Source organism: Rhipicephalus sanguineus, chromosome 7, assembly GCF_013339695.2.
Source record: "Rhipicephalus sanguineus isolate Rsan-2018 chromosome 7, BIME_Rsan_1.4, whole genome shotgun sequence".
Taxonomy (NCBI): domain Eukaryota; kingdom Metazoa; phylum Arthropoda; class Arachnida; order Ixodida; family Ixodidae; genus Rhipicephalus; species Rhipicephalus sanguineus.
This window is the reverse complement of record NC_051182.1, coordinates 132,319,905-132,463,333: the sequence shown is the minus strand read 5'-3', so window position 1 is coordinate 132,463,333 and position 143,429 is coordinate 132,319,905. Positions and strand designations below refer to the sequence as shown.

The following is a 143,429-nucleotide window of genomic DNA, read 5'->3' as shown; positions in this document are numbered from 1 at the left end:
GGCAGCTTACGATTCTAGGGCATGTGGTTTCGAAGAACGGTATTCTTCCCGACCCCACCAAACTTACAGCCGTTTCCGCGTTCCCAAAACCAACTACCATGAAACAGCTCCGAAGCTTCATCGGCCTTTGTTCCTACTTCCGGCGCTTTGTCCGCAATTTCGCTACCATCATCGCTCCTTTGACCAAGCTCCTCGCTGGCTCTAGTGATCTTTCGGCGTGGTCTCCCCCTTGTGACGACGCTTTCGACGAACTGCGTCGCATCCTCACGTCACCTCCTATTCTGCGACACTTCGACCCATCTGCACCCACTGAGATCCACACAGACGCTAGTGGTGTCGGGCTAGGCGCTATTCTTGCGCAACGGAAAGATGGCTTCCAAGAGTACGTCGTTGCCTACGCAAGCCGAACTCTTACCAAAGCCGAAAGCAACTACTCTGTCACTGAAAAGGAATGCCTTGCCATTATTTGGGCGATTGAGAAATTTCGGCCTTACGTGTACGGACGCCCATTTGACGTCGTGACTGACCACCATGCCCTGTGCTGGTTGTCGTCACTAAAGGATCCAAGTGGTCGCCTCGCCCGATGGGCGTTACGGCTCCAAGAATACGATATCCGCGTGGTGTATCGCTCTGGCCGCAAGCATTCAGACGCAGACGCCCTCTCCCGTTCACCCCTGTCTCCTGACTCTGCCAGCTTCACACCTACTACCTGTGATACCACCGCCCTCACCATCTCCGACATGCCCTCTGAGCAACGCAAGGACCCTTGGCTTGCTTGCATTCTAGACATTCTGTCTGGTCGGACGCCTTCTCCATCTTCTCGGACATTGCGTCGGCAAGCCGAGCACTTCACCACTCGCGAAGACGTGCTGTACCGCCGAAATTACACACCCGGAGGCCGTAAGTGGTTACTCGTCATTCCGCGTCACCTCCGGTCTGAAATTTGTTCGACGTTCCACGACGACCCACAATGCGGCCACGCAGGTTTCCTTAAAACTTATTCTCGGATCAGGCTTCGGTATTACTGGCGTGGCATGTACCGTTTCATTCGACAGTACGTTCGGGCATGTTCCACATGCCAGAGACGCAAGACTCCCCCTCAACACGCCGCCGGTGCCTTGTTACCTTTGCCGTGCCCTGCCCGACCGTTCGACCGCGTCGGCCTCGACATCTACGGACCCCTTCCCAGCACTGCAGATGGTAACCGTTGGATAATCGTTGCCGTCGACCACCTCACACGGTACGCCGAAACTTCACCCATTCCTTCGTCGACAGCAAAGGACGTTGCCACTTTTATTCTCCACAATCTCGTCCTTCGTCATGGCGCCCCTCGAGAGTTGCTGAGTGATCGCGGTCGTGTGTTTCTCTCAGACGTGATCACAGCATTGCTGCGTGAGTGCCGCGTCGTCCACCGCACCACAAGCGCCTATCATCCTCAAACCAATGGGATGACGGAACGCTTTAACCGCACTCTCGGCGACATGCTGTCTATGTACATCTCGTCAGACCACTCCAATTGGGATCGCGTACTACCGTTTATTACTTTCGCTTATAATACCGCCATTCAAAGCACTACTGGGTTCTCCCCTTTTTTCCTACTTTACGGACGCGAGCCTTCTTGTACTATGGACACTATTCTTTTGTACCGACCCGATGCCTCAGAGTCCACAACTCTATCCCAAGCAGCTACATATGCTGAAGAATGCCGCCAACTTGCACGCTCATTCACAACACAAGACCAGGGGCGCCAGAAGCACCACCACGACGCGTCCACTAGCACTACTACCTACGATCCTGGCTCGCTCGTTTGGCTGCGTGTGCCGTGTACTACTAGTGGCCTTTCCTCCAAGCTGGTCCCCAAGTTCCACGGTCCATATCGTGTACTTCAGCAGACTTCGCCGGTGAACTACCTCATCGAGCCACTGGAACCATCTTCTGACCATCGCCGCCGTGGCCAGGAAATCGTTCACGTGTCCAGACTCAAACAGTGCTACGATCCTCCTGTGTTTTCTGGCCCCTAGGTCGCCAGGATGGCTCCTTATTGCGCGGGGAATAATTGTACTGAATGCGAATGACAGACGCTCTGTTGTTGTGAAAGAGGAAGACGACAATCGGTGGCTGTGGTTGTCGCTCGCGCTCGCGCTCGCTGGTAACCTGACCTGACTTGCAAGAAGCCTTCCGCGACGCAACGTGTATTCCTGCTTCAAGCAAAACACCCCCATTTGAATATATATATATATATATATATATATATATATATATATATATATATATATATATATATAATATGTGTGTGTGTGTGTGTGTAGGAAAGATGACTTTTAAGGGCTTGTTTTTTCTTTGTTAGACACAATATTAATGAAAACTAACAGACAATAACGCCAAGAAAAGTATAGGGGCTGTTATTTTGTAGTAATTAGGATAAAAACTTGAAGAAAGTAACGTGGATCAAAAGATAACTTGCCGCTGGCAGGGACCAAACCTGCGACTTTCGAATAACACGTCCGATGCTCTACCACTAAGCTACGGCGGCGGTCATCCTCCACTTTAAGTTCTGCATGTTTATGTCCTAATTACTACAAGATACTTTCCTTGGCATTATTGTCTGTTAGTTCTCATATATATATATATATATATATATATATATATATATATATATATATTTGTTAGTATGTGTTTAATGGTGTAGGTATCGTACGCGTTGTAGAGAATCATCTTCAGAATTTCGGGACGTTTACGTGTCTCGGCGGCGGCCGGGCACTCCACCATAACTAAATGGGAAGCACACAAATAAAATCATATCTCACGAATGCACTATGATAATGAAAACCACTCTAGGTTTCAGATACTAGGTATACCACTAGAACATTTAAGGCGTAATTCTAATAACGTGGCACAAGGGGCCTTCCCAGGACATTTGAAAATTTTACCGAACAGCCAATGAGAGCTGCCTCAATTTACACCCATATTGGCCTCTTTCAATTTCGATTGCAAAGCTCAGAATAAGAGGCTTCAAAAAACTTCCCGGTTTTAGATTGGTTGATCAGCGATCTTTCAATTGATATGCTATTTTATTGTGCACCTAGAGCCATGTAACTTCCTCGTTCGTTTTTATCGGCCTTATTCATGTTGTTTCCAAAGCCCACATCCGATCTTACGTTGCACTGGGGTGTGTCGTAACAGCTCGCGGTGCTGAGAAAGCTTTATTGCGATAGCAATTATATGGACAGTCTCGACGGGTTTTTGCCGTCGCCGTCATGTCCCGTATAACATCCAACTTAATAGGATCCTCCGTGCATCATACGTTCTACCGCAGGTACAAGCGCACGAGCGGGGGCGACGAACGCGGCCGAAGGAGACATCAAACGAGCCGGCCCATTTCCGCCGCTCGGAGGGCGCATGCGATTACATTACCCCGCTCGGGAGGCCTGCTGTTGAAGCAGACAAGAAACGCCCCGCCCGTCTTGAACGAGCATGAAAAGATGCAAGAGGGGGGGGGGGGGTGTCGCTCGAGCAGCAACTTTGAACTTTGATTCTAAGGGCGCGGTCGCTATCGCTGGCGTGTACGCTATCTCAGGAGCCATCAGCTGGCAGCTCGTATACCCCTTCTACGTGCTGCGCTCTCAAGGCGAAGTTTCTGTGCGGAAAGAGAATCTGTCCCTGGAGCGGCCGTATTCTCTTACATAAGCGTGTTGTAGTTACGCGAGATCGGATACAAAAGAGTTAGCTGCCAGCCTCACTTCGTATAACATTACAATTTGTTGCTATCGCATTCATTGCTTCGCCCTTGCGGTGAAACTGTCTTTTTTTAATACAGTGCTAGGGAACGCATGTGGAAGAGTGAGACGAAGAGGGTGCTTCAATGCCTCAATGAGTCCGCCTTGCCTCTGGTGCGGGCAACGTGCGCGCAATTATAGCTTCTGTAGTGGCATCTAGTGGCAGTTTCCTCAGCTACGTCAACGTCCCCAATTCCTGGCCGCGTAACAGCAAAGGGATAGCAGTCAGTGGCCAAGCGGAGTGAGCACGCGCACCAACCAAAACAACCTTCTTCTTCGTTTCCTTGGTGGTACCCGTATTTGTTACTATAACCACTCCCCGGTGGAAAAGAAGCCATCTTGGAGACCTATGGCAAAGGTAGTAGAGGTGGGTCGTAGTGAGGTTTCAATCGGTCGACGTGAAGAGTCTCGCGCCCGCGGCGCCGTTGATCCGTACATGCCTAAATAGGCTAAATAACGTAGTTAACCAGCGACGTCTGGCGTAAGACCCGGCAAAGACCGTGATACTTAGGCATGAGCTTTGCAGAAAAGCCGGGAGCAGATGAGGGCACGCGGAGCCACATGATTGCTTCAGGTGATTATGAAGGAGATAAGCTTCGGTCATGAGAGTTTCTGGCGGGCCTGGCCATACGCGATAAACGAATGTGCGAGCTGCCAACATTCTTCATCATAAGTGGCGTCTTCGGATAGAGTCGTACACTCTGAAGGGTCCGGGCAATACAGAAGAATAGACCTTATGCAAAATTGCTGCCATCTAGCGGCCGCCGTGCGCGTTTCCGCCATGTTCAAGGCTAAGCGCGCTCCGCATGTGCACACATGGAGCGTGCGTATCAACGTGTGGCGGCTGATAGGAGCGGCAATGCCACCATATTTTCTTGTGCCGTGTTGCTCAGATTGAGGAAATTGCGGTGCTGAAAAAAAGGTTTGCAGGAAACTAACCTTCATGTTATTAGATTTCCACACGGCCGACGAGAATCAGCAGATCGTTTCGTTGCTCCGGCTACTGCTTATGACTAACGCCGTGTTTACGCTCGCCGTTCTTATATATGCGGTATGTGACAGCATCGGCACTCATCAGAGAACACTCTTTCATGTCATGCCGGAACGAGACAGTTTTCGCGCCGTGTGCTTCCAGGCACAGACAAACCCGCTTCGTGTACAAGCTTCAAAGCTGCATCGCGGCTACTCGCGCATGCCTGCGCTGCCGTTGACATTACCTTGTTTATTGCATTGCGATAACAATTACATGTTAGACAGGTAGCTCGCGCGCATCAATGATTCTCAGCGAACGGACCGATTGTGCTGCAGCGTGTTGTTTGTAGCTTGTTTTCGGTTGTGGAGTTTAACAAGGTAGCGTTTGGTGGGATGCTTTGCGCGCGTATTGCTTCACTATGCGTATTTTTCAAGCATTTCATGTGGTATCACTGCCCGATTCAGACGGGTGGCCCGGATATCCTGACCGCCCCCCACCCCTTACTTCTTTTTGTTTAATTTATACCCCCAGAAGAACACATCAGTTGCTCCCAAAAGCTGATCCCCCTTCGGAAAAGTCCTGTATCCACCCCTGTGTGCTAGGAAATTTTAACAGGTGCTTCAAGTGCGTGCACTTTTCTTATGAAACTAAAAAAATGATATTCCGGGAAATGTGCTGAATTCGACCGTGGGTGCGCTACCGTTGGTGGTTTCGCAGGCGTTCAGTCGGCGACGCAAAACTGCCTTGCCGCTACGGGTTGACATTGTAAGGCACCAGTAGGCCCCGAAAGCGACGATGTGCACGTGATTTTGGCGTATCGTGTTATATAGGAACACATGTCGGAAGGATATTCAATAAAACACCAGCTGATCGGCATCTACTGCTTGGAGACACAACACTTTTCATGTTCACTTTTCCCGTGCGTGAGATGCACAAATATTTTACAATTTAATCGTGCAGTAATTTTATAAATAAGATACGTCGGTGACTAAACCTGCGAAATATTTTTTTATTTAAAAAATAAAAAAGAGGACAACGCCTTTAATTTAAAATTAGATGCACAATACATCATCTCGACATAGGCTGTGCCTTACGAAATACGTTTTAAATTGGGTCTACAGCACTTTCTTTCCGTCATCGCTATGCCTACCATGTCGCTCGTTAACGCTTCTTCCCATCCATCCTATACTACACGCATAAGATATTCAGTTATCGCGTTATTCGCTACATTGAAAACAGACAGACCAAATTTGTAACCTAGCGCAAAGTTTCATTCTCGACGACGGCAGGCCTACATGTGACTCGCGGTGTCAAACTTGTATTTTCTTCTCGCTTTGAGGCAGTTCTTTACACGGAATGACCGTCAGCGTAATAACTAGGAAATACCGGTAACGTGTACAGGCCCTTACACACTCGTCTGACGTTTTTATGCCCCGATTGCCCGCTATCAAAGCAGATACAAGCAAGAAGTTATAGCAGCGACAGCAATACGATTCGGCCACAAGCCTCCAACATGGCGCCAAATGGGTAGCTTCGTGAAACCTCCGACAGATGGCAGCAATTTTGCATAAGGTCTATAGTGTCCAAGAACGAGGAAGGCTCCCGACCATAAAGACGGTAGAAGGGGACAATCCCGTAGTTGACGGAATGGCGCTGTTGTGAGCATACGTAACAAATGGCAGTATGCGGTCCCACTTCGTGTGGTCATAGTAAGCATACATGGAGGACATGTCTCCGAGCGCGCAGTTAAATCGTATCGTCATCCCGCTGGTTTGCGGGTGACATGCGGTAGTAGTTCGATGGACAATGTTGCATTCGCGGAGGAGGGCTTCAACGGCTTCGGATAAGAAAGAACGTCTGCGGTCATTGAGTAGCTCGCGAGGCCACCATGCCGAAGAACGAGGTTGCGAAGGATGAACAAGCTGACTTCACGTGCTGTGGTCTCTGGAAGCGCCGACGTTTAAGCGTAGCGCGTGAGGTGGTCCACAGCGGCGATGACCCAGGGTCGCCATCTGGTATGTGTGGTAGGGGACCGGCTCGTGAGAGCGTCAGTGAGGAGCCTTCAAAATGTAAGCCCTCACGTAAATGATGATTCGTCGTTTTCGAGACAAGCTGATCACGTAGCGAGGCTTCCAAAATTACAGTCGGCAATGAGGATTTGTAAAGCAGCGACGTATTCTTCCGCTGTCTCACCTGCATGCTGAGCACGGCGACTCAACCGTTGTCGAGCCACGATGACGTTGACTGGTCCGAAAGCAGGGCGATTGCAGAGACATACGCGTCATTGGTCGACCCGGTATCACCTGCGCTCGAAGGACTAGTAGAGGGATTAGAGCCAGACTGCAAGTCCGCTGGCTTCAGTGTAGAGAAGATGCGCTGCCCCTCCATACCAAGACATGTGAGCAGGATAGCTTTTCGGCGTTCGGATGGAAGCTCTGAAGCTCCAGAAGCCACCACGTACATCTGAAAGACCTGCTTCCACTGGTCCCATGGGCAGCCGGATGACCAGGCGAAGGCGAGAAAGGCGGTGGCGGTTGCGATACCGGAATGCTCTTTGTGGTGGTGCAGCAGAAATCACCGGGACTCTTGCTCTTGCATGTGTTGAAATCTCGTCGCCAATAAGTTGTATTTAGAACACAGAGGAACGATACATCCGATGCCTGAACATCATCTTTATTTCATATCCCCCAAGTGACCATCCTCGTCTTCTTTCATATACAGCACCCTCCCGTTGTTACATTGACGCAATCACGCCTGCGGAAGAAAAAGACAAAAGACTGGTACTGTGATTGCGCGACAGCCAGTGGCGTTTTGCGGGCCTTGCACTCCAATTTTCAGACCAGCGAGAAGTATACAGCTTCGCTGTAATAAAAGCAAGGCAAATAAAAAATCCCGCCATATCCACGGAACTCTCTTTAAATAGTCACGGTGACTCTCTTGGTGGGTCAGGGTCGGCTCGCTCTAGGAGAGTCCCCTGACCCTCTAGGAAGAGTGGAAAGACTCTCATCCGAAGGATCACGTTACCACTTATAGCGAGTCAGACGACTCTTGCCGGTAACACTCCTACGGGGGTCAAGTGACCCACACCGAAGCGTCAAGCGACTCCACAAGTATTTTAAGCTACTCATTGGACCCTTGCCCTACTTTTGCGCGACTACTGTTGAAAATAGTGGAGTATTCATTTTAAGCTAGTCCAATAATACTTGCCGTTCTGCCCAGCGAGTGCAAAAAAAGAATAGTTCAGTTTTAGCATTATTTTAATAAAACTCGTCAAAACAACACATATTTTCCAGCCAAGTTAATAGAAAGCGCGTAAAGATGGTCTTTGATTTCCAATTAAGAAGTTCGGGTATTCCTCATTTACATGCTTCTATGAGTATAGCCAACTAAAATGTGTGACTGGTGTGCATAGTGCCATATAGTGCAAAATAAGCTGAAGAAATAGGCATCATGTTTCAATCTTTATTCCTTATGATTAGGAATAAATCAAAAAGTGGTGACGACTGGAGGCATCAGACTTGTTGCTTGCTAGGTTGTCGCTCCTGTTCAGCGTGAGCACCATGAAAAACGGTATCTGAAAAGCAGAACGTGATATTATGATGAGAAAATGAAATTTCAGTAAAGGTTTGCAAAACCTACAAAATAAGTGGTTCACATAGACACAATGAAGGCTCACAACAAAACAACAAATGCAACCACGTATGGTAAGGAACCAAGTTTTTTGCCGCTTTCGTGTAAAACACAACTTGCAAATAGTACCTTTTGTAACACGTCACTTGGCGACAAACTTGCAGCACAAGATGATGTGAGCCTCTATTAAACAACAAACGAAATTGGTTTAGGCTCCTTTGCGTGGGTGCCACTCACCTCTTTTCCTACGTCGTCCTGTCCAACCAAAAGAACTGCCTCGTTGACAGGGCGAACACCGCTGTTGATTTTCCCATCACGAGTGGTGAGGCGCCAGACCAGAGCGGCACCTTCGTTTCCCCGAGTGTGGCTGTCAAATGGAGTGAAGAGGCGGGAGAAGTGATCCGGGATTCTGGGAATAACCAAAACACACACATTATTTGTATTTAAAACCACCCTTTGTTCAACACACCGTTATTGCACACACATCTGCCACGAGTGTTTAGTTCAAATTTCGCAACGAAAACAAATTTTCACGTAAAAGGCAGCGGGAACCTCGTGTCGCAATACGCACTGGCTATACACGAATGAAAGCACTTCTTTTTTGAAAAATCGCTTCAAAAGTTGGTTTCAGAATAAACACGGTTTTGCGCCGGCTTACCCCGACACCCAAGCACATCCTCCGGCAGTCAGGGGCACGCCGTGAGCGGTTACTGACCGCATGTTTTACAAACGTAACCCATACTCAGATAAACACAAGCGAGTACGAGGGCCCGAACGACACCCAGCGCGTGTGGACGCCGTCTACATCGAGATCAGACATGTCATATGCTAGAATTAGCACACATAACTCCCACAATCACGTACACTCACTTGATTCTGTTATAGCGTCATCGCAAATATTGGCAAACCATGAAAACAGCAAGCAGCAACGAAAGAAAAAAGTGCACGGCGGCGGCCGCAACAACGGGCGCCGTCGACAGTCTCTTTTTCACTTTTCACTTTACCGGCGAGGCGTGTCCAACTTGAATGACTACCGCGTACGTTCTGGAAGCCACCGTACTATATCTGCACCTCAAACTACCGTCTCTAAGCCAACAAAAACCATTATATATAGTGCGTGTGAGCGTTCTGTGCACTGGCTTTCTTTTTTTTTCACGTTCCCACGCGCGGAAGCACGCAGCACACTCAAGGTCGATGGTAATGTTATTATGAAGTAGACTAAAGTGCATCTCAAAACATCGTGCACCTTCAGTAGTGCAGACACAACGTGCGATCAGCAAGAAATGACCCTTGATAATTGTTTGCATCGCTCTTTATGGGAGCTTGTACAGCAACGCGCATAACGGTGGCAACTCGTTACTGACAGCTTTAGTTGGGCATCCGCAACAGCCGCGCGGACACAGGCTGTTGTTGGAAATGGCTCTCAGATAACTTCCGCAGAGCAGCTGCAGACGCCCAGCTAAAGCTGTATAATTAGTGCCTACGAAAGCAGTACACTCACCGTCGACTGGCGCCCGTTGTCCGTATCCGCAGCTCCATGAATATTCCGCCCTCCAAGCGTCACTTCGTGCACGGAGCCGGCGTCAACACTACCGAAGACGCGCATCAACATGAAACTGATGAAACTTCAAGACACGCAACCCGCGCTATCAACGCAACCACGCAACGCATTCCAATAGACGAGGAGACTGAGACTGACTGAGACAACTGAGAGAGAAGCCAGAAGCGGCGCGCCACCCGGCGCCAACCCCGTCTCCGTCGGCGTATACGGCGGCTCTTTCATGACGGAAGCCAGTCGAAACGCGCTTCAGGAGCGTCCAGTGACTCCTTCCAAAATGCTAACTCTTTTTCTCTGCCTGTGCCTTCCAAAAGGGGTCACATGGACGCCCGAAGAGAGTCACGGTTACATGACCCTCTTTTGACTCTTTTTTTTTTCTTAGAGTGTGGGCGAAGCTCGAGAGGGGGGTATCATCGGTAAACCGGAACTCTCCTGTGAAAGTTAGCCCATTACATCATTAGAAAGACGTAAGACCTGTGTATATTATACAAAATCAACTTTTATTTTGTTCATGTTCGTTTGTTGTTTCGTTTCTTCGTTTGTTCTTTGCATTTCGTCGTTGTCATGGCGGCTGGATTGCGAGGTCCCTTCATTATGATGGCTTTATGGTCCGTGAAATGAAGCGAGAGAGGTTCTTGTACTGGCTGCAGTGGGAAGTCTGCAAACACTAAGTCTATGCACGTCCCTCGGATCGTGGTAGGTTGCATATGGATACATCTGAGTGCGTATTTGGAAAGCATGTGCTGCACGATCCAGTCATTGGCAATGAGGTCCACGTTGAAGTCCCCAACCAGCACAAACGTACGGTTCTTGTACTTGTTGTCGTAGTCACGTAACGCAGCGTCTATAAACGACTTGACGTCCCCGATAGATAGGTTGGGTGCGAGGTACACGGTCATGACGGCAACTGGCAGACGGCGACTGAATCGGTGGACCGGTGTTTCGACTTGTGGTGGCAATTCCGGGCTCGATTTTCGGCTCCGCGATGGAGTGCCAAGCATGAAGCTCACCCCGCACCTCCACCAGTGTAACGACGTGGGATCGACGAGGACACGGAGCATGACAAACAAACACGCTTTATCGATCAGAGAAAGAACTGCAACGTCTTCTTCGTCCCTGCGCTGGGCCAAGAACACTCGCGCTGCTTCGTTGCCATCACCACTGGCACATACGCGCGGCATAGGCGGTCACGTACGAGCTAGGAGGGACAGACCCACGGCTTTAGGAGCTTCGCCCCTAAAAAGAGCCATATGACAGCTCATTCGCTGCGCTTTGTGATGGCCGGTCAGCATCTTAGGAACCCACCTTGCGCAGAGTTTGCGGTACCGGAGTCTCCCACTCGCAATAGTATAGACAGCTGACCGCAAAATTCGGAAAAATGAATCAGCACAGACACAGTCACCCGATGATTTTCTTGAATCGCCTTATCCATTCGCTGAACTCTTAAGATGATCGGTGGACACTCGCTTCCTTCGCTGTCCACCTGCATCATGAACCTGCTTCAAGTTCCCTGAACCACTGCCACAATTTGCTGTCAGTCGTGAAAGTTGCGCCGTACGCATTGCGCATTACTCATATGTGGATGAATTTCAGCTGCACTGCACCCCTCAGCATAGAGAAACCAAATTACAGCACGCACTTCACACTTGGCGGCAGACCAGAGGGATGAAACTTCGAGGTTTTTCTGTCCCGTGACCGCAGCGATCCTAGTGTTTGGGGGCTGTACTACCATCGAGCATAAATGAAGGTTGTTGTTTCATTTTATATTTATTACCAGGTTACTTATTAAATCCGGAGTTTTTAACGCGCATGTGAACCTAAAGCTTGCAGTTCAAGATTGCGAAAATACGAGGGCCACCCGGAGTGGAAAACGGGAACAGCGCCGTCTTACCTCTCGCCGCGAAAAAGGGGCGTTTCTTGTCGCGCGCCCATGTATGTTACGCCCTACGGTGTCCCAAACGCCGCTTTTACCACCGTAAAGTTTGTTTCAGAAAAACTGGCGAAACCCTTGCAAGCTTCAGCGAAACAGACGCATGTATGGATTCGCGCCGTCATCACAAATCGTGCTGTGCTGAGGGGTGTCGAAATTCTTCACGCCACACCGGCATAAAATTCTTTCGGATGCCGACGGACGAAAGGTACCATCTGCATGCTGCTCGTTTTGTTTTTCTACGATTGCACGGCATATCAGGATGCGGTTGTAGCAGTAGTTGTGTAATTTAACTGAGCATACACGTGCATGATTTATTTATTACATTCTGATTGTCTGCTTTGCGGCTTGAATTATACTGTATACTTGAATTTACTGTTTGAATGGTACGTTTAGGCAATAAAACATACGAACAAACTCTGCTCTTTATTCTTGTCTCATTTCTCTGTACACGTAAACAAAAACAAAGTCTTACTTAGAGTAAGTGGTGCCAAAATAGGTGGATGGGCAAACCTTCATCAATCAGAACGCAACGATTGCCTATTAGATCATGTGGCGGGTTGCGTAACAGGAAGAAGGTCGCGCGCTTGCCATCTGAATACTTTCCACTAATTCAATTTGGCCTGCTGGTGCATCCCAATTGAATTTGGCGCTAAATCGCTCTCCCCCCCCCCCCCCCGGCCACTCGAATCCTCAGTCCTCATCAAGATGGCGTCCCACAGTGCGTGTCTGCAATGCGCCGCCATGTTTTAGTACCGCCCCCAAACACCAGGCGTTCTTCCGGCGCTGCGAGCGAATATCGCGTTCCATGGACGGTATAGGAAGTTTCACTCCCCTGGCTGCGCGCTCTGAACTGAGAGCCGCGACCCCATGCGGTAGGCGGGAATACTGGCGAGATTGCGCAACATATGTGCGCGTTGCGTCATCAGATTTTCACTTGTTTTTTTCGGTGACCAATCGGACCTTGGAAAAATGTGTGTCGTATGTGAGGTGTATTGTATCAATAAAAAAGTCACAGTTCAGCCGCAACGGCGAAGCAATGAATGCGATAGCAACAAATTGGAATGTAACGCGAAAAATGAAAAGCAGCTCGAAAATTCCAGCACGTCGCTCAAGAGCAAAGGACGCACGAAAAGAACACACACAGGACGAGCGTGAACTATCAAGCGTCATAGCTCGGCACTTAAAGCGCGCTGCTTAAACAAAGAAGGACATACGAAACGAACGCACATGTATGCACAGGACGAGCGCGAACTAGCAGCTGTAACAGTTGTGACTTGTTTCTGTTTGAACCACGCGCTCGTTTCACAAGCGCGGCCGCTGCAGCGAGCGAAGGGACCTTCGTACGCTCTATAACTTCAGCGCGGACATCGCGGTGAATGCAGTGAAAGCACGAGACATACAAACAGGCCCCCCCACCCCCAACTCCACGAGAAAAGCGCGCGCGCCGACGTCCACGCCCTGTAGGGCGAAGTGCACGGAGGCGTGAGCGCATCACTTTGAGCAGGGCGACGACTTTTAATGCGCGCCCCTCGCGCCATCTCGCTGGTGGGCAAGAGAGAGAGAGAGAGATAAGATTCTTTAATGAAATGCCCGGAGAGGTTAGCCCATAAACCCAAAGTCCGTGGTGAGCAAGAAAACACGCTGAAGTAAATGGTGTATATAAATAGCCCGCCGTTAGCATGACGAAAGACGTGCAGCTCGTGGCCTATCCGTCTAAAGCCGCGCGCAGCGGAGCGAAAGGTCGCCCGTTCGATTCCGCGAGCCGGAAAGTGTTTTACTGAATTATTTTTTTTTCGTGGCTTTCATGTATATATACATGCATATCGGGCCCTGACGACGACGCCGACGGCAAAAACCAGCTGAGGGTGTCCATATAATTGCTATAGCAATAAAATTTGCTGTATATTACGCCATAAGCGTGAAAATAGACGGCATAAAAATATTAACACCAGCGATACTTGCGACTATGAAAGCCCTCTTATTAGTTCCAGTAAAAATAGAGTACATGAATACAGCAAATATCACTTTGCAAAAAAAAAAAAAAAATAGGTGCTACTTACACTGCCATACTCGAAATCGAGGCTCCTCGTCACCATTTCGCCTACCCGGCTTAAGTAAGTTGATTTCACGCAGTGTACGTCAGGGTTCGAAAGGTTCTTTGAGTATCCAACAAGGTAAAGGGTCCCGGTGTTGTTTGCAGGCTGAAAACAGACTCGCTAATATTAGTTGTCGGGAACTGATGTTCGCAAGGATAAAAATTATCACGGAAGAATTTAGCAGAGTACCACGAAATGCAGAGATCTTAGCACGCATCCTTCAAGCCATATCACAGGTACCTGTCAGCAGGGTGTCGGAACGAAATGTTTTTCGTTTCGGTTTTAGTTTCGTTCCACCTCAAAAAAAGTTCCGTTCCGTTTCTGCTCCGGAACAAAAAAAATGTTTCGTAACGGTTCGTAACGGTTTTTGTTTTGTATGCAAAAATTTGAGGTTAAGGTAATCAAAAAAAAGCATTCGATTTGTGATGTAGTTACCTCCTCGTAGTACCTCTGCAAAAAAGTGGGACAAAGGTAAAACACGTTCTTCACAAGAGCGGCAGTAACTGTACCACAAATACCTACCAACTAGCGCAAACCAGTATACCCTTCAAAGTCATAGTATTTATTTTCTCAAAAGTCAACTACGATTTTTTACTGTTCTCAATGCTGTGTGTCAAGGGAGTGAGCACGATCTCAGAAGCAGCACGTCATTGACAGACCGCCATTCTGATAAAAACATGCCCCCACCTCCCCGAAGGGAAACGTGAGGAAATGCGAATGCATGTCTTGCGCCGAGAGAGGGTACCGTTGCCGTCACACATTCGCCTTCACCGACTCTGCCATCGCCTTGAGAGGCGCCCAGCCAGCGAACGGTCGAGAGTGAGGCGCGAGCGGACGGGAGAGTGGGGCGCCAGCGTTCTCGGCTCGGCGTTGGCGTTTCACAGCGGCGTCTCGAGCACACATTTCCGGATGTTCTTGAGAGGCACCCAGCCAGCGAACTGTCGAGAGTGAGGCGCGAGCGGATGGGAGAGTGGGGCGCAGGGACGAGAGAGAGCGAACGGCGAGAGAAGGAGCGGCAAAGCACTGCACCTACCCTCTCCTACACTCTCTCGTACCACATGCTCCGGTTCCTAGGGGCGAGGATAAGCGCGCGCGCCCGCAGCTGTTGCTATGGGAGAGGGCGCCGCGGACAACGCCGGATGCCTGACATAGCCCGACTAAGAAATGCATTCGCAATTAAAAGATCGCCAGGCCTGCGCGGAACACGCAGCACAGTTACAGCGAAAGCTGGAAGAGCGGACTTTGTAGAGCCCGTTGCAGAGTCTCTTGGGGTTACTAATACAAGTACACATGCAAGGTACCCACTGCGCCATAAATCATCGCACTTTTTCTGAAGTAGCGAAGTTCCCACTATGCCATTTTTCGTCATTCTTCGGAGAATCGTGGCACCCGCTACACATCTGTAAGGCATTATGTGCACATTGTGCTGTGGCTGATGATGATGAAGAATTATGACTGAAGACTTTGCAGTGGGTGGGAAGCAGTGTTGTGGAATGGGTGCCTCCATTCCATTCCAATTCCATTCCGGCGAATTAGAGCTTGCCGCAATTCCATTCCTTTCAATTCCTCGGAATGTAAATACTTAGCCCATTCCGGGAAAGGCCGGGCAGTTCAATTCCATTCCTGTAATTCCTCAACCTACGAAAGGCATCTTGATAGTTTTATCGAGTTTTGTCGCGCTAACGCCCCATAAAGCTGATGTCATCAGATGCACTAAGAACAGCAAAAGTACGCAAAAGGCGAGGGTGACAGCGCGATGAAGGACCGAGATAAGATTCACTCACACGAGGCGGCCACCCTTACTGCGCATGCGCAAACACTCTCCATACACCTCCTCGTCACTCCCCCTCTGAAACGCGGGCTCGATATGCCGAAACGCTGCTTCGAATCGCCTCATGGTCCCCAGGGATAGTAGCTTGGTGGCATATCTCGTGCAGTAAAACCACCCTACTGATTCCCATAGGGGCAGTTCTCGCGCTACCTATAGTATTTGCATGGTCAGCAAGTTTGAACGAATGGTGATGTTTTAATATTGTTTAAGCTTAAAATGTGTTAATGTTAAAATGACGACATAGCGTATTTTTATGCTGACAAAAGTAGTGTTCAGGAAGACTAAGCAGTTTTGCCACGCGTCTGGAGCGGTCGTGAATATGGAGAAAACTAAGATTTGGTTAATGGGGAACAAAACCCTCTAGATCTGCCGGTATTATTTGGAAGAGTGCACCGCTCGGGCACCTTGTGCCTTTGTATCGAATACGGAACACGGGCCGCTCTGCTCGTCAGCACTCACGCTTGTGAAGCGTGCCTCGCAAGCATCGATGAGGTGACGAGAACTTTCTCTGTTCGCCTGTGCACAGGTACGCAATGTCTTCCTTGTCGCAAAGTTTATTTACGCGTGTCAGCTACTACACCGCTCGTGAGATAAAGATCAGGATGTGCATAGAGTATTCGCCTCTTTCGTGTGGGGGTATCAATAGGGAATCCAAGCTCAAGTTTGCGGCGCGACGACAGCGCCGCGCCAGCCGCGCTAATAATAATATCTCGGGTTTAACGTCCCAAAACCATGATATGATTATGAGAGACGCCGTAGTGGAGGGCTCCGGAAATTTCGACCACCTGGGGTTCTTTAACGTGCACCTAAAGCTAAGTACACGGGCCTCAGACATTTTCGCCTCCATCGAAAATGCAGCCGCCGCGGCCGGGATTCGATCCCGCGACCTTCGGGGCGCCAGCCGCGCTGCGGCTATGTCGGAAAGCTCTGAACCTTAGCGCGGCCGACTCAGCCCCTTTCACGGTAGCGGTAGCGCACGTGTGCACGCGTCCTTCTCTCGGTGCGGGTAACTGGGGGGCCGTCAGCTCGGCACGTTGAACCGAGAGGCTTGCTGTGCGAAGCTGCGCATTTCCACGATGGCAGAAGCGACCCCACGGAAGTGGACGTGAGGTCGGGAGTATTCCTGTGTCGTGGGCTGCAACAACAGTGCAGACAACACCAAGGCACGCGATTTACGTGTGAAACTGTATTGTTTCCCGGTCGTGTCGCACGAGAAATAAAGGCGGCAAGCGTGGAGAGCTGACAGCGCTGTCTCGCCTTCTATTTTGGTTGCCTGAGTTCATCGATTTCGTTCGTTTCGACTACCTGAATCGGTAAGTAATGCGGCGCATGCACGCAGCGACTACAGTAATGATTACACGCTGTCTTCTCGCATTGTGATAGTCCAGTTACGGTTGTACGTGAAACAACTTTGTGTTTTGATTCCCCGTGTTCGTGAGACCTACCCGTTGTTGTTGAACGTTCACACTCGCGCTATACCGTTAGCGTTGCGCGGTTGGTTGAATTCAACTGAACTCGGCACATTGTCAGAAGTTCGACGCCTGCAATTCACGCGTCGGGAAGGCTGTTTTATGACGCCGGAACGGACGTCCGTGCATTTTCAGCATGCTTTGACATCGTTCTGCAGGTTTGCTTTGTTTTTGTCACTTTATTAGTGTGATATATATTTAAGCCGCTAATTACAACTGGCACTTAATACATGCTTTGCAATTGCAACCTTGAAGTAATTTTCTGTCACCTTCTGACTTTGTGCGACTTTGTAGCCGCGTTCGCGCAGCAGGTTTTATACGACTGTCAAGTCGATATAAAAAGAGACTGCAAGCATGACACGAGAGCCAAAAAAACGAGGCCAGCAGTTCATCTTGCTTCACAGTGGTTAAAGCTCAGCTAGCTGCCTCGCGTCTTAATCGGCGGGTGATTCTCCAGCGGCACGGCGGACTTGACTCTAACCTTCTCAGGAAACAGCACCATGGCCGTGCAATTTCTTTTTTTCGCACGCCGCAAACGTTTGTTCACGAAAGTACACGGCTGCTACTGTTAAGCATGCCATATCAAAACAACAATTATATGATTCGTAGTCCACACCGCAGAACATCCATAGCGTGTACGGCTTCGTTTCGGAGTGCATGTGGACCATTATTCATCTTTAACATGACAGAATGAGACTTACCTCGAGGTATAAGTCCTACACGGTGTAATCGCTACTTGGGAAATGCATTTCGCTTTGAGTCGGGCGTCGTTGCCGCCGATCGTCTGCTCTTCACCGTTAACGTGATTGACGAGCCTTTCTCCTTTTATCAAGTTCGCTTTTCGGAAGTGCCTATCCAGCTGTGAGATCTTTTTGAACCCGCACTGCAGGCGGTACATTGTGAGGCGCCGCGAGAGCTCTGCACGTGGTGGTGGTAGCGGTTTGAAGAGGAAAAGGCGCCTAATTTCTGCAGCCCAGTAGGGAGCACGGCGCAGCGCCTGAGCTCTGCACGTGCACAGAAGCGAGCGGCAACGCGTTGGAGAGAAGGGAAAACGCTCGCTGCTTACACACCAGTTTCTCTTTTTCTGCCAGAGATGGCGCTGCCTGTCAAGAGCAGCAGCGCCGCTAAGTGTTGCTTGGGAAGCCTATGGGAACCAACGCGCAGGGATAATTTGTTTCTCCCTTCAGTATCTGCAGGCATAGGGCATTTGTTTCTACACTAACTTATGCATCGGTTTCTCTTTTACAAATTGGTAGATCATTCGCACTTTTACATCACGCCTACCCTTGACTCTGGCTAACTAAAGGTGGACCTAGAGAATGCGTTGTGGCCTTCGACTTCGAAAAAACCTGTACTCTGGCCTACATGACTTATTGAGCTTGATATTACACTAGTAGCAATTAAGGGTGTAGCCAAATACGTACCTTCCCAATACCCTCATTGCTTGGCGATGAGAACACGGGTATGTGCCAAGTAGTAGCAACCGAGCAAAGAAACGATGCAAGGAAAAAGGATAACGATAATAATGAAATGATCCCACCCCGCAGCAGTGGGAGTGCGGGCTGACCAGCTCTCAGCTCGAGACTCGGGAACGCCTGATCTCCCGCGCTAGAGCAGCAGCGGTCGCTCGCAGCTTTTTGAACTTAGAAGAGGCCACCCACCTTTATTTTATTTTTATCGGTTCAAACAAATCTTTTTACACGAACAACATGTCCGGCAATTGGTCACTAGTTATCCGGCAATCACTAGGTCATAAAAAGTGCTTAGGTGTCCTCGCGATTTTTAAATGCTGCAACAAAGGTCGCAAGCGGTGCAAGGCGCAAGAAGATTTATTTTGATTTTATCAACATTTTGCTACGAAAGGTTATGAGCTAAATGGGCGTTTCGCCGTTTAGTTTTTAAAACCCGAAGTGTGAATGACGGCTGCTTCAACGGTTGGTTGAAGCAGGAGAACGCATCTGCTGGGCTGTTGCAGCTGAACACCAAGAAGATTTAAACCGTGGGTCTAGGAGGGCACCCATAAAAAAAAACAGATTCAATCCACGTGCTTGCGAACCGCTTCTCCAAGCTACGTTGTAGGCCTTTAACCGCCTCTTTGCAAAGAAGTGTGCCTTTGCTAAGGTTTCCGCAAGGGAACCTTCGATATTTCGCAACGCGGGAAGCAAAAGTCCGGCTGTCTCGTGCCTTTTCTGCAGCAACTCCGCGGCTTCCTCTACAGGGGAGAGAAGATCAATCAAGTGTGTCGCCAGCCTCAGTTCTTATTTAGACAGTTTAATCTTCTTGCACGCGTGCAGGGTTTCTATCAGGCCTGGATGACTCGAAAAAGTGGTAACGAGCTTTCTCATCATTCGCAGCTGCGAGTTCTACGTCGTCGCGTTGTGAGATTCCAAATGCAGACCGGCCACACTCAACACTTCTTCCGTGGCGGCGGTGCTCTTGCGTACAGATGCAACGATGGCGCCACATTTTCGTACGACTTCCTCGGCATTTGGGTCCTAAAATAAAGTGAGGACGACAATTACTGAATATTGACACTGCAAGTACAGGTAGCGCAAACGGCAAACATGCAATGCAATAGAGTTCCAGAAAGACAATGACGACATATCTGATCGTACGGTATTGCAGTTGACGACACACTGACACTCTTGAAGACTGCATTAGACGATATAAAGTGGGGACAGACACAGCGTTTTCTCTAGCCCTACGATAAATTGAGTGCACATGAACACATAGGCTGCACCTTTCTGTTCTTTAGGAATAAACTGTGCACGTAGTGTCATGGCTTCGACACTACGGCTGTTACTATCTTATTGAAATGGGCTTCGTAATTCAAATAAGCATACTGGTAGCAGGCTGCTGCCTCGCTGACTGGTCCTATATACCAGGCAACTGTATTTACGGGCTGAGTGATTTCTGCTAAAAGGAGTGACGTACGCAGGATTTCATTTTCCCGCGTGGGGAAGGAGTGGGGAGGGGTGTAATAAAAAAAATAAAAAAAATAGAGGAATATCAGAGGAGAAAAATAGCAAGGGGCACAAAAAACAATGAGATAAAAATAGCTTGAACAAGGAATCAACCAAATCCAAATCTTTGAAAATGTAACTTCGGGACACAGTGGGCGTTCTTTACGTGACGTACCAGTTTTGTTCATTTTTGTTTGTCCTTTGATGTATTTCAGAACGGTCGATTGACGTGGTGAGAGCAGACCTAGAAGTCGCGTAAGCTTGGTCCTCAGCCACTAATTGATGGGAAGCAGAGTTTGTGACCTCAGCGATGGCAGCAAATGCACCAGGAATCCTCAAGATGAAAAAGCGAAGCACGCTTGAAAATTCGGCTAAACATGAGCTGGGGATAGTTGCATTATAAAGCTTTCACGCATTGAAACTGTGATAAGCACAGTTGTCCGCCCTTACTTTTCAAACTATAATTATTATACTCCTACTTTCTTTGTCCGTGCATCTATGGCAAATTATTTAACAAAGCTAGGCCCAAACAATTGTTCATGAAAATAGTAACAAATGAACGACGTATCTATCAGTGCACATCAGATGGAACCAATAAGTTATTTATTAGCGCATACCTGCCGAATGGCGCCTTTTACGGCCAGGTGCAGGCTGTGGGCGGCGCAGCCAAATCGAAATTACTCCATCTGATGGAACTCGCTTAAAATCTGCTTCGTTAAGCGATCCGGCCAGTCGTCGAAATTGTCATCATCATCGTCCTCTTCAGTCTCCCACCCGGTAATGCAAATGCCTTTATCACTGATGAAGCGTTATCTGTCGCCACGCGAAGGCCCTGGAAAATGAAATAAAAACAGTTAACGATGGCGAGATTACACGAAAATACATATTTAACCTTGTCAGCGATGTTCCACTGCAGCAACGTTGCGTCATACTCGCAGCGGATCCGAGCGCCTGTGTTGCTCCCCGTCAGGCGAGTGAAACTGAGGAGGTACATGTGAGCCGCGAAGTCGCTGTCCACGAATGTTGCTTCGACAGCCAGGAAGGCCTCCGTAGACCGCCACGTCCACACGTCTAGTGCGATACAGACGTACTCCGCCCCCGCCAAAGGCGATGATATTTTGGTATTCAGGGCTGATACTTTCCCGGGCAGGAACTTCTCTCTGAGGTCATCCCGCGATGGCAACTTGTAGCCCGGGACGGCGACCTGGATTTGAAAGAATACAAAGCAGTTACTTTGATGAAAGGCGGCCTATAATATTGTCAAGCTTACCGTTACAAATTGTAGGAATCCCTCCCTCTCGACAACACGAAAGGGCTCCATGTCAGTGCAAATCATGTTGATTATCGCGTCAAGAGCAGCCTTTCGATGAAGAGGCACACAGCTGCACTCAGCGGTGAAGGTGGACGTCATCTTCGGCCGGCTTGCGAGCCCTTTCTCTCGTTGCGTGTACTCACGTTCGTGCTTTCTTTTTAGGTGCCGAATCAAATTTGATGAAACTCCGACCACAGCATGTCTAGTTTCGGAGCAAAGCTTGCAGCATGCAGCGTGTTTGTTTTCTTCGCGGGTAATTTCAAAAAATTATTTCCAATGTGCCATGTTGGCGGGCTTACTGCGTTCGTGAGCCGCTGGGCGCAGGAGCCAGTGTGGTAGTGCGTTATGGTAGTGCTTCTCTAGCCGTCAACAAGCTAGAGAAGTTCATACACAGTTCATCGTGTACGACTGTGTGCTGCGCTGACCTACAGACCTTCGCCGACAGTTTCGGGCAAAGGCGCCCGTGTGTCTAGACAGGGGATCGAGGGCAGTATTACAAAAGGGTGCGGTGGGCGGGGGCCCAAGAAGTGTGAGGTGAGACGGCGCGCAAGCTTGTATATAAGAAAGCTTGCAGTAAACACAAGCATCACGCCAGCGTCAGTACGCGTCACAACTTAGAGAAGCGCTTTTTCGAATATTTGTCTGGATCGCCGACGGCGACAGAAGTAAAAACAAAGAACTGAAGGGTGGGGAGACAGCAGTAAAGTGCCTTGATATATAGAAAGTAGCGACACTCTCCTCCATATCCTCTCCCAAGTGTCCAATCCTCCTCTCCCAAGTGTCCAAACCGTATCCATCTCCTCTCCCAAACGACCACCGTGCGGGCGCCGGCCCTATAACCCGGCTCGCGCCACTTTCCTATCAAGAATGCTATGTCACGCAGATAACGCGCGCGTTTCCCAGGCGACGGCCCGTGAAGTGGATAGGTGGAAGGCGGGAGAGGAGGGTGCTCGGCGTGGCGGCTCGGTTAAAAGAAAGACGGTACTTTCCCAAAAATATCCAGGGACTTTAGACAGCAGGTGGCTGAGGCACCGCCTAGGGAAAAAAATCGCAAGGCGTAAGGGAGGTTACGCCGCCGCCGTAGTTCCGCACGATGGATACCAATGGCATAGAGGCTACGAAGAATAGAGACAAACTTCGGAGCAACACAGTCTATATAAGGACGGAATTGTAGTAGGCGCGTTGCATATAAATGTACCGTGCTTTTAATAAGCCAAGCCATTTAAAAAATACTGCTTAATTGTTAAATTAGAGGCTCTGACTTACTAATGTTTGAAGTTTGAAAAACATCGCGTAGACGAAAACGTGCTCTATTTTCAGAAAAAGACGTAATTCCATTCCAGTTCCATTCCGGGCAAAAAGTGCTTAATTCCATTCCCATTCCATTCATCCAAGCGTTGTCCCCATTCCATTCCCATTCCATTCCGGGGTCGCGAAAGTGTATGATTCCGGAGTCATTCCAATTCCGGAGTGGCAACTCCGGAATTGTGTGATGTCTGAAAGTGGTCATGCGATCCCCCCACGTCCATTCCCGCATCGCTGTCGAAGTGTGCGAGACATCGGGACTGTCAGCAGGCGTCGCAGCTCGAGCCGCGGCGTGGGCAGTGGCGTTGCCCGCAAGCGGAGGGTCCGTGTGGGCGGGGTTCCATTTGAGGAAACTCGATCTTGCGGCAGATGTTGCCTTCGTGAATTTGGATAATGCGGGCCGCTTCGTGGGAGATACAGCCGCTGGCGTAGTTGCGTATCGCCGCCTGCGAGTCGCCTATTATCACCTCGGCGTGCGTGGTTGCTATCGCGAGGGCTATGGCAGCTTCTTCGGCCGCCTCCGTCTCCTCCGTGCCTATCGTCGCGCTCGTGACGCAAATTCCTACGTGATCCGTGATCGCGACCGCGAAGCCGCGGTGGCACTCGTAACGGGCGGCGTCCACGTAAACCGTGTCTTTGCTTTTGCCGAATTTCTTTTCAAGGTCTTGGGCGCGCCTGTTGCGCCGACCGATGTGATGTGTCGGATACATGTTCTTAGGCAACGGCAGAACGACGATGCGCTCACGAATACGTCTGGGTATCCCGACCTTTTCGCCGCGCTGCGTATGGTAGTTGATGGCCAGTGTCTCGAGTATGTGTCGACCGGTGCTGGTCTTCGCCAGACGTTCGTACTGGGCGATGTTGTGTGCTTCGATTATCTCGTCTAGAGTGTTCTGTAACCCCAGCTCGAGAATTTTTTCCGTGCTAGTATTGACCGGTAATCCAACTGCGCGTTTTTACGCCTTGCGGATGAGACGATCTAGTTTGGTGCGTTCAGTCGCCTGTCACTTGAGGTAGGAGCCGATGTACGTTATGTGGTTCATAACGAAAGCATGTACCAGGCGAATGGTATGGCTTTCCTTCATAGCACTATGACGATTTTTTTATTCGTTTCAGTAACCAGATTGCTTCATTGACCGCGCCCTCTAGTCTGCGAATAGTTTCGCCGTTGTGGCCGTTGGCGGACAGGCGCAATTAATTTCTCTATATACGCCCTCGAGTGCGGAATCGGCGTTCTTGGGTTCACGGCCCCTGCGCAAGGGTCTGTAGCGCAGGAGCTCCGATTTAGCAGCGGAACATTCGAGGCCCGTGTCGCGAAGGTAGTCCTGCATCACGTCGACGGCTTCCCTCAGCGTTTGCTCTACGTGGCCGTCATTTCCCTCTGCAACCCAGAGGGTGATATCATCGGCGTACAAGCTATGGTGGAGGCCTTCTATCTCAGCTAGTTCTTGTGGTAATCCGACAAGCACGAAGTTAAAGAGCATGGGCGAGAATACGGAGCCCTGCGGCGTGCCCGTGCAACCCATGTATATGTCTTGCGATTCTAGTCCGCCGATCGCTAAGCGGGCCCGGCGGCACGTAAGAAAATCTCCTACGTAGTGGTACGTTCTCTCGACAAGTCCCAACGCTAGTAACGTAGCCCCCTCGCGCACATTAGTTTGAGCCGATAAAAAAAATAAAGGTGGGTAGCCTCTTCTAAGTTCAGAAAGCTGCGAGCGACCGCTGCTGCTCTAGCCCGGGAGATCAGGCGTTCTCGAGCACAGACCTGGTCAGCAAGCACTCCCACTGCTTTCTGGTGGGATTATTTCATTATTATCGTTATCCTTTTTCTTTGCATCTTTTCTTCGCTCGGTTCCTACGACTCGGCATAAACCCGCGTTTGCATCGCCAAGCAAAGAGGGCATTGGGGAGGAACGTATTTGGCTACACCCTTAATTGCTACTGCTGTAATATCACGCTCAATTAAGTCATGTAGGCCAGAGTATATGTTTTTTCGAAGTCGAAGGCCACAACGCATTCTCTCGGTCTATCTTTAGTTAGCCAGAGCCAAGGGTAGGCGTCGTATAAAAGTGCGAACGATCTGCCAATTTGTAAAAGAGAAACCGAGGCATAAGTTAGTGTACAAACAAATGCATTATGCCTGCAGATACTGAAGGGAGAAACAAATTAGCCCTGCGCGTTGGTTCCCACTGACAGCCCCACACGAAAGCGGCGAATACTTTATATGCACAGCCTGATCTTTATCTCGCGAGCAGTTTAGTACCTAACACACGTAAATAACCTTTGCGGAAAAGAAGACATTGCATCTGCGCACAGGCGAACACAGAAAGTTCTCCTCACGCCATCCACGCTTGCGAGACGCGCTTGACAAGCGTGAGTGCTGACGAGCAGTGCGGGCTGCAGTGTTCTGTATTCGATTCAAAGGCACAAGGTGCCCGAGCGGTGCACTGTTCCAATAATACCAGCAGATCTAGAGGGTTTTGTTCCCCATTAATAGGATGTTAGTTTTCTCCATATTCACGACCTCTAGGTGCGTGGCAAAACTTAGTCTTGTTGAACACTACTTTTGTCAGCATAAAAATACACCATGCCGTCATTTTAGCATTAACACACGTAAGCTTAGACAATATTAAAACATCAAAATTCGTTCAAACACGCTGACCATAGAACTATCAAGATGCCTTTCTTACGTTGGGGAATTACAGGAATGGAATTGAACTGCCCGGCCATTCCTGGAGTGGGAATGGGCGAAGCTTTTTCATTCCGAGGAATAGAAAGGAATGAAATTATGGCAAGTTCTAATTCCCCGGAATGGAATTGGAATGGAATAGAGGCGCCCATTCCGCAACACTGCTTGTAATCAGCCAAGCTATTTTAAAAATACTGCTTTATTGTTAAATTCGAAGGTCTGACTCACTAATGTTGGAAGTTGGAAAAGCAGCACGTAGACGAAAACGTGCTCTATTTTCGGAAAAAGACGTAATTCTATTCCCATTCCATTCCGTGCAAAAGGCGCCTAATTCTATTCCCATTCCATTCCTCCAAGCATTGTTCCCATTCCATCCCCATTTCATTCCGGGGTCGCGAATATGTGGAATGATTCCAGAGTCATTCCAATTCCGGAGTGGCAACTCCGCAACACTGGTGGGAAGCATTAAACCCACACTCTTTGAGCAATTAGCATTGTGTGATGACTGGTTGTTATTTTACTCCTCTGCCACGCTATATTACGTATGTTAACACGATTCCTTGCCCGACATGACACCTGTATAGAGTATTTTGCGAAGGAGGTACAAGCACCAGCGTGGTACTGTGATGGAAGAGCCGACTGCCACGCAGAAGACGCGGGTTAAAATCCCATCCGAACATATAAATTTGTCCCCCATTTGATTTTCTTTATTTCACACGAAAGCGGTCACGGACACCGGCGGCGGCGGACAACTATGGCGCCAAAGTCAGCTGTTGTGATCTCATAACAGCTTTCGCTGTAACAAACTTCAGCGCCGACAATGCCCTCTCCGCTTTGGCCTGCTTGACAGGCGCCCTAAAGTCCACTAGCGTTAATATTGCTACGTACCAGTGGCATCGTGGTCCACAAGACGAAGAAGAGGACAACAATAAGATAGACTAGCGCGAGCTGTTCCTATCAGCAGCGCTGCTCGGTGAACCACTTGCAAATACATCTGTTGCTAGTCCTCGAGTCTCTGTTTATATTCCCCGTAACATATTTGGTGGAGCGGTGCGATCCCCGTCCTCGCCACGGAACTCCGCAGCGGACGTTCGCTCTCGGCTTTCAACATGGCCTCTCAAGACTCGAATGCACCCACTCCGGTCGTCACGCCTCCTGTCCTGCCTTCCAACCAAGCGGCCGCAACAACTTTCGTGACGCTTCCCGTCTTGAAAGACCCTGGCGTGTTCTCGGGCCTCGAGGGTTCCGACGTCGACCAATGGCTGCGCCTTTACGAACGTGTCAGCGCCAGTTACAGGTGGGACCCCACACTCATGCTCGCGAATGTCATCTTTTACTTGGACGGAACCCCTCGTGTCTGGTTTGACACACACGAGCATGACATTACAAGCTGGGACAGCTTCAAGGAAAAGATCCGTGAGCTTTTTGGAAACCCTTTTGGTCGTCGACAAGCCGCAAAGAATGAATTATCTACTCGCGCGCAAACTTCCACTGAGTCCTACATCAGTTATATTCAAAGTGTCCTAGCACTCTGCCGCAGAGCCGACGAAAACATGTCTGGTTGCTACTGTTTTGGTTTTTCGCGCAATTTCAACATATCTTTGCAATGGAATTCCTGCCTGAGGTACGCGCTAATACTGTACCCTGAGATATCCTCATATTGCATGAGCTCAGTTGTTCCGGACTGCGAAGTTTTCTCGTGAAGCGAAAAACGATTCAAAAAATTTCGGTTTCACTCCGGAACGAAATAACAGTTAAAGTTTCGGTTACGTTTTCGTTCCGGCCAAAAATATCTTTTTTTCGTTTTTCGTTTTCGGTTTTCCTTCCGTTCCGAAACACTGCCTGTCAGATAACTTGGTTAGATCAGCGCGTAAAGATCAGTAACCAGACATCGTAAGGTCACTGGGCGAACGTCATCTTTAATAATATAATTGCTGGGGTTTTACGTCCCAGAACCTCGATGTGAACAAGAAGCACGCCGTAGTGGAGGGCCCAGGAACTTTTGACGGTCTGATGTCCTTTAAATCCATCGAAATGCGGCCGCCGCGCCCGGGATTCCATCGCGCTACCTTCGCATTAGTAGTCGAGCACCATAACTACTAGATAATCGCGGTGGGTGGGCGTGATGTTTAGAGAAACAGAGCTGTCACGTTAGTTTTATGATATGGATGTCTGAAATACTCCTAAAAAAAAAGATATCTCAAAGCGGCAACATTTGTAATAGTTCATCAACGGTACCATCTATGCCGAAAACCTTAGGAGCATGCTCTCCAGCCATAAAACTTTGTTTCGGAGTGGCTGATTATAAGCAAATGTACGGCACTCTGATCACCTGTTGCAACTTCAATGTCTTTGAACATAAGCTCATTGCATGTTCCTAACAATAAAACGAATTGAAGATGCTCGTATAGCTGGTGGCCAGTCATGTCACGGCTGCACATCAAGAGTGTCGACTGTCGGAGGCGCACAATCGTCCTAAGAATGTGTACAGCGCTCATTGAAGATGCGCAGAATACGCAGCGGTCACATAGCTGACGAGACGTAGCTATGTTTACACATGTTAGTCTAGCACGACAGGCTTACGTCATGGATAAAGATGCGGTGCTGTCCCTATGTAAAGAGAAATTTCCGACCATCCCGTCGCAAAGTGTACTGCGCTCAAATTTTCAAGGCTCAAGCTCCAAAACGTTTGGTCGTGTTCACTCACAGGATTTCACTTTTTCGCCGCCTTGAAGTCGTAGTGTTTTGTCATCATGACTTCCAAACTGAGAAAGCGATAAATTTTTAATAACAATCCCTGTGATGTTTTTCTGGATTATTGTCTGGCCTGGTACTCTGTGTGCCGGGTGACGGCTATGGTGTGTGCAAAAGCCATATATACGCCCGAAAAACTAGGAGGACGCTTGAGCTTCGCCTGCAACAGTAGAATACGACAGCAAAATCGGACCCTGTTCGCATCGCCTTCTCAATCGCTAGCCCGGCTTCGCTTCTTGGTGCACCCCTAAACCGTGTTCGCAACGACAGAAACGTCTGTGCGCCTGTGAATTGGCCCTTTCAAACTATCGTAGAATGCCTGCTGCAAGTAAAGTTCCAAATGCCCACTACGACATATTTTTTTTTTCCTTTTGCGAGTTGGCGAGGTAACCACTACGCGTCCGAAAGTGTACACGCACACCTGCGCAGCTGCACACGTTGTTGAAGCTGTTGTTGATAATAATGATCAGGTATGCCTGTGTCCTTTGTATGCTTTGTAATTCGTGGGCCTTTCAGCAAACCACTCGTTCCACAATTCACATGTTTTGACGCCTGGTGTCAATCTACGCTTCTGCCAAAGAATATTACACGTGTTATGGCACTCCTCGCACTACATAGCCTTCATATAGTGTTTTTTTTTTTTCGAAGCAATTTCCAGCACAGGCTTGGATCTATGGTAAAACACCTGCTTGCCGCCCAGAAGTCCTGGGTTCGATTGCCACTTGAACCGAAGGCTTTTTATTGTTTTTTTATTTCCATCTATCTGGAATTTTCGCTCAAGGACACCGCTGATTTTTCGCTCACAACCAACGACGCCGGCGCCGACACAGGAATAGGAATTTCTGCGAAAGCAGCTCTTTAACACTATCGCGTTAATAATACGATGTCATATACACTCGTGTGTGTGTGTGTGTGTGTGTGTGTGTGTGTGTGTGTGTGTGTGTGTGTGTGTGTGTGTGTGTGTGTGTGTGTGTGTGTGTGTGTGTGTGTGTGTGTGTGTGTGTGTGTGTGTGTGTGTGTGTGTGTGTGTTTTACGATAGTCAGGCTCCTGTCGTATTCGCACATTAACTCTATGTCGAGGCGGAAATACTTTCCCGCAGCTAAAATGACGTTGACGCGACTAATTAACAAAAACTCGTTAACTGACTTTTTATTTATTGACTTGAATGGAGTTCTTTATATTAGAAAGTTGTAGCCCATGATAAATTATGGCGTACCCATTTTTTTTCTTTTCATACACAAAACTTGCACGTAGTTCGAGATATTCATCATCGAACTTCAAAGGCTAAATCGAAGCTCATCGTGTCCGGCGCGAAAAAAGCACGGCGGAACACAAGAACGACCCGTCAGAGAGTGACGAAATTTGAATGAAGGCGCGCCGAAGCTTAATCTGGTCAGAAACATCGGTAAGCATTAAATACACTAAAAGTCCGGCACTAACCCCCAGTAGCTGTTGTAGATTGGTCACGCACGCCTGATGACGCTCGTTAAGTAGGGTATAGTTCATCAAACCGTTCGCAATATTCCCAGTTCCCTCCGTTGTCATGCCGTCGGTCTCTGTTCTTTACATATGGTGCCGTGAAACCCGGGACTACGACTCCGGCTTGAATTGAGACCGAGACGACGGCTCACGGATTGATGAAGCAGCGATCGTCGCCTAGAGGTTCACGAGGCGGGAGCCCATTACGTTTGCTTCGGCTCTGGTCTGCCCTTGCCCTTCAAGACGACGCGCCGAGGTTTGCAAGGATAGGATGTCCACGAAGAAAGGAGAGTTACATGCTGTCAGCCCAGCCCTCGGAGAAGCTAACGGTATGTCTGCCCATTTACTAGATTTTCACTTCGACAGCAACTTAGAGGTTTGCGAGGCTACGACGATGAACTTTTGCTGCGAAGGCTGCCCAGCCCTCAAAGCTGCCGACTGTTCACTGGTCCACCCGCTGTGCATGCGTGACAATAGTCAATTAAATGGTGCCGAAGTCGTAATGCTGAAGCCTTTTAATGAGAAGAATCGTGAAAGCCTTACCCTTGGATCAGATAGCGCCACACCAACATCACTGATCTTAACGCATAGTAACTGTGGACTCTCGAGCACGGAGGAGACAGAATGAGCAGAAGACCAGAACATGAAGCAGCTCCAAGTTATGCGGAGATCATTGAGAGCAGGCAATGACGAAGTCATGAAACGAAGCCACATAGTATTCTTGTCTAGATCACAGAAGATGGATAAGCTCCTGGAATTAAGCGTACATATCGAATTGATGAGCCAGGAGTTGAAGAAAATAGACCACCAGATTCATTACGCTATACATATTGATGAGCTAGAAAGAGGACGTCAAGACTTGTGAAAACTTTGACTGCAACTTCTTAACCTGAATATGAGATCTTCAATTTCTATTAGCAGATTTAGAGAAAATACCGTTGTATGAACTCGCACAACTAACAGAATGTCCACTGGTGATGCCTAAAGAGAACTCGATTTACTCGCACGGCGATAGAATGTCCGTCTATGGCAAGGAGACAAAACTGTCAGTGTAAGAAATTCCGCTGCCAGTTTGCAACACGACCTAAGCAAAGTAACTCTAGGAAGAAGTGGTGCCGAAGATGAAGTGATACAAGCTCCGATTGAGCAGCAGTTGTCTGAAACAAGTTCAAACAATTGTGCAAAAAATAACGTCTTAGGACTTTATGCTCTATCGTCTGTCGGTTGTGGGAGCCCTGAAGACATTTCCAGTAGTTCTTTAACTGGAGCTCAAGATAGCGTGGAACGGAGCTGGAGCTCTAGATAGCGTGAGCTCAAAAGCGTGAAACGTGTGTCACGAAGACCAAAGGACCAAGCCACAAAAAAATTTATGTTCGCTAGAGAACAAGCATGCAAATACTATTCGACATGACACGTGTGGATCACTATCGACTGCACGAATCCCCATCTCGGCCATTTGGACGGCAGGCATGAAGGAAAGAGGGCACTTCCGTAGTATGCGATCGAAGATGTGCAGCAATCATGCTAAATGCGTAAAAGAAACAAGCACAAGACGAAATCACCTGACAGCTTGGAAAGACAGAATAATGTCATCGAAAGCAAAAGATTCAGGAAGACAATGGAACGACAGTCCACACATGTGAGAGCCCAATAAGGCCTGAAACCAAAGAATGTAGGAGCATGTAAATACTTCCAGAGACGCGACACCAGGGGCGTAGCCAGAAATTTTTTTCGGGAGGAGGGGCGGGGGGTTCAACCATACTTTATGTATGTTCGTGCGTGCGTTTGTATGTGCGTGTGTACATACACGCAAGCAAAACTGAAAAATTTCAGGAGAGGGGGTTGAACCCTCCCCCCCCCCCTGGCTACGCCTCTGCGCGACACTATACCAATAAATGGTGAGGCACAGACTGGCCAAACCGAATGCAAGCAGCAAGGCCATGTCTGAAGAGCGACTGTAATTCGAAATCTGTCCAAGCAGTTGAAACATCGATGCAGGAGTAAAGGTCCTCGCTGGCATCCAGATAGCTTTCACTTGATGGCATGGCTATGGACAGAATTAGGACTATTGCCGACTGCGCTTGATGGACTATACCCAACTTAAGGATCGTCATCGTGCGTGACTAATCTACGACAGCTAACTGTTGGTTAGTGCCGGATGTTCAGTGCACGGCGAATCGACATAGCTGCAGCCAGCGAACGAAAAGGCAGCGCATCATGTTACCAGTGGAATGAATTATAACGGCCGCCTAGCCCGGTCGGTGGCTCGGCAGTGTTTTGTTGCATTTTGCCATCCTTTATTTTTCGCTTCTTTGTCGCGGCCGGGGAGATGTTGAAAATGAAAGAAGATGACGGTAGCGCACGGCGCGCCGACAAGCATCATTGGGATTAATGTGGCATCAAAGGTGGAAGACGAAGGCAGTCATGCCATCTTTCTCTGTCCTTTAATTATCATGCTGACTGCGGTGGTTTGAGGGAGCTGACTGCTTTAATCTTACGAGAGTGAGAGAGAGAGAGAGAGAGCGTTGAAAACATTTGTTGCAGAAAAAAACGCCGGGCGTGCGCTGAAACCGCAACACAGTCCACAGCGAAAGCTGGAAGAGCGGCGTTTCTAGAGCCCGTTGTAAGCTCTCATGGGGCTACTAATACAAGTACACTAGCAAGCAGGCCCGTAGCCGTAGTTTGCATTGTGTGACGCCTGGTTACAGAATTCGCGTTGTGTGATGCCAGGTTCTTATTTTACGCTTCTACCACGCTATATTCCACATAGTAATGCGGTTCCTTCCCGACATGAAGCGTGTATAGCGTCTTTTTGCAAAGCAGCTTCAAACACCGGCATGGCTTTGAGGTAGAACACTGGGCTCCCACGCAGAATGCCCAGGTTCGAAGCCTGTTCCATCCTGGAATTTTTTTCTTATGTTGTTTTTTTTTTCCTTATTTCGCGCGATAGTGGTTACGGACACCGGCGGCGAACAACTACGGCGCCAAAAACGGCCACTGAAATGATCTCATAACAGCTTTCGCTGTAAATGAGCATTCCACCCTCGCCGCCATGGCTGCGATCGGCGCTGACTAACACTCCTAGGTTTAAATGTACATATATATATACCCCATAAAGTAGGCGAGAGGATGACCGCCGCCGTAGCTCAGTGGTAGAGCATCGGACGCTTTATTCGAAGGTCGCAGATTCGGTCCCTGCCGGCGGCAAGTTATCTTTTCATCCACATCACTTTCTTCACATTTCTATCCTAATTACTAGAAATAACACCCCCTATACTTTCCTTGGCATTATTGTTTGCTAGTTCTCATTAATAGGATACTGCTATAGAAATACCACCATGCGAAACAACAAACGTCCACCTGAATTTTGGTTCTCAAGCTGATATTGCTGCCAGTAAGTTACCTGAATAAAGCTAACGCCAGTGAAAATCTTTTATATTTCCACCAGAGTGCTCCAGTGAGCACAGGCGATGAGCTGTACAATCGCGGTCACGTCTGTGTAGAGTGCGCGAGCAGCCAGTTTTTGCTCTGAGGGGCGACACCTTTTGGTAGTTTCGGGCTCTGACGTGGTCAGCCTGACTACTAGGCCTCGCATGCTCCTGACACACCACGTCAGAGCCCGAAACTGCCTCAAGGTGTCGCCCCGCAGAGCAAAAACCGTCTGCTCATGCGCTTTACACAGACGTGACCGCGGCTGTACGCGTCCCTATTGGTGGAGCAGAGTCACGCGATGGCGCTCGAGCCATTCTCGACAAAAACAAGCGCGCGACCGTCTACGCCCTGTCTACCTTTTGTTTTCCCGATGTTTTCTTTCTTTTTAGTTGTGTGGGTGCCATGACAGTTGCTAGCCACTGTGCCGTGCTGCGTACTACAATGCGTGCGGCGCCTTTTCCACAAATTCTCATGCCACTATACTGTCGTTATCGAAGTTTGCCTCCCATGGTGCATCGTTGCAAAGTCTCAAGAATACAAGAATGTGGCTGCTTTACGTCTCGCGGCTTTCACACATCAGTGGTTTGAAAGATCTTGTGGATGTGAGCTTAACTTACGCATGATTAGATTGTCTTACATGCAAATGAGATTCTAACAACCATCGCATTATCGGTGCCGATGCTAGATGCAACAGAACAAGCATATACGTACATGTTGACGTAGTGTATCTTTGTTCTTCCTGCTGAATTATTCAAGAAGTTCTTTTAGTGATAATTTGATTGTTAGCACAAGTGCTCTCTTTGCTATCCTTCGTGTGCATCCCATCTAGTCCTCTGCACAGTTTTTGCCCGTCTGTTCGCTGTATTACATCTTTTGTAACCTGCTGCTAAAACACGTTCTCTGTTTTATTCTTATTTTTTAATGTCTGCACCATTGCTACTATTTATATACCTGCATTACATGTGACTTTACTTTTATGTCATGGCGATGTTAAGGACAAATGTAAAATAATCTGGGTATGTCTAGAGTACATATTAACAATAATTCTGCTTACGATTTAGAAAAATCACGAATTTAGTTTGCGTTATACTATCAGATATTATAAGAATAAATCTTAAATATGGTAGGAAGGGGATTTAAGAAACATAATACCAAGTACTCCGTTTTTCTCATTCGCGTCCCCACGAGCCATTTTAGGCTATTTTTCATTAGAACTGAGTTTTCTATTGTCTGACCTTAACATACTAGTTGACGATACATCATGCTCTATTGTCATAGCTGTTAGTGGTGCCGCCTGTATCGTGTATAGAGGGTGTTTGACGTAAATGGAACCAAATATTTACAAAATAGTCGTTAAGCTCAACTGAATATTACATGGTTTGCCGTAGTGTGACTCTCGTTAGAATATTTTGGTATCGCGCTTAATTTTTAATTAACTAAGATGAAATAGGCAACATTTGTAATATTCAGTTTAGGGCCTAGTGCATTTCGTTATGTTGTAGGGGACATTGCGAAACGACAATCTAATTTTTGGTGGAAACTTGCATGCCACTTCGTAATCTTTTTTCGGCGTTTAATGAAAGCCCGAGCAATATGACCACGTTACTGCCCTCGTGCCCTACCATACGCACCGTACGGCAGCACTCTCAAACCTGCTTCCAGCGAAAAACCGGCGCATGGACCCTGGCGAAATAAGGGGCTGCTGCTCTAGGTACAATGGTATTTGCGATGGAGGCTTTTTTAATGACGTTCTTGCAAACAGATGGCAGTACGTTAGCAGCCAAATACATCTCAATAAGTCGTTTCGGAATGAAACTAGCATACCTTGAGCAAGAAAGACAGAAATCGTGTGATACAAACAGGTATTTTGTAAAAATTAAACAAAGTTGGTCGCACTTAAGAAATTTCTATGTAAACACTTTTGTACATAGGCCTTTGCTGCTTCATTATACACATCTATAATAGCAAATTTGCAAATGTATCGAGGTATCTTAAGATACAATTCGCAAGTATCGTATTGGATACAATAATTCCGGAAGTATCTTCTATCTGTATCCCAAATACATCTTGCCCGAGTATCTTGTATCGTATGCGATACAATTTCAAAGTATCTTTGCCCAGCCCTGGCTGGCACGCGCTAGCGCGTTCGGGCCTGTGTAAGGGGCTGTGGCCTCTCCCCCTTTACACTCAGTCAGCAATCATGTGATGGCGTCGGGGAACGAGATTCTGCAGACGCGCGATGAAGCAACGCGTTTGTATCCTAGTCAGAACGCGCTGGCACGCGCCAGTGCGTTCGTGCCTGTATAAGGGGCTGGGTAAGACGCTGTTGCCTCTCCCCCTTACACTCTCTCAGCAATCACGTGATGGCGTCGGGGAACGAGATTCTGCAGACGCGCGATGAACCCGCGTTGCATGCTCCAACAATTTTGGGACGAGTAACACCAACAGCAACTACAGTGAATTCATGGTGTTCTCCACTTGCTAGGACGCGTTAACATCGGGCAAGGTGCCCGTGCTGAACGGAAGTCGACTCATGCGCTGCTTCGCATCCCCACATGGTTCCCCTTAGGGGGAGATGGTGTAGTTTTTTAAGCACTCTTCGAGCAACTACTACAAGTACACTAGCGTGGCACCCACTACGCCTTAAATATGCACAATTTTTGTGAAGGAGGAAAGTACCCACTACGCCATTTTTTGTTATTCTGTGGAGAAGTGAGGTACCCGCTACACATCTGTAAGGCATTGTGTGCACTTTGTTGATGCTGTGGCTGAGGACGACAAAGAATTATGGCTGAACCTTTGTAATGGGTTGGAAGCATTCGACGACCCACTCGTTGCGCATTTTGCATTGTGTGACGCCTGGTTATTATTTTACTCTTCTAGAACGCTCTGTTACCCATGTTGACGGGATTCCTACACCGACATGAAACGTGCATAGTGTCTGTTTGCAAAAGAGTTTCAAGCACCGGCGTAGCTCTGTGGTAAAATACTGGGCTGGCACGCAAAGGGCCCAGCTTCTAATCCCATTCTATCCACGTTTTTTTTTTTTTGTTTATTTCGTTTTTTTTTTCTTATTTCGCGTGATAGCGGTTACGGACAACGGGAAATAAAGTTTCTTCACTCACTCACTCACGACGACGTGCCGATCCCGAGTTCCGAACAAAGAAAGCCGAGGCTAAGCGAGAGCGAAGTGCCGAAGACTCCGAGTTTCGATCTAAGGACGTGGAGTCACGACTATGCTACGGCTTGGCTGATCTATATGAAAATCGCTTGGCCGCCCAGCACCGTAGAGTATCCGACCCTAGCTTGCGTATCCTGGAAAACTTCCCTCGCCGAGAAAGAGTACCTACAGCCGGAGCCGATGGACGGTTCGTTGGCATCACATTGTCATCGCTATACCACAACTAAAGTAGTAATTAGTAAAACAGGCCCTATAAAGCTAACGAAAAGCCACCAGCTCCGCTGTTTCATTGGTCTTGACGACGTTAAGTCAGTGAAGTTGTGCTAAATTTTTCAGAATATTTATGGGTTTACTCGGAGTTTCACTATTCCCTGTGTCCTCTTTATTGCAGCAATTTTGTTGTTTTTTTGCATGTCAAAACTGCGCACCCTTCCTTGTTCATTCTCTAGTACCAATAATTTTCTTATGTTATTTGTGTAACGGTATGCTGTCCCAGGAATTATAATTGTTTTTAGCAGTTCCTCTGTAACATAGAGGTTTTTCTGCACGTTAGAACTTCCGCACACTTGATTCTTCGATGTGTATTTATTAACAAAGTTTTACACTTTCTGTAACTGTAGGCTGTTGCTCTAAACTATGTGACTTCTTTCAAGCTCTCCTTACATATGCCTCTTCATCGGGCCTCTAAGGTATTTTGAGATACAAGGCACGACGTATGCAATCCTTTACGAACATCTACACTCTGTTAAGAAGACACAAGTTACAGTGCATGACCTATCAAATCAGACACCTCTACGTGTTCTATCGTGGTATTCACACTAAAGACGGCAAAGCATCCTTAGTGTGATCCGACTTCACTTACGTACATAAGCAGGCTTAAATGCAGTCACCTTTGCAAAAATATATCTGAGCGTAAATCGAAGAATATGACTGATGCAAGCGTATTTATCTACTTCATGCGCGATATACTATTCAGTAAGCAAAAATGTGTGACATGAATACTTTCAACAGTGCTTACCATAATGACCTGGCTGGTTACCATGGCTTTGAGTCAATCATCGGGTGGGCCAAGGAAAGGCAGAAATAGTAGGTTTTAATTAATTATTTCAAAACAAGACACCACAGAACAATTCATGTGAGTAGGTATCTACCACAAGAAAATGTCAACGAGCGCATATTACTCAAAATTTAAAAACAGTTGTCCATACAGAATATTTTCGATTTTAGTCATGAGCAATACAGGCACCGTTAAAATGATTTTGGCAAGGTTCCTTAGCAGGAAACATAGTTCTTACAGCGCAGTTGTCAAGCTTTTCGTTATGCCGCGTTGCGTACACCAGAAAACTGTCATCATGAAGCAGCACGCGCTCCCTTTATGCTCTTCTTCATCTTCTGCTTCGCTCCTAGAACACGCGAGCCGATATGTCCGGCGTGGGATGCAACAACTCTGATGGACGAGAGCACGAGTACAGAGAGATAGAGAGAGAAAAGAAAAGAGAGAAGTACACAGGAACAAAGGGCATAAAGAGAGAAAAAGACAGAAACAGAGAAGAAATAGACTGAGAGAGAAAGAACTAGAAAGAAACATGCACAAAAAACACAGAAAAGCCAGAGAGCAAGACAGAAGGAGAAAGAGAGAAGAACAAAGAAAGGTAGAAAGAGATAGAAATAAAGAAGAAGCGAGAAATAGGGAGAGAGAGAGAGAAAGTTAGAAAGAGCGAGAAAGAGAAATAAATAAATAGAGAAAGAAAGACATAAGAAGACGAAAACAGAGATCGAAAAAATCCGGCAGATCCCACGCACTGCAGGAATCGATGTATTACGAAGCAGCCAGCAGATAGCTGCATACATCGCCTTGTTTCTCTTTGAGGAAAATAAAGTAATTCATGTCATGACATCTAGTTCACTATATATCCCATGATTGTTATGCATGCATGCATGTACAATCTTTTACATAATGAAACGTATATTCTGGTATATACAATGCATGACCTGTCATTTATGTTCGTCACGTACACATGTCATGCCATGCTAATTTTGGTGTATATCCAGTTAACAAAACGGCCGGAAGTGCATCAAGACTGTCACGTAAATCATGCCGTACATGACATGCATGTTATGATTTGCATGTTGGGACCTGTCATTTATGTTCGTCATACATTAACGTTACGCAATATCCGTTTTGGTGTATATGAAGCTAGGGAAGCGGCTGGGAGTGCACCATGAGCGTGGCATGCAAGTCATGCTGTACATGAAATGCATCTCATAATTTTGATGTTACCAGCTCTCATTTATGTTCCTCATACAGTCACGTCACGAAATACCAATTTTGGGCTATACCAAGCAGGCGAACGGCCGCAAGCGCACCATGAACTTGGCATGTAAATCATGCTGTACATAAAATACATGTCAATATTGTCATGCTACCACCTGTCATTTATGTTCGTCATACAGTCACATCGCGCAACATCAATTTTGGTGTATATCAAGCGAGCGAAATGGCCGCGAGCGCACCATGAGCATGGTATGTATATCATGCCTTACACGACATGCATGTCATGATTTTCATTTACCGCCTGCCATTTACGTTCGTCATACAGTCCCATCACGACATACCAATTTTGGGGAATACCAAGCCAGTGAAACCGCCGCGAGCGCACCATGACCGTGACATGTAAATCATGCTGTACATGAAATGCATATCATGATTGTCATGTTCCCACCTGTCATTTATGTTCGTCGTGCAGTCACGTCACGCAATACCAATTTTGCTATATGTCAAGCTAGCGAAACAGCCGCGACCACACCATGACATGTCAATCATGCCCTACGTGACATGCATGTCATGATTTTCATGTTACCACCTGGTATTTATAGATAGATAGATAGATAGATAGATAGATAGATAGATAGATAGATAGATAGATAGATAGATAGATAGATAGATAGATAGATAGATAGATAGATAGATAGATAGATAGTCATAATCGAGAAGGGGCGTTTTCAAGGATGGGTGACTAAACAGGTTTTTTTAAATGCGAAGCATTTCTTATCAAACCTTTGGCACTTTGAGCGTTTCTATCTACGTATCTATCTATCGATCTATCTATCTAGCCGCCTACGTCTGGCGTAGACCAAAATTGGCATGGGAGGGTAAGAGGACTTGATGAATATGACTGTATGGGTATGCGCCACAGGTGATTGACAGTTCATATATACCCAGGAACGGCGAGAACAGACATTCAATGTGAGAGCGTTAAGAAAAACCGACATCGGCAGCGTTGAGCCGACGAATGGAAAGAATGAAAATTAGGATCCAAGCAGGAATCGAACCCAAGCATTCTGCGTGGCAATCAGGTATTCTACCACAGAACTACGCCAGGTCTGTAAATTGGTTTGGAAAAACAGCCTATGCAGGCGTAATGTCGGTGCGCAGTCAATTGTGGTTGTGTTGCTTGCTATCTAATTTTACACGAAAGCAATAAACACTACATGATACTCCTACGATGTGTTACTCCTACGATGCAGGCGTCATATACACGCTTCTTACTTGTACAGAATTTGGAGCATCCGCTGGTTAACCCACACGTGTCGACCATCGGGCTATCTTGTCAAGCGAAGCAAGATCTACTCTCAAGGCCACCAGACGGCGATGGGTTGTCCCGGCATCGCTACTTAAAGGGAGCCTTCACCTACCATCCACCATTCGTGGCAGCAGTGGCAGTAGTGCTTTGCGCACTGGCTTACGCATTCTTCTTATTTGTACAGGTTGGTTTCGACGGCTTCTGTCGTTTCATTTATTATCCGATTTCTGTCACTGCTGCCATGAACAGTTTTTAGCTGCTACTTGTATCTGTGTCTTGTATCTACCGTGCTTTGAGTAGTTTCGTGCTGCTAAGATGCCTACCTGTGCTGAACTTGCTAAGAGGATTGATGAACTGGAGTCGAGGCTGCTCAGCGAATCTGATCGTATGACCGATCGCATCGTTGACAAGATCGCTGTGAAAATGAAGTCCTCGGGGGTGGATGTGCTAGAGCTAAAGAAGCACGTGGACAGCCTTGAGTCCAGTTTAAAATTCCTGAATGATCTGGTTGACAAATTAAACAGCGAAAAGGCCTCACTGGTAGCCGAAAACAAAGCCCTTAAAGATGAAAATTGTTCACTATCTCGCAAGGTCTCACAGCTCGAGCAATACTCGCGCATGAATAACGTCGAGATAAGGGGCATCCCCTGCACTCAGGGTGAAGACTGCGTGGCCGTAGTCGAAAAAATTGCCAAGATAATTGAATGTCCAGTTACTCCCTCAGATCTCGACGTTGTTCATCGAGTTTCTACTAAAGATAAGGGAAAGAAGAACTTAATCGCGAGATTTTGCTCTCGGGCAAAAAAGAATGATTTCGCCAGCAAGGCACGAAAAGCAAGGCTCTGTCTCAGTGACATCCGCATGTCTAACGGCACCCACCCTATTTTCGTTAACGACCACTTGACACCTCAGAATAAGGCATTATTTTCTAGGGCACTGGCATTAAAAAAAGCGAACAACTGGAAGCACCTGTGGACTGATAATTGCCAGATTAAGGCTAGAAAAACTAATGAGAGCCGTGTCTGTCGCATTGCTGATGAGTCTGACCTTTCCGTTTTCAACTAATAGCTTCTATCACGCGCATAAATTCAGTCTTCACCAACCATGGCGTCTTATCTGACACCATCTGCGCTGAATAAATTCATGGCGTGCGACTGTCATTCAGTAATTCACTTGAACGCTAGAAGTCTTCGCAAGCACCATGATGAATTTGATAACCTTTTTTCGACACTTAATAAGGCCTTTTCATTAATTTGTGTCTCCGAAACATGGCTTGGTCATGAAGATAAGGACCTATATTGTTTTATATCTTACCGCTCTGAATACTCCCATCGAGTGACGAGTGCTCACGGTGGTGCGGCTATTTTTGTGTCACCTACTTTTCCGTATAAACGTCGTCATGACTTTGAACCTAATATTCCCAACTGTGAATCGGTTTTTATTGAGTTCGATTCTCTTGTCTTCAACATTGACAGCAAGAACTTACTGGTGGGCTGTATTTACCGCTCGCCTTCTTCATCAATTTCTGAGTTCTGTAGTGCTCTCGATCATGTTATGGAAGAAATGTCGCATGCTAAATGCAATGTATTAATATTAGGTGACATCAACATCAACCTCTTAGATACTGCTTCACCTAATTCTGCTAATTATTCTAGTACTTTTCATAGTTATGGTTACGAATGTTTGATTACTCTCCCTACGCGCTGTCCAATCAATAGTGATGGCAGCTTGATCGGTCATGCATTATCTAATTTACTTGACCAACCTGATGCAAGAATTGTTACTACTGATATAACCGATCATTACCCTATCGTTTTACGCTTCCAGAATCTATCACCTTCAAAGAACAATACGTATTACAGATTTACACTTGATAAACCAAAGCTCATTGATAGCCTGGCTATAACTGAGTGGTCGGAAGTTCTATCGTGCATTGACCCGCAGAAAGCTTTCTCACAGTTTTTAGCTACACTATCATTGCATTTCAACTCGCATACTCATAAGCAAAAGTGCAGAAAAAGATTGCATCCCCGCAAAACCCTTGGCTTACAGATAACCTTCTGAAAGCTATGCGGTCTCGGGAAAATGTGTATAAAAAAAAACAAAAAAACAACCTTTCAATACCAAATTACTTGCCCGTTATAGGAAATTTTCTAACTCGCTTTCCGCTCAGCTGAGGAATGCGAAGAGGATTTATAACGAGGTAAAGATTGCTGAGTGTGGTAATAATGCTAAAAAGAAATGGGAAATCGTGCACGCTTATCTTAACCGCAGTAACCAGAACACTATATCGAGGATTGTGCATAACAGCGTGATATTCAGTAATTCATTGGATATTGCAAATGCCTTTTGTGATGGTTTTTTTAATAATGCCTCTGGTTCCGCTTCATGTTGTGAAATGTCTTTGAACCGCCTACCTCATTCATTCTTCCTTTTCCCGACTACTCCTGATGAAGTGATTTCAATTATTAAGGTCCTTAAACCCACGAGTGCTGGCCTTGATAATATTAAAGCTCATGATATTAAAATGATTGCTGAACACATTGCCCACGTTCTTTCATCAATCATCAACCTCGTTTTTAAATCTGGTATTTTTCCTCGTGAACTCAAACGCGGACGCGTCATTCCTGTTTTCAAAAAAGGTGATCGTACTTTGTTGCAGAATTATAGACCTATTTGCGTTCTCCCATTTCTAAGTAAAGTTATCGAAAAAATAATCGAGATGTGCATTACAAAATATCTACATAAATTCAGTATTCTTTCCCCCCATCAATTCGGCTTTCGCTCCGGCTTTTCGACAAATCTAGCGCTTATAACACTTACCGATTACCTCAAAAAAGCGATTGATAGAGGTGAATTTGCAGCATCGATATTTATAGACTTATCTAAGGCCTTCGACTCTATTAATCACCCCATTCTTTTTGCTAAATTAGAAGCTATTGGAATAACCGGTCCGCCTTTGCTTCTAATCAAAAGTTATCTTCAGGACAGAAAACAAATAGTTGACATTTCTGGATCTTATTCCAAAGAAGCAACAACTAACATAGGTGTACCGCAGGGGTCTATCTTAGGTCCCCTACTCTTTTTAATTTATATCAATGACTTGCCGACTAGCCTTTCCTCATCTAAGTGTATTCTATACGCGGACGACACGACAATATTTAATTCTAAGGGCTGCCTATCCACACTAACTAGTATGCTTAATGAAGATCTTTTGAAAATCTGCTCGTGGTGTACACAGAACAAACTGCAAATCAACCATACTAAAACCAATTTTGTCATCTTTACCTCACGCCTACGTACGTCCGATTCTTTTCAATCCATTTCCTTCAACAGTCACCTTATCACCCCAGTTGATCACTGTACTTTTTTAGGTGTGGAACTCGACTGCCACCTTAAATTTCATCTTCACGTGTCTAATGTAAAAAAGAAAATGGCTCACGGTATACGCGTTCTTATCAAAGCGCGATTGCATTTCTCCTTTTCTACTCTCTTATCCCTTTATTACGCTTTTGTTCATTCTCACCTTAACTACAACATTGAATCATGGGGTAATACATACAACAGTCACCTGGCATCATTGCAGACTATTCAAAACCGGGCCATTCGTCTAATAACGTTTTCATCGCGTTCTGTTAACGCAAATCAGTTATTGCATTCCTACAATATTTTAAGTGTGTCCGATCTTACTAAATATAATCTGGCCATTTTTGTTTTTAGGGCACTGCAGAACGACATTCCGGTGTTCATAATACCAAGGGCATCCCTCGTTAATACTAACAATACTACATTTGCTGGAAACAATAATTTCATATTACCCATAGTTCGCACGAATTACGGCAAGCAGTCGCTACATTTCTCAGCACTTGCTTTTTGGAATTCGCTACCATCTACTTTAAAATCACTAAATGCTCATAGGTTCCGATATGAACTTAAGCATTTTCTGCTTTATTATTCTGATTCCGGTTCTTCACTGCTTTAGGTGTTCTCATTCAGTAGTTTTTTTTTCTATCTTCTCATCTTTCCTCATTCTTGTCTCCCTTTTCTGTGATTTCCCTTATTTGTTTTTATAATTTGTTTATTGGTTTGAGCTTTACTATGTTTTATACTGCATTTCTGTTTATTCCTTTTGAAATGTCTCCCACTGTCCTTACTCTCATTGACTATGGCACATTACTTGTTCAATGCTTTTTGTGAAAGCTGTTTATCAGTTATTTTCTTACTTGATTCGCATTAGTCATTATTAATATTATTATTAAGTCCATGAACTGCCAATTTACTTGTGTTATTCATTATGTTATCATGTACAGGAGGTCCCAATTCAGTTTGTAACTCTGGGACCTCCTTCTGTATATACTAATCATGTATTCTCTCCTTTGTTTGACGTGAAAAATAAAATGATTCTGAATGATTCTGATATCGGATTAGCGTCTGGGGTTCCAGTGTTGGCTCCGCTTTTATAGCAGTCTAATAAACATTACATTTGTATTCCTATGACTCAGCAAGCTATATTGAAGCATTGTTCGACCTCGGAGGAATACATTAACCGAAATTTACGTATGATATTCACATCATCGCACCGTAAAATGCACTTAGTCCGCCAGAACGATGCAGTGTCCTCTTCATTTCTTACGAGGCTGGGCGATGGCCTCATACTGACCGAGGATGATGCCAGATTGATTGACAACCGCTTTTAAACTAGGCTACGTAGGCCACATACGCCCAGGTAGTCTACAAATACGACAAGCGCCATCCACTGATGTTGGTCTACGTAGCACTATCCAGGCCTACCAGCCTCGACGGCCTATACCTCACCAACGCGAAGGGTGACTTCAGATTCCGACATGTCGCCTGCTCTATCGACAGACAATTGGTCGACGAAATGACCGAGGCATCCACGATTTCCAACAGTTGTACTATACCTCATAGTTCACTACACATGGACCCCTCGTCACCGCGATCACGACCTGATCCGATAACAAGTCATGACCAGCTGCTGGTGCTCACTGATCACGATGATGATGACCTTGTTCAAGAACTGTCAAGAACGTCTTCTACACATGCACACGGGTTCGTGAAACGTGCGTGCGTTCTCCATCATAAGGGACAAGTATAAGCACCTCAGCTTACCGCTTGTGGTGTTGGTAATACCCACGTTGCCTTTGGCAGCGTTACCCAAACGTAAACAACTGGTTATATAACACATATGCGGCTCTTCAACATATATGTGTGCGTATAAAATTTATACAGGTATTTAGCGTCATTTTGTAACGTTTCGCTCAGTAAAAAAATACGCCACAGTCACCTTCCCGCCGCATGCTTCGCGTAACATCGACTCGCATGGTACGTGGGATCTGCCGAATTTTTAAACTAAAAACTAAAAAGAAAACATTGCTGGAGAGTTTTAGGAGCTGGCTCTCCAGGTTCTTAAGCTGGGGCAATGTCCCGCGCCGTACGCGTAACCTTAGTTCCAGAGGCGACGGCTACAGGCGCAGCTCGCGCGAAAGAGAAGTATTCTTCCTCTTTTTTTCTCTTTTGAGATAAGTTGACGTGTCCTGTCAAGTGCGTCACAGGAGTGGTATACGAGGTACCCCTGTCTTGCGGCCGCATGTACATCGGCCAAACTGGCCGATGTGTAAATATACGCCTCAGGGAGCATAGAAGCTCTTTGAAAAGTACCCCATATTCCCACTTAGCATCGCATTGTGATACATGCAAATGTCACCCGCTGTTCGAAAAAACAGTTATTTTGTTACGGCATCCCCTTCAAACTACACGCGAAATTTCTGAAGCGTATCACATTTCCAGGAATGCAGACCAGTGTATAAGCCATCCTTCATTATCACTACATGACTGTGAATTTAAGTACATTGATAGTTCTTAGACAAGTGCCTCGATAAAGTGCGCCGCGTGCTGCTCGTGCTGTAATCTTTTCCTTTTTTTGACATGCGCACCTTTGTGTATAAATGTGTCCTTCTAATGTGTGAATAAACCAGGTGTTAGTGAGCGCTCGTGTTCTGTGGTTCTTCCTTCGTCTGTTGTGTGTACCGCGCTCCCAGTAAGCCGAAGAAGTATGAATTACCAACTAGCCCACCTTTCAATACTTTTGCTGTTTGACAGGGTCGCACAGAAGATGTTTTTTTGCACTACCTTGCAATGACTATCTTCTCCACTTTTATATGGTATAGTCGAACCTCAATGTATCTCTTCTAACTTGAACAAATTGCGTTCTCATTAAATTTCTACGAAATGAAGAGGGAGTCGCGAGCTCTGTCATCTCCGCTAAAGTCTTGCGGTTTGCTGTTCCTTCTATTATGTACTCCAAAATTTCACGGGCCCATTTTTATGAACTATTCTACTCAAAGGCCCCGCACACCACCTATTACTTTATGTATGTTTATTGTTTGTACCTATGAATTGAAGTAACCATCAAAATAGACACCAAATCGACTACACGCTTTTAAGTCTTGAGTTTATCATCGCCGTCTCCTTGTTCTGTTCCAAGCACTGCGCGTCAATGAAGTAGAAAAAAAAACTACTGTCACGCATGGGTGTTAAAACCATTGATATTCTAAATGATGCACAATAAACCTCTCTTGCCTCACATTATGTACGTCATATTATCTCATTTCATTACCCATAAAGTCAACAATCAACTTTCATGCAATATGGTAATATAAGAACCGAAGTATTACTCTTTAAATGACACAAAACATGCAACACTTACAGGTGATGAAAAATACAAATACACAAGGTGTAAGAACACCAGATAGAAGTAACTTCATTTCACTCGACGTGTGATACTAGCTTCCCAGAAGTCTGTAAAGATGCAGCAAAGGGCTTTTTTCGTGCTGCTTTTATACAAAGTCGACTCGAGCCGAAAGTACATACTGTGCGTAATTAAACGTTTTCAACACGTCAAAATAATTGTGCCTGGTCCATGAGCGCACTTCATTCCATTTCTATTATTTTTATTGTTTCTAAAACAGCAGGCCAACTGCTGGCCTGCTGGCCAGCAGCAGGTGGCCAGTAGTTAAACAATGAACTAGTTTAGACGAGTTAAATTCTGAAAATGCTAATGTCGTTTATTTCAGCCCAAAAGGTTTTTAATAGATGAGAATATAATGTCAAAAGGAGATCCTTCAATTTCCCGCTGATATCTCCGATGGAGACGTCACGGATATCGAACTGTTTTCTTTTTTGGATTTTGGCCACATTAATCAACGAAATTTCCTGAGACTTCGTATATTAAGCCTCTGACTCCCTGAGATGACAATGCACTTCCCATTTACCGATTAGCAACTACGTAGGCCCTAGTATAGACGCCAGCAAATTCTATGACGTCACAGTCGCTTGTGCGTAAACTGCACGGTGGCGTCGCCACCTGCATTTTCTTTTTGCGCGTTTTCTCGCTTACTAACCGTCTTCTCGCAGCAAGCGTGGTGTTTTTGGTATCGTGAAAGAGTAATTTACTAATACGAGAAAAATCGTTTTTCACTTCAGTGTCCCTTTAAGAGTGGAAGCTTGGGAAATATTACTGAATGTGCATAGAGCGTACGCATTATTTCATTTGCATACAAAGTACTTCTGTTTTCGTTTTCTTAGAATATCATGCAAAAAATCTATGGCAGCCTCGCACTACTGGTGCAAAGCATGAAGGAAGAGCGCTGCTGGGTGGCCTCTTTCGTTTCTCAATATTTTATTGCGATAGCAATTATCTGGCCACTCTCGGCGGATTTCTGCCGTCGCCGTCATATCCCGGATATGTACATGTATGTATATATAAAAATATATCGGAAGCAAAAAATCCGAAGCGCTCGACCGGGCTTTCGAACCTGCGACCCCTCGCTCCGCAGTTCGCATGCCTCATTCGTTCTCCGGAGTACTAACGGCAGAATGCAAATGCACGCGGCATTGAGTGAAACGCACGGGACGCCACACGTGGCGAAATCAAAATTATGCGAGACGCGGGCTATGCTGCACGTTGCCCCCGTTGCGTTTGCGTCGTATTGCTGGCGACCCACGCTAGTTTTCCATTTTGGGGTTGTAGCGCCACGCCACTCGTGGCCATTCGGCCAGGGCAAAAGAAGAGCGCCGCGTGGCTTGTGGTGGCGCGAGCTAATGGAAACGCTATGGCTCTTGTAGACTTATGCCATAGGAGGGAAGAAACGAGACGGCTGAACCTGAATCACCGTATATACCTATGTTACATCGCGACCACAGTCCTGAGTCTAAAACTACAGCGCAAACGCACAAGACACCCACGAATAAAAGAAATGCATGACAGAAGCGCTGACTAACAACTGCTTTATTCTTTCATACGCCAATGCATATATAAGCCCAAGACAAACTTACCGCACATGCGCAGACAACATTAGCTCTAAAGCAAAATATATAACAAGGATGATAGTGCATTAAATAAGCAAAGACATGAAATTATATTCAGATGGGTGCAGGGACAAAGGAGTAAAGAAGTAAGAAGGACAAAGAAGTGCTCTTGCGCTGTAATTTTAGCCTTAGGACTATGTACCAAGTAGAGCCAAATGAAGTTTCATCTTAGTGACCAGAATCGACGCCAGCAGGAAACGCGAGCCGTGGCTTGACGTGCCACTGCCAAGCGCCGTCTTTATTTTCTTCTCTTCAGGTCTCACGCTCTGCGCTTTTGTTTGCCGCCCAAAGGAAGGCGCTGCAGGGTCTTGGGACAACGCGAGCGCAAGAGTCCGAGAGTGGCTTGCGTTCTGCGCATGCGTCCTGACGGCTCGCAAATCATGACGGCCCTTGTTGTGGTCCCACAACAGCTTTCGCTGTAAAATACTCACATTTTTAAATAGCGACTATCTAATTCGAAGACTGAATCGAATGATGAATATGCATTTCGAGGACCCACTGATACAGCGCGATATTCACTACATTATTTAGGGTCCTAAAAGCGAAGGATTTCCTTGCGAACCAAAGGCACTTGGACTGTTTATCTATCTATCTATCTATCTATCTATCTATCTATCTATCTATCTATCTATCTATCTATCTATCTATCTATCCAGCCGGCTACCTCCGGACCCTCTCGTGCTCACCTCCTTAAGCAAACTAGCATAGGAGAACATGCGTGTATGACGAACACGATTAACAGGTCACGATATGAATAACGGACATGCGTGTCGCGTACGTCATGAAGCCCTTTTCCTCAATCATGTGAGGTGCATACCTGTGTACCGTAGCCTGTGGAATGCGGCTATCCCAGTAGATTGGAAGGTCACATTCGCGTGCATTCGCGTTTATTATTGTTCTCATTTTGTAGCGTTGTGCAATTAAGGCGGAGAGCATATGTACTGTCCAGTTTAATTCAAAATATGTATGCGCCTACCCTAAACTGCTTCTTTTGATTATGTATTTTACCCCCTTTCCTGCAACAGCCTCAAATGTGAGGCTAGCAGTATGTTCAAATAAATAAATAAATAAATACATTTGCGAACGATGGTCATAACGCGTCGTCAGGTACACGCGAGGGATAACGAACAAGAAGGCGATACGAACGGAGCCCGATTATGCTTTTAAAGGAGCCAAGAATCACACGTCGGGCTTGTTGAGAAAACACACTTGCGAAAAGCCGACACTGTGCTATGAACAGATTATCCAAACCTTGCTGCCTTGCGCGGCAAGAAGACTGCAGAAGCGGAGCGCGAAATTATTTTCTCAGGCGCGCTGTTTGCATACAGGCGCCTGGGCTCACTCTTCGGTGCTGCTGGCGCCTGATGTTTGACGTCGAACAACAGTTAACATGATTTCTACGATGATAGCATGACATTAGCCAATAGCCCACATAAATCAAAAGCGGTGTTTGGATCACGCGCTTTTTGCCACGGGGTGCCGCCACGTGTCGGTGCCGCGCTCCACAGTTTGCTAACATTACACAGTTACGAGTTACGAGCTGTCAGCTCGCAATAAGTTCACGTGCTACGTGACGCCAACAGGCAGAAACAGAGTGTTCCACACTCGCCGCCATGGCTACTGGCGGTGCTGACTGACGCTCCCACGTTTAAATACACATATATACCCCATAAAATGGATGAGCGGATGGCCACCGTGGTAGCTCAGTTGGCAGAGCATCGGACGCGTTATTCGAAAGTCGCAGATTCGATTTTTTACGGAGATAAGTTCCTAAGGCAATAAGCTCAGAAAATGAGGTCATTCGTTGATTACTTGGAAAAAGGACTCAGGACCTCTTCAAGTGAGAAGCTTAAGCGCTCTCCAAGTTTTTGTTTGTTACAAGGGGTGCAGCGTGCTCCAACGTTTAGATGACTCTGCGTCTTGGTGCTAGGAGCATTATGTATTCTGCATCTCGCTTCCTTTTGAATAAAGTTGTTAGCAGAGCATGTGTTGTGTGCCCCAGTGTCCTTCTTCTTTTCTTTATTTTAACACGAAAGTGTTTTATGCCGGGGTCCACCAAGACTTTCATGACGTATTTCCGTCACGGAAGTACGTCAGCAAAATGAATGCCATCAGATGGCAAAGAAAAAACTATAAGAAAAAGTTCCCTTGATGGGAATCGAACCCATGACCTCTCGGCCCTCGACGATGGCTGGCGGGCGTTTAGCCCACTGCGCTACCGCCAAAAACATTACCAAGGTCACATGAACGCGCCTTTTATCTTTCACACTTGCCTCTCGCAGTGATCTTGGATAGATGGATGGTATGAGCGTCCCCTTTATAACGGGGCGGTGACATCTGTGCCACCACTTTCGAAAAAATTTTTAAAAACGCGCCGTTGCAACGACGAATTGAATTCGGCGCGTTTCCATTACAAGTTTAATTTCGACAACGCTTTAACACACCGTGAGGTGGCGGTTTTAGCGCAAGCCTCGCTCATAGCATCCATCCATATCGACAAATAGCTATCCGACACTCGCCTAGGCTATAGTGCCTAGGCTGTCGTACCGCGTTCCCCGCTCGCCCTGTGATAATTAACGGCCAGGCTAGAGGGAAGACACGACGCGCGTAGCGTTTCTCTTCGCATTTCACGACGCTTTGAAGGAGTGCATGTCGAGCATCAGTGTTTAATAATGTGCTTGTTGATGCCACCTGCGCGGGATTCACCCTATGCGGTGTCCACGTATATGTTAAGAACTTCAGCTACCGCAAGGGTTAAATCATGATCATGGGCGTTAGTCGTCGGTACGGAGATGTGCCACTAGGCGCCAACGTGAGTGCGATGCGTCCACCGTCAAGCGGTGCTATATCTGCCAAACAACAGTAGACATTGTACAAGCTCTCATATACCAATGCACTATGAACAATTAACTACTTCTGTGACGACAGGTTTCACTTTCGTGTTATACCGATTCCTATGACGGAGGGATCAGCCAACCATCTTTTTCGCTCATTCGCGCTACATTGGCACACGTGCCCAAAAACTTGTGCACTTGCAGAATATTTCTTATAAAGTGAGCCTGACCTTTCTTTCTGTGATCCTTCTCCACTTCGCAATGTAGACTGGCTCATAGCCGACATCGTGGTTGCTACTTGCCGGGCAGCATATATGGGCTTTTGCACTAGGATGGGCTTCTAACAATAACACACTTTTGGTCGGTGCCTTCTCTCCGTCGTGGAAATATGTCAAGCACAATTATGAGGCATGCAGTTTAAAGGACTTTCATTAAAGGAAATTTCAACCACCTGAGGTTATACAGAATGAACATTTGTCTTGAAATGTCTGCAGACTGCATCCTATATTTCATCATTAGTTGCAACTATCTTGCTTCAAAGATCTTTCTGAAGCTTTGACAAGGGGTAATAGTCGCAGAAGAGGCGAAATCTGGGCCAGTTGGCTCATGTTACTTGAAGAAAAGCCATCAGATTCACGGGGCATGAGAAAGAAACAGACGCACACAACGCTGGAAAATAATAGTCACTGAGCGTCAGGCATCGAACTAGGTTGGGTGCAGGGACGTAGCCAGAATTTTTTTTCGGGGGGGTTCAACCATACTTTATGTATGTTCGTGCGTGCGTTTGTATGCGTGCGTGCCTATATACGCAAGCAAAACTGAAAAATTTCGGGGGGGGGGGGTTGAACCCCCCCAACCCCCCCCCCTTGGCTACGCCCCTGGTTGGGTGGCCTATCTGCTGAAAGCCGTATTCCTGCGCTGCAGCTTTGACAACATTCGCCGTGCGAACTGGAGCATTGTCGGGAAGCCGGCTGACGTCATAATGTAAAATGCATCACAACTCGTACTCGTAATGCATGCCAAACGTTCCAGCCATTTTGGCGACAATTTCCAATTTCTTCAAAAAAATCATGCTGATTTCTTCCATGGAAAACAGTAAATTTCTTGAATATTTCGGAGAGAAAAAAATTTTTGGTCACGCGGGGGCCTTCCGAATTTCGCAATATATCGTCTGAGTGACGTTTGTTAAAAAATTATTTCTGAGAGCATCGTGTCTTGTTTCAATGCCAAAATTGGTGTACATATTGTTACGAGAAAACGTATATTTACAAATATATACAAGAAGAAATAGACGCTGAGACAAAGGCGGACCGGAGCCTGTCCCTTCAGCACTTCTTCGTTGTCCCTCTTCCAGAGTGGGCCCCACTACTACCTTGTGCCACTGGCCCACTGCTACCTTGTGACACTACCCCGCGGCGTAAAAGCGCCGACCCGGCGCTGGTCACGGAAGTAGTGAGGTGGGCGGCACATATGGTTTCAGTCTTACGACGTGCACAACAGTGGATGGCGTTGGCGTTGACTGCACTGAATCGGCGACTCGCTGTATTTCATATGTGAGGTCAGTGACCTTCCGCAGGACTTTGTATGGTCCGTCATAGCGAAATAACTTCTCTGAGAGACCGATGCGACGACATGGGGTCCACAACAGGACAAGTGAACCGGGTTCATAAGAGACATCTCGGTGTCGGCGATCATACAGGTCTTTTTGAGAGGCCTGAGATGCTGTGAGGCGCTCTCGGGCAATCTGTCGTGCTGTGTCGGCTCGGGCAATGGCATCGAGAACGTATGTGACAGGCGAGTTCGAGCCAGTGGGAAGCAGCGTGTCAAGAGGGAGGGATGGCTCACGTCCATACAGAAGATAAAACGGGGAATAACCTGTGGTGTCATGCCTGGAGGAGTTGTAAGCGAATGTGACGTAGGGTAACGTTGCGTCCCAGTCGCGGTGGTCGGCAGAAGCGTACATCGACAACATGTCGGTGAGAGTGCGGTTCAGGCGCTCCGTAAGTGTCACGTATCTCGGGAGCGCTTGCAATGTCGGAATGGAGTTGGGAGAGAGAGAGAAGAGAGACTCGGGAGAGACCGTGGTGGCACTGCAAACAAAACTTTATCGTACACACCACGGCAAACCAAAACAAACACGCACTCAAAATTTACAATAAAAATCAACAAGTGCAAACATGCTGAGTTAGTGCGCAATCACTAACACTACAAAACATTTGAGCTATGTCTAGCTCCTTGAACTCGAGCGCCTGGCCACTATGGCCTCTCAGTTAATCGCGCTACACTTAGAACGTTCTTACTCCGTTCGTGGAGTCCGCTGACTCAATCGAGTTCCAAAGTCGACGCCCAGTCCCGTCGTCGCAGCTCCTGTCGACGTCTCCGGGCCGTCGCCGTCGATCAGACGCCTCGTTGATCGTCTTCCTCGCCGATGCTTCCTTCCTCTCGGAGAACACCGGTCTCTCCCAGTTAGGCCTAACTGTCGGCCTCTCCTCAGTACCACCGGCTCGAACTGTCGACGTGGCTCTGCGGTGATTCTCGGTGGGTCGCCGTCGTCTTGCCGAGCTGTGGTAGTGCCGCAGGTGCCATGAGAACTGCGTGATGAGGCTGCCGCAAGCCCGGGAAGCCTTGCTCGGTAGACACCAAGGTCGACGGCCACCCTCCCGGGGCATGCAAAACGCTGCCTCCAGTACTCAGCCCTGCTGTTCCCGTCGCGGACGCGACGCTGGCCTGCACCACCTTGCTCCTCGACAACTCCACCGAACAATGCCTGCTTGTTCCTCTGGGGTTTCGCACCTCAGTTCGGGTCGCGTGGCACGCGCCTTTCGCCGGCCAATGGCTTGCGTCGACGTGGCGGGGGTGCACACCATCGGGTACTTTTCCATTCCCCGCACACCATCGACGCCTTGCGCTGTCCCGCACGCGCCCCGTGCCCCTTTACTCATGACATTGGGCCCCCTTTTAAGAGTTTTTTCGTAAAAAACTGCTCTTGTCCTCCTCTTTAGGGTTCCGGCCCTCTGCTCTTCCGTTGGTCTTGTAACTTATGGCTTGTTCCCTCCTGCCTTGCGTTCACATTTACTTTCACTGACACAGCACCAAACACTGCACTCGACCGTTCACAATGTCCACGAGTTCATCGTTCGTAGAACTCTAGACCGCAGTCTCTACTCGCCAGAATTACTACGCACAATACTCTTCAAGAACTTCAACAATTATGCACAATATTCTTCCATAATCTGCACAACTATACTGTCTAACAAGGTCAACCCAACTAATGTTATCCAACAGTATTCTCAAAACCTATTCACTGCACAGAATTTATATTTCACAGAGCCCTTCTTAACACCATAGCAGCCACCAGTTTACTTCCCCACGCTTAAACCTGTGCTTTTTCGCATTTCGTGTCTTCTTCAGTTTTTTCCGCCGTCTGTTCGCCGCCCATTGTCTCGCCCGCTCACTACAGCTGATGACCCTAACCCGACGCCTCTTCCAACCAACTTTCTCTGACTTCGTCCTCCCTCTATATCTGACACTGGTTACATGCACCACACTCTCTGAATCCCAACAATTCCAACCTGCTTTACGCGTTTTCGCAACATTCTTCTTCATTCGCTTTACGCGTCTGCCATTGACAACTTGGAGAGCTTTCCTTGCGTCCTGATAATTGCTACCAGTTTTCAGCACTTTTCGAGCTGTCCTCATTTCTTTTACTTTCACGCTTTTACCCTCGTGCGTCTGAGGCACTCCAATGCTCTGCCTGCCCGCTGGCATTACATCTTGCGAAAGCTGACCGCTTCTTCCTTCACCGAGCATACCCATCAGCGACGAGCTATATCCTATCTCCATGTTGCCTGGATGCATCGCGTTCTTTTCTTGTATGCCCACTTCAGGAACACTGGCATGGGACTCACTAGACGTTGATTTACTCCCCCCATATGCAACATTTGGGCCCTTTTTCTTCAGCTCATTCTTAAAAGGACTGTTCTTATTTGCCCACGTAGCGTGCTCCCTATGGCTGTTTCCTCCGTTTCTCGTCACGGGACGCCTCTTTGAACTAACTTTCTCTGACTGCGCCCTACATTTATGCCCGACACTGGCTTCTTGCACGACCCTCTCTGCATCCAAATAATTACAACCTACTTGACGCGTTTTCGCAGCGTTCTTTCTCCTTCGTCTTACGCGTCTACTGTTCACAGCTCGGGAATCTTTTCTTGCGTCCTGATGGGTTTGAAACCACTTTTCGCTATCTCTGGAGCTGCCTGCGTTTCCTTAACTTTTACGCGTTTAGCACTGTGCTTCTGAGCCATTGCGTTCGCCTTACTCTTTATTGTCACATCGCGCGAACGCGGACTACTTCTTTCTTCAACATACATGCTCATCAGTGGGGAGCTATCCTTTGGCTCTTTGTTGTCTGGAGGTGTCGCATTCTCTACCTCCGTCCCTTCTTCAACAGCACTGGCATGCAGTTCACTAACTGTTGATATCCTGTCACTATGTGCAACCCTTGATTCCTCTTTGTTCTGCCCATTTCTACAAAGACTGCTCGCATCTGCACCACTAGCAGGCTCACTGGCCCTTTGCTCAGCGGAAACAGAACTCTGAAACTCAGGCACATTGATATCTCCCGATAAAATCTCTATGGACCTTTTCTCATCCTTTCCAGTGCACACTGTGCCTTGTTTGGCTTGTGCCAATCGCAGCTGAAGCTCGAGTTCCTGCTTCTCTCTAGCATAAGCTTCTAACGCTACCACGCGTTCCGCCTCGAACTCTTGTCGACGGCGTTCCCTCTCTTCTTCAATAAACCTTAGAGCTTGCTCCTTATTGAGCTTTCTCTCCCGAATGACTCTTGATACCTTCCCCCAATCTATCCTTGCAACCCCCGACGATACGTGACTGGGCCCAACGCTGGAAAAATCCTGGCACAGGCTCGCCACTTATTATGTCACGTATCTCGGGAGCGCTTGCAATGTCGGAATGGAGTTGGGAGAGAGAGAGAAGAGAGACTCGGGAGAGACCGTGGTGGCACTGCAAACAAAACTTTATCGTACACACCACGGCAAACCAAAACAAACACGCACTCAAAATTTACAATAAAAATCAACAAGTGCAAACATGCTGAGTTAGTGCGCAATCACTAACACTACAAAACATTTGAGCTATGTCTAGCTCCTTGAACTCGAGCGCCTGGCCACTATGGCCTCTCAGTTAATCGCGCTACACGTAGAACGTTCTTACTCCGTTCGTGGAGTCCGCTGACTCAATCGAGTTCCAAAGTCGACGCCCAGTCCCGTCGTCGCAGCTCCTGTCGACGTCTCCGGGCCGTCGCCGTCGATCAGACGCCTCGTTGATCGTCTTCCTCGCCGATGCTTCCTTCCTCTCGGAGAACACCGGTCTCTCCCAGTTAGGCCTAACTGTCGGCCTCTCCTCAGTACCACCGGCTCGAACTGTCGACGTGGCTCTGCGGTGATTCTCGGTGGGTCGCCGTCGTCTTGCCGAGCTGTGGTAGTGCCGCAGGTGCCATGAGAACTGCGTGATGAGGCTGCCGCAAGCCCGGGACGCCTCGCTCGGTAGACACCAAGGTCGACGGCCACCCTCCCGGGGCATGCAAAACGCTGCCTCCAGAACTCAGCCCTGCTGTTCCCGTCGCGGACGCGACGCTGGCCTGCACCACCTTGCTCCTCGACAACTCCACCGAACAATGCCTGCTTGTTCCTCTGGGGTTTCGCACCTCAGTTCGGGTCGCGTGGCACGCGCCTTTCGCCGGCCAATGGCTTGCGTCGACGTGGCGGGGGTGCACACCATCGGGTACTTTTCCATTCCCCGCACACCATCGACGCCTTGCGCTGTCCCGCACGCGCCCCGTGCCCCTTTACTCATGACAGTAAGCCCATTAGTTTGCGGGTGGTATGCCGTTGTGAACTTGTGGTTTGTAGAACAGGAACGAACAATGTCCTGGATGACGCGGGACAAGAAGTATCGGCCTTGGTCGGTGAGAAGCTGGCGAGGAGCAGCGTGATGCAAGATGATGTCATGCAGTAGAAAGTCGGCGACATCAGTTGCGCAGCTGGTGGGAAGAGCGCGTGTAATGGCGTAACGTGTGGCGTAGTCATTCGCTACGGCGACCCACGTGTTCCCGGATGCAGAAGTGGGGAATGGTCCGAGGAGGTCGAGCCCGACGACGTAGAATGGTTCGGCGGGGATGACAATAGGCTGAAGGTGGCCGGCTGGAAGCATTGTTGGTCGTTTTCGACGTTGACAGAGGTCGCAGCTGCTGACGTACTTTTGCACGGAGCGATAGAGGCCTGGCCAGAAGAAACGGCGCCGGACGCGATCGTAAGTGCGTGTAACTCCAAGGTGACCGGCGGTAGGTTCATCATGGAGCTGGCGAAGAACATCTGCCCGCAAGTGGGAAGGCACGACGAGAAGGCGTTCAGGGCCGTGGGGGCGCATATTGTGGCGGTATAGAACACCGTCGTGAAGGCAGTACAAGTTTAGAGAACTGCTTGGAGTTCCGGAACTCAGACTGTCAATGATGGGACGTAAAACCGAGTCGCGGCGTTGCTCAAAACCTATATCGAGGAAGTCTGATATTGAGAATACCCCAGACTCAGCGGGTCTCTCTGCGGTGTCGGGTGGATCCACTGGGTACCGTGACAGACAATCGGCGTCCTGATGGAGTTGGCCGGATTTGTAAACCACCGAGAAGGTGTATTCTTGAAGGCGGAGAGACCAACGACCGAGGCGGCCCGTGGGATCTTTGAGCGAAGAGAGCCAGCACAGGGCGTGATGGTCAGTTACAACAGTAAAGCTGCGGCCGTACAGGTATGGGCGAAACTTAGCAACTGCCCAAACTAGAGCAAGGCACTCTCTTTCGGTGATTGAATAGTTCTTCTCCGCCGTGGACAACAGTCGGCTGGCGTAGGCGATGACGCAGTCTCGTCCGTGTTGACGCTGAGCGAGAACAGCACCAATCCCATGGCCACTTGCGTCGGTGCGAACCTCTGTCGGGGCGGTGGGATCAAAGTGGGCTAATACTGGAGTAGTTGTGAGGGCTGTAACGAGCGCCGAAAACGCAGCAGCTTGAGGTGAACCCCAAGTAAAGCTGACGTCTTTCTTGAGTAGTTCTGTGAGAGGACGCGCAATATCGGCAAAATTCCGGTTGAAGCGGCGGAAATAGGAACACAACCCGAGAAAGCTGCGGACATCTTTAGCCGAACAGGGTACGGGAAATTGTGTCACTGCGCGAATTTTGTCGGGATCAGGCTGGACGCCAGCTGCGTTAACGAGGTGACCCAGTACAGTTATTTCACGACGGCCAAAACGGCATTTGGAGGAGTTCAACTGTAGACCAGCGTTGCGGAATACCTCGAGAATAGTGGAGAGCCGCTCAAGATGGCTTGTGAATGTTGGTGAAAAAACGATGACATGGTCCAGGTAGCACAAGCATGTTGACCACTTGAAGCCGCGTAGAAGGGAATCCATCATCCGCTCAAAGGTGGCGGGAGCATTGCAAAGCCCAAACGGCATGACCTTAAATTGGTACAGGCCATCTGGGGTTACAAATGCGGTTTTTTCTCGGTCTTGCGGATCAACAGCGATCTGCCAATAACCAGATCGAAGGTCAATGGATGAGAAGAACTTGGCGCCATGAAGGCAGTCGAGTGCGTCATCGATGCGTGGCAAGGGGTAAACGTCCTTCTTAGTGACCTTGTTGAGGTGCCTGTAGTCAACGCAAAATCGCCATGTATTGTCCTTCTTCTTTACAAGCACGACAGGAGATGCCCACGGACTAGCCGATTGTTCGACGACACCTTTGGCGAGCATCTTTTCGACTTCTTTCTGGATGACAGCGCGTTCGGCAGCGGACACACGGTAAGGGCGCCGGTGGATTGGGTTGGCATCGCCGGTGTTGATGTGGTGGGTCACAACCGATGTCTGGCCTAAAGGGCGGTTGTCAAGATCGAAGATATCGGCATAGGATGTCAATAGACCACGCAGGTCTTGCGCTTCAGTGGGCGGAAGATCGGGCGCTATCATTTTCTCAATGTCAGTACGTGCAAGGTCGAGTGCAGTGAGCGAGTTGGAATGGTGACTAGGAACACCTGCTGATAACTGAGAGATATGGCAATCTTGCAGTGACGACACGACGCCGAGCGTAATACCTGCAGGCAGCACATGGGCGGTTAGACCGAAGTTCAACAGAGGTAAACAAGTCTGGTTGCGGCATACTGTGACCACAGTGTGCGGTACGGCGACAGAATACTTCAAGACGACGTCGGTAATCGGTGAAACAACATATTCACCATCGCGCACAGGTGGATCAAGGATAAGCTGTACGTACGTTGCGGCTTGAGGCGGAAGATGCACAAACTCCATGGCACATAAGCGACTGGGAGCGTCATGGTCAACGTAGGCGTCTAGAGGGAGTTCCAGCTGAAGAAGGCCCGTCGAGCAGTCGATAAGAGCGGAGTGCGTCGAAAGAAAGTCGAGACCGAGGATCACGTCATGTGGGCACTGCGCAAGCACGGTGAACAATACGATGGTCTCACGGCCAGCAATACACACGCGAGAGGTGCACATACCAAGAACTGTAGATGTGCTCCCATCGGCAACTATTACTGCACACTGAACAGGAGGCGTGAGCACTTTGCGCAGTTTTTCCCGGAGAGCAGCACTCATCACTGAAATCTGTGCACCAGTGTCTATTAGGGCTGTAACGGTAACGTTATCCACCAAGATTTCTAAAATGTTTCGGCGCGTAGGAATCGTCAACAGAGGATTTGAAGTCCGGGTCGTTGTTGCAGCCTCACCTCCGGGAGCTGCATGGACTAGTTTCCCGAGGTCGAGGGGCCAGGCCGCGTAGGGGACGTTGATCGACGAACAAGCGGCGATAGAGATCGACGGCCTTGGGGTGACGGGGATCGGCTGAACCTTCTGCTTGGAACGTGGACATCAGTAGCCTGGAGATCGGAACGAGGAGAAAACCTGCGCGAGTTGCCTTCAAATCGACGCCATGTCCCGGTGTTCCAGGAAGTCGACGACCACCGATTGCGACAGTGGCGCGCAATGTGTCCTACGCGAGAGCAGTGAAAGCAGATTGGCCGATCATCAGTTGTCCTCCATTCAGCAGGGTTTCGGTAGCGTGAAGGGTACACTGGGATCTGGTTTACGACGGCAGGAGTGCTCTCGGGGGTGCGAATAGAGCAAACAGGTGCTATGCCGAGATTCGCAATCTCTTGGCGTACGACTGCTTGTATGAGCGATACGGTGGACGCGTTAGCCTGTGGAACGTCAGCAGGAACCATTGCTTCCAGTTCACGACGGACGATGCGGGTGACATTTTCTGACGACGTAGCCTGCGCGAACGTGGGGGGGGGGGGGGGGGGGGGTGGGTCTTGGCAGGTCGATGTGGCTGCAGTATTAGGTAGTCGTACGAACTGGCGGCTGATGCGACGACTCTTGGCCTGCTCAAAACGCTGACATTCCTTGACCACGGCGTCGACGGTGGTGCAATCCTTCACGATCAGTAGATTGAACGCGTCGTCGGCAATCCCCTTCAATATATGCGCAATCTTGTCAGCCTCCGTCATGTTCGCGTCAGCCTTTCGACAAAGGCCCAGTACGTCCTGTATGTAGCAGACGTAAGACTCTGTCGACGTCTGAACGCGGGACTCGAGATCTTTTCTTGCGGCCTGCTGGCGACCAAATGGCCTGCTGAACAACTCGATGAGCTTCGACTTGCAGGTGTCCCAGGTGGTTAATTCCGACTCGTGCGTCTCGTACCAAACGAGTGCGGTCTCCCTGAGGTAGAAGACCACGTTGGCGAGCATCAACGTGGGGTCCCACCTGTAATACTTGCTGACGCGCTCGTACGATGCGACCCAATCCTCCACATACACCTTGTCTTTGTCAGTGCCCGAAAAGGTTCCTGGGTCTCGAGGAGGCAGGAGAACCACATGGGGCTGCTGCTGCTGCTGCTGCGCCGGCGATCCTCGGTCAGTCATGGCAGGAAAAGGGAGGCGACGACCGCTCCGAAGTTCCGTGTTGGTTTTCCGAGAGGAAACGCAGGCAGGCAGGCGTACCCAGCACCTCCACCAATAATGTTACGAGAAAACGTATGAGGCGTTTTTTTTCGAAATGGGTCAAATCCATCCAAAGAGAATTTGAGAAAACGGCAAAAATTTGCTATGCAAACTAAATACAACGCTGTCAAAGCTATTCTATATGTTTTACATGTCGGCTAGGGGAAGTTTCTGGCCACAATCAATTAAAAAATATGCAGCGGATTTCACCATTATTAGCATGATAACTTTGGATTTGGCTCATTTCAAATTGAGACATGGAATTCAATGCGGTATTCTTGAAAAAACTTTATTGAAATTCGGGCAGTGGCACATTCTTGCTTCGTCGGCGTCGACATTGCTTCTGTTCACGATGTCGTCGACGTCTCGGGACCGATCTCTCGCCGATCTCTTCACTTCCACCAGAATCCATGATAATCCAGCTCCGAAAGGGCAAGAAAAAAATAAAACTTGCACAAACACCCAGAAAACAGGCAGAGTAGTCAGGCTAGGCGGGAAATCGCACGGAGGCTTCTACGCTCGCCGAATCACGTGATCGCCGAAGTGCTCTACTATCGGCATACTGGATTTGACTCATTTCGATCCATACAGCACATTGATCTGGCCCAATTTCGTTTTGAAACGGGATCTGTGAGCACACATAGCTGTTGGTATTTGACTCATTTCGTTCCGATCTCTCTTTTAGAGGAAAGTTGAGAGAATGTACTTGCCAATGGAGCAATAGTTGAGCTAGTTTCGGTTTCTGGATTTAGCCCATTTCGAAAAAAAACGCCACGTATATTTACAAATATATACAAGAAGAAATAGACGCTGAGACAAAGGCGGACCGGAGCCTGTTTGTTTGTTTTGCCTACTTTTCTATGGCACGTACCCACTTTGGGGGATGGGCCAAGAATATGTAGTTGAAGCTTAAAATCTTATTCGAAGAATGTAAAATTGTTAAAAAAAATTAAGAGTAGAAATGGTAACAATAAATAAGACATCAAATTAATACTTCAAAAATTATGCTATTGCGCTCGTATTTCAGACAGCCGTATTAACCTGATCAGAACAATTTGGTGAGATTAGATATATTGAACCGCATTTTAATTAAGAGCGTTTTTGAAGGAAGATTAAAATGGTACACGTTTTAGTGGTTTCCATGAAATTACACACGGCATTGAAGGCATCCCTATGGCAGTATCCCAACCCTGAGGCTCCGAAGCTTAGTATAATTTCTTCAGTTAAGTTTAAGCCTATTTTTAACAGCGGAGTAATGAGCAGTCGTGATCTAATAATTGAATATCTGCGGCATGACAAAAAAGAAATGTGCAATATTTTCTAATTCTCCGCAGAATTGACATAGGGGCGATATCGTCAGACCAGCTCTGTGTAAGTATAGATTTAATGGGGGGACACGGCATCGAAATCTGGTGATCGTAACTTCAGATTGTCTAGATTGGCTCCAATGAGACTTCCATGGGAAGTTGAGATGTTTGTATTCCGTCCACGTCGTTATTGTTTCCATCCTATCAGTGTGAACTGCCGATTTTCTGTATCTGATTGCGGTTAAATATTCTACCACTGGAAGAACCTGGATTATTGGGAGATCTAGCGATGCGCGCGCTAAAGCATCAGCCATTTCATTTAATTTTAAGCCACAGTGACCTGGGACCCACACTAGTTTTAGGTGCTTCAGCTGAGACGGAACTAAAGATCGAAATGTCTTGAGGGCACGAGAGTTATGTGAAGCTGTAAGTGCTGTGCATACGGAGAGCGAATCAGTTATTATTATCGCCCTGATCTCGTCTGTCGGGAGTTTTCGCAGTGCCATGATGACGGCCATGAGTTCAGCTTCGAAAACCGGAGTAAAATCGGGTAACCTCACAGCGAATGACCAGCCCAGCGACTGGGAGACAATTCCTACGCCTGCCCGTTCTTCGTTCACGGAAGCATCAGTGGCTATTACGTTTCGTGTTTGTGCATGTATCAGAAAATCCTCTAACCTGTTCTCTAAGAATTTTTGGGATTGAAATTTTGATTTTGGAGGAAAAATCTCTTCGTAATCTATCATAAGAACGTGATTTGAGCTATTGGTTACAATTATCTCTCTGATGTTGACATTTAGAATTTCCAGTTTCTTTTGTACGAAGATTATCTGTGGTGTGTGATATCGTGGCCAATGAGCGAGAAAGAAGGAATCTGGGTCACTGATAAAAACATATTCCGCTCTTCTTACCGGCAAGCTATAAAATTTTAGAAATGTCTGTACTGTTAAAACACGGAATCGACAGAGCAATGAAGGCAGACGCGCTTCCTGATACATAACAGTAACTGCTGCAAACCTAGGGAGCCCCATACACAAGCGCAGAGCTTCCCGCTCCAAGATAATCAACGGCTTAATTTTGTAAGCTGGTCCACCCGAGAACAACACACATCCAAATTCTAATATTGGACGCATATACATCTTATATACCATTATCATTGTGTCCCTACGTACACCAAATTTGCGATTGCTCATTCTGCGCAATAAGCCCAAAGCCCGTTGCGCCTTAGCTGCAATGTACTCGATATGTGGACTCCAGTTAAGTTTTTCGTTGTATAAAACACCCAAATATTTTAGAGAGTCTACTTGCGGAATAGGTTCCTGTTTATATGCAATAGAGAGTGAAATCGAACCTGCTATAGGAAACACCAGGAGAGCACTCTTGTTTACATTTAATGCCATTGATATCGACCGAAGCCATATTTCCAACATGTTCATGTAGATTTGCAATTTTTGCTGTAGAGCATAAATATCACTGTCGGCTGCAAAAAATGCTATATCGTCTGCATACACATAGACATAGATATTCTGACAGGTTGGAATTGAACTCATTAGTATATTAAATAAAAGTGGAGATAGAACCGCTCCTTGGGGAACTCCGCGACTCTGTTTGTATTTAGATGAAGAGCACCCATCCTTGACACAATAAAATTCCCGTGATTTTAAAATTCTCCTACCCACGCCGTCATATATTGTGGAAAATTTAAGACCTGTAGTCTGTTAAGTAAAATGGAATGCTCAACGCAGTCGTATGCTTTAGCAATGTCGAGTGTCACAAGTGCGGCATATTGTCTACGTTTTCTAGCAAGTTGTATACGGCTCTCTAAGTCTGCATGTGCACACCAGATTGAACAATCGGATCTAAAGCCAATTTGCTGAGGTTTTAATATTGACTTATTTTCCATCCAAATAGTTATTCTGCCATGCAGGACCCTCTCTATGAGTTTGACCATGTTTGAAGTCAATGATATTGGTCTAATATTTTCTATGTTTAAACCTGATCCCTGTTTCTTAGGTATCGGAATTATCTTCGCTAGTTTCCAATCATAAGGGATCCAGGCATAATTTAAAGAATAATTTATAACATTAAGAATTTCACTAGGAGATAACTTGAATAAAATTTGGATCATTTGCACTGTAACTCCATCGGGGCCTGGAGCTGAAAAGGGTAACTGCTTAATCACGTGGGATAGTTCGGACATGGTAACTTTATCAAAATCTGTCGTGATTGTACAATTTTGCCAATTATTTGGTATAGTCGATGTGAATCTATTCTCCAGTCCTGTAGCAATTAACTCAAGAGCAGTAGTCATTTCCGCTGTCGATAGGAGTTCGTAATCCGAATTAACTGGAGACGGCAGTATTTTCCTTGTTCTCGTGTATCTAAACAGTGCTTTTTTATTTTTAGGGTTAGAGAGGAACTCGTAGTGTCTGCGATCGTAGTCCTCTTTTGCTTGGGCAACGGTACGTTTAAAACTAGCTGCTATGAATTTATAATCAGACCAATTTTTAGGGGATTGATTATGAATGAGCTGCTTCCAAGCTGCCTTGCGTCGACGGTGATCTCGTGTGCATTCTGCATTCCACCAAGGACTAGAAGGTGCTCTATTGGCAGATTCGACAGTAAATTCAGCTCGTTTGTAGGCTCGTTTAATAACCGCGTTTAATTTCATCGCTTTGAAATCGTTACTCTCTTGAGAGTGAGATGATAACGCTGATTTCAGGTTATTTTTAAACTTATTATAATTCACAAAGACTCGAACTTGAGAACTAGGTGGGGTTATTGGGCAAGAAATCTCGAAAGTTATTGGAAAATGATCACTGTTTGTGGTACAGTCCAGCGCTGTCCAGGACGAGCTAGAAATAGCCGTACTTACGAAACTTAGATCTAAGGCCGATCGGCATCGATTGCGAATAAACGTGGGAGTTCTCGCGTTTAGGCACGAAAGATTATTGTCTGTTGACCACTCCCACAATCGTTTGCCACACTGATCAGTTTTAAAACCCCAGCACGTATGATGGGAATTAAAATCCCCGACTAAAATTTTTTCCTTGCACCACGAACTGATTGCAATATCTAATCGTCTTGTGTCTTGGACACCCTCAGGAAAGTACGCATTAACTAGCGAGAAAGGTTGGCATCCTGGTAATGTAATGTCTATTGCGAACATTTCACATTCAGGAGACATATACTTGTAGGAGATTTTCGCCTTTATACTAATTCTGTTTGAGATAAAGAATGCTAAGCCTCCACCTCTCGATGGACGGTCTAGTCTAAAAGATCGGTAACTGTTTAAATGAAAAACATTATGTACGGAGAGCCAGGTCTCCTGCAATGCAATTATATCTGGTGTGAATTTAGAAGACAAATATATTAGATCTGTTATTGACGAGTGAATAGAGCGACAGTTCCAGTGGAGAATTTTGAGTGACCCTATTTTGTCGAAATAATTGATTCCGAGACCGCCTTGTCTAAAATGGATTCTTTTAAGAAATCTACCTTAGAAAGGCTTTCCTTGTCCTTCAGGTATTTTTTGTTTTTTGAATGTTTCGGTGAGCCTGTTTTCTTCGATAGAGGGGATCTAGATCGTTTTAGCGATTTAGGGTCCAAGTCCATGTCGTCAGGCTCCTGGGTTTCATCATTAATATCATTATTTTGGCACTGGTTGCCAACTAGAGAGGGTCCTGCATGGTCAGCATACGACGGCGTGATTGTAGGTGCTGTGTCATTCAGGGATCGTGGAAGCTCTGCGGTTTGTGAAGTTATCCCATGATCCCCCGGCGTCCCAAATGTGCGAGCCATCTGGTTGGCTAAAATTTGTGACAGAGACTCACAAATGTGTGGAGCAAGGCGCTCCATAGCCTTTTCTATTGCTCTTTCAACCACGTCCGCTATGGATTGGGAAAAAGCCGCTTCCATTGATGTATTACGGGCTGCTACGCCGGCATATCCCTGACTCCTGTTCTGAATTTCAGCTAAGGCCTCTTTTCGGGAGCAGCGTCTACGATCTACAATTTCGAGAATGCGGATTTCTCTTGCCTTTGCTGAGCAGTTGGGATTGTCCGCACTCTGCGCTTCATCACAGAGACAACATTTTTCTTCTTTGCTTTGGCAATCACTTGCACTGTGAGGCTCACCACACATTCGGCATCTGAGAGCAGATCTGCACCCTTTCATCGTGTGGCCATAGCGCCAGCATTTTACACACTGCAGGGGTCGAGGCGAAAGCGCTTCAACGCGGTAGATAAGAGGCCACGCCTTAATTTCCGTTGGTCGAGTCGACCCAGCAAAAGTTACAATCACCGACTCGGTAGGGACTTTAGCCTTATCAATAACTCGCCCACACCTAAACACTGAAATTGCACCAGCCTCTGCAAACATCTCTAATACCTCCGACGGAGTCATGTTGACGTCAACACCACGCACAAGTCCTTTCACACATGCTAAGTGAGGTGGGATGAATGCGCTCACCGGATTGGAAGCGAACATAGAACACTTCAGTAGGTCCTGAACACAAAGCTGGTCAGACGAAAAGCAGAGGATACCTCCCCTGCCGAACTGGCGGACCTCCGAAATGATCTGAAAGTGTGCTGTGGCGGCTCGCAGCTCCGCTTGTATTAATTTGGGATTCTTCATCCTTATGTTACCATCATTGGTTGGGACAAGGGCCACAGGAACAGAAGAGATGCCGTTTCGCAAGAACAGGGCCACTGGTATCTCCTGCGGCGGAAGAGAAGCGGACCAGAGGAAAGCCCCTGGTCCAGGTGAGGAAAACGGCATGTCTGTTCTTACAAGCGCAAAAAACACTCACTGATTGGCAAGAGCACTAAAGGAGCACTGAGCAAGATAAAAATTAAGCAGCAACCACAGAAACTTTGGCCACAACCCCCAGATCGAGGGAACGTCCGCTGGGAGCCTTCGAACACGATCGCTGGTATTCTTCTTCTGCCTCAGCTGGTCACGTGGCGCCTGTCCCTTCAGCACTTCTTCGTTGTCCCTCTTCCAGAGTGGGCCCTTGTGCCACTGGCCCACTGCTACCTTGTGACAATATTGAGAAAAAGCGTTTGCGTAAGGTGCTCGAATCTCAGTAATACATTTCAACTTTTCTGCCATGTACGCTTCTCCAAATTTTGGCGAAATGTTCCATGTTCGCATTATTTTCCTTGTAATACCGCGCTATATATGAATACCCTCGTAATCAATACTTCCTTCATGGAAGGTATATTTCTCGGTAAAACAATTTTTAGACCACTGAAATTTGTAAATCTTACGAGAAAAAATCACGAATTCGAAAGATCTTCATCTTGGTCCACATTGAGATGCAATTGACACCACGTGGTGCACGAATTAAAAATCAGCTTTCTGCCTCAATCGAAAGCAAATAAACCGTTCTTCTCACATGGAAACTTTTATCATTATAATTTTTGTTTTAACGAAGAAAATAATTTTTGAATTTCCCGTTTGACGGCAATGGACAACTTCAATGACGAAGCCGTCGTATGAACAAATGGGAAGATAGCAATTATAAGTTAAAGTTCAATAGGTGAAAGTTTAATAGGTTGACGCCTTCAAACACCTTCACATGTAGGTTATTGTTCTTGAGTTCATGTTGTAAATTTCTTTTATTCTGTACGTCACGATGCATTGTTTAACACTGTTCGCAATGGTATTAAACTTCACCTGAATGAGACCTTTCAAGACATGAATGGCATCCCGGACTGCTCATTTTGTTTTTCTTGAGAACTACCTGACGAATACTTTTATCTTGATTCACTACTCATTGCTTCTACAGAAGAGAATTTCGATTAGGTCGTGTAAAGCCCTTTTATTGTGTCATTGTTTCCTTTCGTGGAGATATGATGATTGAAATTTTGCCAGTGAAAAATCGAGCATGTACTTCGAACTCTTCGGAGGCTAAATATATTTCTATGCTTTTAAATTTCAAGGTAAAGTCATGGGATATAGCTCCGAACTTTCGGTGTTCAGATTTTACAGCGAAAGCTGTTATGAGATCAAAACAAGGGCCGTTTTTGGCTCCGTAGATGTCCACCGCCGCCGGTGTCCGTAACCACTATCGCTCGAAATAACAAAAAAAGCGAAATAAGAAAAAATTTCCAGGATGGAACGAGGTTCGAACCTGGGCCCTCTGCGTGGGAGCCCAGTGTTCTACCACAGAGCCATGCCGGTGCTTGAAACTGCGTTGCAAAAAGACCCTATACAGGATTCATGTCGGCAAGGAACCACATTAACATATGTAATGTAGCGTGGTAGAAGAGTAAAATAACAGCCAAGCGTCACACAACGCGAATTCTGTGACCAGGCGTCACACAATGCGAATTGCGCAACGAGTGAGTTGTTGAATGCTTTAAACCCATTACAAAGGGCTCTGCCATAATTATCAGCCACAGCATCAACAAAGTGCACATAATGCCTCACAGGTGTTTAGCAGGTACCACGATTCTCCGCAGAATGACGAAAAATCGCATAGTGGCTGCTTCCCTACTTAACAAAAAATTGGAGGACCCTTAAGCTTCACCTTTAAGAGTTGAACGCGATAGCGAAATCCGGCCCCCAGTGCGCACTTCAACCACTAAGTGCATACATATTAATGTGTGTTGTTACACACACACGCACACAGACACACACACACGCGCGCAATGTATCTATAGTAATAGTACGGACACTGGTACAGGTGTTCGACCTAAAGCACTTCCCTGTGCTAGAGTAGAGATATATTTCTCACAATGCCTCACAGATGGCAGCACATTATCTAATGTTTGCTGTTTGCTTGATCAACGCCTCCTCTAGAAAGGAGCATGGCCTCCGATATGGCGGGGACGCCGCGGGCCCGCCATCTCGGAGGCCATAAAAGGAGACGTTGGCTTGATATGTTTTCCGTTAGATGGACATAGTTGTCCATTTTTGGAGCTCTTTGAAAGTTCGTGTGTGTTTTTAGCGGCGATGGCTGCACTATCCCGGCTTTATAGAAGCATGGCGTCGCGCGAAAAACGTAGTTTGATGGCCTCGCCAATGCGCATACAAATCGCCGAATGGGCTCATTTTCGTCGTGATACCTGCCTAACAAAATGCGTTAAGGAGAGTCCTTCATCTACATGACATTTATTTACTGTTTTTTCCCGAAGCAGTTGCAAGTAACATTGTGGCCTTGTACACTAAAGAATAAAAAACATCGTGGCCTTGTGGCAGGACACCTGCATACCACGCGAACGGCCCGCGTTCGATCATCAATAGGACAGAACAGTTTAATTGTTTTGTTAAGACGTTTATTGACGGCGAGATTGACGGCGACGATGCACAACGACAGAGCGCAGACTCGCAGACTCTCACGAGCACGAGCACGAGGGGCGTGCTCTCCGAGAATAGGCGAAGAGGGTGACCCACTAGGAGGCGCTTGAGAGGACGACCCATTAGAGCGTTCCAATGCTTCTCTACAATTACCCCGGGTACGAAAAGGGAGCCGCCTGGCGACCTAACAGCTGGTCACTATGAGCGGGTCATGGTAGGGCTTGAGGCGCTCCACGTTGACAATGTCGCGCCCTCGACGGCGCATGTCCGAGGATGGTTCAATAGGTTCAATCAGGTAGTTGACCGGGGATATGCGTTCGACGACACGGTAGGGGCCTTCGTATTTGGGTAGTAGTTTGGAAGAGAGGCCAGTTGCAGTGGTAGGAACCGAGAGCCATACGAGCGCTCCAGGGAGGAACGTGGCTGCAGAAGTGTTGGTGGCACTGCGAATGCTCTTCTGCCGCTCTTGGTCCTGCGTAGTAAAGGTCCTGGCAAGCTCGCGACACTCCTCAGCAAGTCTGGCTGTGGCAGAAATAGGCGCACACTCCGATCGATCCGGCGTGTATGGAAGGATTGTGTCGATTGTGTGCGACGGGTGCCTGCCGTACAATAAGAAAAAGGGTGAGAAACCAGTTGTGCTTTGAGGGGCGGTATTGTAGGCGTAGGTGACGAAAGGCAGAATCGAATCCCAATTTGTGTGATCGGCGGCGACGTACATCGATAGCATGTCGCCGAGCGTGCGGTTGAAGCGTTCGGTGAGGCCATTCGTCTGCGGGTGGTAAGCAGTAGTTTTGCGGTGAACAACGTTGCACTCTTTGAGGATGGCTTCGACGACTTCCGACAGGAAGACACGGCCTCGATCGCTGAGCAGCTCCTGGGGTGGACCGTGGCGCAGCATGAACCGGTGGAGCAGGAAGGAGGCTACATCGCGCGCTGTAGCCGCTGGGAGGGCGGCAGTTTCGGCGTATCGCGTAAGGTGGTCTACAGCGACGATGGCCCAGCGGTTACCAGCCGACGTCAGAGGAAGTGGCCCATACAAATCAATGCCAACGCGCCCAAACGGCCGGTCAGGGCAAGGTAAAGGCTGTAGACCTGCTGGTGACTGGTGTGTTGAAGCTTTGCGGCGCTGACAATCGATGCAGGAGCGAACGAACTTCTGCACGTAGCGGTACATCCCTCGCCAAAAGTACCGTTGGCGAATGCGGTGGTATGTTTTCGATACCCCAGAGTGCGCACACTGCGGATCAGCGTGGAACGATTCGCATATGTCAGAACGGAGACTGCGGGGTATTACTAGTAGCCACTGGCGGCCGTCGGCGTTGTAATTGCGTCGGTGAAGGAGGTCGTCGCGAATGGCGAAATGATGGGCTTGACGACGCAACGCGCGAGTGGATGGTGTTGCCGATGGATCAGTGAGCAAGTCTATCAGTGAAGCGATCCACTGATCCTTGCGCTGTTCGGTAGCGATGGTGTGAATGTCGATGGAAGAAACGGAATTGTGAGACATTGAGCTGTGGGTATTGTCGTCAGGCAAGGGGGAGCGCGAGAGTGCGTCGGCGTCAGCATGCTGGCGTCCGTTGCGGTACAGCACGCGGATGTCGTAGTCCTGTAGGCGAAGTGCCCAGCGGGCGAGGCGGCCTGATGGATCCTTCAATGATGATAGCCAGCATAGTGCATGGTGGTCGGTGATGACATCAAATGGGCGACCATACAAATAAGGTCGGAACTTCGTAAGGGCCCAGATAATCGCCAGGCATTCCTTTTCGGTGACGGTGTAATTGGTCTCGGCTTTGGTAAGCGTGCGACTTGCATATGCCACGACATATTCAGGGAACCCTGGCTTGCGCTGCGCAAGGACAGCGCCAAGGCCCACACCGCTGGCGTCTGTGTGTACCTCTGTAGGAGCCGTAGGGTCGTAGTGGCGTAGTATGGGAGGCGACGTCAACAAACGACGGAGCTTCGCGAAAGCTTCGTCGCACTCTGACGACCACGAATTGAGCGGCCCATTACTTCCGAGGAGCTTCGTCAGCGGCGATATGATAGTCGCGAAGTTTCGAATGAAGCGCCGAAAGTAGGAACACAGTCCTACGAAACTGCGCAGTTCCTTGACGGACGTAGGTTTGGGGAACTCGGTCACGGCCCGAAGCTTGGCTGGATCGGGGAGAATACCGTCCTTGGACACGACGTAACCGAGTATTGTCAGCTGCCGTGCTGCAAATCGGCACTTCTTTAGATTCAGTTGCAGACCGGCCTCGCTCAAACGCGTCAAAACATGCCGCAGGCGTTGAAGGTGCGTGGAGAAGTCCGGAGCGAAAACAACGACGTCGTCGAGGTAGCATAAGCATGTGTGCCATTTCAGGTTGCGCAGAACGGTATCCATCATGCGCTCAAAGGTGGCGGGCGCATTACACAGCCCAAACGGCATGACGTTGAATTCGTACAAGCCGTCGGGCGTGACAAAGGCGGTCTTCGGTCGAGCGTCATCAGCCATAGGTACTTGCCAGTACCCTGAGCGCAAATCAAGAGATGAAAAGAATTCTGCGCCTTGCAGGCTGTCAATCGCGTCGTCTATTCGCGGTAGTGGATACACGTCCTTGCGAGTGATCTTGTTAAGTCGTCGGTAATCCACACAGAACCGCACAGAACCGTCCTTCTTCGCCACAAGAACGACAGGAGACGCCCAGGGGCTGTTAGAAGGTCGAATAACATCGCGGCGAAGCATCTCGTCGACTTGCTCGTTGATTACACGGCGTTCTGTGGGAGATACGCGATATGGACGTTGCCGCAGTGGCGGCTGGGTGCCAGTGTCGATGCGATGCGTAACGGCGGACGTGCGGCCGAGAGAAGTTTGAGCGACATCGAAAGAAGAGCGAAATTCTTCCAACAGGCCCAGAAGCTGGGAACGCTGGACTGGCGTAAGGTTGTCAGCAATGGAGGAACCAAAAACATCAGCGGTTGATGAACCAGACGTGGAAACAGCACCGAGCGTACTGGAACTGTGGCAGTGCATTTCATCTGGTTCGTCCATAACTTGTGCGTCTTCGAGGGGTTCCACGCTACCGAGACATTCCCCTTGCACCAACGTGACACTGTACGGGAATGGATTGATAACAAAAATAGAGGTGCTGCCCTGAGTGACTTGCACGGTCGCGAAAGGCACCAGCAAGCCTTTCCTCGTGCAAACACGGTCCGATGGCGAGAGGAGTGCAACGGTGTCGGAAAGACTTGCGCAGTAGACTGACACCGCCGTTGACGAGTTTGCAGGCACCTTGGTGTCGTCTTTGACATGTACCTTGCCCGCAGCCGATGGATTGTCTGCCGGCGTCCAATCAGGGAACGGTGAGAGCTCTATTTCGGCTGGTGCGCAATGAATGACGGCGTCGTGGAGGGAGAGAAAATCCCATCCTAGGATGACGTCGTGAGAGCAGGCAGGAATTATGATCAATTCGACGGCGTAGAGAGCATCCTGAATAATGACGCGGGCGGTGCACACCGCCGTAGGGTGAATACTTTGGGCGCTGGCTGTACGGAGGGAGAGACCAGAAAGTGGCGTCGTCACTTTTCGCAGTAATCGGCTAAGTTTGGCGTCCATGACGGATACGGCGGCTCCAGTGTCGATAAGGGCAGATGCGCGAACACCGTCCACAAACACGTCTATCACGTTCGATGGGCTTCGCTGAGGGCTTTCGCAGTTCGATAGCGTCGCAGCCCTTGCCTCGTGGACTGCGACGACTAGTTTTCCTGGTCACGTGAGACCGGACGTGGCCGCATAGGCGACAGTGAGCGACGTCGTGGAGACGGTGACCGGCGGGTAGATGTTGCGGCGCGGGACGTCGGTGACATAGGCGGCGCTTGGTCATAATAAGGTTGGCTTGATTGGCTGGGCAGGGCTGATGCGACCCGAGGCGGCTCCATGCGATTGCAGTAGCGTGCGACGTGACCGGCGCAACCGCACGCGAAGCAGATGGGGCGGTTGTCGGAAGTGCGCCAGCGGTTCGCGGGTCGCATCCATGTCGCAGAACGGGACAGACGAGACGGCTGCTGATATGAGGGCATTGTGGGCAGGTGTCGGGGCCTGGGGACGACGTCGACGTACGTAGGCGGCACAGCCGCGTCGAAGGCCTGGGGTCCGACGACGGCTTCGGCGTAACTTCGCGGTGCAGCCACAGGAATCGCTGGGGGCGGCCTGGCTACAGCTTGCGCGTAGCTTAGTGGCGCATGCACTGGAGGCGGTTGGTGGTATTCAGGAATGACCTCTGCGATTTCCTGCTGAATCGCTCGGCGGAGAGGAGGCAGGAGGGTAGTGGGCGGCTGGTCAACACGCTGCGGTGGAGCGAAAGCCAGTAGAGAGATCTGGCGGGCAATTTCCTCACGCACGAACGACTTGATTTCGGCGAGCAAGGTGGAGTGGTCGGAAATGGCCGACAAGCCCGCGAGATCAGCATCGCGTGATGGCGGTCGACGGGTCATCAAGCGCTGCCGGCGCAGCTCCTCGTAGCTTTGGCACAGCGTGATGACCTCTGCCACTGTGCGAGGGTTTTTGGCCAGCAGCATGGTGAAGGCATCGTCGTCGATGCCTTTCATAACATTCCTGATTCTGTCAGACTCCGGCATGCTCGCGTCGGCTTTTTTGCACAAGTCAAGGATGTCTTCAATGTAGCTCGTGAACGATTCACCGGCCTGTTGTGCCCGTTCACGCAACCGCTGTTCGGCTTGCAGCTTACGGACGGCAGGGCGGCCAAACACGTCGACGATGGCGGTCTTGAAATCGGACCACGTCGGGAAGTCGGATGCATGGTTGTTGTACCACATGCCTGCCACACCCGCGAGGTAGAAAACTAAGTTGCTCAGCTTGCCCGCTTCGTCCCATTTATTGGGAACACTCACCCGCTCGTAAATCGCGAGCCAGTCCTCCACGTCGGTGCCATCCGCGCCGGTGAAGATAGGAGGGTCACGGATGCGGGGGACACCGGGACAAGCGGTCGGAGCAGGAGGCGGCGTTTGCTGAGCGGCGTCTTGCGGCATGGTAGATGGCACGGTACGGGATCGAAGCTCCAGGGGCATCGAATGGAGACCAAAGTTGTGGTGACGGTACAGCACTCTCCACCACTTTGTTAAGACGTTTATTGACGGCGAGATTGACGGCGACGATGCACAACGACAGAGCGCAGACTCGCAGACTCTCACGAGCACGAGCACGAGGGGCGTGCTCTCCGAGAATAGGCGAAGAGGGTGACCCACTAGGAGGCGCTTGAGAGGACGACCCATTAGAGCGTTCCAATGCTTCTCTACAGTTTATTTTATTTGCATCTTTCTCGATTTTTCGGTCACGCACGATTTTTCGCTCACAAGCGACGTAGCGACGCCGACACCGACGGCGGCATTTCTGCGAAACGAGCTCTCTAACGCTATCGCGTTAAAATTATGATGATTTATAGCGTTGTGGGTTCCTCGCAAGTGCACTTCTATCGGTTACCAAGGACGTCCATAAGGCTCCCATGATCCATTTCCTCAGAGTCTCAATAAAGTTATTTCCCTCTCTCTATCTCTTTCTCACGTTAGCGCATGTTATAAAGCGTGGTGGAAGAGTGAAATAACGACCGGGAGTCACAAAATGCGAATTACATAAATAGTAGGTCATTTAAAGCTTTCAACCCATTCCAAAAGGCTCAGTCATATTTCTTGATCGTCATCAGCCGTCGCATAAAGAAACTGCACGTAATGCCTTATAGATGGTACCTCGCTTCTCCGCAGAATGACGAGTAATGTCGCGGTGGGTGCTTCGCAACTTCACAAAAATTATGATTTGTGGCGTAGTTGGTACGCTGCTAGTGTACTTGTATTAGCGGCCGCAAGAGAGTTTATAAAGGGCTCTAGAAATGCCGCTCTTCAAGCTTTCGCTGTGACTGTGCTGCGCTTTCCGCGCAGGCCTGGCGTTTCTTCGAAAGATGACGTGTAATGTTACTAGGGCTCTAGAAATGCCGCTCTTCAAGCTTTCGCTGTGACTGTGCTGCGCTTTCCGCGCAGGCCTGGCGTTTCTTCGAAAGATGACGTGTAATGTTACTAGGGCTCTAGAAATGCCGCTCTTCAAGCTTTCGCTGTGACTGTGCTGCGCTTTCCGCGCAGGCCTGGCGTTTCTTCGAAAGATGACGTGTAATGTTACTAGGGCTCTAGAAATGCCGCTCTTCAAGCTTTCGCTGTGACTGTGCTGCGCTTTCCGCGCAGGCCTGGCGTTTCTTCGAAAGATGACGTGTAATGTTACTAGGGCTCTAGAAATGCCGCTCTTCAAGCTTTCGCTGTGACTGTGCTGCGCTTTCCGCGCAGGCCTGGCGTTTCTTCGAAAGACGACGTGTAATGTTACTAGGGCTCTAGAAATGCCGCTCTTCAAGCTTTCGCTGTGACTGTGCTGCGCTTTCCGCGCAGGCCTGGCGTTTCTTCGAAGATGACGTGTAATGTTACTAGGGCTCTAGAAATGCCGCTCTTCAAGCTTTCGCTGTGACTGTGCTACGCTTTCCGCGCAGGCCTGGCGTTTCTTCGAAAGATGACGTGTAATGTTACTAGGGCTCTAGAAATGCCGCTCTTCAAAGCTTTCGCTGTGACTGTGCTGCGCTTTCCGCGCAGGCCTGGCGTTTCTTCGAAAGACGACGTGTAATGTTACTAGGGCTCTAGAAATGCCGCTCTTCAAGCTTTCGCTGTGACTGTGCTGCGCTTTCCGCGCAGGCCTGGCGTTTCTTCGAAAGACGACGTGTAATGTTACTAGGGCTCTAGAAATGCCGCTCTTCAAGCTTTCGCTGTGACTGTGCTGCGCTTTCCGCGCAGGCCTGGCGTTTCTTCGAAAGATGACGTGTAATGTTACTAGGGCTCTAGAAATGCCGCTCTTCAAGCTTTCGCTGTGACTGTGCTGCGCTTTCCGCGCAGGCCTGGCGTTTCTTCGAAAGATGACGTGTAATGTTACTAGGGCTCTAGAAATGCCGCTCTTCAAGCTTTCGCTGTGATTGTGCTGCGCTTTCCGCGCAGGCCTGGCGTTTCTTCGAAAGACGACGTGTAATGTTACTAGGGCTCTAGAAATGCCGCTCTTCAAGCTTTCGCTGTGACTGTGCTACGCTTTCCGCGCAGGCCTGGCGTTTCTTCGAAAGACGACGTGTAATGTTACTAGGGCTCTAGAAATGCCGCTCTTCAAGCTTTCGCTGTGACTGTGCTGCGCTTTCCGCGCAGGCCTGGCGTTTCTTCGAAAGACGACGTGTAATGTTACTAGGGCTCTAGAAATGCCGCTCTTCAAGCTTTCGCTGTGATTGTGCTACGCTTTCCGCGCAGGCCTGGCGTTTCTTCGAAAGACGACGTGTAATGTTACTAGGGCTCTAGAAATGCCGCTCTTCAAGCTTTCGCTGTGACTGTGCTGCGCTTTCCGCGCAGGCCTGGCGTTTCTTCGAAAGACGACGTGTAATGTTACTAGGGCTCTAGAAATGCCGCTCTTCAAGCTTTCGCTGTGATTGTGCTACGCTTTCCGCGCAGGCCTGGCGTTTCTTCGAAATACGACGTGTAATGTTACTAGGGCTCTAGAAATGCCGCTCTTCAAGCTTTCGCTGTGACTGTGCTGCGCTTTCCGCGCAGGCCTGGCGTTTCTTCGAAAGACGACGTGTAATGTTACTAGGGCTCTAGAAATGCCGCTGTTCAAGCTTTCGCTGTGACTGTGCTGCGCTTTCCGCGCAGGCCTGGCGTTTCTTCGAAAGACGACGTGTAATGTTACTAGGGCTCTAGAAATGCCGCTCTTCAAGCTTTCGCTGTGACTGTGCTGCGCTTTCCGCGCAGGCCTGGCGTTTCTTCGAAAGATGACGTGTAATGTTACTAGGGCTCTAGAAATGCCGCTGTTCAAGCTTTCGCTGTTACTGTGCTGCGCTTTCCGCGCAGGCCTGGCGTTTCTTCGAAAGACGACGTGTAATGTTACTAGGGCTCTAGAAATGCCGCTCTTCAAGCTTTCGCTGTGACTGTGCTGCGCTTTCCGCGCAGGCCTGGCGTTTCTTCGAAAGACGACGTGTAATGTTACTAGGGCTCTAGAAATGCCGCTCTTCAAGCTTTCGCTGTGACTGTGCTGCGCTTTCCGCGCAGGCCTGGCGTTTCTTCGAAAGACGACGTGTAATGTTACTAGGGCTCTAGAAATGCCGCTCTTCAAGCTTTCGCTGTGACTGTGCTGCGCTTTCCGCGCAGGCCTGGCGTTTCTTCGAAAGACGACGTGTAATGTTACTAGGGCTCTAGAAATGCCGCTCTTCAAGCTTTCGCTGTGACTGTGCTGCGCTTTCCGCGCAGGCCTGGCGTTTCTTCGAAAGACGACGTGTAGTGTTACTATTCGCTGCGAGCAAAAAAAAATATATATATCATACGACTCCGCGCGCTCTAATCTAGCGAAAAAAATGTTTTTTTTTACACTTTTTTGACGTCTAAAGCATAGAATAACCTTGTATAGTATGTTACAGTATAGCAAGGGCATGGGAAAGGAAATTGAAGGTGAAGAGAAGGGAACGAAGGAGGGGAGAAGTTGAAGGACAGCATTGCCATGTATAGGATGGTGTAGCAAGGGGATTGGAAAGAGAATTAAGCGTGAGCAGAAGCGGTGTGACGGTGAGGAGGAGAGAAAGATATACGGCAGAGGGTAAATCATATCATGGCCATGTACGGTATAGTATAGCAAGGATTGAAAAAGAGAAGCGAGCGTGAGGAGAAGTAATGTGAGGTGAAGTGTGAGGGAAAGGAGGAGAGGAAATGGTATAGCATTGCACATTCTTGTATAGTGTAGTATTGCAAAGGGTGAGAAAGGGAACTGAGGGTGAGGGAAGGGAGAAGGGAACGCCACCTGCTCTGCTGTGTCCCTATTATTCGCATCCCTAGTGCATACCGGCCGCAGATTTATGCCATTGATTTTATACCGAGTTCTATATAAATAATTGTCATAGATGTCATGCACTCGCACAGACTATGCCGTTCGTACAAACCCAGCTAGTTAAGGGGGACGACGTACATTCATGTGTATAGTTTGGCGAGGCTGATGTAGGTTGCTCTGCCCTCATAACATGAACATTTTCAGCTGAAAAAATTTTTTATTAATAGCCGTACCGCAAACCGGCCGGCATTTCCGAACGCTTATATCGCTGCACGGAGGGGTGAAATTTGCAAAAACAAGCATGCGCCGAACAGCTTCGTTCGTAAATATGTTACGCGTTGGTTTTTACAACTTGCCGTTTATTTTCTGCACGCGCCGCTTAAAGAGAACGGTTTCGTGGCCCTGTCAAGCTCTTTCTAGAGCATTAGAGACAATGCTAACGAAATTTTATTTCCTATTAAATTCTTTCCGCTGAAGCTAGGAAATGTTAAAATATGCATGGTGCCTCCAACTTCCAATCCCCTCGGCCACAATTCTATGATACTGTCAAAATCATCCCCCTACCCCACCCCCCTCGACAGAAATCATGGGTGAGCTGTGGCAGTGTCGCACCGCACGCAGGGCTTGAGGTGCATTGGCAGTCTTTCATAGGGCTGCTTACTGCTCATTCTGCGAGGACACAATTGGGCTAGCCGACAGGGTGCGGAAAGCACGACAGGTACGCCCTACGTATTCGCCATTCTTCTTAAATTGTGGCTCATTTTATGCTTATGCGGCACGACTTTGGGCCTTTGACCACTCCGCGCTCACCGGCTCTTGCTCCATGCGCTGGTGTGCCGGCTTTCATTTTTGTTCAAGTGATTCGGGGACAGACTTGAGCACCGAGCGGGGGTGCCCTTCTCGTAAAAGCCTAAATAACTCTTCCAAAATTAACTTGCATCTTGCACTCACAAGACATGCTGAGTGCAGACCCTGGGCAAAGCGTAAAAATAGCTCTGTTCGCTAGTTTAGAGTGCGCCGAGTCGTACGATATAAATTCTTTTTTTTTTCTTGCTCGCGGAGAATAGCAAGATCGCACATGGTCCATTAAAAACCTAAATGCATGAGGGACACATTCATCGGAATTTGAAAGGTATAAGCATAGTCCCTAGCCATACCATAGTCCCGAGGGACTATGGCCATACCTTTGCCATGAAGTTTAAAAGCATACAAAGATGTTTAGCCTCCGAAAGGTTGGAAGTACGTCATCGATTCTTCACTAGAAAATATCAACATACCTTTATGAGAGGAAACAGCCACACAGTAAAGGTGCTACTCATGACCCCATTGAAACGATCTTCTGTGAAAGCAATGAATCGAAATGAAAGTATTCTTTAGGTACGTCTCAAGCAAAACAAAATACGTTGTTCACGCTCATGCTAGTATTCATGTCTCGAAAGGTCACATTCAGGTGAAGTTTAATATTGGGAACAGCGCGTCATCACGGACAATGCGTCGTGACGTGCAGAATAAAACAAACTTACAGTATGAACTGAAAAAGAATAACCTACGTTATGGTTTCATTGGAAGCCCACGGACATTCGAAAACGAAAGCTCATTCTATTTTTAAAAGACAAACAAATGACGTACAAATTTCGTTTGAAAAAATCGCTATTGTCATGCGAGTTCGTTGGATGGCAATGACCGTGTACGTGAAGGTCTTTGAAGCCGTTTCACTTGAACCTTCTAACTTAAAATCGCCATGTGCTGCGCGCGCTCACAATCGCTCACAAAAGGCTGTCTTGTTTTCGTGTTTTAGCTCTAAGGAACACAGTCAAGGAAATGCATGTTATATACGCTCTTAGCGAGTTTTGCGACTATTCTCTTGAGTAAATGTGAAAAAAACACCCTTGCTTTCGCCAAATTAACGTTTATGACAGAAAAGCTCTTCGCAAAAGCCTGCAGCGCTTCTTCCTTTAAGATTCCTTTCTTCAGGACAACTGAATTGCCTTTTTTTTTTTTTCAAATCATGAAAGCGGCTGTCGTACGGAGAAAATTTTGCCATGTCGTTGCCATATCAACCGCCACAGCTGCGCACCACCTGGCCTCGCCGCGCCTCGCTACCATGACGTCACGCCACCGCCAAGACGACGGAAGAGCCGCCGTGCCTGACTACCACGACACCTGGAGTGCCGTCACCCCGAGCCGCGCATGCGCCGCACAGCAGCTGTGTAGAGACCACGCCAAGCTTTAAATTGGCGCCGCCTAGCATAACCTCAAAAAATAAGTCATAAATACAATCACTGCGCATGTGCGTCTTCGGAATCACTATAAAGGAGCCGCGCCTCGTCGTGCCGAGGCAGTTCTTGCCATTGGCCGCCCGAGGAAGGTCCGTAAACCCGAAAAGGTGTCTTATCGCGAGGCTTAACGAGTCGCCGATCGAAAACGTAGCCGTCGAGGACGAACCGATCCAGTCTTCGTGGCCAGTGAGATACGCCGGACCGACCGTCGCGGGGCCGAGCCAAACTACGTAAAATTTAATAAAGTGAAGAAGCTTGCACTGGCCATGCAAGACTTGCAGCAGCGAAGCTGGTCGATCCAATGGCCATAATAAGCTAATAAAAATCCTAGCATAAAACATTCTCAAACCTAGCATCAGCCAAGTTTAGGCCTAGCCGAGTTCGAGCCTAGCATCAGCTAGCTCAAACCTAGCACCAGCCAAGCTCCAACCTAGCATCAGCCAACTTCAAACCTTGCACCAGCCAAGAAACGCCATTGGATCGACCAGCTTTGCAGTTTGAAGTCTTGAGCGTCCAGCGTAAGCTTCTTTCTTTTGTCTGTCGAAGAGGGACGGTATACTTCCGTAAGTTACCAGCCTGTATTTCTAAAACTCGCGGCAAATTCTAAACGGCCGCTTAGGCACATACCGCCGTCTATTAGGAGACCTACGCATGAGTTTCAATTAGGCGCGAGTGTTTACATGAACTGCATGATGCAATATACGTGTGCAAGAGGACGTGACGCATTCTACATTATGACGTGGGCTTGCTTCACGACACTGCTCCAGTTCACAAGGCAAATATTGCGAAGGCTGCAGCGAAGGACTAAGCCTTTAAGCAGATAGGTCACCCACCCTACAGCCGGACCTGACGCCCGGTACTATTACCGCCACTCAAAGCTGCAGAAAGATCTTCGAAACAAGAAAGCTGCAGCTAATGATGAAATATAGAATGCAGTCCCAGGACGTTTCAATACTAAACGTCATTCTATTATCGAAGGACACACAAATGTTAGTTCAGATGTGTGAAAGAAATGTGGAAGTGAACCGAGATTATATTGAAAAGCGGAACATTTTTTTTTTATTTCATTTCTGTCGCCATTAGAATCGAATCAGGCCGGAAACATCGATAATTACGGAGGAGCCATTATTCTTGAAGTTCTCAGGAAATCGGTACAAGGAACACATTGAACTAAGTTTGCTTCTTATTGTACGTTATTTAAAGCAGTCCATACCTCAAAGAAGGCACCTCCACCTTCTTTCGGGTCGGCTTATCTGTCGTGGGTTCTTCCCTGTTCGATGCTGCCTGTTCATGTGCAGGTATGCTAGGCTCCCCTCTGAATTTCGGGTCTTTCTTAGGTGACTTAGCAAAATGCCCATGCATGCAAAGCCACCCACCACTTGTAGCGTATGGACACAAACATCCTCCTCTTGAAGGTTGTTAAGCTGAGCCAGCAAAATAGCCACTACGCTTCCCCAAGCAGCCGCAGCTGCTGACCCGAAGGACGCGGGTTCAATCGAGGACGCGGCGGTCACATTTCAATGGAGGCGGGATGCTAGAGGTCCGGGAACTTACATTTAGGCGCATCTTACAGAATCTTGGGCGATCGAAATTTCTGGAACCTCCCACTGCGGCACGCCTCATCATCTTACCATGGCTTTGGCACGCAAAACCTTAGCAATTATTATTATCTGCATGCGGCCTGCGCCATTTCGTTAATGACGCACCTGTAGTCCTTTAGCTTTTCTGCGGCAAGCTAACGTGGGTCTCGTGCAAAGCACAGTACATTTATTTATCGGTAAAAATACGGATCTGGCACCACAATCAAACAAATATAGCGGCCATCATCATCCACAATAACAAAGACATTGCGCCCGCCGCCATCTACGTGAGAACTGCAATGAACCCCTTCCTCACATGCACACGGATTCGTGAAACGTGCGTGCGACTGGGCTGCAGAAATAAGCGTCTCTTCCCCTACATAACCACAAACAACAACATGATAACGGACAAGTATAAGCACTACATATCAGCTTTCCGCGTATGGTGTTGGTAATACCTATGTTGCTCTTGGCATCGTTACGCAACTCTAAAGATCTGGTTATACAACACATGCGCGACTCTTCAACATATGTGTGACATATGTGTGTACATATACCATTTAGGCCTATCTTTAATGTCATTTCGTAACGTCTCGCTCAATGTACACTATCACGCCACAGTCACCTTCCCGCCGCATGCTTCTCATTACATCGATTCCCACGGTAACGGGGATCTGCCGAATGTTATTGCGGCAGCAATTAAGTGGACAGTCTCGGCTGGTTTCTGCCGTCGCCGCCGTCATGCACCGTATATGTATAAGTATGTATATATATATATATATATATATATATATATATATATATATATATATATATATATATATATATATATATATATGAAAGTCCCAAAGTAAAATAATTCAGAAAAACGCTTCCGAAGCGCGGAATCGAACCAGCGACCTGTCGCTCCACAGCGGGTGGCGCTAACCCCTACGCCACAAAACGCAGATCCTTCAGGTAGCTAACGGCGAGCGTTATGTACACACCCTTTACCGCTGGCAGGACTCAGAGACGGCAGGCGATTATAAGCTTTTCTTCATTACCAGCGAGATAGCGCGAGGAGTGCAACGGGTGCATTTAAATGTCGTCGGCCAGCTCGCTCGCTTCTTCTAATATTTGCGCAGGGAGAACCTCGCCCTTCTGTTCTCTGCTCGCGCGGTAGTTGCTGCAGTTTCTGCAGCGTAGCAGCGCGTCCATCACGGGCCGCTTTTCTTGCTATCGCATTCATTGCTTCGCCCTCGCGGCGAAACTATGACTTTTTTTCTGTTAATTATATTTTTAAAAATTATTATTATAGACCTTGTTCGTTTATTTCAACCAGTATTGAGCATTGCTAGCCGTGTTTAAGGCCTGCAATGACTCTTGATTGTGAGCGCGATCACGGCACGTGAGATCTATGGATGGACGACAAGCAGAGCCCCTGAAGTGCTACGCACTTAAAGTGAGCTTTCTTTCTCGAAGCCGCTTTCGCAGCCAGACAATACGGGCACAACGGCACACAGAGGTATAATTGAGGCGCTAGCTAACCGCGACGCATTCTGCATGCTTATGTAAGACCGCGTATTCATGGAAGAGCCCTGACTTTGCGAACAATATGCTTAGTTGTTTGTAATGCTTGCTTTACGGTTTCAGGAAAACAGGCTTTAATTGTTCAGCACATTCGTGGAAACGTTCTATTGTCGTCAGTACCAACATAGCTCCTTACTTTTTTAGCACGAAAGTGTTTTATGCCGGGGTCCACTTAGACTTTCATGACGTATTTCCGTCACGGAAATACGCCAGCAAAACGAACGCCATCACATGGCAAAGAAAAAAACTATAAGAAAAAGTTCCGTTGGCAGGAGTCGAAACCAAGACCACTCGGCCCGCGACAATGGCTGGCGGCCCACTGCGCTAGCGCCAAGCACATAACAGAGGTTGCGTGAACGCGCCTTTTATCTTTCACACTTTCCTCTCACAGTGCTCTTGGATGGATGCTATGAGCGTCCCCTTTATAACGGGGCGGTGACAGGTGTGCCACCAGCGTCGAAAAAAAATCTTCGTTGCCTCCGCCATTAGCTCCTGCAACGCGCCGTTGCTACAACCATCCCATTCGGTGCGTTTCCAATAGGAGAAGCGTAATGTCAACGCTTTAACACACTGCGGGGTGGCCACTTTGGCCCAAGCCTCGTTCATAGCATCCATCCATATCGAAAAATAGTTCTCCGACGCTCGCCTGCCTGTCGCATCGCGTTCCCCGCTCGCCCTGTGAGAACGAATCTCCAGGCTAGAGGGAAGACACGACTCTCGTGGCGTTTCCCTTCGCGCTTGACGACGCTTTGAAGGAATGCATATCGAGTATCAGTGTTTCCTATGTGCTTGTTGATGCCATCTTTGCACGGGATTCACCATATGCGGTGTCCAGGTATATCTTGACAACTTCAGCTACCGCAAGGGTTAAATCATGATCATGGGATGTAGTCGTCGTTACGGAGATGTGTCGCTAGGCGTTAACGTCGGTGCGTTCACCGTCAAGCGGTGCTATATCTGCCAAACAACATTAGGCATTGTACAAGCTCTCATATACCAATGCCCTATAAACAATCAACTACTTCTGTGGCGAGACGTTTCACTTTCGTGTTATACCGATTCCTATGACGGAGGGACCAGCCATCTTATTTTCTATATGAAAGCAGAATATGAAGAAGAGGATAAAGAGGAACAAGAGAACGAAGAGAGAGCGCGCTGGCTTTATGATGATTATAGTTTTCTGTTCGCTCTGCACGCACTAACGGTAAGTTTAACCAGCTCCGTTGTTAAAAATAACGACGTTTTCGCGAACTTACATAAAGCCTTCAGCGGCGGTGACTACGTTTGCGTACGCAACATGTTTATGCTCGCTGTGTCGACTAGGGGCCAAGATGGAGCAAAAGCCATTGAGCTTTGGATAAATCGATCCTCCTGCGTAATCAATGGGGCTTCATTTAACTTTACCCTTCTGTTGATTACTGAATGTGATCACTTCGCTAAAGGCGCCACTGTGTTCGACGAGAATTTCGAGGTGTCGCTTTATTTGAGTCCCGTCAAAAGTAAAAGTTTTGCTTACTCGAAATGAGCACATCCGGTAACAAATTACGCTTGTATCTCGGGCCTCAGATTTGATTCGTTTTATGCGAAAACAGAACATAGCCAACATCAGAATAAATAGATATTTAGGTGCACGTGTGATTAAGATTTTTAAAAAAATTGCACCATCTCCCCGAAGGGAACCCTGATGGGATGCGAAGCAGCAGCGTTGCGCACGGGTGGCGTCACGGGTTGAACGGCGCTAACGCGGGTGCGGCGGTGAGCGCTGGAAGATTCGTTTGAAGCGAAACTCGGTGTAGCGTTTACTGGTGTAAACAGTTTGTTTGAAACGCAGACACGGGAGGCGAGCGGGCGTTGGAGCCGGCAGCTGCGGGCGCTCCGGTGGGTGAGGGAGAGTGTGACGTACGCGCGCACCTGCGAGGGAAGCGTGCGAGGGGAGCGTGACGTCAACGCCCAGCTGCGGTGTGACCTACTTGGCACCGCTCCAACACCAGCGCCGAGGGAAGCGCGTTGCCTCGCGTTTGTGCGGACGGAGGGACAGCGTTACACAGGCTAGTCAAAGAGCTGCTTCGCATCTAATAAATAAAAACGAACAAATCCTACCTATTACCTCCTTTTTTGAACCGGAATATCGGGTACCTCGGAATAAATAACGTGCGCAAATTTCACCTATTTACGGACAGTCCGTCATAATTCACGCCTGAAGAGGTTAAATTACCCGCAATGCAATGCGTATACCGGGAACAGGAAAGCCTGAATGATTTCATACTTCCAAAATATAATCTCAACTTTAGCAACGCGACAACATTCTCTTTAACGAGTTCATTCAAGCGGCTAGTGCGTAAAGTGCATAGTTGCCTGGCAATCCTGAAAGCTGTTTCAGACAGATATGCGGGTCTTGAGTGTCCTAATGAAGCTGTGACACTGTCTCTGTGCAGTTTATTGCGACTGCATAGCCCCCCCCCCTTTGCTCCCCCCCCCCCCGCGCTCCTCCGGGGGACGGTTGTCCCTTTTGCACCCCCCTGCTGACGCCCAATGAGTCGTCTCACCGTCCTGTGTCCAGTGCTGTTCGTTCCGGTCCTAATCATGTACCAATCAGCCCATATAGACAGGCGCACTCCTTGTTGCAAGTAATTCGTTATAAACTACGTAGTCGCTTGCAACTGTGTAAGGTCGGTCACCGCCGCCGACTAGTATCCGGTCATGCTGAAGCTATTCGAGAGTTGACAACACCAACACCTCTAAGCAGTCTTTATTTAGGCATATAAAATTCGATTCGCACACCACCAAATGTAGCGTTGAATCCAGGAGCCTCGTAGTCATATTACGGCGGATTATAAAGCTTTTTTGCAAAAAAAAAAAAAGAAAGAGAGGCCGTTAAAAGCTGCGCCTTGTTTTCGCTGGCGTTTGAGACATAATATTAAAATGAACAGTAATCGGACAGTCGCTGACAACGGCCTGTCCTCGTTCAATGGAGATGACGAGCAACAACACAAAATACGACGAAACTAGAAGTCGCCCTGATGCGTCACAAGAAATACAGACATGAATTCGGCATGAAAAGAAATATTTGGAGAGGCGTTAATGACTGTCACGTCGGTTGCGCCAGATGATTCTGCAAAAGCGAAAGATCACTGCGATGTAAGCCAAAGTCACGGCAGTGGACTGCGACGGTCGTGCCTAGAGAACTTCTCTCTCATGCAGTAGACGACCTTTAAGGCGAAAGTGACAGGATTCTGAACATCTCGATTCATGTAGAGCACTATACGTATACCAATCTACTAGTGCACATTGTACAGCCCTCCAGGAAAACAGTACACGCACAACGCTTTGGACAGGCTAACACTTTGCATCACGCTGAAACAGTCACCACGTCATTATCATACGACACGCTAACAAGACGCGTCATGCTTTAGCTACACGTACGATCTGCATACTGCACGTATGCCTATACAACATTACAGTATACTCATTGTCTTCGATGCAATACAAGCTCTAATCTACACCAACACATTTACTTCTGTAAAGTCTTCTACGCGCATTGAAGGTTCCTATGGGGGAACTGGCGACTATAGAAAACGTTCTTTGCATGCGGGCTACAACGGTACCCTACAAACGTGTACCACGTGGAACGATCTTCTGAACGGGTGTTAACGCTCCACAACGTCTGCCACCTTCAGGTATTGCCTGACGTGCAGCCAGCAGTCGTGGTAAAGCTTGTCAAGCTGCCACCTGCCATCCTGCTGCGCGTTGCACACGACTCGCTCCTTCACAACACCGGTCAGCTTCATGAACTCGTGGATGTCGGTGAGGCACGGAAGCCGCAGGGCGCTCGCAATCTTGGCCAGGGCTTCACCCTCCGAGGACATTTTCGCCTCGCGTCGAACGTTTTTCACGAGCTTCGGGTGCCTCGAGACGAGCTCCACGGCGCGTGCGCAGTAAGGATCGTGGTCGCCCAAAACGAACCTGGTACCTCGGTCGACGAGACTGCGGTTGCGTCGGACGATGTCCTGGGCCGCCGCGATTTGAGCACTACGTTCTGTGCAGGTGGGAAGGCCGAGACGAATGAGGCTGTAGTTTTGCGCCAGGCTCGGATATACATGATCGAGGATCGCGGCGCAGAAAGCCTCGTCGACCGCCCTGAGCGAGAGTTCGTAAAGCCTCCGGTTGTTGAGGACTCCGTGAGCGAGCAGGCGAGCGTGATCGTCTGCCAATAGCACGTTCCACTCAAGCGTGATCTTGGTTATCGCGTGGTTGGACGACAGTCCTTCGAACAAGTCCAGCATAGACGAGTTGATTATGCTCCCGTACTTCTCATCACAGATATCGTCGACTTCAACGACGAGATCAATTTCGTTCAGAGTGGAGTTACCCTTTAAGTACGAAGTCAACGATGCGTAAATGCCCTTGTTGAAGAAGTGGAAGCGCACGCGAAGCGACGTCACGTTCTTGCAGGTAGCCAAGACTTCGAAGGTAGCTGGGAGACGGGCCACGTCACAAAAGAAGTGTTTCGTACTGACTGTAACGGCCGTCACCTCACTGCAAGTGGAAAGCGTTGCCACGTCGTTGGGTCCAACGTGATGGTCCTTGATGCGGACTCTGTCACGAACGTCGCACTCCCGAATGACGCGGCAAACTTCGTGCAAACCACCGTCGTCGGGAATACTGCTCAAGACCAGCTTCTCGAGGCAGTGGTTACTTGGAAGCTCTCGGAGCAGGTCCAAGCAGTCGTCGGTCCCGGACCACGGCACGTCCAGGACCAGCTTCTGTAGCACGTCGTTATCCCTCAACGCCAACAGCCAGGGCCGAACGTTGACGGCTTCGGTGGCTCGGTCTCTGTACTGAGGTATGGGCGCGTTGCAGCAGCCTCCCAGAAGCAAGCTCAGACTACGGAGCGACCTGTTCTCCCGGACCACATTCCCAAACAGCGTGCAGTCACGGCTCCTGGCCTGCCATTGGGCGATGAGCTCTCGCAGCGTCGTCATGGCGGAAATGGTTTCCACCAGCCTCTGCAGACCGAAGGTGTTGTTGAAGTGCCGCGCTTTTAGAACGAGCTTTCGCAGCGTCGCCTTGGCCAGGTATTGCGCGAACCATTCGGAAGGCCTGTTCACGGGACCCAACGCGAAGACGCAAGCACCGACGGCTAGCTCCTCGACGGTGTTCTTCGCTTGGAGCGCTTCGATGAGCAGTCTGGACGTGTGCTGGTCCATTTCCAGGTCTGCTACGTCGAGCTTTGTAATCGCGGCATTAGGTCGTTGCAACGCTAAAACGGGGATCGCCATCTTGGCTTCGCAAGGTTCGTAACCGTCTAGGAACACCAACTGCGAGACGGCGTCCATGTGCGTGATCGCTTCGACGAGTGCCTGGAGGACCTCCGGTTCGTTGCTCGGGATGCCGAAGATTCCAAGCCTTCGCGCGCTCGTCGATGACGCCAGAGCTTCGAGCAGGCGACTGTGCTTCGCGACGCAGTAATTCACCTCCACCGAAACGATGCATCGGTGCGCAGTCAAAAGACGGCGTACGAGACGCACTGCCGATTTCTCGTCGTCCTCCGAGGAGCGGCAGCACGGAAACCCGCGACACAGCACCGGTACCATGGCGATGCTGACGTCCCCGAGGCCTCCTTGAGCGTAGTCCTCGAGCTGCAGGCCCGCGTGCCATAGGATTTCGTTGCACTCTGTCAGGCGTCGCAGCAGTTGACAGACGCGATTGTTCTCGCGGGTACACGTCAGGTGAAGTTCATCAACGAGGGGGGAGCCAGTTTTCTCCGACGCCGCCTTGGCTTCCGGAGTTGTCCTCGTGAACCCCATACTTGCACACTGTGGCGACTGACTGTCGTTCGCACAAATTGATTGCCCTTGTCACTTTGTTTGATGCGCGGTCCTTCACACGTATCGCGCATCAAACGTTTGGATCATTCGTAAACAGCACAAATAACCTCGAGGTTATACAGTCGTGGTGAGAAGCGTTACGTGTCCAGCCGCCGATGTGATGGCAGCCATGGTGCCGCTACCTTGCCGTCAACAGTAGTTAGCCCTAGTCTTGACTGTGGCCCATAAATTGACGTTAGTAACGATGTGATCTGGGATTTGCACAACTGAAAGAAATTCGCGAGGGAAATGGTTTTTGAAATCTTAACGGCGGCACTGAAGATACCGCGCAGGCCTACTTAATCTAAGCTGTCGTCATGCCCGTCAGGCGAAAATTATCACCCATGTGCAATGAAAAGAAAAAAAAAGAAAGATAGACGAATAGTTAACAATGTCAAACAAGACGAGTCCTTTCCGCGTAAACGACAGCGATAAGTTTCAGAAAGCGACGTTCAGTCGTGAAAAAAGCGCCGCAGATAACTCTAAACTTTTTGCTGTCCAGATTTTTGTCAAGTGATGGCTGTGGCAAAGTACATTTATTTTGACAGTGCATCATCGGTTTGTCCTCCGACTGGATGAGTTGTCAGAAAGTGTCGCGATTTCGTGTCAAAACGCACGTCCGAATAATGTGTCATTGTCATGCGCAAGGAAAAAGGAATACCTCGAGCTCTTTTGTGCCAAATCGCAAGTGAGTTCCTTTGAAGTGCATGGGCTCAAAGAACACTATGGCTGACATCACAGGAACGTTCACGGCTTCGCACGCACGCATAATCTATGTTGAACAGTTCTTGTTCGGCTAGTTGGCAAAACGTAATTTTTAAAGCAGGGGCTCGAACTAAGACTTACAGAAACGATGGAACGAGTGTAGTCGTATCTTTCAACGATGACTACACGCGTTTAGTATGGAAATCAGCGTCAGTGGCACGTGATATCGCGAATATGCGTATAACCTGGCTATCACCGCGAATATGCGTATAATCTGCACCCTTTAAACGTTTTGAAATATCGCACTTGCACACGCAGGTCAGACTGAGTAGCTTGGTTTACAGAAACGCCACGCGGGAGGCGTATTATGATTTCCTGGCGCGGCAGCGCAGGCGAGAGAGAAAAAAGAGAGAGCGAGGAGGACGCCAGCGGCCCCTCGCCGAGCGCTTGCGCGCTATTGGTTTTTCTCTTGGGGTCACGTGGCTGGGCTGGCGAGCACGTTTCCGCACGCACGGAGGAGTGTTTACGGCTGTTCCATCGTTTGGAAGCACCCTTCGCCACGCCGAGACGCCGCAGATACGCGCGCCGAGGGCGCCTGCAAGCGGGTTTCGATAGTTTCGATGATCAACGTGGTTCCGAGTGTCAACGTAATGTGCCTCCGCGTCGACCTGTGCACGGACGGCGACGCACACGAGTGGATCGCCAGCTACAGTAGGAAAACCAACACGACATGGATCGTCGACAGGGAAACCCGAAATCCAAAGAGGTAAGTTCACGTGTTCGTTTCTTTTACAAGTGGCGAATAGGCCCAGCCTAATAATAACATTTGATGATATCGACGCCAATCGCGGAAATGCTAAATGCGAAAGCGCGAATGCTCGCTCATCGTATCGAAAGGCGCGACGCTGTGTTTTGGACTGAATGCTGCAATGATATTGTGCACTAAAGCCGCAGCTGCAGCATGGAAATGCCGCTGCTGAAGTCCGCAAAACTGTCAATGACTGGTACGATTAGTGTACTTGAAAGGTTGTTTTGAACTGAAACCAAGAGGCCTCTGTTTTCAGTGTGAATTTTGGTGATATTGTCTGATTATTTTCCATTTTTGGAATGCCATGCCTGAAATAGCCGCGTCCATTGAACCATGCTTAAGTGCAGAAGATTTTATCACCAACTTTTCCTATTTGCGGCCCTGTCGCCCGTTTGGCTTGTTCAAAAGTTTCAGTGGCAGATCGGATCGCGCCGCAAGCAACGCACTGCTGAAGCATTAATCTCCCTAGCATACGGCCATGCAGGCCCGTAGCCAGGAATTTTTTTCAGGGTGCGCCCACTTGCTGAAAACTTCGACTATTTGAGCAAAACGCCTATTTCCTTATTTTAAATTGGGGGGGGGGGGTCCCGCCCGCCTTCTCCCCTGGCTACGGTCCTGCGGCCATGTAATGTTTGCATTTTCGATAGTCCATTTTCGCGTGTTTACGCCCCCATTTAACATTTCTACATGTCACTGTACGTCCTAAACCACGCGGTCACCCTTAGCGTCGTGCCTTTCGATACGATGAGCGAGCATTTAGCGCTTTCGCATTTAGCATTTTCGCAATTGGCGTCGATATCATCAAATGTTATTATTAGACTGGCCTATTCACCGCTTGTAGAAGAAACGAACACGTGAACTTACCTCTTTGGATTTCGGGTTTCCCTGTCGACGATCCATGTCGTGTTGGTTTTCCTACTGTAGCTGGCGATCCACTCGTGTGCGTCGCCGTCCGTGCACAGGTCGACGCGGAGGCACTTCACGTTTGGTGGGCAGTTAGAACTTGCGTCTAACTCACGCGTGAACGTCCGCGTGCTCATCGAAACCTGTTCGATGTTACATGGGCCATGAGATCTGGCGTTTATTTCGCACTTAGGCGTACTCGTGTGAAACATGTCACTCGGAAGCACGTTTATTGAAACCCGCTGAACGTGAGATGGGCAAGCGGAACTTGGAACAGGCGCGCGTACTTGAGCGTCCGCCATGTGCGTGGCGCGAATCTGCCGCGTGGCTAGGAGGAGGGTGCTTCCGTACGATGGAACAGCCATAAACACTACTCCGTGCGTGCGTGCGTTCGTAAACGCTCTCGCGTGCCCAGCCACGTGACTCTAAGAGGAGAACCAATAGCGTGCAAGCGGTCGCGGAGGAGCCGCTGGCGTCCTCCTCGCTCTCTCTTTTTTCTTTCTCGCGTGCGCTGCCGCGCCAGGAAATCATAATACGCATACGGGAGCGGCTTAAAGGAGTCCTGACACAAAAAATTTCGCCCCGCGTTTTTTTGCTGTAATGTGTTGCTGGGGGCCTGTTAGTCATAACACGGCACATCGTTTGCTGCAGCGCGCGACAGATAATTAATTACAAGCTCCTCATTACCGACACAGCCTCGGTTTCGGTTTGACAGAGCTCCAAAAACGGCAAGCCGCCGGTTACAACTATCACCACCTAGCGAGTGAAACGCTCCGTCAGGTGAGCACACAGAACAGTGACGCATTTCCGCGCGGTCTGTCGTCGTCGGGCTCATCGTCGTCTGATGGCGACGATTTTCTTGCGGCAGGGATCGAAGGAATTTTCGACGTGGCGAATCACTTCATGTTTGACTCACCATGAATCACTTCACTGTTGAGGAGCGATTCGTCGGGAAGCGCGTCAAAACAGAAATGGCGGCTACGACGTCATTGTAACTTGTACCGGCTGCAACGGTTACGCAGGGGAAGTAGGGGGGTCACCTCGGGTCACCTCCGAGGGTGTCAATGCACTAGGTGCGGCCTGTAATGCTGGATCGCGCTCGCGAACTTCAAAATTCATATAAAATACCTTCCAAGCTTTATTCGCTGCCGATATTTTGCAGATGGTACACGCACGTACACGGGAATCGATCCAGCAGGCTATCTCGGCCGCGAAATTTTGTGTCAGTACCCCTTTAAGTGAAGTGTCTAACTCGCCCATTACGAGACGACCCTATACACGTGCATTTTTAAGCGCGTAACATTTTTGGGGCCAGGCTTGACGACCATCCACAGTCGGCCTAAAACAATGCTTACAATGGTCAAAACCAGAGCGAGATAAACTAACAAGACCTTAAAATTCTATAAACTACAGAAATAATCAAGAATTAATCGCAATCATTTACCTAAAATCGCGAAAAACGCTTCCGAAAGGTCGGGCTGATACCCGCGCCGCTCAAGGGAGGGCGCCACCGCCTCGGCAAGCGCCCGATTGCCAAAGAATCGCTGTGTTGCCCATGCTACGCACTTCCTCGGGTTTCACGCTAGTGGAGCTGCATTAAGCGCATGATCTAGAACTACACCAAGACCTAGACAAGCATAGGCGTGCGCAGGGTTACCCATCAGTGGGGGGGGGGGGGGGCAAAGGTTCATCGCAGCGGACCCCCCCCCCCCCTCACCCTACTAAGTCAATGTATGGGGTAGATTTTGCGCCCCCTCCTAGGTGACTAGAAGGGTCAACGTACGGGACAGATTTTGCGCCCCCCCTTCCTGGGTAATTAAGGGGGGGGGGGGGCGCCCCCTCTGGGATCCCTATCAAAACGCCGAAAATCAAAAGGCCGAATTATTAAAAGACCGAACGTCGGAACGACGAGAAATTGAAATGCCGAAAAATTGAAATGCCTAAAAAGCGAAATGTCGAAAAATCTATACGCCGAAGTGACATAACGCCGACACCACAAAAAAAGTACGTTCCAGACACTACTGGAGGTGCGAGAAGCGAGGCGAATGCAATGCTAGAATGATCGCCGACCTTCCTGGAGACGGTAGTCTAGTCAGAAGGTCGTCTCGAAAAAAGTGGCCCATGCAAGCCATGCTCCGGATGTCTGTAGAGTGACAGTTCTTCGCACTCAAGAGCGGATCAAAGCTCTGGCGGCGGCCTCGGGCGAGGCCCCCGTGAAGATCGTGCAGCAAGTCACGGCAAGTGTACCAGCGTCTTCAAGGCAGCACCTTCCAAGTGAGAAGCATTGCGTCAGATTGTAAGAAGGAAAAGGAAAGCGGACTGCCCACACGAGCCGTCTGCCGTGCAGGAGCTCATCGTCGAGGGCGAGTTCTGCACAACCTTAGATGGCCGTGAGTTTCTGCGATGCGACTGCACCAGCCCAGATGGAGCTCGACTCCTCATTTTTTTCAGGGACGAGAACATCAGGAAACTGAACGACGCTCCAATCTGGCTCATGGACGGAACATTTAAGACTGTGTCGCCGCTCTTCGAACAGTTATACACAATTCACGGTTATCTTCATGGCCATGTGTTCCCTTTTGTTTACTGCCTAATGACTCGACGAACCCAGATGGCGTACGAGATGCTCTTCGAGGAAGTGCTGAACTTCGCCGCAGATATGGGACTTGCACTAAACCCAAAAACTGTGAGTACAGATTTCGAACTGGCTGCAATCAACGCTATTCGGACGTTGCTCCCGTCGTCGGACGTGCATGGTTGTCTGTTCCACTTGTGCCAATCAGTATGGAGGAGAGTGCAACACCTAGGGCTGGCAGTGCTCTACAAAAATGACGTAGATGGCTTCGCCATCAAGGTGAGGCAGCTCGCAGCGCTTTCGTTCTTGCCCACCGAAGAAGTACGAGATGCCTATGCGTCCTTGAAACCACTCTTCCCGCAAGAAGCCTCTGACTTGCTGCGATGGTGGGAGGACAACTACCTGCTCGGGAAATCACGCCGCCGTGTGGCCGGAGGTAACTCCACCGTGATCATACGTAGTTCACCGATATTCCCCCCATCTCTTTGGAATGTGCTTGCCCTCACTCAGGACGGATTTCCAAGAGGCAACAACGCCGTGGAGGCATGGCACCGACGATGGGAAATATTGGTTGGCGCACAACACCTAAGGGTCTCCCGCCTCATCACCACCATGAAAAGGGAGCAGGCCAGAGTCGAAGACGACATCGAGGGAGCGATCAGAGGCCAACGCCGCCGTTTACAAAACAAGAAGCAGAAGTTACGTGAAAGTCGTTTGGCAGCTGCTCTGGCCAACCGGGACAATGTGGATGTTCTACGTTTCCTACGAGGCATTGCACACAATTTATCTGTATGATATGAAATTCAATGAACAAGGAAATATATTCCTGTTTTCGAAGGGCTGATGAAAAGAGGGCGAAAGCGCATGCATTATCATACAAAGCCAGCGGAACCTTTATCTTGCCAAGAAACATTATCTTCCGCTATAGCTGGGTGATGTCGGCATTTTGATCTTTCGGTGTTTTGATTTTTCGGCATTTTAAATTTTCGGCTTTTTATAGTTTACGCGTTTTGAATTTTCGGCGTTTTAAATTTCGGCATTCCGATAATTCGTCATTTTGAATGCCACCCCCCCCGCCCCGCCACGGTGGTCTAGTGGTTATGGCGCTCGACTGCTGACCCGAAGGTCGCGGGATCGAATCCCGGCCGCGGCGGCTGCATTTTCGATGGAGGCGAAAATGTTTGAGGCCCGTGTACTTAGATTTAGGTGCACGTTAAAGAACCCCAGGTGGTCGAAATTTCCGGAGCCCTCCACTACGGCGTCTCTCATAATCATATCGTGGTTTTGGGACGTTAAACCCCAGATATTATTATTATTATTATTAATGCCACCCCCCCCCCCACCCTCTGTGCGTACGCCTATGTAGACAAGGACGACAATAGCGCTATATTAACCGCAGAACTAGCGCTGGATTTGGAGGTTGTTGTTATTTTTTCGTTTCCTCGGCATGCAGTGTTAACGCTCACCACACACCGTAGTCGGACAATACCATATTACATATTTTACTTTCATTTTAAAGCTTTCGTCGCCCAGCATCTGCAAGCCAGCCTCGCCGCAGTGGACGTTATCACGACGAGCCAACACAGTTCACTGGGTTCGCGAACTCTGCGTCCTGAATGCAGCCTAAATCGCAGAAATCACTTGACAACAATTGACTCAGTTATGTTTAAGAGCGCCATGTGCGACTAACAGCAGACGACAGAGCTGCTGCTAGTACATCGCGAGTCGCTGTCTCCCCGTGACGTCAGACTGTTTTTACACGTCACTGCGAATAGGCCCCCTCGATATCGAAACAAGTCTTTTTTTAAGGTAGCGGTATTGAAAATATATTCAATGCATTCCCAAGCACCAAGATGTTCTCTTTAGGGTTCTTGACACCAATGCTTTTATTTAGAGAAACCATCGGGAAATAGTTAAAATTCGTGTCAGTACTCATTTAAGCAGAACAATAACGTAGCAGGTTACATATGTATAAGCCGGACATACTTTTTTTTTGTTTTTTTTTTTTTTTTGGAACACAATACAAGAGCTCTCTATACATGCTTCACGGTCTTCTGTAACATTGCATTATCGTGTGCTTCTTCAAGTGTTTCGTCCCGTATTCCGCGCTGTGCAATTCCATACATTATGAATCGTAAGAGAAGTTCACTCTAAAAATGAGAACGAAATAGTTCCGTTAAATTCGGCCGTAACGCGATAACATTGTGCGTAAGTGCACTCTCAGCTTTCCATATTGCCCCTTGCAAGATGGCCGCAGGCCGGTTTCGCCGGCTTCATTCGCTCACATAGTCTCGTGTAGGGACCCTGTACTCCAGAAGTTTTATTATAACCTCCTTGGGCTAAGAGCCTAAGATTGATGGCACAACCTAGCACAACTGCGGCCTCCGCAATTAGCTTCGGCAGGGGACGCCGCGGGAACCAATCGCGGAGGCCACGGGCACGATGGCGAGTTCAACGTTGCGTACAAGCTCACACTACGGCTAGTTTGCGCTTTGTATTTTGTACGTTGTGGCCTTCCGCGCTCTCATTCCAATTTAGCTGAAATAACTTCCCTCTTTCCATCCCATGCATTTCGCTACATTACATTATTGTATCAGAACTAGAAGAGTGTGCAGACAGCATGGCCTCCAAGACTACCGCGCGTACAAAACTCTGTGGTGCCCCCGGATCCGGTTCTGCCCTGTCCGAGACTTTATAACTCAAACAGCCTTAACAGTAACTGAAAAGATGTTAATCAATCCACGGTCGCGAATGCCAAGAAAGTTCATTGAAAAATATCACCGTGTTGAGAATCCAGGGAGCGAAAAGTGTGAAAGAACTTGAATCACTTGATGGTATTTTTCGTTAACATTTTCGTGGTATATTAATGTCCCGGGCCTCAATGTTCTAGCCTGCGTATGCCGCGAATAATTAAAAGCAGTTTTTAGAGGTGTATCCGTCTGATGACGTCATGATCTGCACTTTGATCGCGTGGAAACAGCACATGCCGGCGTTCGGCTGCTCGCATCGGCTCGCTCGATCGATCAATCTTCCTTTCTAGCCGCTGCTCGTTGTGGTGTGCAAGTTAATTTGGGCTTTCACAATGTACAAAAAATTGTGTTTCTTGAGAAACAAGAGCATCCAAAACAAAGTTGCATCCGAAAACCCGCTCCACCCTCACATTTAATTCGAAGCGACTGTTCCCTGCAAGCACAGCAGTTACAACCAGTCAGTTGCATTGATGTACCGCATAACGGTTAACGAAAAAGATATTCGTTCCTTTGTATTTCAATCATTCGCGCAAAATAACACTTGCCTGCCACTCGTTTTGAGTTTGATATTTGAGTTGGGCTGGCCAGTCCTGACACTTAAGATTGACAGCTATTTTATGTGTAAATTACATCGCAGTCCGATAACTTCTGCCAGTTGTACCTGACCATGGTTAACAGCTCTTACTGCTTAACACATACACCGAACTTAATAGCTAGCCCAATTCATGAGTGCACAAAGTGTACATCTTGGTTCTCCAAGAATTTAACACCAGTGAGCAGATGGTCATCAGTAGGGATTCGTCACCAATGAGCTCAGAACCCGCGATAAGCACTCAAAGTGCGAATCGCATGGAGTGTAATTCACTTTGAATCATTCTCCAGATTCATCCTTGTCATAGGTCAATCATTAACCTACAGATGACAACCAAAACATGTAAAGAGACACCGGTCCATCACCAAGGACCGCGCGAAAGTGCCAAACTACACGACTCGTTTGAGTTAAAGTAGACTCCTTATATTAAATATTTTTGTGTAGTTGTAGTGGAGGCTTGCTTATCTCTGCACTTACAATTGCACTTTTAGTTAGCCCGTTTAATATGTTGCATAAATAAAAAGAAAGTTCTTATCATTGGTTAGCTTTTTGCAAACTGTGTGCGCAAGGACACAGCAACTGTTGCGTTTTTACGATTATAGATGGCGGCACGTGTCAACTCGCACTTGCAGTATCCTGACAAGTGTCGTCGATGCCGTACGAAAGAAATAGGATACAACAGCAACAAATTGTGCTACAAGCATGCTCACGCTGTGAGCACAGCCTTGATTTATTCGATCGATTTCCTCTTGAGCCGAAAATTTTTCAGCCAGCTTTACGACCAGCCTTAGACGAGTTCGCCGCGCTCGTCCGAGAAAAAGTAACGGGCTTGTCAGCTGATAAAAACACATGACGGCTGATAAAACCGAGCGCTTTTCGTTGTGTGCGTGCCACCATGAGGTCTTCGACGAATACTTCTTAAAGCCGCGCTTCAGAACACCAGCTCTGAAATGAAGCGTACCGCTACGATCAGGCAAGCGTGCCACGAGCGGTGTTCCGTAGGAGCCCGTTTCACGCACAGCGTCGTGTTGCTACTGCTAATTCTAGGTGGTTACTCGTTCTGTATGTGCTGTACGCGTGTTTGTGGTACACACGCGCACGTATCTCGTCGCAGATGTGGTCCCACGTGCGTCGGGAGGCACCGTGCCCATGCGAATTGTGAAGCAAGCGAGCGGCTTTGACGGAGCGTTCGCGGTGCACGGACAACAGCATCGGCAGCGAGCGGACCGCGCGACACCGCGACCCTTCGCGGGACCCGAACACCTGAGGCCCTTGCTGGGTCGGTGCTTCAGTCGCACGGCTGCGGGGTACGGTGTATGTTAAGAGGACTTGTTGCTGGGCTAGTTGGTTCATAATGCTAAAACTGCAGTGCGCAAATTTAGTACGGGACAAAGAAGAACGCACACACACACACAGCTAAGGACAAGAACTAACTCGCAAGTATCTTTATTGTGAAAAAACTTTCCTACATGTATACACTGTAAAGCCGGCAAGCGCAAGCGCACTGCCCATCACAGCCACAAAAGGACATAACCGCAGTATGCAACTCAGATCATCAAATATAAAAAATGTGTGTTCTTCTTTGAGCCTTACTGAATTTGCGCTTTGCAGTTTAGCAGTACGGTGTATGGTGCACCCGCATGTGAAAGCATTCAGATTCAAAACAGAAACGCACGATACACCCTGCAGTGTTGTGTGCACACCCGACCTGATTAGAGTGTACTAGAAGCGCTTATAAGACACTCTAACCTGATTACACATGACATTCTTTGCACGTTTGCGTACTTTTTTTCATTTGTGCAGGTATCGTTACACCCTGTGTCCATTTGACAACGTCACGCAAGCTGAAGAGAGTGCCCGTTGGAACGCCTACAGCGGCGTTTTAGGGTGTGTTTTCAGTCATATCAATTCTGTTGTACTGTGCTTGCCTTAAAAAGTTCGTTTTTCTGACTTGCATCGAGTAGTGGCACGTCTCGGTGTGTTGTATATTCGTTGTTGTAGTCACATGCACAGTTGGTGAGAGGCACGGGTGCAAACTAGCACACGCATGCACAAATTAGGTAGAAAGCTACTTAATCTGCTGAATATGTTTCGTGCACTCCCGTCTTCCCGCTACGTACATGCCTACATCTTTTAGTGGCTAATAGCAGTTGTAATCGTTGAGCTGTTAGGCCAGTAGTGCAGCGTACTCAAATCGTTATCCCTTAATGAATCGACACATTCTTACCTTGTTCCGGAACCACATCTTAAAAAGTGACAAACTACGTAGCCCAACCTCGCACTATGCTGCATTACGTAAAGAGGTATTAGCATGACATTCAGTTGAACAGGCAAGGAAAGTTTTATGGCCGCTAAGGGCAACTGCAAATTACTGCTAATGAGAGCAGTAGCAGCAGTAGCACCCTGCTGTTAGAGCATGCACGGCATTCTGCAAAACCATACTTGGTTGCAAACCATCGCTTTCAGGATTCACTACATGTTGGTGTCTAACACTACTCCCCAACTTTTCCATGCTCAGCGTGCCATAAAATCTCTTATTTGTTTCTATAAGCAACCTACGCGGCAGGCTATATTGGGGCAGTCATTTCGTGCATCATTGTCCAAATGTAGTAGTCACTCATATAATCTGGCACAATGCAAGGATTCCTTTTGTTCGATTCCATCCCTTGCCTAGCGTTCAGAGTCTGTCAGTACCCGCAGTAAGGTAGGGAAAGTGGGTGTTACTCTGGCCTGTGACTAAGCATGAAAAGCAAGAGCACTGGATTACAATATGCATTATCCCAGCCAGAATCGTACATCTGGCTAGGCTCTTTGATCCGAGTACTAGTAAAGAGTCAGTGCGATTCCCATCCAAAAGTTGCGTCTTGTATGTACCGTCAGTGCATATTCAAGTGCGAACAAGTTACAAATGACTTAAGTGTGTTACGTTTTCCAGTTTACGGGGAGCATTTCTAAATGGTGGCTAATTGCTTAAGTTTGTGTGGTTTATTTCACTTAAGTTCACTGCGTTTCTTAGGAGACACGGCTAAAAGCCAAGGGAACGGCCGATTAAAAGAGCGCTCGTGGCCTCTGCGATAGGCTGCGGCAACGTTGAGGCCGCAACACCAAAATGTGCACCTTTGTCCTCATTCTGCTTAGAAATAGACTGCATAGGAATTTCATAACACACGTCTATGCAGCACATTTCATCAGCTGCTGTTGTGCTACCTGCATGAAATGGTACTGCATGATGAACTTTATTTGGCCATTGTGCTGTGTAACAATTGAGTAGATTAAAAAATGAGACATGGTACTGGTCTTCTGCTCAGCAGTACTGTCTTTTAGGCTGGTTAGTTTGGTATAGTTATTGGCCCTGCAGAGTTAATCGACAAGCACCGAAAAGAATAAGGACAGTTCAGTGTGCTCTATTGATAAGGCTTTTGATGTTGTTCTTGTTAGCTCTTCATTCGGCACTAACGGTGTACTCTTCAGCAACTTGCTAGGATGGCAGTTGTAACTTGCTTAACATGTTGCTCTAGAAGAAGTTGTTCTTGGTCTAGTTGGTGTCTAAGCTGAACACCACCTTTTGGTCTAGATGGCAGTCAGTTAAACACCATCTGAGCTTCAGCTCGACACAGGTGCGTGTAAATTTGCCGGGCTTATGGTGCATCAAGTAACGTTATTCACATTCTTCCCGCAGTGTCTGGCAAGGATGGTCGGCTGCCAACGGGAGCCTCAGCGGCATGCACTACGGCAACGGCGACAGCTGCGGAACGCTCAACCGCTCAGTTGAGGTGTGTGACCGTGAAATGCACCAAAGACTTTCGAGGGAAACTGCACGGCAAGTCAAAGGGCATGTAAAGCGATGCGCATTTGTTGCCGAAGACATCTATCGACGTCATCATTATTGTCGGCCTCTTTTTATGTTCACTGCAGGACGAAGGCGTCTCCGAACGATCTCTGTTTGCCCCATTTTGTGCTAGCCAATTCCATTTTAACCCTACGTACTTTTTAATTTTGTCGCTCCATATAACTCGCTCCCGTCCTTGGCCACATTTCCAATCCATTGGGGTCCATTTCGTTCTCTAACTGACCACCGGTGTCTTGTCACTCCAAAAACAGTTGCACCCTTTTAGGGTGTCCTTCAGTGACACAACAATACTGTGATGTAACTCGTTTTGTGCTTCTTTTCTTGAAGACTGTGAAATCCAGCAGGAGTTCTCATGCATTAGTAAAACAAAAAAAAAGGCCCAACTTCATGAGGAAAAATGCAGTCCGAAGCCACTACTTCCGAGCACATCCACGGATATACACCAGTGCTGTATGCCCAGCTTTTTACAGCACAGCTGTATATGGCTAGGGTTCCGTGCATATTTTTTTTTATACATCAATGAAAACGTATGTACCACATGTTTTCGGCATGTTTCACCACTCACCACCAGTCAACTAAATATGGAGAGGGGAACACATGGGCGGCAAACACCAATTAATATTGTGCACAAAACACCAAGCTCACATGGCAAGCCAGACAAGACAACGCATGTCGCAACAAAAAGACGCATGCTGCTCAGGTGGAAAACTTTAAAGGAGCATGCGCTACGTACAGTTAAAGCTCGTTAATTCGAATTTCACGGGACCAGGAAAAATGTCCAAAATAGGCGAATGCCAAATTATCAAAATTATCAACAAAACAATAAACAAAGTGTCCGTTACATCAATGCATTGTCATTTTATTGGTGACTACGTAAATCCAGTGCTTATTTTGCATAAGAGCATTGTAAAAGCCACAGTTTTTGTCATTTGCGACTTCGTTCACAATGTAACCCGGCTCAAAACCCCCATTTCTGAAGTCAAAACGTCCTTTGATCCCATCCCTTATTAAAGGGGTACTGACATGAAAATTTTCAGTTGTCATTTTCTTCCGTCAAATGAAAGGCAAAGCCCTCAAGAGCCTAGAAAATTTACTGGCAGGTGTGAGTGCACCCTGCTAAAGTAAATACAGTATGTTTTTGAAAGCTACTTTCGGTGCCTACTGAACCCTGACATCGCAACACGGTATGAGTCTCTCGTCACGTGCTCTTGCATTGTGCATATTGTGACGTTTCCACGGCAGCTGTGTTCTGTGGCTCCATTAGTGACACACAAGTGGCCATTTTGAACGTTTTTGGTGACACACAAGCCGCCATTTTGAAAAGTTTTGGTACCTGATGTCATAGCGACCAGCCCTACTGCTGCGTGAAGTCACCAGAATTAGTACTGTAGCCTGACGACACGCTAGTGTCGATGTCAGTAGGTGCACCATGCAGACATTGACTCTAAAATCAAAACAAAATATCTTATCAGCACATACTGAGCTTCACACTTGCTAAGAACCATCTCTCTAATACAGGAGATTTGAATGGGAGAGCAGACTTGCCTTAGGAAATAGATGTCAGTACTTCTTTCAGTACCATCACCACGCGCACGTGATGAAAATTTTTTCGCCAAAAAAATGTCAGGCAACTGATCGTTTGTCCATCACAATGTAGCAAACGAGTTTCATGCCAGCATGCAGACCACAGCTGAAGCTCTTCATCTTCCACATCTTCTACCATGTTTGAGTTTTGTGACATTGCGCGCACACTGCCCGGATCAAAACAAAGTTACTGAGTGCCGCATCCGTGGTGGACGAAACCTTGGTCGCTAAAGGCACGATCATAGCATCCACGCATTCTGAAGACGCACGTGACCTGCGTCCAGTGTCATAACGAAACTGCTGAGCACTGCATATGCTGCTGAATAAACCTGGCTCGCTAGTGCACGATCATGGATGGAGGATACGCAGTTCTGAAGGCCTGTGGCCATTTTCGTTGTCCGCAAACACCGTTGCCGCTCCTTTGCGTCGCACATTTGCATTGCTTCGTGCTTGGTGCGCTCCGAAGATAGTCCGAATTAACGAGAGTTTGATGCCATTATGCAATACACATGTTTGCCGGGACCAGAGAACATGTCCGAATTATCCGACTTTCCGAATTAACGGGGGTCGAATTAACGAGCTTTTACTGTATATAAAGGGGACCTTCTGGACAGGTATTTTGGATTTAGTTGCAGAGTGCACGATTGGCTATGTTTCGAAATACTGTGTCTCCTCTAGCTGTGCCGTGTGCTAAACAGATTCGCTGGTCATCCAATTTCACAGACTAAAATTGCTGGCAATTTTTCTCTCTGGTCCGTTGGAACCTAAGAATAGATACAAGGTCCGTGCCCGCCATTTATCTATGCAAGACAGTCATGCTAGGTGGTTTCTGTTCTAACTGCAGGTATGTTTTCGCCACTAATGTAAGTTCTACGGATATTAAGAATGAAGAGTTTGTTGTGCCTAGTTAAAATATTGTGTTTGACTCAACACTGTTGTCGGAATGTTTGGTGAAATTCGGCAGGAAGCTCAAGTTATTGACCGAAAACCAGCTACACGGACATGTGTCTGTATGGGAAAATCACCTGCCTGAAATAAGTGAAATCCAGGTGCTTGACAACGCATAAATGAGCAAATGTGATTGGATATGGTGCCTATGCAAATTCTCTGTGGGTTGGTCAGCGACAGCAGGAGGTGGAGCTTATATTAAGGCAGGTAGCGCAAAGAAACACGGACACAAGCGAAGAATAAGTACACAGGACAAACGCCAACTTCAAACTAAATTTATTTCCTGAATCCTCGCCTATTTATCATAGATCGCAACACCACATTGTCACCATGGAAAGAACAACTGACACTGTGTTGTTATCATTTTAGGTATAAGATCAAGACGAGTCGGCGTCATGACATCCACAGCAGTATCAGTTGTTCTTTCCACGGTGACAATGTGGTGTTGTGATCTATGATAAATAGGCGAGGATTCAGGAAATAAATTTAGTTTGAAGTTGGCGTTTGTCCCGTGTACTTATTCTTCGCTTGTGTCCGTGTTTCTTTGCGCTACCTGTCTTAACATGAGTTCCCACAAACTAGCCCAGTTATCCGTTCTTGTGAGCTTACATTTTTTCTTAGGGTGTAACCGACTATAGATAACTGCAGGGAAACCCTGGGGTTGGTTCTACTGGTGCAGGTGCGGCTTATCTGCGGTCATCCTCGAAACGTTCCTGGTGGACGTGAGTGAGCCCGAGCGTTGCCGCTACGCCATGGTGCTGAGCACCCCGCTGGTGTGCCACCCGGATTCGCTGCTTGTCTGGCCCGCCCTGTCCGACCAGCAGAGGCAGCGATGGAGCCTGGCGGACAGTCGGCTGTACTCTGAGGAAACCACTCCTAAGGCATGCTAGTTACCCCCCTTTTTAAGAGCGGAGCTGTTTGAGCTGACCGTTAGTCCGTGCAGACAGAACAGATGTTATAGTAGAGTAGACTAGACCCTAGAAGCTGTGGCTCATACCCACACTGGGGAATATTATCTCGTGAACCAGCACTACCTCTCTTTGTCCTCTTCTTCATCGTTGTCTTCTTCTCCGACTTCTGCTTTACTCCCAGAAAACGTGCGTCGATTTCTCCGGTGTGGGATGCAATAACTCTGGTGGGCGAGAGAACGAGTACAGAGAGAGAGAGAGGAAGACATTGAAAGAAAGAGAAAAATAGACAGCAATAAAGGGAAGAGAGAAAGAGAAATGGAAGAGAGTGACAGAGATAGAAAGAAACAGATACAAAAATGGATAGAAAAATAATTTGCACTCATAGCCATGTCTAGTATAGAACAGCAAGGGGTGGGAAAGTGAGAGGCGAGGGGATAAAAGCCAAGCCAAGCCAGGAACAGCTAGGTGCCCACCAGCTCTGCTGTGACCCATCCTTGCGCGACTTACTACAACCTGCGCAATTTGTTTTTCTCTTGGGTGGCTTTACGAAGGGGTGAAGTCCTCACTGGAGCCCACTCGTACTACTATATAACACGATATCCTGTTTCGAAAACTTTGTTTCGTAGTGTTTCTGACACATCTCTTGGAATAGTCAGAAGCGTACAGATTTCTAACACATTTGGGATTTCCATTTCTTCGGTGAGTTTTGTTTGGGTGTATGAAACGCCAGTTCCACGCAAGAACTCTCTAAAGGAACTCTTGTTTTTTACAATAAGCACTGGCACAGTATATTGAGTGGCACGGTTCGTATTGAAGACTGTGACCAAGACTGCGCTCTATTACAAAAATATTTCACCCCCTTGCATTTTGGATCTCTTCTTGCTCATACAAATTGCAGATTATGATGTCTTCAATTCTTGAGTGCTGCTGTTGACCCGCCACAGGTTGCATAACGCACAACAGACTCGCTGCTATCTTCCATGCATGCACTCCCGAGTCGCAGTGCTAGTTTTAACATCCGAGTTGACTAACTTATTTTTTTTAGAATGACTGTAAATGTCGTTGCTGTTGTTATAACCTTTTGTCAAAACGACCGTACATGTGGTTGCAGTTGTCATAGCATTCTTTAGAACCACTGTACATGTTCTAGCAGTTGTCCTAACCATTTGTCAAACATGTCCTTTTTAGAATTCTCATCCAAGCTAGAAAACAAAACAGAAACAACGGATCAGTCTTGTCGCAGCCATGTCTGGCACGAGGCCATGTTTATTCTCGGTGAAAAGGGGCACGTGGTAACACTAAAAAGATGGAACCGTGATCTTGTGCCACAGTTATCACGTGTCCTTGCAGCCGCTCTTATCGACAACTGTCAAAGCCATAACGACGAGTCTTCTTCGCTGCATCGCAGGGCCACGCTGCGGAGTTGGCGCAGATCCTGTGGGAGTCTGGTCTCGGCGTGGCACCGCCTACGCCGGCGGCGCGGCCCGCCTTTGCCAGCCTGGCCGTCCAGTGCCACACGGTGAGTTCCAGACAGATTGTTCTCGGAGGTCTCGGAATGTTAGCAACACTGAGCCTGAGAGAATTGCACCGGCTTTTCACTGCAGGCATACGAGGAGCTGGCCTAGGAGCGCATGAACGGCTGGTGCAGGACCTCGTGAAGACGACGAGCCTGAGAACAAGGAAACGGGACCATCAGTTGGCAAGAACAAAGCCCATCATTGCCACAGCTGCTGCCCGTACAGCAAGATCATAGCCCACTCGCCCTGCAATAATGCCTTAGCTCTGTTTGCGAGCCAGCTGACAATCATAATGTTCTGGCACGTGTAAAGTACAGTTCGTTGTTAAAGGGAACACCCGACAAGTAATGAACGCAGCACAGTCAAACTTTGACATAATAGAATTATTAGCAATAACACAGCACAGTCGAACCCAGACATATCGAATCTGAAGGAAAGAGTTCTATATATAGATGATTAGGCATACAGTCGGCTCTTGTTAACGGAACCTGAAGGTACCAGGAATAGATGTTCCGTTTACAGAGAGATGAACAAGCGTGAAGCATTCAAGTATGAAACCAATCATATCAAAAGCAGTTGTTCTGTTTAAGGGATTTTTATTTACTGAGAGTCTGCTGTATCGAAAACATATTCAAGGGGATTTTACAACTCTTCGATATACCCAATAATTCATTACATGCGGGTTCAACTGCAGTATTATTATGTCTAAAATGTCTCTCATCGACATCAGCGTGCAACGAATAACAGATGCCCTGATAAAGACAAGTCCCATAGTTGAAACATTGGCTCTATTGGCACTCCTTGTTTAATGGGTCCTCATCACTCTAGGCTACCATTTTTCTTTCAGTAAAACAAAGGTATTTCTAGTCGGATGAACCAGCCATACAGTAACGCAGTTTGATTGAAAACTGCTATCTTTCTTCTTCTAGTCAGCTGGAAATATATAGATAAGACATTTTCCTGATGTCATTATGTCACCTTGCTAGGATCAACAGCAGAATATACTGATGTGTTCCCTTTAGCAGTGAACTGTATGGTACATTCACTTCCTTTATTCATGATGGGCTCGGCCAGCTAATGCACTGTTTAAGTGAGGCTAAGTGCGAGGTTGCTTAATTATAGTTATTCCAGAGCTCTATACCAAAGTCATCGCTTCAGTAAGCAAAATCTTTCCATTTCATTGCAATGTGCAACTAGTCATAGTTCTGCACTCTCCGTGCGTCACGTAAAAAAACTGCCCAAGTCTTGCAGTTAAGGCTTAGAAGCTATCGTCACATTATGCAACCGGCCTGTGGCCAATGGTCACAAAGTCATTTTTTCAATAAAACGTGCTGTTCATACATACTGTGTGTTACTGAAACGAAAAAAGTCCACAGTTTCTCCCAAAAGGCGAAGTGTCGATAGCTGTAGCAATGCATTACACGACTGATACAAAGTGAGGTTCATATCTTTATCGTCCCCATATAGTAATGCCAAAGAATTTTGCTTACTAACCAAAATTAACCAGCTGGCTGTCACGCGCGCACGGACTAACGTGAACACATCTCACTCGACGAGCATCAACTCTAGCATAAGGAATGGCACAGTTGTAAGTGAAAACACGCGTCCTGTCATATTGCTTCTGGCTTCTCCAAGATAATGTGAGCTACAACAAGCGTGCAAACAGTGCAATAAAGACGCGAGACTGGCCACGTCCACTTGCTAAGCCTTTGCTTAGCAAGGAAAGGCTTAGCAATCGCCCCCTCACCCAAACTCAAGCTTGCCTCCCCCTCTGCAACCACACACAGACCTCAATGACACCTCGCGTCTAGCCCTGCAAGTCAAGAGGGGTGCTCTCTTTGATCCTACCGTGTGCGGGGCACAAAAGGATGTTATCACACTTGCACTTCAACCTAACCCAACCCACTGCTTAGTGAACTTTAAAAGGGTATGGATCTGAGCTTGTTGGTAATACTTTATGGGTTTGAAACAGCACGAAAAAAACAAGGACACAGAAAGAAACAGACAGGACCAAGTGCTTCTTTCTGTGTCCTCGTTTTTTTTTCGCGCTGTTTCGAGCCCACTGCTTAGTGACAGCACTCCTCTGCCTGGAGGGTCCTTGCAATTGTTATCACAAAACTTTTCTTTAGAGAGTACACTCGCAATTGCCATTTAATAATGAGAGCTACCTTTCCTTCCTAAAGGCACTTGTCTCAACCCTAGTAGCGCGCGCACACAAAAAGTGCACAATCTTTCTGTAGCGGGCGTACCTTGTGGGGTCCCAAGCCCGGTTGCAAGATCAGCTCCTGTTCAGAGGCCGCTGCCAGGCGCTCCAGGCTCTGTGAGAGTCAACAAACAGTGGTGCCATTAGTATCGTTATTATTGGATAATGTGGTCGCGAATGCTCTAGCGCACTGAAGTTGCAAGCGACTGGTGGCAAATGTTCGCTTTTGGTTGAAAAACTGGATCAGTAGCTCAGTGCTCTATATTGCTGTCATGCAAGTGCAAATTCTAGCACTGAGCCAAAACCATCGTTTTTCAAACAGAATTAGCCATGGTGCAGTTAAATTATATTCAAGCAAATGAGAATTCTGTGCCATTCAATAATGCATACGCTTGCCAAAACTAGATGACACGTCTAGATTAACGACTTTTACCGTCCCGCAGGTGCAAATTCAACAGAGAATTTAAATTAAAAAACGAGCGTGCACATGTGTTCTATCGCCAACCTTGTCACATCTCACCACTAAGTTTGCAGTCAGCGCCAACACTACAGTAAAAGCTCGTTAATTCGAATTCCACGGGAACGCTGAGCAATTTCGAATTAAACAAAATTCGAAATAATGAAAGTGAGCAAAAATGGGTGGATTTCGGGGGTGGGGGCACGAAAAATATTTATTGGCCAAAAATGTCGGTGATGACCATCTGCTTCTTTTCTCTGAATGCCACAGCTGCGGCTCTCTGTTCCAGCGCGCGGACGCGGCGCAGGGAATCCTATTCACCCTCTTCAAAGCTGAAGAAGAGACGCGCCACATTAAGTGCCTCCATCACCGCAGAAGCTGACGGGCGCACAGGCGCTTCGTCATCTTCGTCTTCCTCACCTTCTGGCACTTCAGCAACAGGCTGCGCGCCGGCTACTTGAGCGATAATGTCCTCATCAGTCAGGGCACCACACACCGATGCACCGGTGTCATCTTCAACATAATCAGCAAAACGTACGCCCCGAAGAGTGTCGCGCAATGCCACTGGCATGAGCTCCTCAGCCCCGTCCACGTCGACGTCACAACTATCCTGCGCACTTCCAGCTGCAAATCCACTGTGGCGGAAACAGTTTGCGATTGTGGTCGCGGTCACCTGTTCCCATGCGCGCACCAACATGTGCATGGCAGTGAGCAGCGTAATGCCGAAGTCCTTCCTGTCGCCCGCGCACAAAATCATTCTCTCCAGCATGTGACGCCTATAAAAGCACTTGATGTTCCTTATCACACCCTGGTCCATTGGCTGTAGGGCCGCAGTCGTATTTGCTGGAAGGAACACTAACTTTGTTGCTCTCAGCTCAACGTCGACTTTGTGCGCCGAACAGTTGGCGACGACAAGAAGAACGCGTCTGCCGCCCAGTTCCATTCGCCTGTCGAATTTCAGTAGCCACTTCCTGAATAGGTCACCTGTCATCCAGGCTTTCTAGTTTGCGGCGTACTCCGTCGGCAGTGACCGAATGTTTTTGAAGCACCGTGGCTTGAGTGCTTTGCCAATCACAAAAAGGGGGACCTTTTCCGTACCGGTCATATTTGCGGCGACCAGAACAGTGAAAACCCCCAGTGACACGCTCTTTGCTGCGCTTGCCGCCGGCACAGCTGTCTCCCTTGTAGGTGATCGTCTTGTCTGGCTGCAACTTGAAAAATAACGCTGTCTCGTCAGCGTTAAACACATCCTGTGGTGAGTAGCTCTCCAAGTACTGCTGCAGGGTGTCGCTTCTCCAAGTAGCGCATGTTTCGGCGTCCACTTTCTTTGCCTCGCCGGATAACGTGCGGAATACGAGATTGTGCCGCTCCCTGAAACGATGAAACCATCCCTCGGAGGCGACAATGTCTTCAATGTCCAAGCGCAGGGCGAAATCGGCTGCCTTGGCCATGATGATAGGGCCGCTCAATGCGATACTCTGGGCTCTCATTTCTTTAACCCAGATAATCAAAGCCGACTCCAGTTCCGGGAACTTCGCTGTCCTTAGCCTTTTTCGACTGGCGCCAAGACCCTCGGCTTCATAGGCGTTTTCAATGGCCGTCCTGTTGCGTATGCAGGTTGACAACGTGCTCGGAGGTATGCCGTGCTTCCTCGCAATTTCGTATTTGCTCGAGTTCCCTTGGTCAACCTCTCGCAAAATCTTCACCTTCTCCTTGACAGTCTTCGCGCAGTAGTTTCCCCGCGGGATCTTGCAACTTCGATGCGGAATAAGACGGCTTGACGGCGTGAACGAACAACGTGCTCGAGGAACAAAGTGACGCTGCCGGGTGCGGCCTAGGACTGCTAGGACTACTCCGCCGACTCCTCAGCGACCCGCGGGTCCCGCGTATACAAGTGGCGCCAGGCGCTGAGATAGCGGGAGGGCTACGGAAAAAAAAAAATGGCTCCCTGGATTTCGGAGGCCATACTTTGCTCGCCCTTTGCTCGGAGGCCACTTGAAGCTCGAAAAAACCGGTCGTGCCACCTATCGTTCGGCCGTAAAAGCTTCCACTAGTGTTTGACGATGATGACGCTCGGCGGCGCGCGCTTCGAATTATCCGTAGAGGCGGCAATTTCTGTTCGAATTAACGAATCGTTTTACACATGGTCTCCTATGCACTGCGGACCGGACTGCGGCGACCATTTCGAATTATCCAAAATTTCGAATTAATGAGGTGTGAATTAACGAGCTTTCACTGTACATTGTGAAAGACGTGGCCAACTGCAGTTTTTTAGTTTGCGTCCTCGTTATGAACTCTGCAACACAAACAACGAAAAGGGGATGGAGTCGGCACTGTGAGACAGCCACTCACCCCAAAAGAACTCAGCAGGGCCACTGCGTCGGGTCGATTCAGGGACCGTACCGAGGAGATTGCGTCCGTCAGCTGCAACATACATGTTGACCACTGGTACATACATGTACAAGCACTGAAAAACATTGGGCAAGCATGGACACATAACGTAAACACAACTACTGCAATGCAATCTGTCTAAGATTGGGTACAACAGCTAACCAGGAAATTGCACAGTGCATAGGATAAACCAAGCAATAGTACCTCTGATCAATCATCCAACCAAACGATTTTGATTTCATATAAGAACATTTTACATCGATTTGTTACAGAGGTGAACCCCAGAACTTGTCAAGTTCTCAGAGGGCATGTAAGTAGTGGCACTGTATTAATTTTTAGTATGCAATTAATGCAAATGTAAATAAGAGCGCGAGACAAAAGTGTGTCACTAGCATTCATGGTAAGCTAAACAACATGACAGCACATCTGATTTTTGCGACTGCAATGATTATTCCCACGTCGTGGTAATCCTGATATCCTGTGTTACACCGCCCCGCTGCAAACGTTGTTGTAAAACTCCACATTAGTTTCACAGGGATAACGCAGGGATGGCACAGAGAGTACACAGTTCTTTTATAACAATACGCTTCAAGAGAGGCTGGAAAGCAGTGGAAACATTAAATTAATGCACTCAAGAGCTCTTTGACGGTAGATACTCCAAGTGACTTAGGATCCAAAGGATTTAACAAAGAGAGAGGAGAAAAAAATGGGTTTTAAAAAAGTGAAACGTATCGTTACAGAAGTAGTTGATTGTTTATAGTGCATTTGTATATGAGAGCTCGTACCATGTCTACTGTTGTTTGGCAGACATAGCACCGCTTTATGTGGACGCGCTCACGTTGACACCTAGTGGCACATCTCCGCACCGACCACTAACGCCTATGATCATGATTTAACCTTCGCGGTACCTGAAGTTCTTAACATATACGTGGACACCGCATATAGTGAATCTCGCGCAAATATGGCATCAACAAGCACATAATAAACACCGATACTCCATGTGCACTCCTTCAAAGCGTCCTGAAACGCTACGCGCGTCGTATGTTCCCTCTAGCCTGGCCGTTAATTTTCACAGGGCGAGCGGGGAACGCAGTGTGACAGCCAGACGAACGTCGGAGAGCTATTTTTCAATATGGATGGATGCTATGAGCGAGGCTTGGGCAAAAGCCACCACCTTGCGGTGTGTTAAAGCGTTGACAAAAACACACTTCTATTGGAAACGCACCGAATGAGACGATTGTAGCAACGACGCGTTTTTTTTTTTTATCGGGGCATTGACACATGTCAATGCCCCGTTATGAGGGGAACACTCATAGCATCCATCCATCCAATAGCACTGTGAAAGGAAAGTGAAAGATGAAAGGCATGTTCATGTAGCCTCCGTAATGTGTTTGGCGGTAGCTCAGTGGATTAAACGCCCACCAGCCATCATAGCGGATCGAGAGGTCAAGGGTGAATGGAACTTTTTCTTATAGTTTTCTTTCTTTGCGACCTGATGACGTTCATTTTGCTGACGTATTTCCGTGACGGAAATGCATCATGAAAGTCTTGGTGGATCCCGGCATAAAACACTTTCGTGTTAAAACTGACATCAGCAGTCGGGGGGGAGAGAGCAAATGTCTGAAATGTAACGGAATGCATACTTTCGATAACGTGTCTCCTTCCTGCCTCTCCATGAGGGCGTCAGCAGGCTTGGCTTCCAGAGCCTTGTACGTCTCGAGATGGCGACCGGCTTCTTCAGCACTGGGCAGAGGAAGAAAGTCTTAATTAACCAATTCAAGTGTGCTATTCGGCTATTTCATTTACAACACATATACACTCATGCGAGCGCTGCACTTCTTTTTTGCAACCCTGATAAGGGTCAGTCAAACGCGAATCCATTTGTTTGCGCCAGTGCATAACCCTGTTGTTCTTCTTTAGCATGAGATGGAACGCTGTCACATTCACAGTGCAAATAATTGTTAGTTTCACAAGCAACGAGTGACACTCTTGTTTCGCTTCCAAACACTTCCAGTCGAGCACTTCCTTCCGGTTTTCCAAACATTCAGAAAAAGTCTTCTAAATATAAGACTGGTATGAAATTGATGGTCCTGTTTCAAGTTAGTAGTTATATTGGATACATATGATATCGGAGCATAAGTTTACTTAAGAGCCAGTGAACTGTCAGGATACCTAAAGAAAATTAATTGAATGGTTTAACTGAAAGAGCAGATGCATTTCTTGTGAGCAGCTGGGATTGTTGCGCCACCTGTCGGAGCAGATCTCAACCACATGCTGCTTTCTACATGGCCTCTGAGATCCGCTTCGACAGGGCACGAAACAGAAACTTAACCCAAGGAATACTCCAGGGCGCACAAATGAGAACATGCGAGTGCCACTACCACAAACCCAATTCAAAGATTAGGGTCGTCTCCAGACTTTTTTTGTTCACGCATTACATAGTACGTATTGGAAGGGCTGCCACAGTATCTTGAAGAAATGGGGCCGCCAAAAACATGAAAAAGTATCTTTGTGCGCCAACAGGTACTGTCGATACAGTGACTTGAGTTCTCCCCAGAAAAAAGAAAAAGTGAAGATAGGCTGTCATCGAGGCTGCAAAAAAAAAGAGAACCTACCGGCCGGATCTTTTGAAACTAGTACTAGCCAACAGCTTACCTCCATGCCAGCAACATGGTGCAGTCAGCCAACAGGGACACCTGGGACAGTTCGCGAAGACTGGGATGGGGATCGGCCTGCACAGCAATCAAAAGATTCACAGAGCTCAGACGAGGTAGTCAGCAGCATGAAACAGTAGGAACATACTTGGACTAGGTGCACAGTATCGGTGACTGAAACAAGGTGTGCGTACCTGGTTGGCATAGAAAATGGCGATTGTTGCGCCATCAGTGGGCGACGGAGACACCAAGCTGATGCATAGCACGCAATAATAGTGAGGACCTCTCTAAATGAATTTAGCAATCCAGCGATCACCCAGCACTCACTAGTAGAGCAAACAGCCACCGCGTGCCAGATATCGCATTTCAATCCCTGAGCAGTGTTCGAGAAAAGAATTGCTATGGTATTCGAATAAATCTGGTGTGTAAGGTTCCTTGAAATCTTCAGCATAAAGCGTTTGGTTCACACCAGCAAGAAAAACGAGGTGTTTTTTGCTCTATAGTATGGTACGACACGACAAGGCAGGAAGGGTCCCACCCACTGACCGAAGTGCAGCAGCCGAGTACCTCCACACTAAAGAAATAGTCGCATTCATGTTCTCAGCCACACTCTCCGTTTGCAGTATCGACGGCCATCCAGATCATGGGATCTAGTCTATAGTATGCACGCTCATTGATGAAGGCTTGTAAGGTCCTTCTAAAGTTGCGCACAATTATAGGCAGACTGATATTTCAAGTAGCACTTCAAGACTGCTTTCAGTTATGTCATGGTAACGGGAACTAATTTTAGTGTAGGCCAGTCAAAACATGCCTAGAGATTGCCACGGCATGCCTTCCAAGCACACAAGTGGGACCGATCACTTGCAAACCACAACCTTTTTTGGGAAATACCATAGCCTAGTTCATTTACAGACAGTGATCCGGTTGGTTTCCTTTTAGAAGCCAAGTAGGACCATCACGTTGCCCAGCAGGCTTCTGGTATAGGACAGTTTGGGTTTCAACCAGCACCATTTGATTACCGGATTGAACCGGCTGGCACTACTTGCAACCACTTGGGTTCCCAGTCCAGGATTTTCAAAGAGAGAGGTGGACCCCAACCTCTGTTGCCGGATATAAGCAACAATGCATGCGATTGTTATGACTGGCATACTGACCACGTCTACTTGCACCAGGAGCAGGCGCAGCTCGAAAGCACGGCCCAAGGAGCGTAGCCGGCTGTGGATGTATCCGGGGAACAGCTGGTGGTAGCGTAAGCTGCGCACATTTTAAGCACGTGAGTCGGCAATCAATGAAAGACTGAAGTTGGTAGAACAACATAAGCACTCTATGTAAAAGGTACTGTACTCGGTTACAACCTAAGAAAAAAGTGTCAACTCCGCCTACAGAACAGCGGCGCGCCTGCACTTCACCTGTGAAAGACAGTCGTGCTAGCTGATTTCCGCTCGAACCGTAAGTACTTTTTCTCGGCTGATGCAAACACTACGCATATAAGTAGTTAAAGGTTCGTCGTTATTATCTAAAAAGTTATGTTTGGCTGAGCAGCGATGTCGCAGTCCCTGAGAAAATTTATCAGGACGTTTAAGCTTCCGACCTAAAACCAGCGACACAAACGTGTCTACGGCAAAGTCTCCTATCTGAAACACACGTGATGTGCTTGACGTCACACAAACGAGTAAGCGCTATTGGATGGAGCGGTGGCTGTGGGCGGAGCTGACATTTTTCTTTTCTTAGGTTGTAACCGAGTAAAACACAAGACGACAGTACGTGAAATTGGGCCACTTGGTTTGGGAATACCGCGGCGAACAACACAGACTACAGGATGAGGAACACGCACCAAGCGTAACGAAATGTCACGCGCGCTAACCTGAGGTACAACGCGCACGTTGTCTGACCCAGGACGTAGTCGGGTTCGATGTCTCCGAATTCCCACGGCACGCTGCGGAGGCTTTTGAGCAGCGGGTTCCCCTTCTGTAAGATCACAAACAGGGCAGTGTGATCAGGTACAGCGCGATCGCAATTAATGCACCGGCAACAGTTCATCAGCAAGTAGAAGTAGCCGACGCTACGAGCGAACACTCGCCTGTCGTGAACTGACGATGAGGGCTCCCGATCGGCCCTTGCCTGTAGGCTCTGGAGGCCTGCGATCGTAAGGAAACGAAACGCGCGTTGTTAAATTAAAGCAACCACAACACAAGAGCGAGTTACATACTTTTCAGAGTCGCCGGACATTGCGACGGGTCTTGCTACCGAACGGAGCTCTGAATCCGATGCAGGTGAACAGGCAGCAGCTGTTCTAAACCTCACTCGAGCAACCTTTGCAACTGCACCGAGCTGTCGATGATCCTTTTTTCCACTGAAGAGTGCTTACACCGCAGCACGCTGAAAAAACATAAGCGCGCTTCGTTGTTATCGTTGTCACGGCTACCCGTCGAAATAGAGAGGGGAGAGGTTTCGCTTTAATTTCACGTCGCCGCATGGGCACCACAAACGTTGGCCAAGCCAAGTTCGACAATTGAACCGGTTGAACGGTTGAACCTGATGTTCAAACCTGTGCCACTTTCTAAGGCTAACACCGCAAATCACGTAGCTCTTGTAGCAAGCACGCTGACAAAAACATGAGCGCGCTTCGTTGTTACACCAGTTACCCGTAGCAACAGAGTGTGAAGTTTCGGTTTGTTTTGCGTCTCCTGTCCTGATGGGCCCCTCAGGGCGCCTCCACAGCGTGCTTCAAAGCCTACAAAAGAACCTGATAGTGAAACCTTTGCCGTTTGTTAATTAAGCAGGTGCTTCGGCAGGCTAATGGAAACAGAATGACCAGCGGTGGTACTGAAAGAAACGTAGTTTCAGGTATGATGTCGGTGTAAGGCAATGGAAAAGGCAGGTACTCTATCTACAAGGCGAACATTTATTAACAGTGATTCACGGAGAAACGCCGCCATCCACCGCTGGGGCCCTGGGAATGCGCAAACGAGCCGCTGCAAGCCTTTCGTGCTTGGCCCGCAGCGTGAACCTCGTCTCCGGTATGTTTTCGGGCGGAGGTAGCGACACTTCGCGAAGCATGCATCGCAACATGTCCAAACAGTCGGCCACGTTGATCGACTTCTTGCGAGTCTTGTCCGAATGGAGCACCAGGTTCCCCGAGCTGTCGATGAACGGCTTGCACTCGAGTCGCAGTCTTTGCTTGGCCTCCGGCGAGATCCACTGGGCCGAGTCCAAGTGGACGCGAATCTCGACCCGGTGCGGGCTCGTCGGGTCGTGGTCGTTGATCTGAATGTCCTTCATGTTCACGCCTCCTTCGAGACGCGGCGACTGCGTTGCACCGTCGCCGCTAGAGGGGTAGAGTTTGTCGAGGCTTATGTCGCTCTTGTAACACCTGCACCACGTCAAAAGCGCCGGCCGCATAGTCGCAGAACAGGCCAGCCGACGTAACGCTGCCATTTTGCAAATTTGTAACGGTTATGGATTCGGCTGTTTGTAGCTGCCGGTGGCTACGTACGTTTTAAACATGGCGTCGATGACGTACTCACAATAATCATGGTTTTGCGACTTTTGTGATTTATTGCGTTTCAAACTGGTTCAACCACCCCCTTAAACAAGTGTACGCCTATATGAAATTACGCATGGCACGTTGATGACTTAATTTTGTCTAATTTCACTTTCATGTTTGGTGATTTGGGTTGGCTAATAATGTGGCTGTCGCTCTTTGACTGCTTTGACGAGCCGTATCGCCGTATCTAGCAGGTTTCTGTTTCCGTCAGCAGCAGGCGTGCGTGTAGTGCGTGCATTTGTTGTTGCTTCTCGAACCACGCTTGAACCGCTTGAACCATTTGGTTGTTGCGGTGCTTTGGTTGTTGCGTCCTACCTTCTTCGAACGTAGCGCACGTTTTCCAGGGCGCGATGTTCGTCATCAGCGAGATGTCGGACAGCATTCGCGTCCCGCCGTGGCTGTTTCGCGTGAGCCCGAACGAAGCCATCGTGGAGCAGCTGAACCGGCGTCTCGCGAACAAGGTTTGTTTTACGTAGTATCTCTTCCGTATTCTCGCACAACGCACTTTTGAAACACAGAGCACGTCTCTTCATACGTTCCTTCGTTCCTCTCCAGGTTGTCATCGACGTGGGGCTGTGCATCGCGCTCTACGACATCACGAAGATCGAGGACTCGCGAATCCTTCCGGGCGATGGCTCCTTTCACACAACTGGTGAGCTAGGGAGAGAAATGATTTAATGAAAAGCTGGAGATGTTAGCCTGGCTATGCGCCTGACATGCTACTCCAGGTGCTGGGTGATGATTACGATATATACACCGATAACCGCATAACACATACAACACACACACACATAGACTACACTGTTTACAAAGTTTCGTTCAGGCTCGTGGCCCGCAAGAAAGTCAGCAGCGCTATCGTGGCGTGTAAAGCACAGGTGTTGCTTTGCCATGGGCCCAGAGTATGTCTCAGTTCTAAGCACGAGTCCCGTTGAAGGTACAAGGCAAAGTTCCCTTATAATACACTGCAGGGAGATCTGGCGCTAGTGTCTATGGAAGCTTCAACGCATGGGAATTATGGGTGGTACATAGATTTGTCTAAGCTTCGTTCTTTCGGCTCCGTTTGCCCTGCAGCCGCTTTGTTGCGAGACAAGGTTCGGCAAACGTTCAGCAGTTCCACTTCACCCCCTTGACCTTTTTAGGCACACCAATTCAAATCGGGTCACGAAGTTCACAACGATCCATTCTTTTATCCGAAACGAACGCCAGAGCACAACAATAAATGAAGCCACAAGTGTGTTCGAAGCCGCAAGCACGAAGATTAGGCAAATCCATCTACTACCAGTCATTCTCATGGTGGCTGAACGATTGCAGCGCCAGAGTTTCCTTTAGCAAATATGGTAGGAAACTCTATGAGCTAGAGGTCTCGTCATTTTGGCGATTACAAGTGATGTGTTGGCTGTAATCATATGTAGCCCAATAAGCGTTGCGTTCAATGGGCTCAGTGCAGCTTGCAGACTTTACGTAAAGAAAGCAACACTGCCTGCGCTCATCAAGAGTAGACGTGCTTAATAACCATTGCTAGAAACCCCGGCAACAAAACGTACCCAGAGTACAGCCGGCCACAAATTAATATGGACCACGCGAGCGTGCGGCGAAATTGCCATCTGCGCTCTCTAGTGACAAGCCGTCAGCTGTTTAGAGCATAGCTTTGTGGACTCAAAGCACTGTGCAGTGCACCCTATGCCAGGGAACCAACATTCGACCAGAACATTCTCTGTTATCGGTCGAATAGTTATATAGTTTAGTAATCGGATTGCCAAACTATTCACAGATTAAAACTTGAGCTTTCAAATGTCGAAAATGCTACTGCGGGCTTATGGTCCAATTGATTGCACTTAACTCCTTGAGGTTTCCTAAACAATTTCATATCACTATCGGATCTCATGTAAAGACTGTGATAGTGTATTATACATCGGTGAGACAGGAAATTTTGAACATAGGGTCAAACAGCATGTCAATGACGTGAACAAGAAAAAAGTTTCTTAGAAAGCCTTGGCCGAGCACGCTGAAAACTTGAGCCACCGCATTGATTTTGATAACACCACAAGCTTGGAAAAAGAGAGAAAACTGTCTGCAAGACACCATTTAGAATCCATCGTGATTCAAACGACGGATCATACTTTGAACCGAAATGACGGAACGCTTCCTCTTATCTACAGCCGCTGCTTATGTCGCATTTTAAAGCCCTCATAAGCATCGCTTCACTCGTCCTCGCTTTCATTGTGAACAAGGCTCCCGTCAGGGGAGCCGAAATGTCTTTTTCCATACTTTATTTCATGGTCGGTGTCCTGCTTTTATTCTAGCATAATTTCATGTCACATGTGATCATCATTTCTTGGCTTATGACGTGTATTTCACCACTTTCTGAATGACTTTTGATGCACAGAGGTTCTCAGATGGTGTCTTTTTCCTTTCAGCATGTAATAACACATAGTTCATTATATATTTGCCATACATTGTTTACACGGTCAATTTTAGCGCGATAGCGTTAGAGAGCTTGTGTCGCAGAAATTCCGTTGTCGGCGTCGGCTCCATTGGTTGTGAGCAAAAAATCGTCCGTGACCGAAAAATCGAGAAAGAAGCAAATAAAATAAAATCTTCGATTCCATTGGGGATCGAACCCGGGCCGTGCGCGTGGCAAGCAGGTGTCTTACCACAAAGCCACGATGTTACTTGCAGTTGCTGCGGAAAAAAACACTACATAAATGCCATGTAGTGAAAGGAGTCTCCTTAACGCATTTTGTTCGGCAGGTGTCACGACGAAAACGAGCCCATTCGGTGATTTGTAGGTGCATTCGCGAGGCCACCAAACTACGTCGAAAAAGGCCGGGATAGTGCAGCCATCGCCGCTAAATACACACATGAACTTTCAAACAGCTCTAAAAATGGACAACTATGTCCATCTAGCGGCAAACATATCAAGCCAACTAGATAATGTGCTGCCGTCTGTGAGGCATTGTGAGAAATATGTCTCGACTTTTTATGGCATCCGAGAGGGCGGGCGCGCGGCGTATATCTTGGAGGCCATGCGACTCTTGCTTTAGATCGAAAACCTGTAGAATTCGCGCGCGTACTTACGTGTGTGTGTGTCTGTGTGCGTGTGTGTGTAACAATACACATTAATAAGTATGCACTTAGCGGTTGAAGTGCGCACAAGGGGCCGGATTTCGCTATCGCGTTCAACTCTTAAAGGCGAAGCTTAAGGGTCCCCCAATTTTTATGTTTTAAACATGTTACCGAAACCATTTATACGCCATAAAAATTGTGCCGTGTTTTTACTGTGTGTTCTGGAGACAATAAATCCCTTTAAGAGGTTAAATCTAAATATTAGGCTGTCAAGCTATATGTTAAGTTTGGTGAGGTTAATAAGGTTTTCAGTAGTGACGTTTCTGTGCAGTGCAATTCCGCTACGTGGTCTTCCGGCCCTTCTTGGACGAGGTCCTAATCGGCAAGATTCGCAGTAGCAGCCAGGAAGGCATCTACGGTGAGTTGCTCACACAATGTGCTGTGACATTTTGTGTGTCACCTTGCCATGTGCAGCGTGTATCGATGTGCACCCAAGGCATGTGCTAATAAACTGCTTTTCGGCGCACGCAGACCTTGACAAATGTGATGCAAACACTTTTAGCTCTACACACTTTTACAAACAACGACTGAGATATTTAGAATAAGAGTTGTAATAATAATACTAATTTATTTTCATCAGTACATTGATTCACGGTAGCAGCTTTATTTTTGTGTAAACTGGCCGAATCCACTTCAAGTGGAATTAAGAAACGCACGACGCTATCGACAATGTGGTTGAGTCTGCTCCAACAACTTTTCGTCAGTGCGACAGTGTCAATACGACAAGTGAGATCCTAAGGGGTGGGATTATTGCTTTGTGTTTTGACTATGTTTGCTCTTGAGGGTGCAGGGGTGTGGAGGGGGGCAAATATTTGGAAGGCTGCTGCACCCACACCCCATGTTTCCCTCGCAGCACCCCTGGTTCACTAGGGACATAGTGTCACTGTCAGGGGGGAAGATGCTTCTCTTCGCCTCACCCTCAGGGCATGACTTGCTCATTTTTTGTTTGGGACGTGCAGATTCTCTATCACGAGCCCGCCCTGTAGGCTTTACTGCACTGTGTGCAAATAGTAAAACGAAGTGTACCAAACACATATAGCGTGTGATACCTCGCTTGTCTTGTTTTCAGTGTCCATAGGCTTCTTCGAAGACATCCTCGTCACTCCCGACGGGATGCAGCACCCAGCACGCTTGTATCCTCTTTCTGTGTTTACTAAACAAAGATGTGCATTGATCTTTCAACCTTTATATTTACACTTATGGCTCCTCAGTTAATGTTTTTCCTTGAATGCTCATGCTAGAACATGCGGCAACCCTTGACTTAAAATGGAAATTACATGGGAATGTGTCAGTGTTTTGAACCGTGAAAAATTTGAAAGCAATTGAAGATTTCACATAGTACTACAACATCGAACGCTTTTCCACCAATGACGGTGTTCCACCATTGGGCACAAATTTACGCTTTCTATTTCTAGCCACCCTTCCATGTGGGTAAAGTAGGCAAATGCTTGTTTATGTAGGGGCAGGTGATAGTTCAAGGGAACCCCTGCAACTCATCTTGAACGCAGACAGAAAATGCTGCCAATTTGTACCCGAGGTTCCCATGAACATGCGGGCCAGATGTTATTGCATCGCACGTAACAGGAACTTTACAATGGTTGCATCGAAGACTGGTGAAAACCACTTGCTCTTGCTTATGGTGTTGCCGTTAAAACAGTGTTACAAATATCTGTTTATAACGAATGACCCGTCATAACAAAGCTATTTTCGTGTCAGATGGACTCTGTTTTGAGGAGGTTTACCAATCGATACTCCAGTATAGTTGAAGGGAGTGACATTGGAGAGAAAAATAAATATGGCAGCTCTGCCACTGTGAAGCCCGAGGAAGTGCGTAGCATGGGCACCCAGCGATTCTCGTTCGTAGAGTTCCCACTGCTCCGTTTACCAAAGCGTCACTGACAAGGTTTCCCCGGCACGACTAGAATCTTGCTAGGGAGATTCGCAAACTCGGTTTGCGACATGTGCGCTACTTGTTGCTGCACTTTATCGACTTCCTGCTTGTTAAGGCAGTTGAGATATGCGTCGTCTGCAGCGAGTTCCATCAGGTTGTTCGCCCATCAGATGTAGCAACGCAGCACTCGCGAAGTGCAGGAGAAGGGCATTCGCTCAGCGAGGCGATGGCGCCCTCTCTTGCGCGTCACTGGAGTCGCTCGCACGTTTCTGAAACATTTTTAGAGATTTTAAGTTAATTATGGCGATTACTTCTTGGTTATATTTGTCAATTATATTATTTTAGACCTTGTCCGTTCATATTAACCCAGTTTTGAGCATCACTGGCCTTGTTATGGCCTGTATTGAGTGCTTCACTGTGTGCGTGATCACGCCACGTGAGATGTATGGATGGACGACAAGCTTGTCCCCTAAAGTGCTCTGCACACAAAACAGTTTTATCTCGCGTTAGCAAATTACCCTTGCAACAGTACCAAAAGCACCACCCTTGCCAACAAGAGATGCTTGGCAAGCCAGAAAATGCACAAAAGGAAAACACAGGTGGCGATACGACCTGCGTTTCCTCATATTCCTGCTCCAGTTCACCACAACATGATAGGTTTTGGTGGCCTTTGGTAAAGCCAACATTATTTGAATTGCGTTATGTTCTAAAGGAGCCGCAGGTCTAACGTAACTTTCGAAAACTTTTATTGAGCCATTGCAGTCGAAATACACAAAGGGTATTGGAACCTCTGATGTCACACTGACATTAAGGTGCTGATACATTTTTGCCTTGACATAATGAAAAGCAGTTGGTATAACGAATTATCGGTTATCACGAAGTAAGTGAAAAACAAGCTGGCCTTTAATACATTGTTACGAATATACGTTTATGGAGTTATTTTCGTGTCAGATGCGACATTGCTATGACGAGTTTTGACTGTTTCAGTCAAAATTGTAGTGTGATACTCTGACCATCTTTTTTTTTGTAATAACTACCTATGCTTGCAAAGTTAAAGGGACCGACAACTGATTTTTCTCGACCCATTTTTTGACGGCGCGACAGAAAGCTCACCCTTCGCAGTGTTTGTAGCTGCAGTAGTTAATCCCAAAAGCACGTAGTCATTTTAGAAGCAGTATTTTTCGATCTGAAAGGCTCCAGACACGGACGCACCTTTCCTCCAGCAACGCTGAGAATTGATAGCGATGCCGCCAGCCCTTCTCGCGATTTGTGAAAGCTATCGTTGTTCGGCTTTCGCAGGAGTTCCTGTAACTGTGCTTAACAACCTTTATTCATAGCTTTTCAATTATTTTTGAAAATAACACGCTGTTACAATGAGATGATGTGGCATTATACACCTTCCCTGTATCTGTACCGCGTTTTTTGCGCATGCATCCAAGGTTGCCTGCACCTGTGTCATGGGTGGCTTGTCCCGCCGTCGTTACTCTCTCGATGCACGAGCCAAGCCAAGTCATCGAAAACGTAACTAGTATATGCGCGGCCACGCCGAGTAGCAGCGCCCGTCATTTCTGAGACAAAGTGTAGGTAGCAATACTATGTCGCTCCAAAATCTTAGCTACCGGGAAACTGCGTTCACGGTTGCATGAGCACGCTGAAAAGTTGCTCGGTACGCACTGACGAGCATGGGATCATTACGTCACGCGAAGGCAGTGCCACTTTAATGCATACTACTAACGCTGGCCTATATGTACATTTTTATGGAGTAATACTTTTTAATTTAAAGAAACGAACAATATTTCAATACTAACAAAAAAATCAGTCGACCGCGTACAGCAATCAACGGTCATGTGGCCGGGTTCGTCAGATCATTCACATTTTTGCCGCCAGAGGCACCACAGGTCATTTTTCGCGACTTTCAATTAAGAAATAAAAATATAAATCCATCTCTCACGAAAAAAACAGGGTTGGTTTGAGTCAGTGCGACGGACAATCTTTCCATCAGTGGAGTCACCTCATTTCATGTTCTGGGCAGTTGTCGGTCCCTTTAATGAAAATATAATTCTCAAATAATTTATCAATATAAAAACAAATTTACCGTTTCACTTTAGTGTCCCTTTTAGAAGACCGTTCACAAGATGGAGGAAGGAATACGAAGGAGAGGCCCTGACGTCACATTCGGGAAGCCTTCACATCGCAAACACCCGCATCGCCTACTATCGAAGGGGCAACTAAACATTTCGCGATTTCCGTCGCCTCGTTTGCAGACGCATGCGCGCATCGTCATGCAACTTTTGTTGCGTGACGATGGGCATCGTCACGCATCGTCACGCAACTTTTGAGTCACGCAACTTTTGCAGTCCTTATTCCTTCTTTCACCGTGCAAGCAGCGCAGTTGATTCACGTGTACTGCTCCTTCTGTGTGTTCTTTAGGGAAGCTATGCAATGCCCAGCTGTTGCGTATACCCATTGCAAATCGCATGCACTGCGGAAAGTGCCGGGTGTCACTTTTCATGTGCACGTATGATCGCTTCAGTGCTGATCACTAATGCATGGTATTTGCATGTGAAGCTCTCAGATGTGCGCTCTGTTGCTTCTTACTCATTGTGTCAACTCGGAACACACGTGAAATTTTGTTTTCGGCATCTGACACGCCATACATAAAAGGCCCCGAAGGCATCGTATCGCGGTTTTAGAGGCTGTGTCGTTCATTCGGAAGGGCAATAAACTTTTGTTGTTGTTACCAGACTACGTGATGTATGTATTGGGCGGTGTGCACTCGCTGCGTGCTAGTAGTTGTGTGCGCACTGGAATTACAAACTTTATGTGCGCAATCGCGTATACAATACAGCAGTGTCCTCTTTTTGACGTGAAGTTACGTCAACTACCAGGTTGTCGTTGCGCCGAATAGCTACTACGCTCACCAGTAGATCAGGAAATCAGGTTACGAGAAAGGAAAAGACAGGCCCAACGCCCAGCAGAACACCTAAGTCACTTAGGTGAGTTCGAATACGATGAATACCTGGCTGTTCCTGCCACGCACGAACAGCGTGGTAAACATCTGCTTGCAACATTTCACTGCATGCAAACCGCACAATACGCTCTAAGTTTACGCCGGGACTACAAATCTGCGCAGAAGCGAACCAGCGGGGAGAGCCCGCCGCGGGGCCTCTGCTGTTTTGTTTGCCCCATAAATTTGATGTCACTTCCGCCACACTTTTCGGAATGCATTGGGATACAATAGGGCCTCTCCTGAGTTTTCCTTCCTCCATGGTTCATAACATGCTGTGTGTCTCGTTTTAGAGGGCACTTCCTTTTGTAGCTTGCAAATGACGACCTTCGGTTGATGTGAGTGACATCTGAAACAAAAAGTGCAAGTGTTGATCCTTGACTGGTGGCCACCAGCGACGAGAAAGAGCAGCTCTGGGTGTGGCTCTACGAAGCCGAAGGCAAAGTGAATGACCTGTACATGGACCTCGGCGAGGAGATACGGTCAGTTTTAAATCAGAGAGCCTTTCTTTCTCTTTACCACTTTCGCCCATTTTTGGGATTGGCGATTGGACTGTCACTGCCAACACAAAAGGCACATGCTTTATATAGTCGGTTACAACCTAAGAAAAGACGCGAGCTCCGCCCTCAGCCACCGCTGTCCCTCCCACAGAGAACTTGCATAAATGCTTCATCCAATAGCGGTTGCTCCTTTTCACCACGTCAAGCACTTCTCGAGTGTTTCGGATAGCTGACCTTGCCATAAAGACGCACGTTTGTGTCGCTGGTTTTAGTTCGGAAACTTGAACGTCCTAGTAAATTTTGCTGGATTCTGGCATCACTGCTCTGCCGAATGTAACGTTTTAGGTACAGACGACAAACTTTGTATTAATATGCGTAGTATTTACACGAGCCAAGAGAAAGTACTTGCGGTTCCAGCTGAAAACAGCTAGCATGACTGTCTTTCACAGGTGAACCGCAGGTGTGCGGTGGTTCTGGGGGCGGAACCTACATTTTTTCTTGGTTTGTAACCCGAGTGTGGTAGAGCTGAGTTGCAAGTCGCCGAATGCAAACTATTAGTGTGGCCTGTTTTCTTGGGCTCTCTACCACTGCTACCACTGCATCTGCTATGGCTGACGGCACCGTTCTCTGCAAAATTGATGAGCTTTAGCTTTGCACGGGTTGCATAAGAACGTCACATTTCGAATGGTGCGCACAAGCACAAGTCCTGTGTATGCGCTCTATGTAAAATGTGGCGTTCTTACGTACACAGCGCCGTTACGGACCGGCTGTTACGCGATGAAGCCACAAACGCTACGTACACATCCCCTCTAACCGCCATGGTGGTACAGTTGTTACGGTGCTCAGCTGCTGACCTGTAGGTCGTGGGTTCGATTCCAGCCACGGTGGTCGCATCTTTAATGGAGGCAGAAATGCTAGAGGCTCATGTACTTAGATTTAGGCGCACCTCAGGTGGTCGAAATTTCTGGAGCCGTCCACTACAGCGTGCTTCATAATCATGCTGTGGTTTTGGCGCGTAAAACCCCAACAATTATTATTATTATTAATTACATGTACTCACTGCAACAAAGGTATGCTATCTAGTGAACAACTTCTTTAATAAGGGTACTAGGTTTCTAGAGACCGTCAGCTTCTTCATGCACGTTATCAATAAGCAGGAATTTTCTTTATGCAGTAATTTATTGCCATTTGTATTTTTCTGCAGTGGAAGGGAACTGCTTGAAACTGGGTTTGCTTGTTGTGGCTGTCCTGTCCTTTAGTCCGTACATTCCGTTATGCCGACAACGAACATTGTCATCGGTGATGTGCAACGATGATTTCTGTTGTTATCGGCGATGTGCAACGATGATTTTTGTTGTCATCGGCGATGCGCAACAATGATTTTTGTTGTCGTCGGGGCACCTCATCATCCCCAGCTTCACTGCTGCCAAAGCGTGAGAAAATAAGAAAAGTACGTCCACTGTGGTACTGAAGTGACATGCACTTGTAAGCTCGCTGCACTGACTAACCCCTGAGCTATCGCACAACCGTTCGCAAATTTTGGTGTGAACCTGTTGTACGAGAATTATGTATTTTGCATCGCATTAAATTCTTCACGAGGCGGTGATCTGTTTTTGTGGGATTCCTCATTCGGGTGGTTGTGAAAAGTGGAGGTGAAAAAATGCATCAGTTGCACGAAGGAGACGTACATAAGAGTGATGACAGTAAGTGCCTGAAACATCACCCCTTCAGACAGTGTGCTTGAAAGGCCAGAACAAGCAGTTATCCGTCCTCACACGCGTTGAGTATAGTGTCAGTGGCGTGGCAGAGCTGTGCATGAAAATGGTAACGGTGAGCCAGTGATCAGTCGGAGGAAGACTACAGCTAAAGCAAGTTAGGGCATTTCTGCTAGCAACTGCATTTGAAGAACACGGCGCACTTTGTGCATGCATTTAACGTTGTGCGATTTTTAGTGGACACACGAAACAATATGCCATACGCACTACAGATGTACAGGAAAGCAATTTGTTTTCTTTTGTGAAACATAGTATATATGGCATGGCATCGTTTTGCACTTGTCATCTGCTGTAAAGAAGACATAGTCTTCGAGGCGCGTATTGCCCAATCCAGTCCTCCGAAAAAATTGACTGAAGTTCAAAGGCGAACACTCTAATTAAATGAGCAACGCTCAATGATGCACAGGTGCCAAACGGAGGAATACACAAGTGGAGGACATGCCAAGCAGAGGAATATAGCTTCCTCGAAGCGGGAAGCTATATAACTCAACCATTTTTTTTTTTCAAATGGGGCCATACTGTTAGTGCTGTACTTTTCGCTATGGGAAAATGCTGCTGTCGTATTAAATAAGTTCAGAGCCAAAGGAATCACTGAAGTCTGGCAGTAAGCTCTGTTTGTGCTAGCAGCATGTATAATCTCGTGATTACACGCTCAGGGAAAGGTGTCGCTGCGATGCTAAATTGAGCCCTCTCTTTTATTCTCTTCACATTCGTGTGTCATACTGCGCCACGGCCGACCACAGCTTCAGGGTGGTGGACGAGGTGTTCGTGGACACAACACCCGGAGGCCCCGAGACGACCGAGCTGCCGGACGCCGAAGAACGCCATGTACCTTACTTCCTCAAGGTCAGTGTCGCCATTTGTCGGTAAAGCTGTGCTCACACGACGGGCCAAATCACAACTTGAACCCACGGATTGTGTATTGTGTCACCACACATCAACCGTTTTCTCGGTCCCCCTCTGGTCCGCATGGAGTGATTTGCAAAATGACAGAGACCCATAGCTTAACAAAATTCGTTACTGCACTAGTTGATGAGTATTCTTAATACTAGGTAGCGCAGATTCAACACAGGACTGAAAAAGAACACTGATTCACAGGACAAGTGCGGAAGCACTTGCAAGAAGTCGTTAGAAGCGCTTGTCCTGTGCATCAGTGTTCTTTTTCTGTCCTCCGTCGAATCCACGCTATCCAGTATTTAAGACATAAACCCAAATCACAGTTGGGATCTTCAGGAAGAAATTCCAAAACCTTTGCTGTCGTGTCAGTTCTCCCCTGTCATGTGAGTGCTGGCTGCAGAGCAGTCCAAATCGTGTCAAATGTTTGTGACTGATTCGTCCGGGATCACATCCGTCGTGTGAATACAGCTTTAAGTGTAGTACATAGGCGGTGAATTTACCCACACCAGATTATAGATGAGACAAAATGAGAACAGACGGGACAGACATGCCCAATTAATTGGACGAATAATTTGTGTTCTTCACCAGGCGCGCATGTTTTCTCACCCCATCTGAAATTTGGCGCTGGTAAAAATTTCACTTAACTCAGCAATGCTTGCGTCCAGCTGGCCTGCCTTTCTTGTTTCGTTGTGGTACAGTCAAACCCGATTATATTAAACTCGGTTAAATTGAATTGTCCTTTATATAAAACTGTTTCCCAACACGACAACGTTGCGACACCGAACAAAGATAGCCGGAACACTTGATTCATCAAACGTCAGGAATGCGAAACGACCCAAGAAGTTGCCTTTCCCTCACAAAAGCTGGCTTTTCCTCGTGGAGGGGAACTTTCCCGCATGTATTTGGGTGAGTGAGTGGTGTGATTAGGAGGGCACCGTGCAGAGCTGGTAGAAACTACCTCTTGCCATCGCATGCTTTCTCCCAGGATTCCTCGTCGTCGCACCCGCTGGCCCACTGCGTGGAGTCACCGTTCACTTCTCCGCTCCCTTTGCTAACGCAGCAGTTGCCGTAAAACTTAAGGACTTGGTTCTTCTCTTTTAGGCTGGCAATAATCAGCACAGTCGAACGTAGTCTGATGTCGCCGCTGCGTACAGCATTCTAAGAAGTGCGCTAAGTACGATATCGAAAAACAAGATAAACATTAGGGTCAATGCTCACTAGATGCTTCTGGCACCCGACGAGTACACACAGCTTCGTATGAAGGCGTTGATGTGCTGTATACATCGATACCGTATTTCCTCACGTAAAATCTGCCTTTACATATAACCCGCACCCTCAACTACAACCCATGGAAAAAATGCTCGCATGTTGGCGTAAAGCCGCGTTCCTTGCTTTATCATTGAGCAGTGCCATGAAGCCAACTTTCACACCGAAATTCGCATTAAACATTTGGCAAATTGTTTAAAAGATTTATGGTCGAATTATGCGATACATCGAAGAAATTCCCGTTCTTTTGCGAGCTCAATATATGCAGGTTCGACTGTACATGATTCACCTTTGGCCTTGCACTTGGTGCGTAGTACCCAGGGATTGGAACGCGGCGTTGTTTCTTTCAGTATGATGACTGCTATGACCAATTGCGCGTGATAGCTGCATCATGTCACTGCAAATCTGGCCACTAAAGGTAACGTTTGCTCTCATGTATGTGACCGAGTCAAAATTACGCCAATATGACACGAACTGTACACGCTGGAAACGAAAGTATGTGTGTCATTTAGCCCTTAATTTTTGCGTTTCAATGCATGAGTACTGTACTGCACTGCGTGCTGCACCCTGAACTCTCATGCACGAAACCTTACTATCAAAAGACATAGGGTCTCTTGCGGAAGCTCACTGTTTCGAGTGTATCTTTGGCTCTAACGAATGGCTGTTATTAGTTAAAAACTAGCACGTTAGAAGGTAGGCGTTTGTTTCTAACCAAATTTCCATTTATTGTGTCCGACTTGTGGAGTCAGCATTTTGTTTTATTTGAGGGTCAGTTTTGTCCAGTCAAGGTTTTATTTATTGTACCCTGGGTTCTAACACGATAGCGTTAAGGAGCTCGTTTCGCAGAAATTCCGGTGTTGGCGTCTTTGGTTGTGAGTGAAAAATCATAATCTTGTTCATGACCGAAAAACCGAGAAAGATGCTAATAAAACAAATAATAAAAATCTTAGGTGCGAGTGAGAATCAAACCCATGCTGTCTGCATGGCAAGCAGCGGTTCTACCATAGACCCACACTATTGCTTGAAACTGTTTCGGAAAAAAACACTATGTGAATGTCATGTAGTGGAAGGAGTCTCCTTAACACATGTAATATTGTGTGGCAGAAGCGTAGGATCGCGCCAGGCATCAAGGCATGTGAATTCCATAACGAGTGGGTATTTTAAAGGCCCACCCATTTCAAAGCGCTCAGATATTTAACCATCATCACCTGCAAAAGCATCAACAAAATGAGCAGCTGCGTAGGTTCGCGGGTTGCCTTACGGACACATAGTGGGCCCTTCGCTGATTCGCAAAAGGACGAATTATAGCGTAGTGGGCACTTAACAACTGTACTTGCAGTAGGCATTCTAGCATAATTTGAAATGGCCATTGTGAAATGCTCAGTCATTCGTTTTTTTACGGCACGGTAGAGGCATGCACCAAGAACCGAAGCCAGGCTAGCAACTGAGAAGGCAATGCGCACGGGGCCCGATACGATATCGCGTTCGCCTCTTGAAAGCGAAGCTCAAGCGTCCTCCAAGTTTTGCAGCCAAATTGGTTTTATTTGGGGTTTCATTGAAGGAGATAGCCTGAAGGGACCAGGAAAATGTGTTCCGTTTACAGAGTCGAAAATTGCAGAATTGCAGAAACCAATCATAATAGAGGCAGTTGTTGAATTTAAGCAGCACTTCTGTTTAAGAGACTTCCATTTACTGAGGGTCTGCTGTATGGACAGTGGTACCCTAATTATACGATTTTGAGGGGACCATAGAAAACCGTCGTATAATCCGGGCATCGTATCATCGAAGAAATAAGAATTTAGGCAGTGATGGTCAGTCCTTCAAAAAAACAGGTATAGATCGACCGCCTGAATAAGCCTGCGGCACAAAGCTGCACTGCTTCAAGGAAAGGTAGATTAAATTATTTCAAAAAATGGCAGCCAAGCATTTAATTGGAGGACGTGTTTGGCGGCTAATCTCTATTCTCACTTGTAAACAAGGATCGATTCTACCATGCATCTTCTTTCTGATAAAATTAATCTGATGATTGCTTGTGCGTCTAAATTGAGTACAAAAATGAAACCGCATTAGCAAAAGCTTCCTCTCAAAGTGGTTAGATACAGTGTCGCTGCCATCGTAAAATGGTGACAGAGCAAATTTTTTGCGAGTTTGCGTAAGCTCATTTCATGCGCGACTGTGACTGTGCGAGTCGTATCTTCGTCACAGGATAGCGCGCACTTACAACGGGGACAAAGGGAGAAGAACACGACCACAAGCGCTTGTGTTGTCGTGTTCTTCTCCCTTTGTCCCCGTTGTAAGTGCGCGCTATCCTGTGACGATGAATACATACCAACTCGCCCAGTTTTCTGCTTTGTTGAGTCGTATCTGTTCCCAACGAAGTGCAGTTGGGACTGTGTCGCTTTCATTATGAAAGCTCACGTCAAGGGGTAGTAATTTTTATGCCGAAGATTGCTGCATCACGTCGTTTGGAGCGTCTTTCCGTCCCTTGAAAATAATCGTTCTCAATATCATATGCCTTTCCTTGCATATGAGCGTGACATGGCATTCTCAGTGGGAAAGTGGTGAGCTCTAGGTTTTCAAAAAAGGAAACTCAGGGCCAGCCAGATGACAATTATTGTTGAGTGGCAGAAAGACGCCCCAAATGTACGATTGTTGAAGATTGGGCAAGTTGGTTTGTCGTACCTGAACTGGTACGGCGCATCACGGGAAAGAAGAAACGGCCGAGCCGGCCAACACAAAACGACAATGGGCTTACTTCCAACTGATTTTTATTGCCATATTGTATCAAATAGTACTTTTGCGCAAGCATACAAAAGCCACATTGTGTAAATTCATTTGGAAGTAACCGCTCTGTCCTTTTGTGTTGGCCGGCTTGGCCGTTTCTTCTTTCCCGTGATGTGATGTACCAGTTCAAGTGACCCAAATATGCCGTTTTTTTTTCTTAGAGTGTAAGGCAAGAGCAGGGGGTGAGGGGACTAAAAGACTCCCTAGGTGGAATGGCTGCAATACTTTGCTTTCTGGGTGTATTTGCAACCTTTATTGTTGCTCAGAAGTTAAATACTACAGAAAAACGTTCAACCATATCATAAACCAGGTGAGGTTTCCAAGAAATGCTAATCGCTTGAAAAATGTGTTATCCTTTAAGCAATTGAAGTAAGCTTCAATACCTCGAACACAACGGCTAGGACCATACAGTTTCGTTCGGATCGGTAAGCCCAATACTATTAACATCTTTTAGCATCTCCAACTATGTATTGTGGTTTATAGTTCGCGTATTTTGTATTCCACAAGTTAAAACGCAGCATTACAGAGTTTCTAACGTATTGCCCTTTTCTAAATTTGTCGCCGTTGTTCGCAGGCCTCCATCAGCGAGCCCGGCCTGGGCCTGCTCAAGTGGTGGACATAGGAAAGGGAGCCGGCAGCAGAGCACTTTATTTACTTTTCATCTTCTTCTTTAATCACACTGGGAAGACTTGCTTTGCCGGGGCAGGGCGGGGCTACTTCTTCATCTTCTGTGCGAGGAGCGAAGACAAGAAAGAAAAAAAAAAAAGAGAAGGCATCATCATGACCTGTACATGCACGCATGCGCCTGGCGCATGCACGCACACAACACAGACATGGACACGCACATCATACAAGCTGCACAGTGGCTGCCACGACTGCGGTGTGGCGTATGCCGCGCGCCTCTTCTTCATCTTCATAATCATCGACGTGACAACAAAAAGAGACGACAGCCGGACAACGCGCATGCAAAATACAACTAACTTTTACAACATCTCGTCGGCACTTGCATTGTTTCCTTTTTTTTTGTGTGCAATCGAGCTGCTCCGGCAACCGTTGTTGCTCAGGAGTGCCGCTTCACTCTCTTCTTTCGAGAGAGGTGATACCACGAATAGGCGGGCAGTCTCTTTGGAGCGAACCGCTACACACAAACGTACGAGTGTGCGTGTGCGGAAGGCCTTTGTGAGCATTGACGGCTTGGCGACGTCTCTACTTGTACGTCTACCCTACGTCTTGGGACGTCCGCTTTTCATCACTGAACCGGTATGCTCGACGTTCAAACCTCGCTGCTACATTGAATCGCTTGCTGACCGCTGGATAGGTCGCCAGAGAGGCCGTCCCAAGGGTAGTAGGTGTTGTTGAACCGCAAGGGCACGTACTCAGGGGGTCGACATCCCTCGGCAGGCGGTGGAGATTCGACAGCTAGTTAAACTAGTCACAGGTGGAGCTGAGAGCAGTTACAGCTGAGCTCTCAGCCCGGTGAGATCGACTTCCAAGCCAAGGAGCAGTGAGGCGTTCGAGAATCACGAGCGATACCGTTCTAGCCTTGTGGCAGCTTCGTCTTGTCTGAAGCGAGACTGCAGGTGCTGAACAAATAGCAGGCGACGGCGGCAAGCTTTGAAGCTACGGTTCGAAGATAAGTCTTCTCTTGACAAGATGGGGGAGGGAGGTGTCTTGGGGCTGGGTTTGTGGTTGCCATGGAAGAGGGGGGGGAGAAGAAGAAGAGTGTCGTCACAACCGTGGGTGTTTCACTTCTTATTGCTGGTCGTCATTTGCCGCCGTCTCTGGTGGTGCTTCGAGACAAAGAACGGAGGAGGAAGGCGACTTAGTCGATGACGAGGCAGTGTGGCAGCTGCTCGTGCAGGAAGGCCACCAGCCCAGCAGTGGCTCCGGGGCAGTTGGTGAGCTCGAGTTCCTGGAGCTGTCGCAGCTGTGAAAGCGCTGTCAGGGCCTGAGTCGTAATGTGCGGGCAACCTGCGAGGAGAGAGCGATAAGAATGAGATGGGATTGCGTGTCACTGTGGTGCCAGCTGTCAGAAATTTCTAATGAGAACTGAACCACTGGCGTAGCCAGGGGATGGTACGCCGGGCATGTGCCTCTTCCGATATTTCTTTCTGCCATTTGATACAGAGCACAAAACGATACTCGACCACACTTGCCTGCCCTGCCCCCATATGATATCAAGGACGTGCCCGCAGTGCAACAAATTTCTGGCTATGTCACTGAACGGAACCACATGTTGGCTTGGGGCTCCTGGAGTTCATAACTTCATTTTTGCTTTACCCTGTTCGTATAGGCGCGTTGCCGGGGGGGGAGGGGGGGGGGGCAGCCGGCCCCTTTGACCTTTGAGGGGACGCCACCTGCCTGCCTTATTGTTTATTGTGCAGGGTTATAGCCGTGCAGGTTGTTGACAGTCATGGCGGCCGAAGGCCACTGATGTTGCATTCCAAGAACTGTTTGTTTCCCACCTTTATCCCTCAAAATCCGGAGACCAAGGGCAGGCCGTTGTGAGAAGCCCGTCGTCTCTTCGTTTTCATTTTTGCACCCATTGCGAAGCTCGTTTTTCCTCGGACTCGGCCAGTAAGGCCAGGGGGGCGGGAGGGGGGGCACATGACCGTCCCTTCAGGACACCACAAACGCCGACTAACAACAAAGCATATGCGCTGTTCAACATCATGAACCAGTGCTAACTTGCCCAACTTTCCACTTTATGGACAGTTCCAACTGGGTAATGTTATGGAGCCACCTTGGGCGCCCCCTTCAATGATTAAAGGCGCGGCCGCCCCCTAATCATCGTTGTGCACCCCTATGGACACAACGATCAGTGACGCCGCCGAGTATCCCGACGCTTCGTGATACTCGGCGGTGGCGAAGGGCGCCGAAAACTTCTTTTTGCGTCTGTTTGTGCGCGGACGCGAACCGCCACAAGCTAGCCATACACAGCATCGCTGTAAAAACATTGCTTCATTTTATACAGGAAGCGACTGGAAGGAGGACACGACACACACCAGCAATATAAATACATCTGTTTTACTGTATACGTTGTCATTTCACGTTTTTTTTTTACACGTGCGATAATGTAGTACCTTTCACGTGCACCTCAAAGGCAATATGGCGTCTTCATAGGCGTGCGCAGGGTTCCCCATGAGGGGGGCAATGGTGCATCACAGCGCCCCTCCCCTACTAAGTCAATTTATGGCGCAGATTTCGTGCCCCCCCCCCCTCTTAGGTGACTAGAAGGGTCAATCTACGGGGCAGATTTTGCGCCCCCCCCTCTTAGGTGATAGGGGGGGGCCACACTCCCCCCCCCCTTTTGCGCACGCCTATGGGCGTCTTCGTCTTCAGGCGAACGTTTGCCGCCTTTTGGCTCTTCCTTCTACTCGCTTCGCCAACTTGCGACGAATTTCTCCCGCAAATGGCTGTCTGAGTAGACAAAGCGGTACGGAACGTCATGCCGCGAAGCATTCACTTTCCGGGGTGCTTACGAAACGCGCGTCAAACCGGACTACTTCGCGTAGGAGTGCGTGTGCAGAAGCGCCGCCCCCGTATAGCCTTCCCTCGAATCCCTTCATTGCCAAGAATTATTGTTCCCAGATTGACGGTAAAGATTGCCTACGCTGTTCTAAGCGAGCTAGAGACTTAAAATGGTGGCTTTCAGGAAATCTTATTGAGCCAACGTGGCCAGCATACAAAGAGAAGAGGGTACTGAAATCCATGACGTCTCACTCGCATTCGGCTGCTGCTAGAGTTGGCGCGAAATTTAAAAAAAGAACAAAACTATGACATTCAGTCACACTCCTTAATAACGAATCTGTGATCGCGAACTTGACGACAACAGAGCTCTTAAACAGACACTAAAGTGAAAAAAAAATAGTTTAGACTGATAAATTATATCTGAGAACTCTGATGTCGTTAATTTCATCACCATAGTTTTATTAACAGATGATAAAATTAATGTCAAAATTTTCACTTGAATCTCCCGCCGAAATCTACGATGGTGACGTCACGGTTTTCCAAGTGTTTGGTCGTATTTTGGCCACATTGGCTCCATGAAATTTCCTGAAACTTTGTATGTTAAGTATCTGAAGGCAGAAGGCAATGTAGTGGTACTTTATTTTTACCGATTAGGAACTATGTAGGCCTTAGTAGGTGCTGTCAAAATCTATGACGTCACGGCGACTTGTGCGGGAACTTCGAGGTGGCGTCGCCACCCGCGTTTTCTTATTGCTCGGTTTCAGCGAACGATGAGCGAGCGCGTGTATTAGGTGGGCTGAAAGTGCTTCGTCACTCACCGGCCAGCGACAGTATCCGCAGGCTCTTCATGGTGCACAGGTGCTCCACGCCGTAATCCCGTATTTGCGTGCACCAGCGCAAGTAGAGGACCGACAGGTTGGGAATAGTGGACAGGTATCCCAGACCGACGTCCGTGATCTGCATACACCTGCGAAAGGCGGACGATGTACGGTTAGAGACTCCAGCTGCGGAGATCTTCAGTACACTTCGCTGTACGGGTCACTTCGCTATAAAGGTTTCGCATTGCGTAACACTCGCAGTATGGCCGGGGCGAAAGTAATTCTTTCGGTATACGAGTCGTTTCGTTGTAAAGGCGTTCGAATTTTCTATTCGTCGGGTATGCGTCTGCCACGTGCAAATTTGGTGCACCCAGTGCGTGCCAAAACATATAGTGGAGCGCAGCATATCATGCTCACGTTAATGTTCACCGTAAGGAATGGAACGCGCGGGTTGGCACTGATAGCACACGCTGTACGAAAGCTGGAGAGGGTCGCCTGCAGATATGCTACAAGTGGCAAACGTGCCGCTGTCATCTGATCAGGCAGTTGTACGGGCATATAAACAGATATGGCATGGCTCCCCTCAAGAAGGAATACCCAGAGTTGGGTTTTTGTGAGAACGAGTGAGTACTTGGCATAGGACATGAGCATGCAGAATTTACAGTCAAAGACCTGGCATGCTATATGGCATATACTGACGAGACACGCCAGCGCTCATATAGGATACGAATATGCGACAAGAAGCCAATGACTTGAACTATGGTAGCTTAGGGCGCGCGCGCAAATAGAAGCGTGCATGGAGGCACAGATGGGCAGCTACCCCCTGAAGATTTAGCCTGATCCCCCCCCCCCCCCGCTCTCTCTCTCTCTCCCCTGTCCGGCAAGGAAGGTGAGCTTGAAGCTAGCTCATTCATCCGTGGCGTGTTCACACTGGCGATTGGCAAAGGTCGCGCTACCATGTGCCACTGGCGACCCAACATCAACTCAACATGTAACCGATCTTTGTGCAAGCGTGACAAACTCATCGGCGCGTATACAAGTACCGTGCCATTCACGTCTGTCCGTACTGCCATCGCTTCGTAAGACCGCATGACTTCCTGTTCTGGCGTATCTGACATGTTTCGTAAGCTTTCTAACTGCGTACGACTAACAAATCAAGGACCGACCCAAAAGAGACGCTTTTGGTCGCACGACCTTCGAGAGCCTCCGGCGTGACTTAGCCAGAACAGCGAAGACGCGAGGAGGTGTGAAGAGACGTACCGGTCTAGAGTGAGCTGTTGCAGCTGCGTCATGTCGCACGCGATGAACTCGAGGCTGGCGTCCGTGATGCGGGGACACCACGACAGGTCGAGCACGCGCAGCTGCCTCATGTTCTCGGCTAGGAGCTCAACGCCGTCGTCGCTGATCTTAGTGCAGCCGGACAGGGACAGCTCTCGCAGCTGCGGTACCGCCTGGACCAGCTGCACCAGACCCTGGTTGGTGAGCTCCCAGCAGGAGCGCAGTCGCAGCACGACCAGCTGAGACTGCGGGTGGTGGTGATGCTGGTGGTGGTGGTGGGAGCCGACACCGAGACCACCTCCTCCCAGGTGGGCCAACGAGGCGTCGGTCACGTGGTACGCCTGCAGGTTTAGCTCCCTCAGCGCGGGAAGAAGCTGCGCCACGGCGGCTAACGTCTCGTCCGCCACGTTGATGCAGTCGGCGAGCGTCAGCGACGTGACGGTGGGTCTCAGCGCGGCCCACAGTCCGGCGTCCGTCAGCTCGTTGCAGCCGAACAGCTCGAGCGACGAGACCCGAGGCGAGGCCGCCAGGAGGGACTCGAGCCCTCGGTCGGAGACGCTCGAGCATCGCAGCGCCACGAGACGCGCGCGACTCAGCAGCGCGGCGCCCAGGGACACGACGTCCGCTAGGTCGTCGTCCGTGGCGCCGACGAGGACGACGGCGTCCACGCCGCGTCGCTCCAGGGACTCGAGAAGTCGACGCCGGACGTCGGCCGTCTCCAGGCGCAGCTCTCGGCAGCGCAGCGAGGCCGCCATGTCTCGCCAGTGGCGCGGGTCGTACAGGGCGTCCCTCCACGCTCGGCACACGGAGGCGAGGGGTAGCCGCTCGCGACCGCGAAAGTGCGAGAAGAGACGCGACAGGAACTCCGGGTAGCTCAGCATCTCGGCCGCGTTGCGAGGTCGCGACGATGCCGCCGCCGCGGCGACGACGACCGCGTTGTTGGACGACGCTACCGCGGCGGCCGGGTCGCGCGGCGTAGCGGCCGTTGTGACGGCCGCGTTGGCTGTTGCGGGGCCGACGCCGCGACCCGTCGTCGGTGCTGCTGCGGCTGCATTTCCCGTTCCTCCTCCTCCGCGACCGCGTCTTGCGTTGTTGCCGCCAGCGTTGTTGCCGCTCGTCGCGGGCGACTCGTGTTGAAGTCCACCCTTGGCCCGAACGGCGAGCCCGTTGAAACAGCGGCTCAGCTCGGCCGCTGCTCGCTTCGTGAAGCTCACCTCGGCCATCGCGGCCAACGGAGGGGGGCTTGCGGTGCGCGCTCTACGCCATGGCGCCGCCGAAAACGCCGTGCATCGATCCCCTGGCGCGCGTGACGTCAGATGGGGGAAAGGCGCAGCGGGAGGAGGCGGCGGCAGCAGCACGTGAGGAACACTTCCCCAATCATCTTCTCCTCCCTTATATGCACCCCAACTCCCCAAGGTTGCGTGTGGGTGTGGGGAAGGGGGTCGCACAGCGGTGTTGGCAGACGGGCCGTCGCGCGCATCGTGAGCGGGTGCTGTGCGCCCGTGGCTCAATGGAAATCCAGGCCCTTGCGCTGACGCACAGTGTCCGTACCATGCGCCACATCTCTCTCTCTCTCTCGCTCGCGCTCTTTCCGGTTTTGCTCGTGGCTACAGCGTTTTTGAACCTATCAATCCAGTTGGGTGTCGTCCGAGCGTTTCGGATTGCGAGCGTTCGTGACATTCTCCACTTGCTGTTGAATATATGCCTCATCGTCGCACTGTGCAGTGCTAGGCAGAAAGAAAGAGAGAGAGGTCTTATAGATTAAGAAAAAAAAAACGTTCTTCCGGTTTTACTGCGAAGTGCACGCCATGAAGAAACAAGGTGTAGAAGCCACACGGAGCGCGCTATACCGCATATCTCAGTGACTGTATATCTCCAACGTCTGCATATTTTCCTGTTTGCCGTTTCTATGTACCCTAGAATAATAAACTGACTTTGACTGACAGGCCGAGCTTGCACTCAGTGACGTATGCTGGAAGAGAAAAAAAAAAGATATCAGAAAGAGGAATAAAATGTCGTTTTGGTATCCGAGCAAGACCACGCGACTCCATGGCAAAATGCTGTTACGCTGCTATCCTATTTCACTTAGTTTCCCTATTGTTTTTTGTTACACAAGAATGTCTAAACGAAATATGCCGCACTTCCGAAGCTATTTTTACCTGTTATTTTGTTTATTTCACCTTTCTCCAAAAGTACCCAAGGGCATTACGGGACCCGAACGCGCGCGAAACACCGGCTAATTTAGCGATGCCGTACACTATCACACCGGGAAATACCAGTTACAACATTGTAATAGTTATAGAAGGCATATCAAACACTCCAGAAACACGAATTTGAACTTGAAAGAAGTCTGGAATTTGCCAAAATTTCTTGTCCGTAAACGATCGCCCCTCATTTGTGAATGATCATGATGATTGCGATATAATGATCCCGATGCGGAAAAAAAAATATATATATTTGTGGGGGCCATTCGCGTTCCGGTGTGCGCCTTTGAATGTGGCTTCATTGCAGTAAGCGTTATTGTGCGGAGAAGCCAGCTTTAGGTATTCCTCAGGTACTGGAGCGTTCCAGCACACTCTATCCAGAGTTTAATATGCCGATGCACTCTATGACCCCGTGACCACATGCATGCATGTTGCTGAATATTGCATAGAGTAAGTGACGGCTTTCTTTTTTTGTGTTCTGCCTGATTGCTTTATTGGGAAAGAATAATTAACCAACTTTTGAAGCAACGATAACCGGGCAAAAAATTCCAATGAAAAAGTTGTAGATCGGTTTGCGAAACGTGCGATTTGACAGTTTCTAACTATCTGTCTATTAAGTACTAGTATTTTTCTCGCGACTGCAGATGCCCAGGATATACAAAAAAAATGGCTCAAGGCTTGCACTGAGTCGCGCAATGCTCGATACACAGCTAAGCTGATCGGTCTCATTTTATTGCTGTATCTAGGCAGAACTTGGCTGTAGCGAGGTTGAACTTTTGCTTAAGCTTGGTTTGAACTTTGCTGTAACGTTGTTGAACTTTTGCCTTAACTTGGCTTCAACTGTTCCTTGAACTTAGCTGTAGCGGGGTTGAACTGTGCTGTTACGGCGCATGAGACCGATCAGCCTCGCTGTGTATCTAGCTTTGCGCAAGCTTTCAGCTGTTTTTTTTTTTTTTGTACCAGTGGTCAGTAGTGGCATTTACCCAATATATGTGGCACATACCCGTTTATGATTATTGTAGTTTTTTTTTTTTGGCTCGCCGGACAAGGGACGATCTGGTAAACAGCTTGGCTGTTTAAAAAATAACACGTGACAGGCGCGGCTATGCGCGCCTTGATTGCAGTGCTTTCCGACGTTCCGCGCGCAAACGACCATATCATTTAGACGGGTGCGCTGCCACTTAAAAGGTGACAGGACAGCGACGGTTATAGTGGTTGTGCGATGACGCGCCGGTTGCTTGTGCTGTCGCAAGGAATGACAAGCGATAACGGCTGCATGTGCTTAGGCATTTGAACGCCACCCATTAGAAACACATGGGGCGACATTGCGAAATATTGAATATTCCGGGAAGCTACGCGCTTTAGAGTGCGATACTGCAGTTTTACCAGAATGTTCCAATGGGTCCTTGCTGTATAGTACCGGGAGTACTTTTTGATAGCTAGTTTCTTTGGTCAGATATGATTGTTTTTTTTCCGCTTATTTCCCATTCAGTTAGCGCAGGAAGCCGCTGCCACCGGCGAGAGATGGCGCTATGTTCACATGTCTCCAAATCCTTGTAATGTTATGGAGTGGAGCACTGCAATCAAGGCGCGTAGGTGGGCATATATCACGTGTTCCACTTCTTTTTTACTTCGCGGGCATTTTGCAGCAAGCAGAAAACAACACTGATGCTTTATAAATAGAAAATTAGAAACTGTATAATCGGTAGGGGTGTGCGAACATTGGAAAATTTTGAATAACGGGTCGAATAGCGTTCTATTCCATTCGGTATTCGAATTGAATAGTGTATATTAGAAACAACAAATATTTTTCGAATGTCTTTCGAATAACAAGCACCGAGCAAAAAAAGAAAAACCTTTAAAAAATAACGAAACGCTGAAGCAAAGAATAAGGGTCAAGTTGCTATGTTTTAATCGTCTAATTATCAAGGTGCACGTAGCCCAATGTTTTAAGGGACTATCAACGCT

At 48.1% G+C, this 143,429-nt stretch overlaps 6 protein-coding genes and 1 non-coding gene across 7 annotated transcripts; 4 read left to right on the top strand and 3 right to left on the bottom strand.

Annotated features, from left to right (window-relative positions):
- Positions 1-32,904: 32,904 nt before the first annotated feature.
- Trnak-cuu (transfer RNA lysine (anticodon CUU)) lies at positions 32,905-32,976 on the top strand. Its single transcript has one exon. It is a non-coding gene; the product is annotated as a tRNA-Lys (tRNA).
- Positions 32,977-94,560: 61,584 nt separating this feature from the next.
- LOC119399049 (uncharacterized) lies at positions 94,561-95,835 on the top strand. Its single transcript, XM_037665865.2, has one exon. The coding sequence runs from the start codon at positions 94,960-94,962 to the stop codon at positions 95,833-95,835; it is 876 nt and encodes a 291-aa protein (XP_037521793.1). The 5' UTR covers positions 94,561-94,959.
- Positions 95,836-99,040: 3,205 nt separating this feature from the next.
- LOC119399972 (N-acetylglucosamine-1-phosphotransferase subunit gamma) lies at positions 99,041-105,640 on the top strand. The gene is made up of 5 exons (XM_037666875.2): positions 99,041-99,429; positions 99,497-99,689; positions 100,186-100,269; positions 102,062-102,155; positions 105,444-105,640. Exons 1-5 carry the CDS (start codon positions 99,333-99,335, stop codon positions 105,492-105,494), a joined length of 519 nt encoding a protein of 172 aa, XP_037522803.1. The 5' UTR covers positions 99,041-99,332; the 3' UTR covers positions 105,495-105,640.
- Positions 105,641-107,278: 1,638 nt separating this feature from the next.
- On the bottom strand, positions 107,279-117,307 carry LOC119399971 (DNA excision repair protein ERCC-1). Its single transcript, XM_037666874.2, has 9 exons — positions 117,107-117,307; positions 116,978-117,035; positions 116,762-116,865; positions 116,052-116,151; positions 114,899-114,975; positions 113,887-113,986; positions 112,205-112,276; positions 109,442-109,510; positions 107,279-107,344 (listed from the first exon to the last, which is right to left on the bottom strand). Exons 1-9 carry the CDS (start codon positions 117,124-117,126, stop codon positions 107,297-107,299), a joined length of 648 nt encoding a protein of 215 aa, XP_037522802.1. The 5' UTR covers positions 117,127-117,307; the 3' UTR covers positions 107,279-107,296.
- Positions 117,308-117,784: 477 nt separating this feature from the next.
- On the bottom strand, positions 117,785-118,368 carry LOC125759357 (peptidyl-tRNA hydrolase ICT1, mitochondrial-like). The gene has a single exon (XM_049417911.1). It carries the CDS (start codon positions 118,333-118,335, stop codon positions 117,817-117,819), a length of 519 nt encoding a protein of 172 aa, XP_049273868.1. The 5' UTR covers positions 118,336-118,368; the 3' UTR covers positions 117,785-117,816.
- Positions 118,369-118,655: 287 nt separating this feature from the next.
- Positions 118,656-134,413, top strand: LOC119399970 (DNA-directed RNA polymerase III subunit RPC8). The gene is made up of 7 exons (XM_037666873.2): positions 118,656-118,905; positions 119,000-119,096; positions 121,842-121,928; positions 122,640-122,703; positions 126,864-126,950; positions 129,487-129,589; positions 134,265-134,413. The coding sequence occupies exons 1-7, from the start codon at positions 118,795-118,797 to the stop codon at positions 134,310-134,312; spliced, it is 597 nt and encodes a 198-aa protein (XP_037522801.2). The 5' UTR covers positions 118,656-118,794; the 3' UTR covers positions 134,313-134,413.
- Positions 134,414-135,242: 829 nt separating this feature from the next.
- On the bottom strand, positions 135,243-140,773 carry LOC119399969 (F-box/LRR-repeat protein 16). Its single transcript, XM_037666872.2, has 3 exons — positions 139,240-140,773; positions 137,980-138,128; positions 135,243-135,661 (listed from the first exon to the last, which is right to left on the bottom strand). Exons 1-3 carry the CDS (start codon positions 140,478-140,480, stop codon positions 135,513-135,515), a joined length of 1,539 nt encoding a protein of 512 aa, XP_037522800.1. The 5' UTR covers positions 140,481-140,773; the 3' UTR covers positions 135,243-135,512.
- Between the last annotated feature and the right edge of the window lie 2,656 nt (positions 140,774-143,429).

Excerpts from the sequence above, each read along its gene's own strand:
- LOC119399049 (XM_037665865.2), top strand. The coding sequence starts at position 94,960 with ATGGACGGAACATTTAAGACTGTGTCGCCGCTCTTCGAACAGTTATAC.
- LOC119399972 (XM_037666875.2), top strand. The coding sequence starts at position 99,333 with ATGAAGCGTACCGCTACGATCAGGCAAGCGTGCCACGAGCGGTGTTCC. Across the intron at positions 100,270-102,061 it reads GCCTACAGCGGCGTTTTAGG|TGTCTGGCAAGGATGGTCGG; the intron begins GTGTGTTTTCAG and ends TTCTTCCCGCAG. Across the intron at positions 102,156-105,443 it reads CGCTCAACCGCTCAGTTGAG|GTGCGGCTTATCTGCGGTCA; the intron begins GTGTGTGACCGT and ends CTACTGGTGCAG.
- LOC119399971 (XM_037666874.2), bottom strand. The coding sequence starts at position 117,126 with ATGTCCGGCGACTCTGAAAA. Across the intron at positions 116,866-116,977 it reads TCATCGTCAGTTCACGACAG|AAGGGGAACCCGCTGCTCAA; the intron begins GCGAGTGTTCGC and ends GTGATCTTACAG. Across the intron at positions 107,345-109,441 it reads CGGGCTTGGGACCCCACAAG|GCTCGTCGTCTTCACGAGGT; the intron begins GTACGCCCGCTA and ends CCTTGTTCTCAG.
- LOC125759357 (XM_049417911.1), bottom strand. The coding sequence starts at position 118,335 with ATGGCAGCGTTACGTCGGCTGGCCTGTTCTGCGACTATGCGGCCGGCG.
- LOC119399970 (XM_037666873.2), top strand. The coding sequence starts at position 118,795 with ATGTTCGTCATCAGCGAGATGTCGGACAGCATTCGCGTCCCGCCGTGG. Across the intron at positions 119,097-121,841 it reads TGGCTCCTTTCACACAACTG|TGCAATTCCGCTACGTGGTC; the intron begins GTGAGCTAGGGA and ends GTTTCTGTGCAG. Across the intron at positions 126,951-129,486 it reads GACCTCGGCGAGGAGATACG|CTTCAGGGTGGTGGACGAGG; the intron begins GTCAGTTTTAAA and ends GGCCGACCACAG.
- LOC119399969 (XM_037666872.2), bottom strand. The coding sequence starts at position 140,480 with ATGGCCGAGGTGAGCTTCACGAAGCGAGCAGCGGCCGAGCTGAGCCGC. Across the intron at positions 138,129-139,239 it reads CAACAGCTCACTCTAGACCG|GTGTATGCAGATCACGGACG; the intron begins GTACGTCTCTTC and ends CGCCTTTCGCAG. Across the intron at positions 135,662-137,979 it reads GCGGATACTGTCGCTGGCCG|GTTGCCCGCACATTACGACT; the intron begins GTGAGTGACGAA and ends CTCTCCTCGCAG.